This window comes from Anabrus simplex, chromosome 7, assembly GCF_040414725.1.
Source record: "Anabrus simplex isolate iqAnaSimp1 chromosome 7, ASM4041472v1, whole genome shotgun sequence".
NCBI classification, from domain to species: Eukaryota; Metazoa; Arthropoda; class Insecta; order Orthoptera; family Tettigoniidae; genus Anabrus; species Anabrus simplex.
Window position 1 is genome coordinate 107,754,036 of NC_090271.1, and position 144,179 is coordinate 107,898,214.

Here is a 144,179-nt window from a genome sequence, read left to right on the forward strand (position 1 = left end):
CATCTTATTCATGTTGTTAGTGCCAAACGCGTTACTAAAATCGAGGAGAGTAAGTACTGTCACCAGTCTTTGGTTCATTGCTTGTCTTATGTCCTCAGTCACTTTCAGCTGGACTGTAGTATTGATGTGACAATTCAGCCAAGGAGCCGAATGAGGGCGAGTGTGTGTTTGTGTGTTCGTGTATGTGCCGTCTTCAACATTAGAATTCATCTCCAGTGTCACAGGCATGCAGGTCGCCCAACTAGAAAAGACTGTACCAGGTCTCCTTAGAGGCCATACGCTATTATTATTATTATTATTATTATTATTATTATTATTATTATTATTATTATTATTATTATTATTATTATTTGTAGATGTGATAACAGCATTATAATAATTCAGATCTTACGAACTGCGTAATATTAAATGTCGATTAAGCCTAACATGTCTCTCCGATGCTTGCTCCCTTATTTTCATTGTTGAAAGTTGGCAATTCTAGGTGATAGGATTGCGCCTCTAGAGATGCCAACATCAATGCCATGGAATGCCGATATTTTCGGCCGTTGTTCGAACATTGAATAATTGAGTCAAGATCGAACTTTCGAATTTGTGGTCTTAAAGTCAGACACTCTACTTCTGACGTTTGGAAGTAGCTGATGTGGGTAACATGATACCTTGCCATATTAGGATCAGCTGAGGAAGAGGAAACCAAGTGCTAAACGTAAAATTTTTCTGTAATTTGTATCTTTTTCACAGCATTATCTCAAAAGCTATAGCTGAATTATGCGCTGTTAATTCATCAATCAAAGAAGTATACTACTTGAAAGAAACCGGGGTTAGGCTGTGTCGGATACATCCACAAATATGAATATATTTAGGTGGCCTGACGAAATAAAATGCTACTATTTATTTTGAGTTTCTATTATTCAAATACTGGATTAGCACTAGTTACAAAGCTTATGAAGGCATATGGAATGAGAATTATGGTATATGTGGTGACGTTTCTACATAAATGTTTCGCACAAATGTAAGATCGAGACAAGTAGGTCGGAGATCGGTTGTGCACTCGATTACCGAATTCAAATTGACAGAAGCGTCTGTGTGTTGTAGACTGAAGAGTTTATGAGATGTAACAGTTGATCACGGCCCGTAAAAACTTGGCGCATGCCGTTTTCCTACTGTCACTCATACCTCGGACCGAAAGAACAGATGTATCCACGCCCTCTTTGTAACGCAGAAATCTGTTCCAAGCTCTTCGTTATGTTAGGACGCTCCATGTCTTCTTTTTGCTGTATTTAGTGCCAGCGATATCATATATGTGGTAAACAAGTATAAGACGTATAAACATATCTGGGGAAGCACAATAGCGCGTCGTTAATCCTTCTAACGGCACGTTTTGATTCAGAAATCCAACAGTTTCGTACGCTTTGTGTTGGTCCTGATTCCCTTAGCACAATAGCGATATTCAAGAGATTATTAAAAAATAATCCTGATATTTGCAATGAAATATTTCGTGGAGGATTAAATATTTATATCTCAAATTACATAGCCTGTCCTAATATGTTTAAGAGTGAGGTGATGGTATTGGTTCGGGTTTTTTATTGGTGGGAAGGAAAATACACTTTATATCAGTGTCTACAAGCGGTTTATAGATTTTTACGCATCCACCTTGCATGCTATGAGGGAGCCTGAATATAGAATACCTTTTTTATGATCCTCCAATAAATATATTCGTTGAGCTGTATTTTACGTGTGATTGAAAATATTCTCCTGGTCATATCTGAATGCAATCTTGAAACTGTCATGAATTACTGTTAATTGAAGGCTGCTAATCCGCAACGATAAAGGAAGGAACACAGATTCGTTTCCCTGTCACATAGTTGGAAAATTTAGAAACGACACTTCCACCTCTAAAGAGGCACATAGCTCATCCTACTCCAGAAGTGAGTAAATAAAGTGATGATTAACTACCAAACGTGTGTGCTTTTCTTCGCTCTTATACTTTACATTTGATATTCCATTCCGAGAGACCAATTAACGCACAGAACTTGCGGACGTCAACCCCCCTTTTTCTTCTGGTTACTGTTGGATGAATGGTATTTTAAGGAATTCAAGGATCGTGTACCTAATGTATTATATTTTCTTGATGCTGTATCATTTTAGATGTTTACCACACTTCTACCAAATACCTCGTAGACATCGTGCCTACGGATTCAACCAAATACACGTTTATAACTGTGGTGTTTTTGCTGTTTTATTGAGTAGTATGGTTAGGTTGGGAAGAAATTAATCGTCTGCAAACTAGATACTGGCTTATCTGTATAAATGTTTCTCGATCCTCAATAGGGGTTGGTGAAACCATTGCTTTTTCGTGTATTCTCCGCCGTGCTTACTCATAAAGGATTTCAGGGACGATGGGATAGGGCAGGAATTGTAGCCGAAGTGCATCCCCAGAATTTTCCTCTTTTTAAAGTTGCAAATCAAGCAAGTCATCTTTATAGTTGCCGACGATGCGGCTCTAACCAACTGTTTCCCGATAATGAGAATGACCCTTTCTGTGCTTGTATGAAGTACATGGAAGTAACTGCGTTCAATTTTTAGTTGATTGAAACTTGCCATGTGCTTTTACTGGAGGGACCATGCTCCTCTATTGTCAAAATTTTGAATAATTAAGAGCGTTGGACGTCTCATGTATCATTTTCCAGACGACTTTCAAGTGGAAAAAGAACAACAACCACTTCAAGTTGTTACTCGAATGGAACTCTTTGAATTGTCTTAAAAAATATAACTGTACTTTTTCCTATTCGCATTAGATATTCCAGGATTCTGTCATAGAAACTCAGTTCATGCTTAGCAAATGTTTGGAAACGATATTGTTATTACATGTGTTCATTTGTGATATTTTAATGAATTTCATCCAGTGAACAGTGAATTAATTTTTTATATACTTTACACGAACTTGAAAATTAGCATGTGTATGATTACATTTTTGTCCAACCCTCATATTGTTCCCCAGATTTTGAGGCACGTAAGTGACTTGTCGTGAAGTACTCGCTTCCTTCTTCTCTGCGGCCCTTCACAGTTCCATTTCCTTGTTGTTGTGCATTATTGCTCATCATGATTTGATCTCTTCCTTCTGGTAGAAAATAAGCCAAGTATCGGGTTAATATTTAACAATTACTGGCAGGTGTACTAAGCGTTTAGAACGTTGCTGGAATGATCTCCATAGCAACTCTCTTTACAGCCTTTTTTATACAAGTGGCTTTACGTCGTACCGGCACAGTGAGGTCTTACGGTGACGATGGGATAGGAGAGGTTTAAGAGTGGAAAGGAAGCGGCAGTGGCCTTAGTTAAGGTACAGTCCCAGCATTTGCGTGGTTTGAAAATGGGAAACTACGGAAAACCATCGTCAGGGGTGCCGACAGTGGGATTCGAACACACTATCTCCCGAATGCAAGCCCACAATGCGAGCCCCTAACCACATGGCCAACTCGCTCTGTTCTTTACAGTCTATAGAGCTAGTTACCGGCACGTGGACTTCAACTTTCACATGACTGCCACTTATATTTCCCTTATTTTCCATTGTATCGGAGAAAGATGTAGAAAAAAGTTCGCCATGAGCTATTTTAGTGTAAATCCAACCGTAAGAGAGATACATCCAGTTTTTGTACTTAAGGCACCTTCTGATACACCCCCATATAGTAAAACGTTTTTGACAACTTATAGCTAATACACATTGGTGCAGAAACCAGATAATTGAAGAAAAAGAGAAAGAAGAAGAAGAATAAGAAGAAGAAGAAGAAGAAGAAGAAGAAGAAGAAGAAGAAGCTACCAACTGCCTGTCCATTCTGATTAAGTATTTCCAAGCCTCACTTTTTGGAGAAATATAAATAAGAAATATTAAATATAATTTAATATTTGAATTTGGGAAGAAATGTTTAACTGTCCCAGTAATCAAAGTTGGTCCTAATTTTTTTTACAATTGTGGTATACTATGAAAATTGGTGCTACGTGTTAATAACTTTGAATTACAATTAATAATAATAACTCAGAGAAAATCTCAGACACAATACGTTTGAAATACACTCGTTTCATAAAGAACAGAACACCTTGAAAGATTAGAGATAGAAGTTCATATTCACAGTACGTGTTCATTAGTGTGTTCCGCAGAAACCATTAGCGTTTCAGTCACCTAGGTTCAGCACGTGTCCTGTTGCCTAGCAGGCACTTGGTCCTCCATGGGCACTGATAACTTCTTCCATGCGTTATGGCATCGACGCGTATAAAGTGCGAATGGCGTCCTGAGGTATAGCCACCCATGCTGCATTCACCTGGTTCCACAGTTCATCTTTGGTGGTTGGCATTGGGTCTCACCGCTGCACCCGTCGCTTCACCATATCTCACAAATTTTCGATTGGCTACAAGTCCGGTCATTGGGTGGGCCATGGCAACAGTCTGACATCCTGTGACAACAAGAAGACACGTGTTTGTGCAGAAACATGTGGTCGAGCATGGTCCTGCTGAGATATGACGTCTGGGGTGTCGTGCAGAAAGGGTAAGGCTACGGGTCGCAGGATGTAATTCACGTAGGTCAAACTGGTCACATTGCTCCGGACATGCACCATCTGTGATTTGTGGTTGTGCCCAGTAGCACCCCACACCATAAGGCCTTGAGTTGGCGCTGAATGCCTTGTGCGAATGAAGTCAATGTGATGCCTCTCCCCCTGTCTGCGACGAACCAAAATGCGGCCATCATTTTCAAACAAACAGAACCTGGATTCGTCCGAAAACATCACCTGCTGCCATTCCTGTCCCCAGTGACGTCGTTCTATACACCATTGCAATCTATCATATTTATGCACATTAGTCAAAGGTATGCGGAGAAGTGGACGACGCGCCGATAATCCAGACCGTAATAAACGGCGACGGACTGTCACTCCTGATAGTGTACAATGTGTAACAGTGTTCCACTGTTGTGCCAGAGCCAAGGAGGACACAGATCTGTCCTGCAGTGCCATTCGGATGAGGTGTCGATTTTCTCGGGGAGTGGTTTCGATGGTGCGACTGGACCCATCTCGTCGTGTTCCACGGCCTTCTACAGTATGAATCTTCTGTACCCACCCCTTGAACTGCCGACACACTTCGTCCCACACGAGCAGCAATTTTCCGGATGGATGCATTACGTTCTCTCATGTCAATAATGCGCCCTCTTTCAAACTCACTCATTTGACGGTACGGTTCTTGCATACGTCTGCATGGCATCCTGCACGTCCGCTTAAGTCACAGTGATCCATGGCCTTCGGTTTATAGCGCCAACGACAGCCGCAGGCACATTTTACCAGTCGGTGGTGGTGCGCCGAGATATCGATGTGGACCTTGAACGCCAATATGGTTCATATGCTAATCATGTTTTCTGAACATACTAATGCATATGTTCTGTGAATATGAACTTCCTATCTCTAGTTTTTCAAGGTGTCGTGGTTTTTATGAACATGAGTATATTATGGACATATTCTCAGAATGAGTAATCAGGGACTGACCAAAAGAATTCTGAACGTTGCCCTATCAACGAAAGTAAAGAACAACTGGCTGCTCGAAGCTGGAAAATATCTTCAGGAAACAAGCCTCACAGATGACGTTGTATTAGACAGATCTAAGTTCAGAAAATTAGTGACAGTCACCGCTTTACACACCATCCAATCACTTCCACCTACAAAACCTGGTCAGAACATTGCAAGAAAAGCCAAGCGAGAAGATGAAAAGATTTAGGGAAAAGGACAAGGCAATGGCATCAGTAAAATAAGTTAGTCGGGTATAAAGAAGAAAGAATAACAATACAACTGTAATAGTAATGGCGGACGCCTTTCGAACTGACGTCTATAGGTAACCTTCGCATCTGTCAGGATGAATGTTGATGACTTCACATGCAGCACGTCCCCGAACCAAAGGAATTAAATAAATGCTAAAATCATCGTTTCCTCATGTCCTGAGGTGGTGAAGCTCTTCACGGGCACACCCCATATGGAGGTGAATTGCATGTAAATAACAACCATCCAACCTGGTATTACAGGAAATCGAACATAGGTCTCCAAGAATGACAGCTAATTGATCTAACGTTTAAGGTATGGAGGTGTATTATCAACAGTCAATCAGAGCAAGCCATTTGGTATTTCAACACTCTGTGTATTAAATTCCCGAATAAATTGTAATTTGTTAGTGTTATTTCTACAAGCTACTTTACGTCGCACCGACACAGATAGGTCTTTTGGCGACGATGGGAAAGGAAAGGGCTAGGAGTGGGAAGGAAGTGGCCGTGGTCTGAGTTAAGGTATAGCCCCAGCATTTACCTGGTGTGAAAATGGGGAACCATGGAAAACCACCTTCAGGGCTGCCGACATTGGGGTTCGATCCCACTATCTCCTGGATGCAAGCTCACAACTGCGCACCCCTGACCGCACAGCAAACTCGTCCGGTAGTGCTATTTCTTAAAAAAGGGCTGAGGCGGCAAAGGCGTACTCGGTTCACCCGGAAGGATGTGGGTTCGATTCCCTGCCAGGAAGTCGAAAAGTTTAAAATACAATATTTCCACTTCCGTAGGTGCACTCAGGACTTAGCCTTCACCAGGTTAATTCCTGGGGTCAAAGGCGTCTGGGCGTAGAGTTAACCACTCTAACCCAACAAGTGCCGAGGTTAAGGATAGTGGAAGCTTTCACCTTCCACCCCTCCCAGGGACTTCATGACCTGTACGGAGATGACTATTTCTTAGACAGTACTGAAGACAAGCAATACCGTATGGTCGTTTTCAATATGGTTGTGATTTTATTATTATTATTATTATTATTATTATTATTACTATTATTATTATTATTTGACCGCGAGCAAATACAGATAGACACAAAAACTCTCCTCTTCATAGATCATGTGAATTATGTAATAAATTACATCCTCTTGGAGTTGATATATTTCGTGATAGACTAGATGAATATCATCTTGCAGTATACTAAGAAAAGTTCTTAGTTAATTTTAGGCTTATAGCTGTCATGTTGCTAATTTACTTTTTTATTATTGTATGTCACTTTGTTGCTTTCATTTTCTCATTTAAGTTCCATTCGATTATTTAAATATCATAATGCACAATGTATATTTTCTCTTTCCTATGTAATAATTGTATCGTTAATGTGGCATATTTAATTATTTCTTAAACAAAGTTACAAAATGACTATATTTACTTAATATTAAATGTGGATACATGTGTCATTTTATTTTTGCATTACAGTGGATTTTTTGTATGAAATGTGTATTTCCTTCTTGTTTGCTTGTTTTCTTTTTTCTTTTTTGTTTCTTATGTGTTACATATTTAATTTTTAGTACTAGTATATATCATTGAATGAGTGAATAATGTAATTGGGCTTACTGCCTGTATATTCAAATTAAATAAATAAATAAATAAATAAATAAATAAATAAATAAATAAATAAATAAATAAATAAGTACTAATCATCTTTCTTACAGACCCGATTTTGTAGCGTAGTTCCTTATTTCGATTACTTAATACCTCAGGCCAAGTGATAAGAACACTATCTGTACAAATATATCTCATGTTGTTATTACCAATTTTATGTTTGTTGTGGACGAAGTTTGCTCAGTGTCTTAGTTGCTAGTTTCCTACCCGGAAGGCTGAGGTTCGAATCCATGTCGATCCTGGGTGCCAAGGTGGCTCAAGCGACCCGAGAAATAACTGGGATAAGCTGAGGAAAGTTCTGACCAGCCTGGTGGCTATATTATCTGACTCGGTGGTTAGCCGCTTAGAGTCTCGTTGGTGAAAAAGGAATCACCATCAGAAATGTTGTTCGGCAGGATTGGAGAGGTGGTAGTAGACAATTTCTGATCACTAGATTGAGTGTCAAAATCCTGGTTTCAGTCCCAAACATCTCCACAATATTCATGTTCAGTGAGCAAATATGACGCTGTTGATGGTGTTTCGACCGTCGGATGTGGGCATTAAGCGTTGACAGACCCCTTGGTGCTGTTCTAAGAGGCTATGTGTCGGCACAGGGATTCACCATCTCCCTTTCAACTATCATAAACTCGCTACGAGTATTCATGTAATTTCATACCTGATACTATAATGAAGCGGGACAAGGGTTGGACACACATTATTATTATTATTATTATTATTATTATTATTATTATTATTATTATTATTATTATTATTATTATTATTATTATTATCATTACAATTTCTTGAACAGTTCTAGTTCACCACCCAAGAGTATTATGTAGCGGAAAACTAAAACACGTAAAGGACTTTCACAGACGCAACATATTCCAGGTCCTTTGTATTTAAGCATAATGAAGACTCTAGATCTGATTTCAAGCATCATTTCCATTTGAGATGGCACTTTGGTATCGATTTTATAGTGACTGAAGTGACGTAAGACATTAAATGGCACTCCAGCACTTAAAATCTACTTACTTGAGTGTTCTTAGTCAAAGCTGAATATCAGAGTGACAGTTCTTTTTGTTATAGCCTTCCTCAGGTAATTGTTTACCTGAACTTGTTTCTAGCAAGTTTTTGCACTGTGTCCACGATATTCACAGTATTCCGTTAAACTTCTTCGCATACCGTCAGGTATAGGCGTCGTCAGATTCTTCCCAGTTCTACTTTCCTTGCAGTTGTTGTTGTCTTATATACTTCAGTATAATGTTATAATTAAGAACTGGTTTGTATCATTACTTGAATAACTTGCTTTCCTACACAAATTAATTGCCATTTTACTTGGATACTTCAACAACAGCTTGCTAGCTTGTTTGAATGATTCTTAGAACCACTCGCTATTTATTAAATTAGTTATTTACCACTGTATTTATCTGCAGTGAACTATGTATCTCCGGGCGTAAGTTAAAGTGAAATATGTCCGTAGACGAATAAGGGTAGAAAATCTCCATAACAAGGAAATTAGACTGAAGTGCATGGATATGAATAATGAAAAGTTGCAATGAAAAGACAGTAAGCAGTTTGCGGATATAGTAAAAGAATGGGTAGTATACAGAGATGCTGTAACAGAAACAACAAAACTGTGTGTAAAGAAGGAAAAAGCGAATATCTTGGTGGAATGATGAGGTGAGGAAGACGTATCAGAAATGGCTCCAAACAAAAATTATGTAGACAAGGAATTGCACGAAGATAAAATAAATAGAACGAAGCAAATAACTGTTGAATCGAAGACCTCGTGGGAATATTTCGGTAATAACATGAAAAGTAGTGTGATTAGCTACCACTCCCAGAGGCCCGGGTCCGATTCATGGCTCTGCCACGAAATTTGAAAAGTGGTACGAGGGCTGGGTCGGGGTCCACTCAGCCTCGGGAGGTCAACTGAGCAAGGTGGGTTCGATTCCCAACTCAGCCATCCTCGAAGTGGTTTTCCGTGGTTTCATACATTTCCTCCAGGCAAATGCCGGAATGGTACGTAACTTAAGACAATGGCCGCTTCCTTCCCTTTTCCTTGTCTATCCATTCCAATATTCCCATCCCCCTACAAGGCCCCTGTTCAGCGTAGCAGGTGAGGCCGCCTGGGCGGGATACTGGTCCTCCTCCCACCTGTACCCCCGACCCAATGTCTCAAGCTCCAGGACTCTGCCCTTGAGGCTGTAGAGGTGAAATCCCTCGCTGAGTCTGAGAGAAATTCTAACCTTGAAGGGTAAACAGATTAAGAAGAAGGAAAAGAATAGGCCTATTTGAACGGCAGGGAAAAGGAAATGTATAGTGTATTAGGTAAATCAAACGAAGTCATAATAGATTCCAAGGAATAACTGGGCAGTGGGAGGAATATTTTGAAAATAATTTTGGTGACGTCGCGAGCAACAGAGATCGTGGGGAGGAGGACGACGTTGTTCGCGCAATTACGCTTGAGAAAGAGAAAGAATGGTAAGTAAACTCCATTGTCATAAAGCAGCAGGAATAGGAATTTCATCGAATTGGTAAAATATCGAGTGATTCAGCCGCCTCTTCCATTGTAGTTTTATGAAACACGCAGTATTAATTCCGTCCTGAAGACATCTGCCCTGCCGGTATGTTCAGACAACACAACCGGATATCTTGGTATTTACCACCTCACCATGATAGGTCGCCATAATATTATACTCGTATTAAACACTGGAGGGCATGCGTGTGCCTTCTAGATGATGTTTACCTGACACGCCGGCAAAACAATAAACTGATCTTGTGACCGCAGTAAACCTAATATATGCTATAAGCTGCTCAGTATCCCGTATGGAATAGTAGCGTAGTTGGTGAAGGCGCGGCGGAGAAGACAAACGTGTGAGATGGAAGTCCCGGGCGAAGACTTGATATTTTTGAAATATTTGTTTAATACGTTCCGCACGTAAAGTAAGTTCAACACCCGCTTTCATGCAAATTGCGTGTGAATGAATGTGTTTGTGGACCTACTGTAAGATGGGCCGATTAGTCAGCAGGCTGGACACATACGGACCGGAAATAATAAGAACGCAACTGCCCTGACAATGTTTCATCGCAGCAAATGATTGATGAGATGGCCATTTTGGTTTATGCATATTCGGGCCCGGTGTCAAATAGATCGTCTTGCGCGCTGAAGCATCCCAGTTATAAGTGCTAGGCAGGCGTCCGTGATGAGTTGCCGAGTCTGGTCGGACTTTTCCGACGCTTGAGTAATATGGCGTTCTTCAAATGCCCGCACAAGAATAAGTCTAACGGCATTACATCCGGTGATCTGGTGGGCCAAGAAACAGGGCCTCCTCGTCCTATGTATTTCCCTTTCAGTTCTCCTTCAGATGGTTACGAACGGGTAAAGTCGAATGTGGCGGAGCTCCACCCTGCTGCAACCACATCGTCAAACGATCGTGCAAGGTCACATCCTCCAGCAACTGTGGAAGTTCGAGACGCAGTAAAAGCTGGTAGCGTGGTCCCGCCCAATGGCCCTCAAAGAAATAAAGTCCGATCAAGATATCCCCCAAGATTCCATACCACACATTTACTTTCCATCGTACCTGTTGTGCCGCCTGCCGCACCCAGTGAGGATTGTCCGGACTCCAATAGTGCATGTTGTGGCGATTGACGTCCCCGTTGTTGTGGAAGCGCGATTCGTCAAAGATCAAGATGTGCGATACGGATGCTGCATCATTGTGCAACCTGCCTAATAGCCCCCGACAGAATTCTATTTGAGCCTCGAAATCGCGCCCATGGAGCTTTGGGTTTAGCTCAAGGTGGTAAGAATGAAATTTTCGTTCACGCAGTATTCGCCACACGGATGGCTGGTTGATGTTCACCTGTTGTGCAATCGTCCTTGTACTGATGTGTGGATTGCTACGAGTTGCCTCCAGAACGGCCTTTTCTGTTTCAATCGATGTAACAGGCCTATCGCGGACTGATGGCTGCTTGGAAATCACGCCTGTTATCCTAGCCGCCTTTCAACATGGCGGAATATCGTAGAAGCCGGGTGTTACCTGTCGGGATACCGTTCCAGGTACAGATGTAGTGCCTCGCGCGCGTTTTGTCTTGCTTCCCCATAAAAGAGGAGCGTGTCGCACAGCTCCAAGGGTAAATGGTTAGCGTGTTGGCCATTGGTCACAGGGGTACCGGGTTCGATTCCCGGCAGGGTCGGGAAATTTAACCATACTTGGTTAATTCCCGTGGCACGAGTGCTAGGTGTACGTGTCGTCTTCATCATCATGTCCTCATCACGACGCAAGACGACCAGGTCGCCTACGGGAGTCGAATCAAAAGACCTGCACCAGGCGTCTCCGGAGGCCACACGATAAAAAATGTAGCATGCCAGCGTATTCCTCTGCAGAAAACATGCCGAATGACAGCAGAGATTACAAACAGGCCCTAACATGCGGAGGATGCTCAGGGGACAGCGTCGTTCTATTTTTTGAATGTGGGAAACGTGGGTATGTGTTTATAGGTTCGAACCCCACTGTCGACAGCCCTGAATATGGTTTCCCGTGGTTTCCCATGTTCACACCAGGTGAATGCCGGGACTGTACCTTAATTAAGGCCTCGGCCGTTACCTTTCCACTCCTAGACGTTTCCTATCGTCGCCATAAGACCTACCTGCGTCGGTGCGACGCAAAGCAAAATTGTAAAAATATATATATATATATTATTCAAACATCATACCGATACAGAAATATTTGAACGATGCAGGATTCGAACCGCCGATGGCACATTCCATCGATTGCTAGACTAACGCCTAACCACATCCGCTACGCTACACTTCTGATACCATACTGGTAGCACGCGAGAGCAGTGTATATACGCCTTCTGGTTCGGTGGTTAAGACATTGTTTCCTGCACTGTTACATAGTTTTATGCATTGATTCTTACTTACTTAATCTGTTTACCTTCCAGGATTGGTTTTTTCCCTCGGACTCAGCGAGGGATCCCACTTCTACCGCCTCAAGGGCAGCGTCCTGGAGCTTCAGACTCTGGGTCGGGGGATACAACTGGGGAGGATGACCAGGACATCGCCCGGCAGCCTCACCTGCTTTGCTGAACAGGGGCCTTGGTGGGGGATGGGGATATTGTTACGGATAGACAAGGAGGAGCGAAGGAAGCGGCCGTGGCATCAAGTTAGGTACCGTCCCAGCATTTGCCTGGAGGAGAAGTGGGAAACCACGGAAAACCACTTCAAGGGTGGCTGAGGTGGGAATCTAACCCACCTCTACTCAGTTGACCTCCCGAGGCTGAGTGGACCCGTTTCCAGCCCTCGTACCACTTTTCAAATTTCATGGCAGAGCCGGGAATCGAACCCGGACCTCCGGGAGTGTCAGCTAATCACACTAACCAGCCACTACACCAGAGGCGGACTGCATTGGTTCTCCTCTTTGTTACAGCCGGTCACGAGGTACGACACATTAACATAGTTACCTGGTCAAAGGACGTCGCTATGATTTCAAGGTTTTGCGAGCGGATGATATAACCAGTCGGTAGGGTTCAAAATCGTGTGCAAAATGTGCTCACTGGACATTAGTTCCATACGGTACGCCTGCAGGGGAATAGCCACTTAATAACGATGTCGCACGTTAGTTGGGTTGCATAAAACTACATTGGAATCACACGGTATAGTGGGAAGGCATGTATGAAATGGCTTCATAAAGTAATAACGTAAGCATGGAATGTTTGTAAGGTAACTTCTGATTGGACGAAAGCAATAATTGCACCCATCTATAAGCAAGGGAACAGGAAGGAGTACAGTAATTAATTATCGAGGTATTTCATTATTCAAAATACCAGGCAAGTTGTTCACTGGCATCTTGGAAGGGAGGATGCGATCAGTGGTTGAGAGTAAGTAGGATGAAAATCAGTGTGGTTTCAGACCACAGAGGGGCTCTCAGTGTCAGATTTTCAGTACGCACCAGGTAAATAAAAAATGCTACGAGAGAAATAGACAGTTATGTTCCACACATTTAGAGAAAGCATATGACAGCAAACCGAGGTAAAAGGTGTTAGCTGTACTCGGGTACTATGGGATTAAGGGTAGATTATTAAATATAATCAAAGGCATTTATGTTCACATTTGCGCTGCAGAGAGAATTGATAGTATAATAACTTCTTGGTTTCACCTACTTACAGGGTTTATACAAGGCTGTAATATTTGATGATGATGGTGATGATGATGACGATCATAATAAAGGAATAATAATAATCCTATCTACTGAAATGTATAAGGTTGCAGGAAGGGATTCCATTAGTTGGAAATGTAGTAAGCTGTGTGGCCTATGTCGGAGACTTGGTCTTAATGGCGTGCAGAAAGCCTGCTGAAAGCAATAATGGCAGATTGTGCAGAAAGCTTACTAGCTTTAAAAGACTAAAGTGATATCAGAAGGTAAGGAGCCTAAGAGAAATGTGCGTCAGTTTGGGAATGCAAAGCTGAAACATGCAGATGATTTCAAGTATTTACGATGTGTATTCTCCCAGGATGGTAGTACAGTAAGTGAGATTGAATCAAAGTCCAGCAAAGGTAATGAAGTGAGCTCACAGTTGCGATGAACTGTATTCTATAAGAAGGAAGTCAGCTCCATGAGAAAATAATCTTTACACCGGTCTGTTTTCAGACCAACATTGTGAGTGAAGTTAGAAATAACAGGCATAAAAGAAGCGAGATTAATAGCTGATACCAACAAGTGGGAATAAATACAGCAGGGTACTCGGAATGAGGAGATAAAACGTAAGTTAGGAATTAACTCGCTTTGATGGTGGGATCATGTGAGGCGAATGGATGGGAATAGGTTGCATAGGAATAAGGTAAGTGCTCACCTCCTATGTTCAATGTTGGAGTTTCTTATTGCGGCAGTATCGCTTAGCATTTAAGACAAATAAAATTCTTGATGAAGTTTAAACCGTCACAAAAAGCAGGAAGCCTATTTAATTGAAAACATGTTTAACTTAAACTAGTTATACCAGTTTTGATTTTAACGTAGGCTTACATTTCTCGTCAACGAGTACATGGAATGAACTCGTATATCGAGGAGAGTATTTAACGTACGTTTACGTTTAATGTCTCAACTGACAGATAACATGGGAGGATACGCGTTGAAAATGTGTATATATATTGAAAAGTCTGAACAGTATTATTTGTAAAATAGCGCTTCAAAGTAATGCAAAATTTGTGATAATTTTGTGACGTCAAACGCATACTTTGTTATAAGATGGCGCTGTGTTGACTCGCGCGTTCAGCTGGAGGTTTGCTGAAACAGCGAAAAAAAAATCAATACGTCTACGAAATCCACAAAACCCTGCGGCCGTTATAATTGTGGCAGCCTACCACCAATATTTTGTTTTATTATTATATGCGTGATGTGTGTCGGATGTAATTTGTATCATCCATTGTAACTGAGAAGCTTATTTTCAAAAGATAAACAATCCAAAATTAACATTTTACAGGAGAGAGAAAAATTCTCAGAGTGAAAATTTTCAACTGAAATTACATGTAATAACTTTCATTATGTTCAGATAGAATCAGTGGCGTGCGGTGAACATATTCGTTACACCAGCAGCAATTTTTAAAAATATAAGCATTCGTAGTCCCACTACACTCTCTAAAGCCAAAATTACCATTTTATAAGGCTGGATTTTTCGTGGAAAGGTATACCTGAGAAAGGTCTGTCAAGGATATTTTCAACCACACATTCACACATATTTCCAAATTGATACTCACGGCAGTGACGACACCATAACTTAATCTGTAGCTTATTTTAAAAAATGTACTTATAATTTCACCCGGTGACGCTTCGTGAGAGTACAGTCATGGTGTTTAAAAAATACACTGGCACTAGGCATTTGTTTTTAACTTAAGACTAACCTGAACTGAATCAGCAAAATTTAATTGGCATTTACCGTCGTCGAAGTTTTATAGTTTCACTCGCTTGCTGAGTGTACGTGCATCAACAACAAACAAGGAAAAATGTTCGCCACGACGCATAACACACTTTATATTCATGAAGAACTCACGAAACCTTAACCTATAATCCTAGAGGATCACTACAAAAATTCTTTGTATACCAGCATCACAGGCAACCAAATATAAAATTCTTGTATTTTGCGCTTAGCTCTGTGTTCATGCTGGGTAACTTTAAGATTTTTTTGCGGCTATCGGATAACATACTCTGCACATGCCTTCAATGAATTGCTTTAAATACTTTACCACGTGGGATTTGGTACTTATTGGCATGAAACGTGATTTTCAACGCCTTGTTTGAGATGAATTTTGGCCCTTTTGGCGATTTTTAAAATATTTTGTGGAGCCTCCATATTTTCCAATTTCGTTGTTTTCATTGCAATTTTAAACTTTTTAGATATGGTATCTTTTCGAAATAAGCTTCTTAATTGGAATTATATATACTGTTATGGGTAAATAAATAAATAAAGATAAATTAATTAACACTGTGGTTGGGGAGGACGCCTCTGCACAAAGTGTTCTGGCGAAAAATTTGCAAATTTTAACGTCTTGTGACAAGTGTTTACAAATATCCCTATTCTTACCTTCGTGTGCGTGTTCTTAATTTAAATACTTCACGGTGATTGAAATTTCCAAAGATAATTTTTTCTTGGGTTATGTGAATGATGTTGATCCACGAAATATCACTGTAATATTTGTCACAAATGGAAGATATTCATAGATTTTACTAGATTAAAGTCTAAACTCGGAGGTTTCTTAAGAAATACCGTCGTTACTAGCAAGAAATATGTATAAGTATTTACTGGCTGTAAACAGGACTCCATTATCTTGCATTCCTCTGCTCGCGCCGTCTTTTGTTTCTTTCTTGAGGTCCAGGGCTGGCACCGATGAATGGGATTGCTATGTCTGTGAATTCTTTTTTTTCCAATGTCCAGCGTTGGTATTTTGTTGAAAGAAAAATATCATGATCCCTGGACAAATAAATCGTTTAATGAATCAGTTAGGGCACACGAAGTGACAGCCCATCAAATTACATCGAATGAGAAAAATCAATAAAACGACACCAAAGAACTTCAGTGAGCAAAGACATCACACAGACACACACGACATTATTAGACAAACAAAACACGGAAGCGCTGCGTCGTAGCAGAAATAGTAGTTGTGAGGCAGTAAAGTATGTATTCTCTAAAATAAAATATTTCGTATTATTTCTTAATCAACCTCCGATTTGAGACTTTATTTAGGTAAAAGCAATTACTATCTTCCATTTGTGATAAATATTACAGTGACATTTCGTGGATCTATAACCCGTGGATCAACATCATTCACGTAACCCTTTTCCTGAGTTCGTAGTGACGATAAGGCATGGGACAGTATAGTTTCGTATTGTCACTGTACTTCGAACTCGAGAGTTTCCTACTGGTTCACGAAGCCAATACCCTCTTCTTCAGGTTAACATCATTAATTTCACCTGACTAGCGGACAAATGACTAGCATAACTACGGTCAAGGCAGCATCAACTTTGATGTAATCAGTACTCCGCAGTGTTTTGCCTAGAACAAGTTTGAGAGTTGGGATTTCCCCAGCAGAACACCGGGCCAGAGTCGGCCGCTGCGCAGATTCACCGCAGCCTCGTTTTTCGTGCACGTTCCGTTAGGCCTAGTTAAAGGTTGACCAAAATAAGGTCGACATGTTATTCACTTACTAAAACAAGATCAGAATGTTTGAGGTGCATCTCCTGCTAACTGTATATGAATTTTAGGATAGTAAACGTACTGTCTCAATGCGTCCGAAATAAATAATTATACTTAATGTAAAGCTCTTATTCTAGATGGAAATGTTATATTTGTTGACAGAGCAATTATTTGTTAAGTTCTTGAATAATTTATCCACGTACCGATATAAAAGAAATATTACAATAAGCGTACCTTTTTAAGAACTAAATCTAGGCAACCATTTTTTCTTAACATTAACCAGAGGACACATTTGGGAGAAAGGGGGGCATCGACGAGAGAAAGGCTTGAGAGAAGAAACCTAATATCATCGGAGTTAGAAGAATACAAAAATCGATCAAGGTAGGTCCGATAAGAAGGATGGCACAAGGAAATGGAAATGTTGGTCCTATGTTCCATGGTGCGGGGAGTGTTCATGAAGTGTCCAGGTTTCGTGGTGAATTATGTGGTGATGTAGCGTGTTAATGGATGAAGCAAGTGGAAAAGTGTAGTGATGTTGGTGTTTTCTGGTGGTGAACGTGTTATCCATGCAGGAGGGCTGTTAAATAGTGAATGATGAGCCAAGAAAAGGGTTAATACGCGGTTTCTTATTGCGGCCGCCATCTTTAAACCCCAAAGAAAGTGAGTAATCGTCGTCCTTGAGAAATATGGAATTCCCGAGGCTTATAGAGTGAGTTTCTCTCATGGGTTCGCCGGCAGGCGCACCCGGCTTATCAGCCTCTCGTGGACTCATCACTGCCCGCTCCGCGGCAAAACAAGAACAGCACTTCACTCACTTTATCTGTGCATGACATGAGATAAAAATGAACATTAAGAATAAACGAATTAAGAAAATAAGCTCGCACCTTATAACAGGAGATGTTGTAAATGTTCTCCTCCTGCATCCACACTTTTCTGTCATCGTCTTAGGAAACTGCGATTCACATGCATAACTTCGTCTTCCGTAATTTTAACATTTTCGCAGCCCACAATGCTGAGCTCTTCGAAATCCAGGCTTATTGTCTAAGTCGTCTTAGGTATTTTGTAGGCGTATCATCTAATATATCTGCGATTTCATTTACTTTTTCCTCGTTAAATACACGTTTCTTTATACACTTCACTTCTTAGCGAGTAAAGAGCCAGTACTTCTCAATTTGTTTACGAGTTTCCTCACGGTTTCTCTATATAGAGGGTGTACAAGGGAAATAGTGTTACAAATCACCCAACGACCTCCATGCAAGGCTCTGTTTTTACGTAATTACCTTTTCCTCTACCGTGTACACACGCGGAGGCATTATGACAATTACACCCCGAATAATACTTGAAAACTTGAGAACAGTTGGAGCGACAGATCAACACTTAATAAACGTACTAAGCACGGACATGAACTGCGAAGTGCGGGCATTCCCGTGTTGTCGCTGCGCTATGTAACGGGAAGTGATGAGTCAAAGGGCGGCAGATAAGCTGGGCGCGCCTGGCGGCCAACCGATGGGAAAAACTCACTGTATATAGACATACCAACAGTGCTGAGACTGACAGCAAGAATGTAAGTGAACAGGAAAGGCTCTTATAACAACGAGTGAACGACAAGCACACATCTAGGTATCTATAAAATGGCAGGAAACATAGAGTAGGAAGACCACCATCAGTGTGACATCTGTAGTAAAGCAGTTGGAGGTATAACAGGAACGCACTACAATGCGAAGCTTGCGACAAATGACAACAGATGGTTTCTTGCGGCATGTCAAAAGATGAATGGGATATTAACAAACGGAGAGACTGCAAACTAATATGGTTACGCGCAGAATATATACCAGACATCTTCAAACAGGAAACAGTGACAAACTAGAGGAAATAACTGCAAGGTTGAAGGACATGCTAACTGAGATGGAGAAAATCATGGAAAATATATTGGAGATAACTGAAGCGATAATACAAACGGAGATAATAGTCAAATGGAAAATCATATGACATCATCTAGACAAATGTCAAGGAAACAGAAAACACCTCAGCCTCCCGCCTCAGAGCAAGTAAGAGAAACAACACACAACCAGGAACGTTACACGATAATAAAAGAGCAAACCCCATTGATGGAGGTGAGGCAGGGCGAAGAAAAAACTCCAAAAGATAATCAGAAAGTGGCGGTTACAGGGACCGTGCGCGCACGAGATTTTTAGTAGCTTGCGCCCCTAACGGAAACAGCTGCAGTCGTTTGATGGGGCACTCACGAGACCATTGACAGTGCATTTCATTACAACCAGGGCAGTAAGCTTTCACTTTTGATTGTAATATAAAGAGGTAAAGCCGGACAATAATGGCTTCGACTGTAGCAGCGACCGCTATAAATTATGTAGGGTTTCAGACAGTGCAACACTCAGATTATTTCCGGGAATCCACGCTAAAGAAAGGTGAAGATTTAAATAGCAGTAACCATGTCTTCGACGTGAAGGAAAGGTTAGGACAAGAAATATACGGCAAGTGTCTAAGGGAAACAAGTATTAATCAGTCACCATACAACGTTGAAATTAAGGTATTTACTATATTTTATTCCTATTTCGGGAAATTGTTAATTAATTATTTATTCACAATAACTTTAGTTATAAATTATTGACTCATTGAGCGGTGCCATTGCATACACTGAGTCCTGTAAGAGTTGTAATAATGAATTTAGAGTTGGATGTCTTTCCAGAAACACAATTCCTTCAGCTGAAAATCGCACTTCAGTGACACTGGGGTTCAAACCACGGTCACTAAATTCAGAGGCTAGCAGCTAAGCTAACATAGGAAAAACAAGCCAATTTTTCTCAGTTATTCTACTGTATTATAAAGGGGGTAGCGAGCGGCTTGCTTCAAGTTCCGGCGACTGTAGTTCAAATCCCGACAGATTTTCACTTTATAAATAATGAGTGAGGAAGGACAAACGACCCGCAATTCATGGCGACAACTTCTTCTTGAGTGTACTTCCCCCGCGCAGGAGGGCTAAACTGTGAATGATGATGAAATGGTTCAAAGATTATAACAAAAATATTTAATTCCTAAAGGTGATGCGATAAATTATTCCTCATTATAAGTATTTTTATTTATTTTCACATTGACAGTAACAGAAACATTGTTACGATGATTGTGTATGCAAAGCAGGTCAGTCGAAATCCTGTAAGGACATTGCTGCTTTGTGTTCCTTTATTAACTCCGAGAGGGACTTCTCCAAAACCACCATAGTGCAGCAATGGAAAATATAAACCTAAGTGTGCTCGTAAGGATCTATATGCGAAAGAAGAGAAGATAGCAGAACTGTTGAAACCATACGTCCACGTTGCTGAACAAACAGAATCAACCACTTTCAATAAAACTTGTTTGTACCAACGAGTAAACAGCATGTTGAGTGTGCCCTCACTGATATGCTTAAAGCCGAATGTGAGAGTGAAAATTACGTGGTGGCAACTTCCATTCTACCAAAAGTTATAGATGATGCTGTAGAACGTAGCGAAATTGGGGATTTGATCTAGTGTCTGAACGAAGTACAAAATCAGAATACCCATGCAGTCCATAGGTGCTATTTTGTTACTAAAATGTCCAGTGTTAAATTAACAATCAAACCCGTGAATTATTTCGACTTCTTGTCTCAAGATGTGCAAATGTTACAGTTACAACAGAACAGATGTACAAAATTGCATTTGACACAAGGTTTCAATATCGCTGTGCTGCATGGTTCAAACAAAGAAAATTACGCTTATCTGCCAGCCAGCAAGCTGATCAGATTAAGACACTGAGAAGTGGTGATTATGATCAGCTCGCAAGGTCATTTCTAATTTCCACATCCCGTAACACACCTGCGATGAGGTACGATAGGAACACTGAACAAAAACTTGCGGTGACTGAGTACGCAAACTTAATGACTGTTTTGTAAAACAGGAGGGAGTGTGCATCAAAGTAGAGCACCCATTGCTGTGTTCGAGTCCAGACGGGATATTATTTCATCCCAATGGCTCTCTCTCCTGGAAATTAAGTGTCCTTTTTCGTGTAAAGGAAAGCCTATTATTCAAGAGAAACGGAGCAATGTACCGTATGTGTATGTGACACAACAAGGTGAAATTAATATTAGAGACAGTCACGTCTACTACACCCAAGTGCAGATATCCATGTATGTTTTGAACATCAACTTATGTGAACTGTTTGTATATTCTCCTAAAGGAAGTATCACTGTGAAAATTTCAAGGCATAAGCAATTCCTGTGTACTGCCATTCCCTTACTGGAAAGGTTTTATTTTCAGTATTATCTGCCATTAATTCGGAATATGTCGTTACGGGTACCGGTAGTGTCACAATGAGGGGCACGTGTATGCACTTTTACCTTGTTATTTTGCTCACTGACGCACATCAAAGTTTTCAATGCAGAGAACTAACAGTAACAAAGATACATTGTATTCGGTCCCAAACGCTTTCAGGAGTTGAGGAGACATTGCTTTCTCTTTTTTGGCCAACGTTGAGAGGCTTACCATGCTGTAAAACCCACCTTATGTCTCATAATAAAACAGGGTGAACACAACCAGGCTAGTTCATTTTAATTTGAAGAAGAAGTCCCCTACAATAAATGTTAATGTGAATTCCTTGCTGGGAGATGAGTGAAAGTTTTGTTTACTCTTACTCGTTCGACTCTCCATTCTTTCAGTTAACACCGTCATGAACTAACTCGAGCTCTGGCTTGCAGCTTACCCCCATCAAACGTTTTCTGAGGTAGTCGCAGGAGCGCACCACTCGCCATTCGCACGGTCCCTATAGACTCAAGAGGATTTACCGTTGAGAAAGTGGGAAAAGGAAGTGGAGTAATACAAGAACGTGCACTCGCAGACTACCGAACAGAAAACTCAAATATATATGAGCAAAAAGGTAGAAACAAAAGTGGAGTAAGGAAAGCTGACAGTAATCCTGGCAGTATTCATGACGCAACCACTCAAAGAAGCAGACCAATGACAGGAGCGAGAAAGGGTAATGGCAAGGTAAGGTCAGCGGAGGCAAACGCTTACGCAAATGCGATATCAGGTATAACTTGAAAACAATATTCTCTCACCAATGGGTAACTAACACAAATATCTAGCTTGAATTATTATTATTATTATTATTATTATTATTATTATTATTATTATTATTATTATCACTTGTATGTATGGCTGTGAAGTGTTACATCATGTTAGTATTTGTATTATTATTACGATACGAACGCGCTGTGTGTGAGGTTATGGAACATGTGTTGTACTTAGACATTGATATCAGTTCCGTTAATATAAATACCTGTAAATTAATATTATGTACTTTATTCCTATATGTATATATATATATAAGGTATATAAGGTAAAATATCGAACATTAATACCATTAAGTAATACTAATAATAATAATAATAATAATAATTAGAATACCAATATATAAATAAATTTTAATCCATAATTGTGAAACACACTGTAACTTCCAGAATGGTATAGGCGCTAGAACAATTGAGAATATTCTGTACATTATGACCTATGTATTACGCACTCTAGAATATTTAAGAAGGATTTTTTTTTTGTAACGTATCTTTCTGGAAACCTGGAGAGGATGTATATAAAGGGACGATCTTGACGCCAAAGTTAGTTGTTGAAAGTTAGCTGTAGTTAGTTTTGGTTTGGAGGTTACTGAAAGAGAGTTATTGTAGCACGTGGCTGACATGCCGAGCCAAGCAGTCTCCATGTTGAGTTGATCGGTAGTCATCTGTTTTCAACTGTGTTTGAAAGTGTAATCTCTGTGGTATTCGGTGTCAGTTGTCAACCGTTTAAAGATGGAGGCTTTGTTGATGTCCTACAAGTGAAGTGTTTTTGTTTTGTGATACGGTGATTAAGGTTATGTGTGTATTAAGTTGTGAATATCTGTAAATAAAAGTATTGTACCAACTGACAGCATCTCGTGTACGTCTTTGTGGATATTTTAACGCATGACTATATGCAGGGCAGAATTTAACTACTGCAACGCCTCAGGGCCCAAATCATTTTGCACCCCCTTCTTTAAAATTTATAAGACAAAATTGCAATTGCTTTTATTTTTATATAATGAATTATGCAATACAGCAGAAGACCTCAAAGGTAAAATATAGAACATTAATACCATTAAGTAATAATAATAATAATAATAATAATAATAATAATAATAATAATAATAATAATAATAATACCAAATGGGAGAGCAGACAACTGTCAGCTCTGCGCAATTTACTACCCAGGCTTTTAAATATTACCACGTAATCACGATGAGAGTCGAAATTCTCATGTTCCGTTAACCGCTGATTTCCGTGCTACCAATCTTTGAAGCCAGCGGTTGCAAATTGGGATGTCCGTCCACAGACTGTACAAGGAGCAAATAGCAGGTCTTTGGCTGCTGGAATAAACCAGGCATTCAAGTTTCATAATGTCTTCATAAAAAGATTCTTTTTTTTTTTCAAAAGACACTTTTGTCAGAAATCGCTAATTGTCTGGATACATCCGCATAAAATTACAGAAATTGTCTTGATTCTGTCTCAAATCACATTTAGCATAGTAGTCTCAAGTAACATTATTCGAAAGCCAAAAAGAAGGGTAATCGTTTTGTTTAAAACTACCTTCTCTTGGTACTAGATCGTCTTCAGGATTTTCACTTACAGTTCCAACGGCAGACCAATGGAAAGGCAACGAAAAGTTTCCTGTGCAGTTATCATAATTTTTATTTTCCTCACTGCATGAGAAGATGTTAGAGTTATAGCCTGGATCCTTTGAAAAACAAGTCCAATTTTGGTGTTTGAGAGAACAATATTCACTTTTCCTCTTGTTCCCTTCTACTAATTTTTGGTAATTTGTTCTGCTTACCGTAATCTTTTTCGGCCATCCATGTTGCGTACGTAACACGCAGAACGTTTAATAAACACTCAAAAAATGAATAAATATGGCTTCCACAGACATCTCTGGAACTCTTGGTGATGTCTCCAGGAGGCGTTGATTCACCGCCCACTTGACTAAATTACAGCCAGAAGTCATCTTGATACCCGAGCACAGAACCCAGGGAGCTGTGTTTTAACATTGTGGTGGTATTTATAATAATATTACCGACAACCTTCACATAACTTACACAATTCTTCTCGTTCCCACTGGAACATAGGGCATCCGTGAAACGTCTCCATTGTAGTCGTGGACTTGCCAATGCTTTACCTTCCTTCCAAGTCTTCCCTGTATCAAGAGCCTCCTCATCTACAGTCCTCCTCGAGGTCTCCCTAGGATGATCTCTCCTCCGTGCCCCTTGCGGATTCCATTCCAGTGCTGTGCGTTCTTTCTCTTTTTTGCTAGTTACTTTAGGTCGCACCGACACAGATAGGTTTTATGGCGACGATGGGACAGGAAAGGCCTAGGAGTTGGAAGGAAGCAGTCGTGGCCTTAATTAAAGTACATCCCCAGCATTTGTCTGGTGTGAAAGTGGGAAACCGCGCAAAAACATCTTCAGGGCTGTCGACAGTGGGATTCGAACCCACTATCTCCCGAATGCCAGCTTAGCCGCGTGCCCCTGACCACGGCCAACTCGCCCGGTGTTGTGCGTTCTATAGATCCCGCTGGCTTTCTCAAAGTATGACCTATCCCATTTCCTCCTCTTGATTTCCACAGGGTTTGTTGTTTTCCATAGCTCGTCATTGGATATAACTTCAGGCCATCTGATGTTTATGATGCGTCGTAATCAACGGTTTATAAATGTCCGCAAGAGATTAGTGATAGTTCGTGTAACCTTCTAAGTTTCACAAGCATATAGGAGGACTGATTTAACATTTGTATTGAAAATTTTTATTATCATTTTCCTTGAATTGTTGTTATTCTTCCATATTGTATACAACTGCATGAAGGCTCCATTTGCTTTCCTTATTCTGGCTCTCACATCCTCTTCCGCCCATCCTTCTCTTTTCACTACACTTCGCAAGTAGGTAAATGTTCCTTCAATCTCTCTCCTGCCACAAACAATCTTTCATAAATTTTAGCATTTACTCTCATTTCTTTGGCCTTAACAACATTTACATTGAGTCCTGCAGATTCTGCTTCCTTCCGTAATCCTTCTAACTTGTGTTTCATATCACTAATTCTTGAAGAAAAAAGAAAAATATCATCTGCAAATTCTAAATCTTCCATTCATGGACTTCGAAAGAGCGTTTGATTCAGTAGATAGGACCGTAATGTGGAAGACCTTGGTGAACTATGGAGTACCGGATAAGATCTTGAATCTCATGAAGGCAATGTATGAAGGGTATAGATGAAAAGTAGTACAGATTATGTGAATGTCACAAGTGGAGTTCCCCAGGGATGCGTTCTTTCACCAACAATATTTTTGTGGTGCTCGATAATGTCATGAGAAAAATGTTGGCTGGAAGGGAAAGAGGAATACAATGGGGAATGTGGGAAAGATAGGGGGGGTCTTTCACATAAGCGGAAAGAAAATTCCGTTATTCATTTCGGAAGCTTTCGCTTTTGAATACTACGGAAGTGAGCGCATTCATAAAACTCATCTTTAAACTACCTATTAGTCCTTTTCATTTTTGCCATCTCAAAAATGTGTCACCTTGGTTCCAGGACCCTTAAGGCCCATGCCTAAATACGACTATGGCTATATGTAGGAAGACTGGAACCAAATACAAGCAAGGAAAATATCTGCTTTTATCTCAAGGAATACGGCATAAACTGCAAGGTATTTTGTGATATATCTAGCGAGAGAAAACCCGGCACAGCATTCAAAATTGGGATTCCATAGAAAGACCTAGAACTAGTGCATGACTGTACGTTCTAGCCTGCTCGTGTACTGTGCCGGCATTTGTGGAATTTCGTAGTACACAGCAATGAGAGGGTTAGTGCCATGACATGAAACGTAGAGGTATTGAGAGGAGCATTAAATCTAACCTTCTAAAGTAATTTGATATATGTGTATTAACAGAAACATTCATCGAGGAGGTCTCGGTATTAAAAATATCAGGGTTTTGCAACCATTATGTGTATGCCAATCAACTCAAGGAAAGGGGATGACCATCAGGAGGGGTATCAGTACTCGTCAAACCTCATCTGACCCCATGTAAACAACTGTTGCGAGATAAAAACTTGTTGATTTTAGGAACCAAAATTTTAGTGACCATAGCAGTATAATTCAGCCCTGAACGCACTACAGTGGACATAGTTAACACGCTTGGAAATGCGTTAAATGTGATAGATGAGGATGAAAATGTGTTAATTGCTGGGAACTTGAATTGTTCATTAGATAAAAACAGAAGGAAAACTGGAGAAATTATGGACTACCTGAGACTCAGTGGATTGGTGCTGTTAAACAAGAAACAGGAATGGACATACCTAGGATCAAATGGTGGCAGCACAATAGATCTAATGTTCTCAAGGGAACTCAAAACATTGGGAACAACAAGGGTGGTTTTCAAAGAAGGCTCCATAGTAACAAAAGCAGAGACAACATCATAAATAAAGAAGGAATACCTGAACCAACAGAAGGACTCACAAACAGACAGATTATAGACTTAGACAAAGTGAAATCAAAGACAAGCCAGATCGATCAGGTGAAAAAAAATGATACAGAAGAAATTAAAACACTTCCGCAGCATTGGCATTGTGGATAGCAAATTGTTATGAAGAAGCGGCCCCTTTAACCCTGAGGACAATAAATTCAAAACCCTGGTTCGACAAACAATGTTATAAGGCAAGGAGAAACACCCTGGAAAAACTGAACAGAGCAAGAGAAAGAAGGAATACGGAAGACCTGAAAGAGTACCGGAAACAGAGAACACTCTACAAAGAGCTCTTGAAGAGGAAGTATATGCAGTACATGGACGAACAACAAAGAAGGATCACAGAAGAAGCAAAATTAGATCTACACAAGGCTCCACGATCAAAAACAGAATACAGTCAAATATGAACATGGAAACATGGAAAACACATCTCAGCAAAATATTGTTTCGAGAGACACTAGACTGACACTTAGGTATCAAGAACACAGGGAATAATCAGGAGTTGTAACGGAAGGTGAAATCGTACAGGCAATCAACGAAGGAAGAAGCAACAGAACTCCAGTACCAGATGGAGTCAGAAATAAGCATCTAAAATATATCGTGATCGAAATGTTACCGTTGTGGAGTGCTCTGCTAAACATATGTTTTGAAACGGGAAGGTTCCCATCAGACTGGAGGAGGCCAGCAATCCGAATGCTGTATAAGGGGAAAGGAGACGCAGATGACTGGAATGCATGCAGAGGGATCGAGGACTGAAACTCCTAACAAGGGTCCTAACAAGGAGAGTGATGAATAAATAGGGTCCATTTTTACCACAGGAACAGTCTGAATTCAGACGGAAAACTACAACGATGACACAGGAGAATTTACTGAATCACATTCGTCTTGCCCTAAAAATTCCAAGGGGAAAATTATTTGAGTCTTTATAGATTATTCCAAGGCATCTGATTGGGTAAACAGAAAGCTGCTAATAGATGAGCCTTCTAAGTCTCAAAACGTATCCATAGTTTTCCTTGTACCGGAGAAATTTACCTAAATCTTTTCTTCTTCTGGGGACGTGTCCTCAAAATTTGGCCCACCTTGTTACATTCTGTATATTCTGGAATAAACCAGAAAAGATTTGTTCATTTATTTGAACTGTCTTAGTCTCATTCTTAACTTTGACAATATGTAACTCCTGAGGTATGATTAATGCTAGTAATATCATTCTTTTTGCCATCGTCCCAGTTTCTAGATTTCTCTCTGCCCGTAGCTCGTCCCTGTCAGTCTAGCCATTTTCGATCTTTTCATGACGTTGGAGATATCACATTCACCGGTGCCATGATTCAAGTTCTGGAAGTGTCTCATTATAATAATAATAATTTCGTGTGGCTATTTCTAGCCGAGTGCAGCCCTTGTAAGGCAGACCCTCCGATGAGGGTGGGCGGCATCTGCCATGTGTAGGGAACTCCGTGTTATTGTGGTGGAGGATAGTGTTGTGTGTGGTGTGTGAGTTGCAGGGATGTTGGGGACAGCACAAACACCCAGCCCCCGGGCCAGTGGAATTAACCAATGAAGGTTAAAATCCCCGACCCGGCCGGGAATCGAACCCGGGACCCTCTGAACCGAAGGCCAGTACGCTGACCCTTCAGCCAACGAGTCGGACAAAGTAAACTCGTGTCCTCATCCCGAGGTGGTGCAGCTCTTTTCAGGCACACCCCCATTGGGGGTGAGCTGCATGTACCATTTGGACCACATACCAGCCCTCCTGCCAATATTAAATTTCTGGCAGTACCGGGAATCGAACCCAGGCTTCCGAGGACGGCAGCTAATAACACTAACCGTTACGCTACGAAGGCGGACAGTGTCTCATTAACAAAATTAATGACGTATGTATACATATCTTCATAGATTACTATACTTGAATTTCCATTTTATTATATCATGCATGTTTTCAAATGTAAAGAAATGAGTTCCGTATTCACTTCAATAGATATATAAATAGACCAAGTACTGTGATACTTTTTCTCTCGTTAGAGTACACAGTAGCAGAGACTGAGAATTAAAAGCGCGGGGGCAAAACATATACAGACAACAAACAGTATCTGGGTTTGTGGGATATAGCGGACGTCGGGGGGTGAGGTAGAGGACATATACCTCAAAACTAAAAAAAAGGCCACAAAATAATTTTTTTAATGTTCTCTCACCGAATTTCGACAGAAATTAAATGCGGTAATAATAGTTTTTTTTTTAGATTGGTTCTATGCTATACAATAAAACTTTCAACAAAGGAACAATATTATACATTTGTTACAATTACAGTAAAAATAAATTGGGCATGATTATACAATTAAAATCGTTTAGTATTTGACTACACACTAAGACACTAACAGACACTAAAGAAACTGCCAGACGGACGAATGCACGCGGCAAGGTGGTGAATCATTCCTCAGTGTCTATGACCTTAGGAAAAAAATATAGCACCGTTACCCTTCCTCATAGAACAGGCAAAGTCTCCACTATTTGCTGTGGAACGAAGGACATTTTGTGCGTATTTCCGCTAATAATTTTGGTAATGATTAAAGAAAAAGAGAAGAATTATCTCATAAGATAACAGATGTTGTACAAATGGATTTTTAAAATAATTCCTAGTTTCAGCCGGCTAAAATGTAATTAAATTGTAATATTTTCTTCAAAAGTGGGGGGATGCAGCCTTCTCGCTCCCCCTAATCGCCGCTACTGAGAGTACAATCTGTCCTATCTCGATGACAAACAAGAGGATAAATGATTTTGCAAATGGATGTGCACATTGTCGCAACAAGAGGTAGTCTGGAACTATTTATTAATATGCTGTTTGTTTAGCGTGTGTCTGTGGAACCTGTTTTAAGTCTTGTTATCTATCACTTGCGCGCCATTATAGCATATCCTGCTCGTAAAGTGGACAGCTATGTGCGCTTGAATGTGGAAATGTTGAACAACGATGTGATATACACAGTGATTTGCTTTCAGTAATATAAAAACATATTACTCGTAAATAATAATAATAATAATAATAATATTAATAATAATAATAATGTCCAGCTCCGTAGTTGATTTCTCAGTGTTTTGGCCTTCGAGTCTTGGGGTCTTAAGTTCGAATTCCAGTCGTATCGTGGGACGAGTACTGGATGAATAATCATCATCAATAGGTTTACTCATTGCTGTGCGTCGTGACCTCATTTCTTCACTTCATTATTAACTGCATCCTTAACGAGATTTTTCCATTCGGAGCAATCTTCAGCTCTTCTTAAGATATTGTGAAGAGGTAGACCGGTGATCTTCTTTGCTTGGTCTAACCATCTACTTGTTGTTCTGCCTTTTGGTCTGGTGCCTTCAATTTTACCTTGCAGAATGGTCTTTTCTAAATTGTCTCCTTCTCTCCTCAAAATGTGTCCCAGGAACTGGAGGTAACTTTAACTTTCACTAAAGCGGGAAGATAAACGTTTTGTGATGCTCAGTTCTTCTATAATGGAGGCATTTGTTCTTCTTACTGTCCATGGTATACGGAGCATTCTCCGTCAACACCAGATCTCAAAGGCATCTATTCGGTTCTTGTCAATAGCCTTCACAGTCCTGGTCTCACAACCGTACAGTAAAACAGAGAACACCAGTGATTCCACCAATCTTATTTTCACTGTTTTGGATAATGCCCGGTTCTGCCAGATCTTTCTGAGTTTAACCATTGCGGCACGACCTAGGACAATCCGTCGTTTTATATCTTTATCACAATTTCCCGTGTTACTGATTATGGAGCCCAGATATACACAATCATTCACCGACTCCAGATCTTTCAGGGATCCTGTTATTTGGGTTGGAATTTGACTTTGTCAGTTGATAAACAATAGTTTGGTCTTTTTCATGTTAATTTCTAGACCAAAATCCGAACTAATGACTGTCACTCTAGAGAGCAATTCATCAAGTTCTTGTCCACTTCCTGCAATGAGTGTAGTTTCATCAGCGAAACGTAAATTGTTGATTTTCCTACCACCGATTGAAATTCCACTATCCCAGCCATCCAGTGCTCTTCTCATTACATACTCTGCGTAGATATAGTAAAGTTGGGGTGACAGTATGCAACCTTGTCTGACTCCATTTGTCACATTGAAAAATTCTGAGCATTCACCATTCACCCTTATGGTTGCATTATGACTATTATAAAGACCTTTCAATAATGACGTTAAGTGTTTTGGGACTCCACATTCATTGAGCACCTCCCACAACTTGTCCCACTTGACACAGTTGAAGGCCTTTTTATAATCGAGGAAACAAATATAGGCAGGGACACAGAACTCACGGCATTTCTCAATTATCTGCCTCATGTTTGTTATTGACTCTCGTGTACCTGGATGAATAATGCATGGGTGGAAATTAAAATTGCAACAACAAGAAGGATGCACTTGATGGAACCAAATACAGTATAGACAATACTGGACACTCCACGATCTAGCCTTATTAAAATGGGAGACAATGTGAAGGTGGCGCTCTTAGTGGATTGATCTGCCATTGGCGCCGAATTCAGATATCAATGAAGGTTCGTATTAGGAAATGTGCGTGGATAAATAAATCATGTCTAAAAAGAATTATTAACTTCAAGGCTGTTGAAGCAATTTTGGATAAATGAAAGAAGATTTATGTAGTAGGATATTATTAGAGACTGAAAGTAGACATTTACTCAGATTGCAAAATTCACTATTCTGAAAGTTCTTGATCATTCATTCATGCAATATTTATTTGTATTAGTATTCCTGCCTGACCGTTTAGAATTATATTTTTCCTCATTTTCGAAATGTTCAACAGTAAATTCTTGGTGCATTCCTTACACACATAATTCACTTAATTAATATTTATGAGCAGGGAAGCTTTTCCTTTAACTTGAAGAAAGAACGACAGAAACTACAGGATTTTAAACACCAACATTCTCAGAATTCACTTTGATCAACGACCGAGGGGATCGTCGCATTGAGCAGGCAGCAACTCTTAATCTGTAGGATTTTGAATTGAGCAGCGGTCGCGTAGTAGGCCAAAGCCCATCAGGGCTTTTGTGCCATGGAGTTTGGCTCTTTGGCTCCTTGACTAAATGAACAGCCTAACAACCTGCGATACAGAGGGCCACGAATTCAATTCCCGGCCGAGCTGGGAATCGTAGCCAGGTCTGGAACATTCGTACAACTGAGGGATGAGTGATTGTCTTAATAAACACCTCTTCATTGTCGACCAGTACAATCCCCTTTGGGAATCATTGTAAGTACCTAAGTCTTAATATAAGGAAATATCTTCTTTGGGGTAATCACATATATATGATTGTAAATAAAGTGTGCAGATCTCTGCACATTGTTATGAGGGTATTTAGGGGTTGTAGTAAGATGTAAAGGAGAGGGTATATGTCTCTCGTAAGACCGCAACTAGAGTATGGTTCCAGTGTATGGGACCTTCACCAAGATTACTTGATTCAAGAACTGGAAAAAATCCAAAGAAAAGCAGCTCGATTTGTTCTCGGTGATTTCCGACAAAAAGTAGCGTTACAAAAATGTTACAAAGTTTGGGCTGGGAAGACTTGGGAGAAAGGAGACGAGCTGCTCGACTAAGTGGAGAGATGGCGTGGAATGACATCAGTAGACGAATAAGTTTGAGTGTTGTCTTTAAAAGTAGGAAAGATCACAATATGAAGATAAAGTTGGAATTCAAGAGGAAAAATTGGGGAAAATATTCGTTTATAGGAAGGCGAGTTAGGGATTGGAATAACTTACCAAGGGAGACGTTCAATAAATTTCCAATTTCTTTGCAACATTTGAGAAAAGGCTAGGAAAACAACAGATAGGGAATCTGCCACCTGGGTGATTTTTTTTTTTGCTAGGGGCTTTACGTCGCACCGACACAGATAGGTCTTATGGCGACGATGGGATAGGAAAGGCCTAGGAGTTGGAAGGAAGCGGCCGTGGCCTTAATTAAGGTACAGCCCCAGCATTTGCCTGGTGTGAAAATGGGAAACCACGGAAAACCTTCTTCAGGACTGCCGATAGTGGGATTTGAACCTACTATCTCCCGGATGCAAGCTCACAGCCGCGCGCCTCTACGCGCACGGCCAACTCGCCCGGTACCTGGGTGACTGACCTAAATGCAGATCAGTAGTGACTGTTTGATTGGCAACGTGTAATAGTTGAATACGTCCATCTACGTAGAGTTGACTAACCCGTGTGGGTGGTGACAGTACAATTTATCCATCTATGATAAAAGGTTTGACCCGGAATGGGTCTCAACTTGAGAGCACAGGGTTGCTGTGTGAGTCTGACTTTGTTTCCACTTACTTGTCACTTTCTTTTTTCCATCCGACTCCCTTGGTCAAATCTTGTTCTCTTCTGACCTCGACGTTATTAGGTTTCCGTGACCGATGGAGTTTTTCATTTTCACTCTCTTCCTTATTCCAACACCCTTGTTCTTCGCAGTGTCAGACCTCTTCCTACTTCGTTCGTGATTACCATTAGGAGAGGATGGTTGCATAGTTGTACTTTTCAGTAAAACAATAATCAGATCCACCACCGCCGTAGAGTTGTCATCAGGAAGACTATGGCGGCCAAAACAATGGACTAAATCTTCAAAATCGGCAGAGAAAGAAGATTCGAATGTGTGTCCAACCCTTGCCCCGTTTCTTTACGGGTTCAGGTATGAAGTGAGGTTTTCCGACCGGATGCCCTTCATCAGAGGAGTTAATGAGATGAAATGAATGACGTATATATGATAGTACGAAGGGAGAAAGTAAATGTTGAATAGCACTGGTGGATATGCTCGAGGCCATCCGATGGACGGCAACCATCAAGAGTATCGTACGCCCTCACTCGATATGGGCACTGTGGAGGCGAATGGATTTAAGCTCAGGCTTTTGGCACGCGATCTAGTGATCCGAAATTATTTACCACCACATCTCCTAAACTCCCGGCAAAACATTTTGATCGTGATATTTTTCCACCAACTAGCTAACCACGACGTAAGACCATATAAAGTTGACGCCTTATCCACCATGGCCGCCAGACGGACTAGAAAATAGATTCATATAATTTCTCTAAATTTATTATGTAATATGCGGCGAAACAACTAGTACTAAATTTTTTTTTTTGCTAGGGGCTTTACGTCGCACCGACACAGATAGGTCTTATGGCGACGATGGGATAGGAAAGGCCTATGAGTTGGAAGGAAGTGGCCGTGGCCTCAATTAAGGTACAGCCCCAGCATTTGCCTGGTGTGAAAATGGGAAACCATGGAAAACCATCTTCAGGGCTGCCGATAGCGGGATTCGAACCTACTATCTCCCGGATGCAAGCTCACAGCCGCGCGCCTCTACGCGCACGGCCAACTCGCCCGGTAGTACTAAAATTAAAAACATGGGACATCATTATAACATGCAAGGTGAAGAAGGTAAAACGTATCTGTACAGTATGTTTCAAAATGTGCACCTCACGCATTGTACATATCGTTCCTATAGATTGTCAAACATGTTGCCACAAGAACATAAACATGACTGTTTCCTTTCTCGTAATTTGGAGTATGCTGAAAGAATCCCTCTTCAGGTCTGGTGTTCCACCTAGGGATGTTCTGGAACTACTAGAGAATATACAGTAATTTTATGTTGTCCTCGCGGCAAACCGAGTTCTTCAATATGTTGAATAATCTACAGAATCATTATGAACAATGTGTGAGATAAGTATGCATATTTTGAACATGTGTTATAAATAATTAATACTGTTAACCAATCAAATTTCTATTAATTTATTACCGGGCGAGTTGGCCGTGCGGTTAGGGTCGCGCGGCTGTGAGCTTGCATCCGGGAGGTAGTGGGTTCGAATCCCACTTCCGGCAACTCTGAAGATGGTTTTCCATGGTTTCCCGTTTTCACACCAGGCAAGCTGGGGCTGTACCTTAATTAAGGTCACGACCGCTTCCTTCCATCTCCTAGGCCATTCCTATCCCATTGTCGCCATAAGACCTATTTGTGTCGGTGCGACGTAAAGCCACCAGCAAAAAAAAAAATTATTTTTATTCCAGAGAGCCTCCGTGTCTAAGGCGGAAGCGCGCTGGATACTCATCGCACGGTTGCTGTTTCAAATCCCTGTCACTCCCTTTGTGATGGACAAAGCGGAGGCGGAACAGATTTTTCTTCGGGTACTGGTTTTCACTGTCATCTTTCATCCCAGTAACACTCTCCAATATAATTTCATTTCATCTGTCAGTCATTAATCACTGCTCCAGAGCAGTGCGACAGGCTTCGGCAGCCGGCAAAATTTCTACCCTGGCCGTCAGATGGGGGCTTCATTCACTCCATTCCTGACCGGCTCGAATGTCTGAAAACAGGCTGTGGATTTTCACTGTATTCCACAACGCGTTTCAGAGCTTATACTCTATCGTCAGGTTGTGAAATGGTGACATTTAATTGTTGCTCTATATGGTATACAATTGTATGGGCAATGGTTATGAATTTATTATATCTAAGATAGATAGATAGATAGGTAGGTAGATAGATAGATAGATAGATAGATAGATAGATAGATAGATAGATAGATAGATAGATAGATAGATAGATAGATAGATAGATAGATAGATAGATAACTGTATGGTTTAGTTTACCTCTGGTCGGCGGATACAGAGTGGGTCTCGACCCACAAGTGGCCACGGCTGGTCCAACAGCTCTGCACTCCGACCGACCAACCGAGCTGAGGAGGGGTGGCCGTGGCTCTACACCCCTGTAATCGGAAGACGGAGAGGGGCTGGTCCCCACCGTCGGCTGTCCTGAGAATGTTTTTCCGTGGTTTACCATTCTCCTGCACTAAGACGAATGCTGGGACAGTTCCTAGTATACGCCACGGCCGACAATCCTCTGACATTCTCCGCACATCTCCTTCTCCGATACCAATCTTCTGGCCTGAGAGACGACGTCACCGACTAGCAGGCCCGCCTCCCCCTTCAGGGGAGGAATGCAAAAATTTAGCAGTAGTAGTTTAACCGGTCAAAGTTAGGGACACGTGTCCCTGTCTTACTTATAGCAAGTGAATGAAAATGAAAATCCTCAGCCTGTTTCCAGTCATTCGACCTTGTCAGGAATGGAATGAATGAATCCCCCATCTAGCGGCGAGGATAGGAATTGTACTGGCTACCGAAGCCTGTCGAACTCCTCTAGAACAATGATTAATGACTGACAGATGAAATTAAATTATATCGAAGAGTGTTGCTGGAATGAATGATGTCAGGAAAACCGAAGTATCCGGAGAAAGGCCTGTCCCGCCTCTGCTTCGTCCAGCAAAAGTCCCACATGGAGTAACCGGGATTTGAATCATGGAACCCAGTCCAGAGAGACAGCCACGCTGCCGTCTGAGCCACAGAGGCTCACTCATAACAAATGAATACATGAATAAAAATAAAAATTGAAACTGAAACAATTTACTATGCTACTGTGCAATCTTAGTGTACATAAAATATCTAATATAGGCTCTCACGAAATATAAAATAAATTGACTTTTTTGCTTCCTGAGTGCAATAATATAATATCTTCCAAGAAATTAAACATAATAATAATAATAATAATAATAATAATAATAATAATAATAATAATAATAATAATAATAATAATAATAATACAATAATAATAATATTAATAATAATAATTGTACTGGGAGTACACCTCAACCCCGTGCATTTAAATGAAGCGCCTGGAAGAACACTTAATGTTTACAACAGTTATTTCAAAAACTTGGGAATTTCTCTATAGAAGTCTATTTAAAAACGTGATATCATGCACTCTGGTGCAAAGTGGAATAACTAGAAATTTAAAGAAATTTTGTGTTTATAGGTTTGCTGAACCGAATTGACTTTCTTTTTGATACTTCAAGGTTTGCAACACTTCTTACTTATCTCGCCAACATTGGAGTCTGGCCAATTAAACATTTTGTGTATTTATTTTTCTGCCAATCATAGGCTTCTTGTAACTTTTCGACTGTCCAATAAAAATGAGGGTGTGTGTCTGGTTTTAGCCCAAGGCCTTCTCGAACCTTCCTCTCGGGTATAAAAGCTGACACTTTTTCGAGTTAATTTATCTTACTGATCGTCGTACTATTGAGTGTGTGTGCTAAGAGGGGAGGCGAGGGCCTCATCTATCGCCAGACAGAACATCAGCGAAGGTAATGGCCATAATTTTTCTATCTCAGTAGTTATCTCCGCAAGCTGACTTGAGGGGGAAGTTCCATTCTTGAACTATGTAACAGTCCATTTCCTAAAATGTAAACTTCTATTTCTTCTCATGCAAAATTTCGAGTAAATCAAGTGTACTTAACTGAATTTCGGGAATAGAGAGTGTGACACTCTCTCGAGTTCCATATCAACTTGTATTTGAGGCGACTAAGTTTTGTAACCGTTTTCTATCTGTAGCCTTGTAACTTAAATTTCCTCCATCTAGTCGCCTCAGTAGTGTGGGATTAGCCTCTGCATCGTCGGGCCACTAGCCCAAGTGGGGTTTTCATCTTTGATTTCAAGGAGCGCAAGTGTACGCCTCCATACATTTTGATTTTTGGGCCAGTAAGTTAACCTGTACCTTTCACGAAAGCCCGGTAGAATGGGTACTCGATACCCCTGTGTAAACTTAAAAAGTAATTGATATGGTCTTGTAAATTGTAGGTTGTGCCTAGAGAGGCCTGAAAGTGTAATTTCATTGAGCAAAGGGTTTGGGAGCGTAGTCTTCTTGGTAGAATTGTAGAGCAGTGAGGGTCTCTTCTTGAAATATAAAATATATTTATGTGGTGCATTTGGAAAGCCGTAACCTGTAACCGTTGGAGCAATGTGCTCTTGGAAATTGTGTTTTAAATATCCTGTAAAAGAAATTGGGATATCCCTCTCCTTGTCGATCTGTCTAAAAGCAACAGTAGTGAAGAGAGGACCTTGTAAATAGGGAGCTGGAAGCTCGAATTTTGTAACTAACCTTTTCCAGGCTTTTCTGTTTTTCATTTTAGTACAAAACTACCTCTGTACCTGAAATCTTGTTGGTTGTTAAAATTTAATATCTGAAAAGAAATATAACCTTTATTTTAAAGTTATAAAATTAATCTTTGACCATCGTAGATAGACCCATTCAAACCAGCACCTTCTTTCACCTGTCTGTGATCCACGAAAACTTGGTACTAATAATAATAATAATAATATTAATAATATTAATAATAAAAATAATAATAATACTCTAGATAAGCGTACTATTATTTACAATTAAATGTTGAATACCAGAAATTTCTTAGATTGAGGAAAGTTTTAGTAATCATGTTACGACTGTGGGCGAAAACTTTTACATAATAGGGAGCGGGTTAAGGATTACCGAAGATAGAACCACAGCTGAGTACTACTACTGCTCTATTGCTTATTTTTAATGACGGTAATGTATGATGACATGATAACTATTACATTATAATAATAAGAATAAGGACGAGGCGAAGAAGGAGAATAATAATAATAAGCTGTCGTTCTATGAGCTCAATCCAAAGAGATATTTTAAACACACTCGCTTTTATCATCCGTGGTTATAAGGTAAGGTAAGGGTTATTCTGCCCGAAGGCAGGTCCGAACCTCCGCAAAGGTGTTCGTGAGCCGGAGTTTACGGGCGGTAGGGTGGCCAGTTCCTTTCCGCTCCTCCATTCCCTTACCCCCAACCAACAGCGCGTGGCAACCCACCCACCTACTGACCACGCCCAATGTTGCTTAACTTCGGAGAGCTCACGGGATCCGGTGTTTCAACACGGCTACGGCCGTTGGCGATCCGTGGTTATAAAGTTGCTGCTAAAGCTCGATATTGTTTTTAAATATTCCTTTTTTCAAATTACATTATTGTGTACGTATAGAAGATCTAGCAATCGATGTCTTTAAATGTCTACAGTTTCTAAAATGTTCAGTTTGATCCCTTCTGGATGTGATTTTAGACCAGTGAGGGAATTTTGAATGTTTGATGCTTCATGACCCAACATATGTAATAAATTCACAATGCACATAGCTCTTCAATGAAATTGTATAATATTCTTTGAAATCAATTGTGTATCAAATAGAGCAATAATTAAATGTCACCATTTCACCAGCTGACAATAGAGCTCTAAAAGTGTTGTGGAATACGAATTAATAAAAATTGTGACTGGTAACAGTATTAATTATTTCGTAACGAATTAATTCACAGTCACGAACAAAGCCCAGATAGAAGCATTGACTATATTTAAAATGTTGCATGTTATAATGACGTATCTTGATGTTCAAAGCATGTTTCTAATTTCAGTACTCTTTGTTTTGTTTTTGGCAACATATTGTATAACTGGTGAATAACTGGACAGTTTTCTAGATTGTCTCTGATGAACTCACTGTCGAGTATCCCCGTCTTTTATTCAGTATATTCGGTCAGGAGAGAAGATGCAGGTTCAAAGTTACAAGGTCATATAACCAATACTCATGCAAGTTTTGTAAGTTGTTCCTTGCGCCGTTAATGTGTGCATTAGCATTAATTCCCAAGGTAATTGTATATAACAACTGCAGCCTTGGCACCAAAACAAGCCTTATCGAGTCACACTTCCATCATCTCCTTCTAGGCTGCTAGAACAGTAATAATTACCTCGTTTGAGAACATCACCGGGTTTCTATTTGTCTTACAAAAAATTGCAGTGGAAGCACATCTCTCTATGCGAAATGTACGATTATAAAACTGTTCTTATGTACAGATAGAACAAGATAGGAGAAGTGGTAGTGATTATTGTTTGAAATGCAAGTAAGTTAGATGATCATCCTTCATTTACTCCACTCGAAGAATAAGAGTAACTGCAAAATGAGAGGCGATGCGAAAGACACTAAAATTAAAGACTACTTTGGCCCAGCTGATGATTATTTTTTTGCTATTTGCTTTACGTCGCACCGACACAGATAGGTCTTATGGCGATGGTGGGACAGGAAAGGCATAGGAATGGAAAGGAAGAGGCCGTGACCTTAATTAAGGTGTTAAAATGGGAAACCACGGAAAACCATGTTCAGGGCTGGTGATACAGCTCTTCATGTCACTCTATTCAGTGACAATTGTTTCACTTCCGCGTAACTACTCCATCTTACATCTACTCTAATATGTTTGCCATATGCATGCCTTGGACTACCTCTACCGTTTCTACCGCCTACAGTTCCCTCAAGAACCAGCTAAACAAGCCCTGGATGTCTCAAGATGTGTCGCATTAATCTGTCTCTCTTTCTGGGCAAATTTCTCCTTCCTTCAGCACTAGGTCAATATCACATAATGTAACGTTCCCCGCAAAACTCTTCAAAAGCACCCATCTAATATTAGGTGTTCTATGTTTGAAGTGAGCTAATTTATTTCCTTAAGAAAATCTTGCCTGATCTCGTCTATATTTCATGTCGTTCTTCTTTCTGCCACCGTTAGTTGTTGTGAATGAAAACCTACAACCAGTTTTCCAGTCAGTGACCGGGTCAAGGATGGAATGAATGGAGCCAAAACTTGAGGCGAGGATAGGAATTGTTCCGGCTGCCGAGGTCTGTCGCACTCCTCTGGGACAATGATTAATAATGGCTGACAGATGAAATGAAATGCTATTGGAGAGTGTTGCTGGAATGAAAGATGACAGGGAAAACCGGAGTAGAAAAACCTGAACTGCCTCAGCTTTGTCCAGCACAAATCTCATATGGAGTGACCTGAATTTGAATCACGGTATCCAGCGGTGAGAGGCCGATGCCCTACCACCTGAGCCACGGAGGCCACAGTTGTGCTATTAAGTAAAAATATTCATCTTCCACCTTTAGGACTCCAATTTCTATTCCTTGTATCACTTAATTTTATTCGAATGCACCCCATTACTTTCATTTTCGAATTCTTTATTCTCATCTTGTATTCTACTCGAAGACTTTCCATACAACGCAACAATTTCTCCAGATCTCCTGTGGACTCAGGTGAATGAATGGCGTGAGACCTCTGGAGAGTCCTGGTGCAGGTCTTTCGAATTGACACTATATAGACGACCTGCTCGTCTGTGAAGATTAGGTCCTATCTAAGATGAATTCTAATGTTGAAGACGGTAAAAATCCCAGCCCCGAGCCTAGGGAATTAGTCAATGACTTTTCTGGTAGTGATTTCACGTCGCTCTAACACAACGAAGGAATTTCGCGACGGAAGGATAGAAATGTGCTAGGATTTGGCAGGTAGAAGTCGTGGCTTTAAATTAAGGTACAGTCTCATAATTTGCCTGGTGTGAAAATAAGAAATCATATATTATTTCTATTTGAGAACTTTCATAATTTTTGTAACCGTCATTGGCCCTAATACGGCTTTTCGTCAACGAGCAGGAACAAACTAAAACCCTGCCTCACTCCTCCCTTCGTTTTCAACGTTCTCGATTCTTAACACTGCACACTAATTTCTGTATAGATTGTAGATATACCTTCCTTCTAGGTACTCGATCCCGTTGACCTTTAGAATCTCAAATAGCGTGGTCTAATCAACGTAATTAAATGACTTCCCTAGTTCTACAAATGCCGTGTACATGGGCTTACCCTTCTTAATTTGATCATCGAAGGTTGGACGTTCAGTCAGTAAGCTTTCGTGTGTTCCTGCATTTCTTCGGAAATCAAACTGGTGTATTCGCTACTCAACTTCAGCTTATTTGTTCATCCCATTTCCGTTGTTTTTTCTTTGCGCTTTCATGAGGTCGGAACTTCCTGTGAATTTGCGGCCGAATGTCTTTCCCCATGTGGAGGGATTTATTCACTATTTTGTATTTATGTGGTGTCCGGCTCCATGGCTAAATAGTTAGCGTGCTGGTCTTCGATTCATGGAGTCTCGGATTCGATTCCGGATCGGATTGGGATTTTAACCATCATTGGTTAATTCCATTGTGTTGCGGGCTGGATTTGTGAACCATCTTCAGCATCTTCACCATCCTAACAGAAGCGCAGCTCACCCATAAGGTGTCAGTTCAGAAGACCTGCACCAGGCCTCTTCGGAGGCCGCATGCCATTATTATTATTATTATTATTATTATTATTATTATTATTATTATTATTATTATTTCTTAGTCAGTTTAACGTCCGGGGTTGGATTTTCCTCGGACTCAACGAGGGATCCCATCTCTACCGCCTTACGATCAGTGACCTGGAACGTGAGACTTTTGGTCGGGGTATAGCCTGCAGCTGAAGTGGAGGACTAATACTTCGCCTAGGCGACCTCACCTGCTAAGCTGAACAGGGACCTTGTGTGGGGGAAGGTAAGATAGGAAGGGGTAGACAAGGAAGAGGGAAATAAGTGACCGTGGTCTTAATTTAGGTACCATCCGCGCATTTCCCCGGAGGAGAAGTGGGAAACTACGGAAAACCACTTTGAGGATAGTTAAGTTGGGAATCGAATCCCACCTCTGCTCAGTTGACCTCTCGAAGCTGAATGGACCCCTTTTCAGATCTCGTACCACTTTTCAAATTTCGTGACAGAGCCGGGAATCGAACCGGGCCTCCGGGCGTGGTACCTGATCACACTAACCATGACACTACAGAGGCGGACAATATTATTATGATTATTATTGTTATTATTATAATTATTATTATTGGTAGTGTGCTCTACCGTATATAAATGAAGAAATGTATTATGACTGACACAATTCCCAGCCCCCAGCTAAAACAATTATCCAGGCATTGTTCAAATTCTCGACCTGGCCGGGAATCGAACCTGGGGCCTTCTAAACTTAAGTCTATTATGATGATCATTCAGAAAAGGAATCGGGCATGAGCAGAAGTTGCTAATCCTTTAAGTATTTCATCAAATTTCCTACTCCCAAGGCTACAATAACATCGTGTATTCCCCTCCAATTTCCGTTCGATATGATAACAGTGCATGAACTACTGAACTACATACGTTTCTTCTATGAGTGACTTGCATTCCTAGATAGTGGAACAACGCATTGCTGCAACTGGTGACCCTGAAGGGGTTCTGTTTTAGATAGACCGAAACGTGGAGGTCTCTGGGTGTGTCGTTAATGGCTGGACTAGAGCCAAGTACGTATTGCGAACTATGTGATCTAGTAGACAACGCTAGATCAGGTACCGGACATGCTCCATGTTGCTATGCGAAGCCAATTTTTATACTACTCGATTGAACTAGGTTTCGGTCACAAGCACCGGTATGGCGAAGAAAATAGAAGGAATGTCCCAAACCCAAGGAAAATACAGTACATCATGATCAGTAAATGACTGTGGTCAGAGACTGTCCGAAGAAAACGGTGAAGACTTGGTATTGTCACGATAAAGAACTCTGTTCGATTCCCCAGTTTGAAAGTCGAGGAATACTTAAACGAAGTTATCACTTCTGGGCCGAACTAAAAGCCCAAGAATATAGACCAAGAATATTCGTTGCGCTGACCCCGCGTCACCTTATAATCTGCAGGCCTTAGCGTCAGCGGTAGCTTGGTAGGCCAAGGCCAATTAGGGCTGTAGCGGCACGGGATTTGGATTGGCTTAGTTTGGTTTGGTTTGTCTCTATTGGAGAGACACATTGTCATGAAGTCGACTGCAACTGAAGTGAGTACCAGATGAAATCATGATGGGCTAGAATGAATGGATATAGATGAATACAGGTACACTATTCTGAAAGCCAAACCATTTTCTAACAGGCCATGGAGGCCCTTGGAGGAGTGGAAGATAATGATTTCCACCATCCATAACCTCCCCCTGTAGGTGGGGTCGGTAGAATAACACCACGGTATCCCCTGTCTGTCGTAAGAGGCGACTAAAAGGGACCCCAGGGGCTCCCAATTTTGGAGTACAGTTCGGAGACTACGGGGTCCTGAGCTGAGTCCCAGCATTGCTTCCACTTACTTGTGCAAGGCTCCTCACACTCATCTATCCTATCCTATCCTATCCTATCCTATCCTATACTATCCTATCCTATCCGATCTCCCTTGTTCTTTTCCGACTCCGACGGTGTTATGTTTCCGAGGCCTAGGGAGTCTTTCATTTTCACGCCCTTCGTAGCCGTTGCCTTTTTTGACTGATACCTTCATTTCTCGAAGTGTCGGCTCCCTTCCATTTTTGTCTCTGAATAGTGTTACATAGAGGATGGCTGCCCAGTTGTACTTCCCCTCAATGCAATAATCACCACCACCACAATTCATAACCCCGTTTCAAAGAGGAATACAATGGTTAGTTCCATGTCCGACAGCCATTGCCCCCAGAAATCAACCTAGTACTCATTTTTGGTATAGGCTAAGTGAAACTTACCTGTCCAAAAGTGGAAATTTCGTTTGCAAATGTTTTGAGCTCTTTACGGAAGAGTTGAACCCATGTGTTTTCAGGTGGACGGATTGTGCTTTTACCACCTCCGCTAGGTCACTTTGTACACTCTGTCTTTAATTACAACGTTACTGCATTCACGTACCAATAACTTACTTTTACGTCCGACTCGTTGGCTGAATGGTCAGCGTACCGGCCTTCAGTTCAGAGGGTCCCGAGTTCGATTCCAGGCCGGGTCGGGGATTTTAACCTTAATTGGTTAATTCCAGTGGCCCGGGGGCTAGGTGTTTGTGCTGTCCCCAACATCCCTGCAGCTCACACACCACACATAACACTATCCTCCACCACAATAACACGCAGTTACCTACAAATGGCAGACGCCGCCCACCCTCATCGGAGTGTCTGCCTTACAAGGGCTGCACTCGGCTGGAAATAGCCACACGAAATTAACTTACTTTTACGGAGTACAGAGACGTCGAGTTGTCAACATTTTTACACACAGGATTTACTTTAAATCCTGTTAATCCACCAACACGAAGCTGACATATTTGAAGAATTTGAAATATCGCTGGACTGAGACTTGATCGAACCATCCAGTATGGGCTCAGGGAAGTCAGGACTCCACCGACTGAGTACTTGGCCCTGCTCTCTCACCTCAGCAGTGAGCCGAAGCCATTACGTTCTTCCAAGGATTTTGATAGCATCTACGCAGATGACTTTATTTTGTTATGTGATTGTAAGGAACGCGATATTTTATTGGGGTAATAAAACGTGACAATTAGTTCCACTAAAATATAACCATTAGAGAAAGAGGAATAGGTTCTACGGTTCTAAACAGGGAGGACAGTGACATGATAAACAGGAAACTCAAAGACACCCTTAGTCTCGCCAAGCTAACACAGTAGGGATCGGAATAAGTATACAAAAAATAATATCGAATGAGAAAGGAAACAGCGAGCAGTGAGAAACTGGCTATTATTATTATTATTATTATTATTATTATTATTATTATTATTATTATTATTAGGGAGCCTCCGTGGCTCAGACGGCAGCGCGTTGGCCTCTCACCGCTGGATACCGTGGTTCAAATCACGGTGACTCCATGTGAGATTTGTGCTAGACAGAGCGGAGGCGGGACAGGTTTTTCTCCGGGTACTCCGGTTTTCCCTGTCATCGTTCATTCCAGCAACACTCTCCATTATCATATCATAACATTTATCACTCATTAATAAATCACCTTGGGAGTGACGACCCCATCGTAATAACAGCCTATATATGTTTCATTCATTACATCCCTGACCCCGTCACTGACTGGAAAACAGGTTGTAGGTTTTCATTTTCATATTATTATTATTATTATTATTATTATTATTATTATTATTATTATTATTATTATTATTAAGACACTGTGAATGCCTGTATGAATATTCTAGACTTCAGACCACATGATGCCCAAGACCGTTCAAAAATGGCGAGCCAAGACTAGAACAGCAGACCCTGCACCAACGGGAAAACACTAGGAAGATTATTATTATTATTATTATTATTATTATTATTATTATTATTATTATTAGTATATGCCCACTAAGGAGCGCTGATGACTAGTTCTTCCTCGATGCTCTTCTTCGTTCCCAATATCTCTTGAGACCTGCTGATAATTTCTCCTTTCTCTCCTGTGAAAGAGGCTTCCGACTTCTAGGGACTCTAGGTGGTGGGGTCCAAGACTGTACCATAGCACAAAATTTGGAACGATCTTGTATATCAATGTCTGAAATCTCAGCCGAATCTAAGTCCTTCTGTACTTCATTAAGCCACAAGCTTCCAGTCTTGTAGCTTTTAACCAAGTAGAAGATCTTCTTGTTAAGCCTGTTGCTGTCCATTCGTTGTAGGTGTCCGTAGAACTTAAGCCTCCTACGTCGCATGCTGTTATTGGCTGATTCTAACTGTCGATACAGCTCAGAGTTCGATTTAAGTCTGTAGGTTCCATCTGGGAGCAATCTCGGTCCATGAATTTTCCTGAGGATACGTCTTTCGGCTTCCTCTAGATCATCCATGTTGCCTTTTTTTGTTCATCAGGAGGGTCTCTGAGGCGTACAAAAACTATGGTCTGACAACAGTTTTGTAATGACAGATCTTAGCATTTTTAGAAATGCACCTCTTATTATAATGGTTGTGGGATAATTGGTACGCTGCATTGAGTTTGTTACATCTTTCTAAGATGGATGTAACGTCTCTACCACTGGGGTGGACCCATTTACCCAGATAGGATATTGTCAGATGATATCACCTCTTACTGAACAACGGACAACGGAACAGCAGTGTCAGGCTAAACTTAGGACTGGGAGAGAGTATAACATCTGAAATCCCAGTTAACTCGTACTTGGGACGGTGGAAAATGTGTCGAGTCTCGATTAAACTCAGGTGGGTATGGAAAAGGCTAAATTAATATTGCTGCAGTTAATCAGGTGCAGAATTAGAAAGATTGTTACGTGTAGGTTAGATACTATCCCAACATTCACCTGGTTTCACAGCAGAGAAGGTCATGCATTGTTAGTACGGAGAAGAATGAAATTTTACCTCATTTCTCTCGTCACTGAAGATTATTGGGCTTTGAGGCTTCACTCCATCGCAGTCCCATCCCTCGAACCAGTTTTAAATTAATTATTGGCAGAGCTGAGATTATGCTGTTTATACAAAATTAAAATGGTTTTCTCTCACATAAATCTGTTCACTGCGACAATTACCCTATTTCCTCAACACATTAAACTTCTCATGCAGGTAAGACGGGAGCCTTCAACTATCTGGCTGATCGCGAATGGACGATAACCCCCTGCTGCGCTGTTTATCAACAATTGCGTGCAATTTAGTGAGATACATTGTGCTGTAATAAAAGCATGACCGGTTTACAAGTGAAAACTTAAATGGAGGTACCACTGAATTTTTCAACCATTACTGTTGCTCTTATCCCAATTACTTGAGGTTATCACTATGTGTGGATTAAACTCACTTTTACGGTCAGATATTCTTCCTGATAGCAACTCTATATGGCAGGATGTATTCATTATTGCATGTTCAATGATGTTTAGTACTAGGTTGTGTTGTATGTAGATGAAGAGAAGTGTGCCTAGTAAGACTAACACTGCGGTTATGGACGAGCATCTGTGAGCTTGCATCCGGGAGATAGTGGGTTCGGACCCCACTGTCGGCAGTCCTGAAGATGGTTTTTCTGTGGTTTCCCATTTTCACACCAGAAAAATGGTGGGGCTGTACCTTAATTAAGACCACGACCGCTTCCTTCCCACTCCTAACCTTTTCCTATCCCACCGTCGCCATAGGACCTCTCCGAATGGGTGCGACGTAAAGTAAATTCTAAAAAAAAAGAAAATTAAGACGAACATGAAGAACTCGTCCTCGAGATAGAGGAATAACAATGCACAGTTAAAATCCTCGGCCTGACCGAAAATCGAATCCTTGGCCCTCGGAACTGGAGGCCAATTCAGCCAAGGACCCGAACAATAATAACGAAAAACACGACTCTAATATCAGCAAGAGATTCTTGCGTAGTGACACTAGGCCTAGATCTTGTACTTACAAGGTGTATGACAGAATATTTAGGTTCGGTTTAAGACTGGGCTAGTCCGCCTCTGTGGTGTAGTGGTTAGCGTAATTAGCTGCCACCCCCGAAGGTCCGGGTTCGATTCCCGGCTCTGCCACGAAATTTGAAAAGTGGTACGAGGGCTGGAACGGGGTCCACTCAGCCTCGGGAGGTCAACTGAGTAGAGGTGGGTTCGATTCCCACCTCAGCCATCCTGGAAGTGGTTTTCCGTGGTTTCCAACTTCTCCTCCAGGCAAATGCCGGGATGATACCTAACTTAAGGCCACGGCCGCTTCCTTCCCTCTTCCTTGTCTATCCCTTGCAGACTTCCCATCCCTCCACCAGGCCCCTGTTCAGCATAGCAGGTGAGGCCGCCTGGGCGAGGTACTGGTCATTCTCCCCAGTTGTATCCCCGACTAAGAGTCTGAAGCTCCAGGACACTGCACTTGAGGCGGTAGAGGTGGTATCCCTCGCTGAGTCCGAGGGAAAAACCGAACCTGGAGCGTAAACAGATGATGATGATGATGATTAAGACTGGGCTACCTACCCTTCCTGCCACCATATGATAGTTCGATTGAAAATTATATCTAAAATTGCTGATTTTTGAACCAAGGTCACTGAGTTTGGGAGCCAAGTGGCTGCTCAATAACCTAACATTTCATTCCACCCAGTTTCAATTCATCCTACATACAAGTCTTTATAAATGCTTCTTTATCATACAAAGTGCAATTTTTTTCAGATCTCTGCAAAGAAAATCAGGTGAAGATATCTTTCACCTAGCTGACACATATTAAAAGAGGTAATAATATAAAATGTTTCTTTTCTTAAAAAGGAGTAATTTATTATACTACATTTAGACGGTACCTATTTGCTACACACGTTGCAGGTGTCTAGATGCAATAGATTTGAACTGGATTTGCATAGCCTATACTAATCTTCCCATGCATTAGGTTGTTCATTTAACCCTTATATTCAGGTCAAGTTTGTTTTTACCGAGTAGTAGATATAATGAGTCTGTAAGGCCTTTACTAAAGTAACAGTTTCTTCTGTAGATCAGTGGTAGATTGCTGGCCTCTGGATCCCAATCAGGTAGCAGTGGTCGGATTTTTAAATAGCAGAGTCCATTCGGCACTCTATGTCGTATGATGTCGACGAGTAAACGGTCTCTGGTAACATATTTAATGTTTATTCGACAAAAATAATTAAAAGACATAGATCGCCCTGCAGAGGTCCGTTTCTCTGCCACCTGGTAGAGTAAAATTGAACGTCAAAACTGACAGGTAGGTAGCCTGGATAATGTTAAAATCTTAGTAAATAAAATATTATTCATCACTGATTTCATACATTTCACATCGAAGTCTTTTCTGAAACACTGTAAGAAGTACAGTTACGAAATCACTTTCTTTACAAGATATTCAAAGCCTAAACTTCAAAACCTCTTCTCTCGAAAATAACATTTCGGCACTTCATTCAAGTGCAAGTCCACTTTTCACTGGGAATTTGATGACTTACCCCCTGTGGGTGGGGGACGTAGACGAAGAATACACCCACGGTATCCCCTGCCAGCAATAAATGGTGAATAAAAGGGATGACCAATGGATGATTATATCAGAACCATGAAACTACTTGTGATTAGTAACAATAGTGAGTGGTTCACTATAGGTTTACAGTACCCGTGATTAGTACCACTATATGCGGAACACCACGGGCGAAACCGTGGGTCTGCGTTGCCTGTGAATAGTACCGACTATATGACGAACACCACGGGAATACCGGCGTCCGTGATTAGTACACCTAGGTGAGGAACACCATGGGTTTGCGTTGCCTATGAGTGGCGCCAATATGTGAGAAACACCATAGGTCTGCATTACCTGTGCAACGTACAATACTTGTGAATAGTACCATAATGTGTGGAACACCGTGAGTCTACGCTACTTTTGATTAGTACCGCAACATGAGAAATACGATGGTGCTACTCTACTAGCGATAAGTACCGTTATGAGGGGCAGTCGACCTGGATTTTGGACCCCTTTAGACAACAAGCATCATCAATTCAGAACTGTGTTTTAGAAGCAGTCCCTTGGGCAGTAATACTATTGTTTTAATGTAGTTTCTGGGAAGGTGGGACATTGCGGGTCGGATACACTGATTATTTTAAATTACTATGCATTCGTTATTCTTCATCGTCACGTTTTGAATTCTGGTCAGAGGGTGATTTTGGACTTTTAAATTGTCATTATATAGCTTCTCAATTCGTACCATTAGGGGCCGATGACCTAGATGTTAGGCACCTTTAAACAACAAGCATCATCACCATCATCAGCTGATGACTTGCGTAGTATTATGTGAACGAATCATCTGGAAATTTGATCAATAATGTGCAATAATGTGTTCAGTATCTGTTTATCCTGAGATCATCATCGCTAATCACTAATCACTTACTGATATCTTTGCGTGGGTACCCCACTGGTTTGGTCTCTGATTGTAGCATCTCTGCTGTAAAGTCGCCATACTGGACAGCCCCCGGCTTTCCTCAGGACACATTTGTTGCATCCATCAGATTGCAGTCCTTCTTCGCGGTCTACTGCCCTCAACCTTCCGTTCTGTGATGATCTGATCTAAATTTTCTCCAGGTCGTATCGTAATGTGTCCAGAGAATTAGAGTATTATTCCACTAATGCAAGACGAAAAACGTATTAAGATTTTCAGCTCCTGGAGTATAAATGCATTGGTTCGCCTTCCAATACGAGGCATTCTAAGCCAGCACCATATTTCAAGGGCGCCGGGCTGAGTGGCTCAGACGGTTGAGGCGCTGGCATTTTGACCCCAACTTGGCAGGTTCGATTCTGGCTCAATCCGGTGGTATGTGAAGGTGCTCAAGTACGTCAGCCTCGTGTCGGCAGATTTACTGGCACGTAAAAGAACTCCTGCGGGACAAAATTCCGGCAACTCGGCGTCTCCGAAAACCGTAGAAGTAGTTTGTGGGACGTAAAGCCAATAATATTATTATTCCATTTCAAATTTTTATAATTTTATTTTTTGTGACAAACCTTTAGAGTCCAGTTCTCACAGCAGTTCGAGAAAACAGATAATAACAAGGTTTTCACCAAAGAGAGTTTTGTCTTATTCTTCCCAGTTTTATTTGTGCCAGCATTTGATGTGGATTTTGCCTCGTTTTCCGATCGGGTGTACTTTCTAACGCCAAGCCTATGCAGAGGAATGTATTCACTACTACGTGTTTTTGTGGTAGTCGGTGGTGTTGTGTGTTGAATGTTGATGAATGTTTGATATCCACGGCACGAACAGGAATCGAACTCCGGACACTCTCAACCCAAGGCCAATAGGCTGGCTATTCAGACAAGGAGCCGCCCGTCGAAGTGGATCTTTGTATTGTTAGGTATTCCTCGGTTCTGCCACATTTTAGTTTCTTTATAACAATTAGTCCTAGCAAAATTCTTCTCCTTATCTCTTTCCCACAGCTCTGATTTTCAGAGATACCGTTAAAAAGCTTGAGGGAGAGGAAAGAATTGTTCAATTGATGGCTTGGTTTGATTCCAGAAGTCTAGTAGGAACTGGAGGGAAAGGGCAGAGTCACACAAGTATCGGGCATAGATCGGTTAGCATAATGTGAAGGTGATTCGCCTAATTGAATCTCATCTTCTACATTGCGAGAATCCATCTTAACTGTTCTTGCTGCGTCTGGAATCAAGTATGGGACTGCACAGGAGAAAGGAGTGAGAACTTATCCACACGACATTTCTCACCAGTCTCTTTTAAAGGCCGGCGATACATTATACCAAATTCTATTTTATAGTAGAAACGGACCTTGGATTGAGAAGGAAATGCCCATGGCCTCAATGTTAGGTGTCATCGAACCATTTTCTTCTTGTTTTTTCTGGTCATTTTACAAATATTATGGGATAGGTGCTTTATGTGGATTTGGCCAGGATTAAATAGGCTGGATGCCTTTCCTGAAAACAACCTTATGTGGAGGAGTGTATTTACAATTGTGTGTTTTTGTAATCGTTGTATGTGGATGAGGACATATGTGTTAAAATGAATATAAATACTAATTCCCCGAACTATAAGAATTAACTATACGAAGTCAAACTTCTCGATCCGGCCGGGAACTGAACCTGGGTCCCGGTGAACCGAAACCAAGGAGCCAAACATCATCCAAATAATACCAGGAGTTAAATAAAGTGATCGTATGGGCACAGCTGCTGCATGTGGTGCAAGCTTTTTGATTTGACCATATTTAGACTGTCTGTAGAAGCGCAGGTTACCTATCATGCATCAGCTAGAAAGACATGCACAGGGCCTCTCCGTAGGCCACACGAAAGAAAATAAAGTGTCCGTGTGTTAATTTCGAATTTTCCCTATACGAAATAACATAGTGCTTGTGACTTTAATGGACGACCTATTCTGAGGATTCAGATCCGGCACCTAGGTGAATGTACAGCGTCGTAGCCTTCGGTTCAGTGGGTACCGCGTTCAGTTCAAGGTAAGGTCGGGGATTTTAGCTTCGTCTGGTTTATTCACCTGGCTCTGGGACTGGGCATTTGTATTGGTCTTTACACACACCTCCTCATGTTTGTTCCATTGTTTCCCATTTTCACACTGGGATAATGCTGGGCTTAATTAAAGCCAATGCCGCTTCCTTCCCACTCCAAGGCATTTCCTATCCCATCGTCACCATAAGATCTATCTTTGTCGGTGTGATGTAAAGCAAAGAAACGCTCAAGAAACTTTTGGAACGACTCATCTAAACCACAATGTATAGGTAGCGATATGATGTAAGATAATGTTACAATGTATCTTTACAAATACACTCGTCTTTCGTGCTGTTAGTGTCGCTGACAGGAGTCTTGGTTAGGATTACTCGGATCAATTCAGTTTTCCTTATTTTGTTACGTGTGCACTGAACGTTCTGTTCTTCAGAACAAAATTTTTCTATTCATAAATTGTTGAAGTAGTCTGGAGATGTTAGTGAAAAAGTAAAAGTAGTTACTCAAAATAAAACAATGCCAGAGAGTTGTATATAGCCTATACTGTAGGTGTAATACACTGAAGAAAATGGAAATTGCAACACCCAGAAGGAGTTGTGCTACATTGCTGCAATTGAACATGCAGGACGAATGTTCGGTTGTGCTTCGATGATAACACTTTCAGGTCCCTCTGACCGCAAGTTTGGACAACAATCAATACAGGATGTGCCCACCACGAGCTGCAATACATTGATGAATTCGTCCAGGCATGGAGTCAATAAGGCCCTGGATCGCTTCCTGAGGAATTGTGGCGCATGCTTGCTGCACTGCACGGGTCAGTTGTTCCAGAGTTGTGGGTGGCTGAGGATGGTTGGCCAGTTGTCGACCCATCATGTTCCACACATGCTCAATAGGACTGATGTCGGGGGATCTGGAGGGCCATTGTAAGGTTGTGATGTCGTGGAGAGCTTCTCTGGAGATGTGTGCAGTGTGAACCCGGGCATTGTCCTGCTGAAACATCCCATTAGTAATGTTCGCCATCATAGGGACAACCACTGGATTGAGTACCTTAACAACGTACTGTCGAGCAGTCATTAGTGCCCTCAACAAGCACTAATTGTGATTTCACATTAAAGCCAATAGCTCCCCAGACCATAATGCTTGGTGTTGGTCCTCTGTGCCTCTCGACAATAAGATCTGGGCGGCCCCTCTCCCCGGTACGTCGGCGCACACGATTCCGGCGATCACTGCGGGCAAGACAGAAGCGCGATTCATCACTAAAGACGACACCAGGCCAGCCTTACACGTCGCTGTTGTGGGGTCAATGGAACACCTTCTGCAGGGACACTGGCTCGTAAGTCAGCTGCACGCAGGCGATTACCAACTGTTTGTTGTGTAACGTGGGGTGCCACAGCTGCTCGAATTTGCGCTGCTGTTGCATGGGGTTCCATCCGGGCCGTCCTAATGATGCGGCGATCCTTTCTCACAATTGTCTGTCGCGCTGGGCCTGTGCCAGGTCTACGAGTGTAGGTACCTTCATTTGAGCACTGCTGTCATACACGTTGTATCGTAGATGCCTGTCGGCCAACACGTGCAGCGACAGGCCTTAGCGATAATCCAGCCTCACACAGCCCAATTATCCGAGCCCTCTCAAACGGCGACAGTTGTTGATAGCGTCCTCTTCTCTGTCGTTGAGGCATGTTTGACGGGAAACACTTCACTGCACAGACTGCAAGTCAACTACGCTACACCAGAGTCCGTATACTGGAGTTGATTCCTCCGCGACCAATCACGTGGGGAGACCTGTAGCAACAATCCAATGGGTCTGAAACTTTGATCGTTTACATACCTACATGTCATCGTTCGATATCTTGAAAATCAACACAAACGACCAATGCCTTCATGGTGTTGCAATTTCCATTTTCTTAAGTGTATTAGCCCATTGAAATTTGAAGAACATATTATTAATACCCGCCTGTTGCCATTTCTTTATAGATGCAGTATTTTTGTATCCGTCACTTGGCACAGGCCAGAGCAAAGTGTAGCTTCCACTGAAGTCCCAGTCTCATCCATGGCTGTGACAATATGGAAGCTGCTGGGGTATGGGTTGTGCTAAGTAATGACATTTGGAGCACGAATAGTGTCTGAGTGTTATGAAAGGTGTTGCTCATAGGATCAGTCGTGCTGCAGTAGCAGTGAGGAAAGCAATGGCAAACTACCTCACTCCTCATCTTGCCTAATACGCCTCATTTGGGCTCTGCCATTGGTTTCTACGGTTTCCCTATAATTGCATAGCCTTGGGTGGTACTATTTGAGGATCCAACCAGCCTCTGGGCTGATGACCTAACAAACAGACAGACATTATTAATACGTAAGTTTTTGTTAAGAGTATTTCCATTTAATGAATATGCGATCAGAATATTTTCAGGAATGGTGATACAATTGACGAATGAAAGAAACAGAACTTGTGTGGATCTTATAAAATATGAATTGTTCGGATATTCAACTAAGACGAGAATTGCAAGGAATTTCACACAAAAAGTATATATATATATTTCGTTGAACCAGAAATTGTTAAATATGTAGTCTTCAACTGAGAAGTACTTGTGAAAATTTTTATACTAATTAACTGACGCATTGGCATGGGGAAGGTGGTAAATCATAAAATCTGAATTTTAAAGGAGAAGAAAAACTAGTTTTTCCAACATTCTTAAGCAGATGTTACTGAAAACAAATAATGCAAAATCAAGGAGCAATCCGTTTATAAGTATAACACACAAATTTATGCTAATTATGTTTTAGGCACAAATTGAGCGATAAAATACGTTGCGAAAAATCACTGTCTAATCATTTTGTCAGCTGACGTGTGTGTTTTGAGCGGAAATTTCACGATAAAACAAATTATTTTTTTCATTCAAGATATCCAGCATAGTCCTACTCGTTGGCTGAATGGTCAGCGTACTGACCTTCGGTTCAGAGGGTCCCGGGTTCGATTCCCCGCCGGGTCGGGGATTTTAACCTTCATTGGTTAATTCCAATGGCTCGGGTGCTGGGGGGTTTGTGCTGTCCCTAACATCCCTGCAACTCACACACCACACATAACACTATCCTCCAACACAATAACACGCAGTTACCTACGCATGGAAGATGCCTCCCACCCTCATCGGAGGGTCTGCCTTACAAGGGCTGCACTCGGCTAGAAAAAGCCACACGAAATTATTATATCCAGCATAGCCAATAAATGAGGGGCTGCCCGGCCGAGGCGGTAAAGGCGTGCTCTGCTCGCCCGGAAGGACGTGGGTTCGAATCCCCGTCAAGAAGTCGTAAAATTTAAGAAATAAGATTTCCACTTCCGGAGGTGAATATAGCCCTGAGGTTCACTCAGCCTACACCAAAAATGAGTACCAGGTTAATTCCTGGGGGCAAAGGCGGTCGGGCGTAGAGCCAACCACTCTACCCCATCAAGTGCCGAGGTTACGGATAGTGGAAGCCTTTACCTTCCACCACTCCAAGGGCCTTCATGGCCTGTACGGAGATGACTTTACTTTACTAGCCAATAAATCCTTTCTTCGGCTCTATGATGGTTTGTCTCCTTACGATTTGTTGTAAGGTCTGTGTGTTGTACTGTTGTTTATCGCGTGATAGGACTGTCCTCTTTTGAGGATACAGTGCTCTTTCCACGATTCTAACTAGTTGTCTTGACTGAGGGAAGTTCAGCTCTTGGAATCCTCATCCAGCTCGCAGTGCTCATATTAAGACGTTGAGTGTTCAAATATCTCTTGCTTTCCATGGCAAAGTCACGAAAATCCCCAGGCATCTTCATAATTACATGTAAAGGTCGAACATATTTAGCCTCTTTGATTATTTCCGCATCTTCTTCTGGAACCATTGTTGGGCGCACGTAGTACCTGATCATGAAAACAAAGAACTGGTATGAACGCCTGGTCAAGTATAATAGCTGTAAACAATGTTTACACGCAGTTGACTTTCAACAAATGGAAAAGGTTAAACCTAATTCCACCAGAGGCACAGATTGACTTATTACCTTTCCCATGCCAAACCTCGTGGACTTAACACAGGTTCCGCCTTGCGCCAATCGTAGAAACTATTCTACTCTACCAGTTGATTTGCTACCTCTTGCATTCATTGGTATGAGCGCTTACTACGTTCTCCATGAAAAGAAAAAAAAAATAGTTTGTTCTGACTTACTACTTTTCCCATGTCAACACCTCAGTTATTATTATTATTATTATTACTTATGAGTAATATATCCTTGGTATCTTACTTCATTCATTAAATAGGTGCGGTGTTTCGTTTTGCCGCTGTAAGCTAAAGAAATCAAAGCGTTCCTTATTTGACATCTGGAAATCTGTCTCGATAGCTGAGTGAATGCATGTGAAGGTTTCAAAACGAAATGCCACGTCTCTGTGGTTGAGATTTCATGTAAATGTGAAGATTCCGTGGCTTAGTTCATGATATCAACAGTCACGTAAAATTACAAGCCTGCTTGTTTCCTTTTGATCTCCAATGGGTGTATATTTGTGTATTCCGTGCACGGCACTTCACTTAAATACACGCGGTTTGAAGTAGCCACGTGCAAAGTATAATATTGACTGCGTATACTGTAGATTTCTTTCTTGTTAAGTGAAAGTTTGAGATTCTTATGGACTTTCCCATGCGAATGAACAAAATTCGCATTTCCAATACGTAACATTTGACGCAAGATTCCAGTAGTAACAGAGAGAATAAAACTTAGACATGCGAAGATATTTGGAAGCGTGTCATACTAAAGATTGGCTTCGTAGTGTAATTGGTTAGGCTCTTGATTCTTACGCTGAATGCTGAGGGTTCAAAGTATGACTCAGTCGGTTGGTGTGTTTATCAGTTGGCCTATGTAAATGTCAGTGGACAGGCCTATATTGATACCATTAATAATCCATTTTCAGGACGAATACCTGATATTCTATGTTTCTTTATTATTATTATTATTATTATTATTATTATTATTATTATTATTATTATTATTATTATTATTATTATTATTATTCCGGGATGTCTGTGGAACAGCAGAGGTGAAAGTAGGTACCGGGATAAATGGGTCTAACTACAGAGTCAAGTTAATTTAAAAGGTTGTATTTTCCAGAAAACAATCGAAATTTGATAGCTTTACACTTTAGAGAAGTTACAAAGACATAGCAAACTAAAAACAAAACTTAGAAGGATCCAAGAATTTTAACTCTCTTGGGCTACAAGCCCCTAGTTTTACAATTTCGACCTCCTAGCTCAAAGCCCAAATTTGTTCAAGGGCAGAAATCCCCTAATAACATGGAGCACTTGCTCCCACTTTACAATGTCAAGCCTCCCAGAGGCATTCTTACAACACTAGAAAACAGCTGACACGCTCTCAGTTTTATCAAGCCTACTCAAGGCAATATCATACTTTACAATTCCTTGCCATCAAGGCACAACTTACACAAATGAAACGGGGGTATCTCGTACCCAACCTACTGGGCCTTAGCAGAAAAAGAACAGGTTAAGTAAATGGCCCGATCCACCAAGTTGAATGGTGGCGTGTACTTGCACTCCTAAATCTGCCTTCTTAAAACCTGAAAGGCAGCAGGTCGATGAAACAGGGGCTATTCCCAAACTATGGAGGTGACTCGTATAAGAAAAATTTAAGACATTACAGAAAGGAAGAAAACCAGTTACAAAACGTAGTTACCTCAAACCAATATGAAGGGGAACTCGAGAGGGTAAATAACTCTCTATCCCCGAATTACAGTTGCAGATTTTATGAAGTTTTTACATAAGCCGGCAGAAAATTACATTTTTAGAAAAGTGGTTTACATGGTAAAAGTTTCGGACCTTTCCCGCGGGTTAAATTGCTGAGCTAGCAAGAAATAAAGATGTTAAACGGCCATTACCTTGCTGAAGAACTATTGCCTGATGAAAGAGGCACCTCCTGCTTCACATACACACACTCAGTTAGATGTTGATCAAATGGCCAAGAGCAGTGAAAATCCGCAGTTTATAAACCCTCGGGGAAGGTTCGAGACATTTCATGAATAATCAAGCTACACCCTCTTACTTTTATTGGCTAGCATAAAGTTACAGACCAAATTGAAGAAGAAGCCTGTGATAGGTCGAAAATTAATATCATAAATTAGGGATTGGCTGAATTCAAAACTGGCGGAAAGAAAAGATCAATATTGCCAACCCAAAAATGAATGAACGTAATTTAGTAAAGAACAAACTTATAAATACAATATTTCTTCAAATAAAGTTCCTTCACATCGCACCAGGGTGCATGATCGTAGTTTTTTTAGTGACATTTGTTGCAGAAAGTCCAAACTTCTTGATAAATGGTAAACAAAACACGTATAATTTCATACAGTACTGAAAACTACACAATCCCAAAATTAAGTTGGTGACATCTTCTGAGTAAAGTTTAAGTAGTTCTAGGTTCAAGTTCAGTACTTCTCCTGTAGAGGATGTTTTAATTGGCGCAAGATTTAAATGTGCGGCGTAGAGCTGTACCTCCGGGTACAATTATTATTATTATTATTATTATTATTATTATTATTATTATTATTATTATTATTATTATTATTATTATTATTGTACCGGGCGGTACACCTCCACGCCGCTAATTCAAACTTTGCGCCAGTTGAAAATCCTCTGCTGGAGGAAGTCCGAACTTTATCTAATGTATTAATTTTCAAGTTACTCAGAAGATGTCACTACTTGGAAATTTTGAAGTTTCTGAACTGGGTCGTTTTCGACGTATTTTTGTTTTGCTTGTAGTAAGACGTGTGAACTTTCTCTTCTAGAGGACACTACTGAAGAACTACAATAGTGCACCCTAGTGCGAAGTGAAAGAACTGTTTTTTGGAGAAAATTTTATTTCAAAAGTTTGTTTCTTGTTAAATTTCTTTCTGGTATTGTTTAAGTTGGCTGTATTCCCCTTTCTTTCCCCTTGTTTTGAATTTAGCCAATCCCGAATTTCTTTAATTAATTTACGACCAATAAGGGGTTTCTTCTTCAAATTGGATATGCTGCTTAACCCTAACCAATAAAATGATTGTGGGCGGGTGTTTTCTTTCCTGAAACGCCTCGAACTTTCCGCGAGAGTATATAAACTGCTGATTTTAGGGTCTCTGCGCCACTTCTCTACCATCTTTCAGTGTGTAAAGTACATAGCAGTGGGCGGGAAGCGCCTCTTTCTTCGGACAGCAGTTCAACACCAAGGTAATGGCCTTTTAATAACTTCTTTTCTTGCTAGCTCAGCAGTTTAACTCTCGGGGCGGGTCCGAAGCGTTTCTACCATGTAACTTTCCCTAAAATGTAAAGACTCTTAGTATCTATTCTCTTTTAAGCTACGTATTGGGATAGAGAGTGCTTAACCCTCTCGAGCTCCCACTCATATTGTTTTGAGGTGAACTTATTTCTCACAACCGATTCTTCCTTAATGTAAGGTAAATTGTTCTTTTCTAAAGTCACCTCTGTAGTATGGGATTAGCCCTTGCATTAGCGGCCTAGAGCCAGATTAGGTTTTAAACAAAAGGTATTAGGAGTGCAGATCGCCTCCTCTCAAATTGTTGTTTTAGAGGTCATGTAATTAACCTTTTTTCACTTGATAGACCTCAGTAGGTTGGGTATTTTACCCCGGTGTCTATGCCCTTAAAGGACAACTTGAAGGTGGAGTTTGGTGTGGCCTTGGATAGGCTTAAAGTTGAGAGCGAGTGGCTCTTTCTCGGAAATTGTGTGTTGTATGCCTCGAGGAGCCTTTTCTGTGTAATTAAGAGCAAGTGCTCCTGGGCATGAATGGGGTTTTCTGCCCCTCTGTTAAATCTTGTTTTGGGGTAAAGTTGGGCTAGTTGCCCAAGAATTGTGAGATCGGGGCTCGAAGCCCAAATCCTGTAAATACTGTAATTGTACTTTTGTTGCCTTGCTACTCTGTACCTGCCATTTTTGTTATTTCTGCATTTTGAAAAGAAAATATAACCTTGTTAAATTTTAAATTAATTTTAACTTCGTAGCCTGAGACCTGTTCACCACCCGCACCTTCTTTCACCTCTACCTACCACAAAAAAACTTGGTAACAATTATTATTATTATTATTATTATTATTATTATTATTATTATTATTATTATTATTATTATCCGTGCATCGTAGTTATGTTGAACCTTCCACAAATATTTCTGAGCCAAGACATTTTTAGAAAAAGGTCCAAACCTACGGAAGATTAAGATGATGTAGATTTTAAACGCGGTACATTTAATTGGCCCTGAAACTGTTAAGCAAGCAGCACGCAGTACAGCGGTATCTGCAACGAATGAAATACTTCTTACCTTGCGTTATTATGCTACAGGAGCATTCCGAAGAACAGTCGGTGACCACATACATGTTCACAAATCTATAGTACATCGTATAATTAAGCATGTGAAAATTAGTATTTGTAGGTTTCAAGGAAAATTTAGAACCATGCCGAAAAGACCAGTTTTGCAAACAATAAGGCAAGAAGTTTATTTGATTCGTAATCTTCCAATAAGTAACGGAGATATACTTATCTAAAGGTATGTGTTCTTGTAACCCACCCTAAGTAAAATTTAGCCCACTTCCTCATCTTACCCATTAAAACATATCGAGGGCTTTGTTTTCCTTCCCATTATTTTCTTAAGACTGGTCATGCCTCCCAGCCATATATTTATATGCAACCCAGGATAATAATCTTCGTTGTGTTAGTTTTCCTATGCTGATATGTAAAGGAAAATGGACCTTAATTATATTAAACTGTAGGAGTGCGTAAATTCGCCATGCAAATAACATCCCTACAATACGGCACGGTAAGGTCCATTTTCTGTACACATTCGCATAGGAAAATGAACACAACGAAAAATATGCTGATGGGCAGCAAATAAATATGTGTCCGGGATGTGTGCCCAGTTTGAAGGGATGACATGGGTAGGAGGAGCAGTGGGGGCATACGAGGTTTTAAAAGAAAGCCATCGATATGCAGCCGAGATGTGAATAATCAAGCGGTCAGATAGGAAAACAGTTGAGATCTTTGGGATGAGGGTGTACTGGTGCATTCTCCGCATCTCTTCACTTGAACATCGAATCAATGTAACTCTACAGGTAGAATTTGGCTTTATCAAAACACTCCTCCAGTGGGTCTGTCAGGCCTACCACTGGTACATCGGACACTTCAACACTGGTAGTAGAATCATAGAGATGACTGTGGTAGAGGACATAAGACCCCAAGGAGGGCATCCAGTTGGTTGGATGGATCCGCTACCGCCATTGGTAGGGTTACCACTGCATGAGGCTACCCACATGGCGCTACACCTGAAATTATTAACGTATGGTTTTTAGAGCCGAATTTATTTGTGTAACTATTCCTAGCCTGGTGCAGCCATTGTAAGGCAGACCTTCCGAGCAGGATGGGAGTCATCTGCTGTGTATAGGAAACTGCCTGTTAGAGTGGTGGAGAATAGTGTCGTGTATGGTGTATAAGTTGCAGGGATGTTGACGACAGCAAAAACACCCAGGCCCCAAGTCAAAGAAATTAAAGATTTAAGTTTAAAATCCCCTATCCGGCCGGGAATCAACCCCGGGGCCCTTTGAATCTAAGCCAATACGCTGACCATTTAGACAAGGTACAGGACCGTGTAAGAGTTAAGTCCAGCGTTACGATCGTTTCTGTAATAAAGTATCGATTAGGTGGTTATTAATACTTACTTCTTGACACACTACTTGTATCATTTCGGGGAATAATTCCAAGTCGACGTTGACATTACACTTGTAATTAAATGCGATATCGTTATGCTTTTGAAATTCACTGCACAATAGGTAATTTTAACAAATACTCGTAAGTGCAAAACTATTGAAAGAACTGAGAGTAAAATTAGATATTTAGAACTGGGCCGCCTCTGTGGTGTAGTGGTTAGTGTGATAAGTTGCTTCCCCTGGAGGCCCGGGTTCGATTTCCGACTCTGCCACGAAATTTGAAATGTGGTGCGTGGGCTGGAACGGGATCTACGCAGCCTTGGGAGGTCAACTGAGTAGAGGTGAGTTCGATTCCCCCCTCAGCCATACTCGAAGTGGTTTCCCGTGGTTTCCCACTTCTCCTCCAGGCAAATGCCGGGATGGTATCTAACTTAAGGCCACGGCCGCTTCCTTCCCTCTTCGTTGTTTATCCCTTCCAGTCGTTCCATACCCCCGCAAGGCCCCTGTTCAGCATAGCAGGTGAGGCCGCCTCGGCGAAGCACCGGTCATCCTCCCCAGTTGTATCCCCCGACCCAGAGTATGAAGCTTCAGGACACTGCCCTTGAGGCGGTAGAGGTGGGATCCCTCGCTGAGTCCGAGGGAAAAGCCAACCCTGGAGGGAAAACAGATTAAGAAAGAAAGAACAGGGAACATGCAAAGAATGGCATAAAACGTATTACAACTCTCCTCTTAGCCGTGCCAATGAACCAGACTCTCAAAGGAATATGCTTCTGAATCTCCCAGGCATATCTGGAAGTAGAAATGGACTTCGCCTTGAGAAATGTTTTAGCCAAGCATAAACTCTACTTGTTTGCCGTGGCAACCAACTGTAAACATATAACTGTAGCTATTCATCGCAGGTTCTATCGTTTTTTTTTTTTTTTTGCTAGGGGCTTTACGTCGCACCGACACAGATAGGTCTTATGGCGACGATGGGATAGGAAAGGCCTGGGAGTTGGAAGGAAGCGGCCGTGGCCTTAATTAAGGTACAGCCCCAGCATTTGCCTGGTGTGAAAATGGGAAACCACGGGAAACCATTTTCAGGGCTGCCGATAGTGGGATTCGAACCTACAATCTCCCGGATGCAAGCTCACAGCCGCGCGCCTCTACGCGCACGGCCAACTCGCCCGGTGCAGGTTCTATCCTGACTCAATCTGATGGTATTTAAAGGTGCTCTAATAAGTCAGTATTGCGTCGAAAGATTTCCTGGCACGTAAAAATTCCCGCTGGACTAAATTCCGGCACCGTGGAGTCTCCTGAAACCGTAAAGGTAGTTAGTGGGACGTAAAGCAAATAACATTATTATTATTCGTACGGATATTTGAACAATGGAATTAAGAGTTAAAGAATTATTTGGAACAAAATTTAGGTGTTTAGTTATATATCTGAAGGGAGGAGTGTAACGCTAGGGCCTGCCTTTAAGGGGCACAGCACATTCCTCGTAAAATATTAAAAATAATAAAATATAGTCTATGTCGTCGTTGCACCTCGAAATACCGTAATGCGTCAATGTTGAGTTGAGAAACATTGACCCGCAGCACATGTATCGTTGATATAGTTCAAGCATGACGAATATAAGACCAAGTGTGAGGACTCAGCCATTATAGCATGGTAGTTTGTGGTCCCGCCACTGCAAGCACTGAGAGCGATTATATCCGACACGTGTCCCATTGGTTCCGACAAGCCGGGTAGAGAAAATGACGGGAGACGTTGCTGTGCGAGATATTTCAGTGAAAAGTTGAATTTTCTTTGCTATCAGTTCCTAAAATCAGTTCACTGTGTGTTGTGTACTTCAAGCAAATATCTTATGCGACTTGGTTAATTTAATAGTTCATCATGCCGTACTGTTGTGTGCCTGGCTGTAAGTCAGGCTATGGTAGAGTAGTTGGTGATATGCGATTTTTATCACCAGCGAAGGATAGTAGTCACTTTGAAAAATGGGCCAGAGCTATTCCACGGAAGGATACTGAGTTAATGCCTAATAGCAGAATTTGTCGTGTTCATTTCTCTGATGATTTGATAGTAAAATCAGATAATTTTATAGTGAAGGGTGAAAAAAGTGGATATCTCTCGTGTGAGATAGAAATTACGTCCAGGAGCAGTGCTTCACGTTTTTCTCTAATTTGCTCCCAAAATAAATGATAATCCCAATGATATATATATAGACTATATATATATACCAATTCTGTTAGTTAGTTCCATAGAAATTTATGAAGTTGTATAATAGATTGAAATTCAAATGCGTTAGTTTTTGTTTCAGATGTCAATCGATTGAAAATTGTGGTGCAGTTCACCCGTTTATAATGCTTTTATTGTTTCAGATGGCAGTCTATTGTGGACCATGATGGAGTACACATGAAGAGTATCTGTTCAAAAGGTGCTATTTCCACTTTATTGCAGTAGTTGAATACTATCGAATTTCATGAGCAATTCAGACCTGAAAGTTATAATCTTTTAAAGGCAGTGTCATACCAGATGATGGATACATTCCATGTGCCTCTTATTGCATTTTTCCACTACTTACTCAGGATGGAAATTGCGTCTTTTGAACACACACGCTTTACTTGTTAAAAATGCCTTATGTTTTTTTCTTCAGATGTCACACACAGACTTGTATTTTATAAAATTTGCATCAAGTAAAGCATCTAGGTTAGTTACTCTATAATATTTTAATATTATTTCTTCAGTTACGACGAAATCGCCACTTAAGCGTTTGCAGCTATGACCAAAGTACACAGCCTCCCACAATATTTTCTTGTTTTCATGATTGCCTTTTAGTCTCTACTTTCGTAATCATGTAAATTCTTGTTGGTACAGTTCCTAGGAATATTTTTCCTTGTAATTATGTTGTTATTGTTGTTGTATAAGCCTAATGTCTCGTATATTTTTGTTTGACTAACTTGACTTAATTCCTGTTGTTCCTTGTGGAACAAAGCATCTCCATCTGATCCTGTTGCCAGCCAACCCCTTCACCTCTCTTCAAGTCTTGCCTTCTTCAATTATTGCCTCCATGTGTACAGATCTCCGCCACGTTTGTTTGGGCCTTCCTCTCCTTTTACTCTGCGGGTTCCAGACCAGTGCCTCTCTCTCAGTAGCTTCATTCCCTTTCCTCAACGTATGCCCTATCCATTTCCATTTCCGCCGCTTTATCTGTTTGGCCATCTCAGTTTCACCCGTCCATATTTTTATTTAATGTCCTTGATATACTATTGTAAGCAGGCATTGTCACCAGGATATCTCCCAATTGCAAGGGATTTCAAATACTACTAGTACTACTACTACTACTACCACTACTACTACTACTACTAGTTTCGTTCAACGAAATTTTACAAGAATAATAAGACAGTGATCGCGGAAAATATAGGATATATTTACGTTTGGTATGCGAATTCCTTCCTGTTATTTTAATCTACGCTACAAGTTTTAAAAAACCGAGCGGGTTGGCCGTGCGGTTAGGGGCGCGCAGCTGTGAGTTTGCATTCGGGAGGCAATGGGCTCGAATTCCACCGTCGGCAGCCTTGAAGATGGTTTTCCGTGGTTTTGAATTTTCACACCATAGAAATGCTAGTGCTACCATAATCAAGGCCACGGCCGCTATCTTCCTCAGTCCTAGCCCTTTCCCATCATTCCGTCACCGAAAATATTCGATGTGTTAGTGCGAAGTTAAACAAGTAGCAAGAAATGGTTAATAAAATGATTGAAAAATATATTTCAGTCCGCCTCTGTGGCGTAGTGGTTATTGTGATTAGCTGCCACCCCCGGAGTCCCGGGTCCGATTCCCGGCTCAGTCACGAAATTTAAAAAGTGGTACGAGGGCTGGAACGGGGTCCACTCAGCCTCGGGAGGTCAACTGAGTAGAAGTGGGTTCGATTCCCACATCAGCCATCCTGGAAGTGGTTTTCTGCGGTTTCCCACTTCTCTAGGCAAATGCCGGGATGGTATCTATCTTAAGGCCACGGCTGCTTCCTTCCCTGTTCCTTGTATATCCCTTCCAATCATCCCATCCCCCACCAAGGCCCCTATTCAGCATAGCAGGTGAGGCCACCTGGTCGAGGTACTGGTCATCCTCCCAGTTGTATCCCCAGACCCAATATCTCACGATCCAGGACACTGTCCTTGAGGCGGTAGAGGTGGGATCTCTCGCTGAGTCAGAGGGAAAAGCCAACCCTGGAGGGTAACCAAATTAAGAAAGAAGAAAGAAATATATTTCAACGTAAAAGTAATTATAAATTAAATAATGGTTCAGTCCAGAGTAACACAGCTGTGAATTAGGCCTGTGTACAAAATAGATTTCCTGAATTACCGGTATACCATCTCTTGAGAACCAATCAAAACATACTTCCGCTGTAGACTTTTGTACGATCTCGTTAGAAAATATTGCAGCCGAAAGGAACTTTAGAAATAAATCTAATGTTTTTCATCGTGTACACCAATAACTTTGCGATTCACAACTCACAAGGTAAATAAATGCTTTTGTTAAAGTTTCTTAGTAAGTTCTACTGTGCAGCTACTGTAAGGATCCTGCCTTTGTGAACGATAATTATTCACTGGGAAACGGAGCTTACCTGTCTTCAGTTTCCGGACGTAAATTAATGAATGGGGAGCGGGGATTCCCCCAACTGGCTCACACGGAGCATGGCCATCTAGCCAAACTCGCTTTCTCCTGCACGCTCAGATTGAAACAAAGAAATCAGGCACGGTTCGGCGACACTTCAAGGCGGCTTTGTTCTGCTTATTCCTACTTGTGTCACTTCAAAAACAGAGACACGCAGATGAACAACAGAACCAGAAGACCATGCATAATACTTGCTTTCGTTGATTCACACCAAATCAATTTGTATTAAAAGGTTTATACCATTCCGCATGAACAGTTTGTGATAGAATTTTTCATCCCTATTGGCCCATGAAGACGAAGTTAGTTAAAGCTCAGCCGAGCTTGTTTGAACATCAATGAGAAATTTACGTCGCACAGGGCCTAGTTAAGCGCACGGAAGAAAGCTTTGAAAATGCTAATTTTTATTTCAACCAAGTGAAAATATTGGGCGATTGATTCAGCCTGACTAGATATTGATATAGCGTTCTTGTTTGACAGAGGATTTAGTGTTCAGAGAATTTCATTAGGGCTAAATATTCATTCAGTGACGCGCAATAAAATTGAGTCATTTGGGCGGAAAAACAGAGTATCTTAACCACACGCCAAAGAGTCCTGTATTGAATGTGAAAGTTCTGGAACAGCAATTCCTAACTCCCGGATTTCAGCGAAACGCAAAAGTTCCGTCACACCAAGTTCAGGGTTACCCGATATACAGTACATGACAGGAAGGAATCCAGTTGGATGTAAATGTAGTAAGCAGTTTGGTCTATGCAACGCCTTGGTCTTAACTCTCTTATGCACGCATTTTAATTACATAGGCTACATATACCTTCATTATAGACTGGTATGCCTCTCAATGTTCAGTCTGCAAGCCTCTGTGAATTTACTAACCACCGCCACAATTCTCTTTTTGTAACTAGTTCTGTGGCCTCATTTAGTTCTATACCCCTTATCTTTAAATCGTTAGAAACTGAACCTAACCATCGTCGTCTCTATGCCTCTTACCCTCCATAATAGAGTCCATTATTCTCCTAGGTACCCTATCCTACTCCATTCGCCTCACATTACCCCACCACCAAAGCCGGTTTATGCGTACAGCTTCATCCATTGAGTCCATTCCTAACTTGTGCTTTATCTTCTCATTCTGAGTACCCTCCTCCAATTGTTTCCACCAGTTCGTACCAGTAATCATTCACGCTTCTTCCATGTCTGTTACTTCTGACTTATGAATAAGGTATACATATCCCACCCAGCTTTCACTCCCGTAAGGCAAAGTTGGTCGTGCAGCAAAGCTAACGCAGTGTGCTCACGATTTCGATCAAAAGCATTCTGTAGGAAATACATTATTTCTCGTAGAAAACCATCTTCACGACGGTCTGTAACTAGACCAAGTTTAGCGCACGGGAGTGAAAGCTGGGCGGAATCAGGATATTTCGTTCATAAGATGGAAGTTGTGAGAATCATTGCTACCGTAGTAGAAACACGCGGATACTCGAAATGGGGAGATAAAGACTAACATAGGAGCAATCTCGAAGGATAACGCTGCACATACTATAATCTAGCTATGTTTGTGGAGTCATGTGAGGTGAATGGAGTGGGATAGGTTACCAAACGGAATAACGGGTGTGGTCGTGGAGGGTAAATGGCGTAGGAGACCAATAGATTTAATGATAAAGAAATGTGGAAGTAAACAGGGTCATAGAGCTAGTTGCAAATAGAGGATTGTGGACGTGCCTGGTTAATTCACATAGACATGCAGACTGAACGTTAAACCATCCCCATACCACAAAGGGCGTAAAGTCGGAGGTACGCCAACTCAAGTAGCAGACACTCGAGCACCCGCCCTATAGTCCTAACCTCCCCATGGGATTATCACGCCTTCGATCCCCTCAAAAAAGGCCTTGAAGTGTCGGTGCTTCCTCTCAGACGAGGATGTGCAGCAGGATACGGTGTTTTACCACACGGGAATCTTCAACCTGTTGCGTCAGGGGGATGAGTGCCTCAGTTCGATAGCTGCAGTCGCTTAAGTGCGGCCAGTATCCAGTATTCGGGAGATAGTAGGTTCGAACCCCACTGTCGGCAGCCCTGAAAATGGTTTTCCGTGGTTTCCCATTTTCACACCAGGCAATGCTGGGGCTGTACCTTAATTTTTTTTTTTTTTTTTGCTAGGGGCTTTACGTCGCTCCGACACAGATAGGTCTTATGGCGACGATGGGATGGGAAAGGCCTAGGAGTTGGAAGGAAGCGGCCGTGGCCTTAATTAAGGTACAGCCCCAGCATTTGCCTGGTGTGAAAATGGGAAACCACGGAAAACCATCTTCAGGGCTGCCGATAGTGGGATTCGAACCTACTATCTCCCGGATACAAGCTCACAGCCGCGCGCCTCTACGCGCACGGCCAACTCGCCCGGTGTGTACCTTAATTAAGGCCACGGCCGCTTCCTTCCCACTCCTAGCCCTTTCCTGTCCCATCGTCGCCGTAAGACCTATCTATGTCGGTGCTACGTAAAACAACCAGCAAAAAATTTTTTGTCTGACTGGAATCCCCATTCATGACAGTACGGCTGTCAAACGGAAACTTTTTGATCGCCCCTTATATACTGAAATGTTCTCCTTGTATCTTAGTCACATGGGGCTGTTAGGTCTTTAAGCAACAAACATCATCACCATCATCTTAGTCACATACTCAAACCGGCATGAAGATATTATATCACTGATTTCCAACATACTAGAAACCCCGTCAGAGAAACAAAAGAAGGAAAGAGAATTGAGAAGTATTTTCCTTCCTTATCGTCTGGCATGTGCGACTGCATTAAGAACCCTTTTCATCGAGTACCGAAGCAGTTTAGACAATTTATTCAGTCAGCAAAAAGAAGAGAAATTAGTTTAACTGAAATTTTTCGGTAATTAAACGTCAATTAATGAACAGTCTTGTGTTTTAATTTGGTTAGCAATGGGAAAAATGTTAAACACATATTACTCTAAATCTCCACACTTTAAAAGTGTCTTCACGTTTGACGAACATTTAAACCAAACGCCGAAATGGACACTGCACTTAACATCTCTGCGGTATATGCCGTATGAATACGACCTAATACGTAAACAATTAATTTGGAATACAATGCGGTCGTGAACATTCAGTATTCATCAAGAACTTCAAGTTAGCCTATCAAAGTTGTGACCAAGAATAAGATGACCATGTTCGAACAGACACGCCCTGGGTCTTCCCAGTGTCAGTGTCAACAGGATTGTACTTTTGAAGAATCATTGATCTTTCTAACTGAGAGTGAACTTTAAAACATTTCTTGCAGAGACAGTATTAAGGTAAATCTTTTTATTTTAAATATTTTTGTATACAAGGGTCCACCTCCTTTACTGAATGGCCAGTTTACTGGTACTCGATTCAGAGGGCCCAGGTTTCGATTCCTGGCCGAGCTGGGTTTTCAAGTGAGTATAATTAATTCCAGTGGCTCGTGTAGTGGGTATTTGCGTTTGTCTTAATAGACTTATCTTCATTCATATACAACAAACTACTACAAACACATGTAATAGTGTATACACCCCTCCACACAGGGTTGGCGTCAGGGAGGGCATCCCACCCTAAAACTAGGCGAAATCTAGATGAAGTGCAGAGCTAGAACATTGAGAAAACCAGGAATAAAGATACTTTTGTATACACTAAATATATAAATACTGCTTCTGTTAAAAATATGTATTTAAACTGTAAAATTAAAGTGAATGCCATTCAGTGAAAAGTAGGCAGTTAATAAACTACTGCTCTAGAATGCTGTTGAAAATGTACGATTTGCAATGTGGCTTACTGAATAACACTACCCTTATTTTATAATTAGCCCTAGATTAAAATATGCGCCAAACAGCCATGGTTCCCAAGGTTGAGTTAACTAATTCTAGGGTTCCTTGAAGCAAAAAGTTATAAAAACACTGATCTATAATGCGTCGTAAGCAAAGTGCCTAACGGAAGAAATGTGCAGTAAGTTACAGTGTGTTCTGAGTTTGATGTCATAGAATAAAGTGTATTGTAAATTACTAATGAGATTTTACCTGCAACATTTCCCCTTCAAGCAGCCATTTAGTTCAGGTAACATGTATCGTTTCACACTTGATTACAGCGATTGTACCAGGTTCTTGTAAGCAGAGAGCAATGAATGTTTTACGGTCCTGTGCGCGTTTAGCTGTACAAGATCAAATGGAACTGAGTTATTCATTTGGTAAAATAACAATGCAACAAAATGCCTCGTATACTGCCAACAAGAAATTATGCACGCAATGCAAAGTTTTTGATTTAGAACCTATTATTACAATTATTATTATTGCTATTCTGCTATATCTTTTGCGACTAATTCTAGATGCTGGGGGTGGGAAGAAAGTGGTCATGGCCTTAAAGAAGGTACATCCACAGCAATTGTCCTATTTAATAATGGGGAAATCACAGAAAAACTTCTTCAAGACTGCTAACAGTAAGGTTCGAATCCACTATCTCCCACATGCGAGAGAACTGCGCCCCCAACTCGCTGGGTAACAACAATTATTATTATTATTATTATTATTATTATTATTATTATTATTATTATTATTATTATTATTATTATTATTATTATTATTATTTTGCTAGGGGCTTTACGTCGCACCGACACAGATAGGTCTTATGACGACGATGGGATAGGAAAGGCCTAGGAGTTTGAAGGAAGCGGCCGTGGCCTTAATTAAGGTACAGCCCCAGCATTTGCCTGGTGTGAAAATGGGAAACCACGGAAAACCATCCTCAGGGCTGCCGATAGTGGGATTTGAACCTACTATCTCCCGGATGCAAGCTCACAGCCGCGCGCCTCTACGCGCACGGCCAACTCGCCCGGTATTATTATTATTATTATTATTATTATTATTATTATTATTATTATTATTATTATTATTATTATTATTATTGCTGCTACAAAGAAGATGCTTAGGAGTTATGCAGGGAGAATTGACGCCAGAAGGGATCGTGTCAGTAATGCTCCGAAGTCAAGAATCTTGGGACCAGGTGGCAGTCAACGTAGAAAATATTCTGCGTCAGAAGAAGAAGAAGGACCTGGATGATTACGACAGACAGTAAAGCAGAAGAAGGAAGATGAAGCACAAGATGCATTAAGCACGACATCCGTCCTGAAGTAATGCGAGAGCGGTTTGCGGGGCGGAGATAAACGTCGTGGGAATAGGGAGTGTGGTTTTTAGTGGGTAAGAATCCCCACACACTTGTTGAGTGCGGACCCTCACAAGCGTCTCATGAAAGATTTTCCACACTCCCTCGCAAAAAAAGTAATAGTATTCTAACCGACCTCAATAGCTGCAGTCCGTTAAGTGCGGTCAGTATCCAGTATTCGCGAGATAGTGGTTTCGAACCCCACAGTCGGCAGCCCTGAAGATGGTCTTTCGTGGTTCCCGATTTTCACACGAGGCAAATGCTGGGGTTGTACGTTACTTAAGGCCATGGACACTTCCTTTCCACTCCTAGCCCTTTACCGTCCAATCGTCGTCATAAGACTTATCTATGTCGGTGCGTGGTAAAGCAGATTGTAAAAGAGAAAGAAAAATAGTAAATTAGTAATATTCTTCACTTTACCATTTTTACAGATGGTAATACAACTCGTATTTCGATACATTAATACAAGAAATAGAGATAAATCATAAATTACATATTTACATAAGTTTACAATATGTGCAATAAGAATTTTACAATGCAATTCTAAAGTGTTCTTACATTACTTTCTTCCCTATATTGGTTTAAGCCTCTTCTATTTACGTTCCGTAATGAACATTCAGAAATGTTCTCACGATGTTGCAGGTCTTCAAAATTGCAGCATTTTTGTGTCACATTGTGAGTACCTACTACACCCTTCCGGGCCTCGAATGGACGACCCGCGCATAAGAATGTCTCCACATAACAAGGTAAACACCCACGGATGAGACTAGAATGAAGAGCGGCTCAAACTGCCTAACGAGCTTCGAACCGCTCCCCTCCTACTTTCTGTGCTGGCCTCGGCAGCTCGAGCACTCGGGTGGTGGTACGTTCGGAAGAAAAAAAAAACAAATACTTTAGATGGAGCCTTATGTAATCTGAAGGTAGGATTCTCCGGGTTAAACTGTCTACTGGATACTGCCTAACACTGCTACAAATGACAAGAATCATATAATGGGGGTTACGAAGACTAATTTATTCAAAATATGACATAATAAAAATACAACCCTATACAATGAATTCTCCGCATACGGAAGGAAAAGAAAATAATTAACGCTTTAAATTCGACTCGCCTAAGGGCGTCGTCTGCACAGAGGTATGACTGAGGTTTTTCGACCACTATCGTCCATTTTTCCTTCATAAGTTCGTACCTTTTTGTTAATTTTTTATATTCTGTCGATCACACCGTTTTAATATGAGTTGACGTCCCTCACATGGTACCTACTGTTCTTAGCACGTAATTAACCGGTTCCTGCACTACATGATTACCATATTAAAAGAGATATTTACATAATACATAGACAAAACACACATAATACCTAAACCCCCGGACTTCCCTTATCTGCCACCAAGACAAAACAACGTTGAACATCGGTTCTGTTTGAACTCGAAACAATGCACATTAAATACTAAACACACTCATATGTACACATCATGCATAAAGGAGGCCCTTCCTGTAAGAAAAACATGGTTATCAGTATCTTCAGCCCCCGGCGCAAGCTTAATGGAAGCTTGCCCAAGGTAGCCCATTCTCACCCGGGTCGCGAACTGGACGACTCCCGACTGAGAGGTACATTCCTGAAATCCCTAATCTAGTTACGGCCTCATATTACCGGATATTGGGGGAGATCCATAATCATTTATTAATTACCTTCTAAATCACCGTGATATTATCATTCACAGAAGTGTTCTTAGCTGAACCATTTAAAACAACAAGCAGTCACGGTGTGGAGACCCAGAGCCCGAGTTTTATTACAATAGCCCGGCAGGGCCACTCTGTCGCGAAGGGAAAGGAGCAAACACGCACAAAAAAGAAGGGAAGGTCATTTGCTTTCGTACTACCATCCCTCATTCATTGGCCACGCCGGATTCTTCTCGCAATTACAACGGCTAGCCCTCCTTTCTCGGAGACACATATCTATGGCCCACTTCATTTCTTTATTCATCTTACCGCAGAATTCCCAAGAGATACTCATTTACTCTCTACCTTTTCATTCTTATCGTTGAGCGCCGAATGTGCGCAACATCACTTCCGAATTATCTCATCGTAACATTATCTGGGCGTTCGGCCCTCTCATTACGTCTCATATCGCGTATCTCATTTCCTTGGGCATAGGACTCTTATGATTCCTCAGTTCCACGCTTCTCATCCTCTTCTCTCAGCGCCCAGAAGTTAAATATATATATTTATATTCCTACCATACATAAGACTCTGGCTTCCCTGGGTCGCATCCCGGTTGCAGACAAAAAGCTCCATACATTTCTGGTCAAATAACCAAGAATCACGGGAAGCTCGAGAACTGTCCCTCACAATTATACCTAAATAACACATTTATGTACCTCTCTCGGTCAGGATCTCTTCTCTCTTGCGGCACATGCAATTATTATATGTATAGGCCTAATCTCGCATGCATCGTCTGACTGACCCATGAGTTTCCCCAGCAAATACGATAGGCATGTTGGACATCAACTAAGAGCCTTTGGACATGGTTTTCCCTGCTCATCAACACTATTGTTCCAACCACCCCTAGGGGAACTCAAATATTCTCCTATCCTCGTTTCCCATACTTGCTAGGATGTTCTACATATTACTAAGAATAACCCCTCACGATAAACTAATCACTAAGAAAAAGATGGGTCGTCCGGGGAGTTAGCGTTAACATGATACAATAAAATTCCCATATTAGGACATGCATTATTTTACAGCATTTAGGTATTACAAAGGAAAAGCTCATCCTACGCCCCGGTTATACTATAACGTGCTAAGAGAATTATATTTTGACATCAACTCATCTGCTTGGTGGTCGTGGTTTTTCCTTCCACGGGAGACCCATTGCAGAGCTTACTGCTGCATGGCCTCGGCGCTGGAGTCGGGCGTGCTTTCCTTCGACGCTGGTCCACACAAGTCCGACATCCTGGATAGATCGTTCACTGCTGAAATCTTAGAGTAATCCAAAGGGGTAACACACCACAACTCGTCACACAGTCCTCTGTCTACCGCGACAAACACACAGAATTTACACAATAAACGGGCAGGTCATTCTAAACACAGGCGGGTGCCTTCACAGCATGAATCGGGTGGCTCACGATACTTGTGAACCCTGACTTAGAGCAGCAAATTTGGGTGATACCAATTTATTAATATCACGGACTCATTTAGGCCGGCATTGTCCATAGCCGATTCCCGCTACTCGTTTATAAATTATGCTCGCAGGTTAATTAATTGACATGCGGCACAGAGACATTCGCCTAGGCTCGCTTGGCTTCCCGTCTACACTTCACAAAGGCTTTTGTATTTCACGGCTGCGACGGACACAGTAACACTGTCTTATTATGCGGTCAATAGGTTTAGGACTGTAAAAACTGGATCACAATGTAACACACTGTCCCCCCTCAGCGACCCGCTAGGAACTGTCTTCAGCGAGGGCCATCCCAGCCTTTATGGTCTACACACCGGAAGACTATGGGCGTAAACGATTCACCGTTCATTAAGGACAGCACCTCCTTTCATCCCAAGAATTCAAAACATTGAAATGGTGCGTATTGTAACCCTCTCTCAGCTCTATCAGTGAACAAGGTGCGCTCGGCCAGCGATAGGCAGTTTTTCCGTAATTTCATTCCCGTCTTTTGATTATTCATTAGCGTCTTTTGGTGGGTGGAGTCATCTTTGAGCGCGATTCTTAGCTTGGGTGACGCTTCACATCCACATGTGTTTGCAATCTGTTAAATCTGGACATCTGGTGACCTCCTTTCGTCCCTTGAGTAAAGTATTCCATATTTTAGTCTGGGATACGCAGAAAATTCAGTTCTATTCATTGGTGTGCCTCCCATAATTTTCCCATGTCTGGATCAAAATATCCTATATCTTTTACGCGCCAAAATTCAACGTTGGCACCCGTGAAACGCGCATAAAAAACCGGAATTTCCTTCTGTTAGTTTGGAACCCTGGAAAACTAGGCCACACCTCGGGGCGTGTTCGACTACTGTAGCGTTGCGTCATATCTCCAACTCTGTCAGCGAGTTGAGAGGGCTTTTCTACGGGGGCTTGGCTCCTGTCCAACCTTCTCTTTGTTTTCCAGGCGATCTTTCGCGGGTTCCGTTCTGGCCAGACGCTGCTCGAGTCCCTTCGCCCATCATCCTACAAATAACGCGACCTTTAGAAGTGATTTTAATAGGGTAGAGAGGCACCTATGATTTCAATGAGCTGTACAGGACACTGTACGGTTTCACTACCTTTAGGATTTCTGGAACTGATTTTTCATAACACCGGTGGGAGAAATGAGACAGGGAGAATTCCACTCTCTCTTGTTTCCGGTTTCTTGCTACGTCCAAAGGCAGAGGAGTATATTTGTCAAACTTCTCCCTATATTTCTGTTGCAGGTTTTGGTCATTCGGGTTAGCGATGTCAGTGAGATATGTGGGTGGGTTCCTTTTTGTCTGTTAATGTTATGTCTGATCTATTTTGCGGAGTTGTTTTATATGTTTGTATCGTGCGATCCCAGTGGAGTTTAAAATCTTTGTTACTATTATTATTATTATTATTATTATTATTATTATTATTATTATTATTGAATGTGTCCTTAAATGAATGATCAGTGTTCTGAACTTCGATTCAGAGGGTCCCGGGTTCGATTCCCGGCCAGGACTGGGAGTTAAGCCATATTTGGTTAATGTTCCTGGCTGTGGGACTAGACGTTTTTGTTTCTTTCAATGCTTGTTTAAAAAAATTAAACACGGTACACTAAATACACACACATTAGTGAATACTTTTCTCTGCAAATGATTACGTCAGGAACGGCACTGGACCATAGAACAAGCCCCATATGCAACACAGTTCATGCGCACGACCCCACAGCAAAGTGCGGAAAGCGGCGGTAGACCATTATTATTATTATTATTATTATTATTACTATTATTATTATTATTATTATTATTATTATACCAGGGGTACACCTTCCCCGGCTACTTAAACTGCGCACCTGCTCTACGGCCGTCTTTGCAAACGGACTTGACTTTTAAACTCCCAAAGACTTTCTTCTTCTACGGTTAGATGGCTCTACCATCGATTTGTTAGCGCACTCTTATGGCTAGAAACAAACTAACAGATACAGTCAATGTTTATTTTAGGAGTTGGTAAACTTTTTAGGATATTTTTTGTAATGTACCGAAGTTGTCAACACTTCAACTGGTTCCTCCTCTATTGTAATCTACCTATCATATGCTTGTAAATATGTTCTTCCGCCAATCAAACCCGGGGATGTGTATGGAAATTCGGCCTATCAGCATACTGTAATTCAAATTCATCTGGAACTTTCTCTTACGGCACTATATAAGCAGGGCACTTAAGGGCCGTCTTGTCTGAATTACTCCAGTGTGTGAGAGTACGGCTTGACAGGCAAGAGAGTGGTCTACTTGAAGATATAGAGACACAAGGTAATGGCAGAATTTACCTAAACATGTGATCGTGCTTGCGGATAGTTTAAGGGGAAGGTTTCAGATGTTCCTAATGTAATTCTGTATTTCGATGGTTTTAATGTAGAATCTTCTGCGAAGTCTTCGGACTCTAATTCTGTTCCCTACTGGGAATTATGTACTGTAAGGGAAAGCGAGTGGTTACCCTCAGTCGTCCCCCCTTCACCTTTTGAATTTGGTGACTGAAGTTTTCCAACCTCTAAATTTTGAAAATCTACTCTCGGCTTTAAATATTCCTCCTTTAGCCACCCTTAGCCATTGGGCCTTAAGTCCACATAGGTTCTTATTCTTCCAGAAAGTTCTGTAAGGCGTGCTGGTGTTTCACCTCATTGCCTTATGTTAATGACCTGCTATGTGTAGCCTTTTCTTTTTATCCTTAAGGCCTTGTAGTATGCGTAATAATGTCCAGTTCCATGGCTAAATGGTTAGCGTGCTGGCCTTTGGTCCGGAGGGTCCCGGGTTAGATCCCCGGCCGGCTCAGGGATTTTAACCTTAATTGATTAATTCCAATGACTTGGGGGGCTGAGTGTGTAGTGTATTAAGCATTACAAATAATCCTAGGTAGGACCCTCATTTTCACAGACATGCATGTCGCCTAATAGGCCGTCAACGAGAAAAAGACCCGCACCAGGCCTCTCCAGGGGCCATACGCCATTATTATTATGGCTAATAATGACCCTGTGTATTCTTAATTATCCTTAACATAACTGTGTCTTCGTTTTTGTGTTCTTTGGGATTAGTGATTAATATTATTGTGGAGCAATTGATAAACCCACTATGGGGCAACCGTGTAGGAACACTTTGAAGTGCGGTCACCGGATGGGTTGCCTAGTGTAGTTTGAGTGTGTAGAAAGAAACTGATTGCCTCTTCGAGGCTAGACTCTTGTATTTTGGTGCTGAGATGCCTATAAAGTGTACTTGTTCTGAGCAAACCTTGCTCTTTCACTATGTTGTACCTGTCAAGAACAATATTATGCACTTTCGTATGTAATTTAACGACTAGGTATTTATCCCATTTCTTTTCTACCTGATTTAGGAATTCTAGGTCCAAAGGTACTGTTAGAGCGGATGAGCTCATTGTTAACCTTTTAAATTGTTCTTTGGTATTCTATTAAATTTTCATTCTCTCAATTTTAAGAAAAGAAAGAAGTAAAACTTCCAAATTTTTAAAACTAAACGTTGCTCTAATTAATCCCATGTCCAGCTTTTCAATGTAGGCGCTTCCTACTCATCTGCGAACCAAGGAATCAACTTTCACGTAAAAGTACAAGTTCTTTGCTTCTTTTCTTCAACGATACCTGACATTCAACACAAATTATGACTTAAAACTATAAAATGTTGCTCCATTTGCGGCTCAGTGGTAGCTTGTCGGTCTGTAGATCAGAATAATGCGGGTTCAGGCCATGTGGAAGTAGTTGAATTTTTAGACAGATAGTCTCTTGAACAAATACGCTTCACATGTTAAGAATGCCTCATATTTCATACTTCAGATGTCATAGACTTGTCTATACTAATACTATAAAGAGGAAAAACTGTAACGGATAGACTGAAAAAACCACTGAACCTATTTTAAAAATTACTTTGCCGGGCTGAGTGGCTCAGACGGTTGAGGCGCTGGCCTTCTGACCCCAACGTGGCAGGTTCGATCCTGGCTCAGTCCGGTGGTATTTGAAGGTGCTTAAATACGCCAGCCTCGTGTCGGTAGATTTACTGGCACGTAAAATATCTCTTGCGGGACTAAAATCTGGCACCTCGGCGTCTCCGTAAACCGGCAAAGTGGTTAGTGGGATGTAAAGCAAATAACATTATTATTATTGTACCGGGAGGTACACCCCAAAATCTTGGATTTTTTACCAATCTTGTTTAATGTTTGCTACTTCAAGTCTTGACACTGTAGTTAGACCCATTCATCCCGGCACCTTCTTTCGCCTCTGCGTTCCACAGATACCCCGGATCAATTATTATTATTATTATTATTATTATTATTATTATTATTATTATTATTATTATTATTATTATTACTATTAAAATTACTTCACCTATAGAAAGCAACATTGCCAGTGAGTAACATGGGATGTATTTTATTTTCAAAACAATTCGAGGGGGGCGACGTGGGAAGATATAAATATATAAAAATAATAGGCTAATAAAGGCGAAATCGAATTTGTCGTACAAGAACGAGACAAAGCTCATTTTAATCCCCTTGACGCAAAGAACTAAACGGGCCCGAAAACCTTTTTTAAGGCCGTAAAACCAACCGTTACGGAGATATTGGCACCACACTACCACTGCTCTAGGAAGTGAATAAAGAAAGAAACTGCCGTAACCATCGCAACGTCAGCTCCACGATTCTACAGCAGCGCGATTACCTACAATATATCACAAAAACCTAACATGATACAGACATGAAAACTGGTATCTAGAATGTCCTGTAAAAATAAAAGAAGACAAATTTTTGTATTCCAAAAATCCACCTAAGTGTTGACGGGGGGGGGGGGGGGGATGAGAAGAAGTGAGGAAGGAGTAGGATTATTTATATGAGGATACATATATCTCAGAAACTGAAGATTTTACAGTCGTTAAAATTGGTACTTGGAATCTCCTTTAAAAATAAATTAACACTTTTTTTGTGTGTGGAAAATCTACTTAAGGGGGTGAAATGGTAAGAAAGTGGGTGAATTCTTAAAATGAGTATCTTATACTTCTACAGCTTTTCGCACACCTATGGGGTCGCGGATACGAACTGCGTCGCAAATGTGGTTTGACCCTGTTTTACGGCTGGATGCCCTTCCTGGCGCTAACCCTATGTCTAGGGATGTAATTACTATTGCCTGTCCGACTCATTGGCTGAACGGTCAGCGTACTGGCCTTCGTTTCAGAGGGTCCCGGGTTCGATTCCCGGCCGGGTCGGCGATTTTAACATTAATTGGTTAATTCCAATGGCACGGGGGCTGGGTGTATGTGTTGTCTTCATCATCATTTCATCCTCATCACGATGCGCAGGTCGCCTACGTGTGTCTAATAGAAAGACCTGCACCTGGCGAGCCGAACCCGTCCTGGGATATCCCGGCACTAAAAGCCATACGACATTTCATTTTCATTACTATTGCTTGTTCCTGTTGTGGTTGGTAAAGTGGTGTGTTGAGTGAATATGAAGAGGAGAGTGTTTGGACAAACGCAAACAACCTGTCTCCGAACGAGGAGAATTAATCACACGCGATTTAATACCTCGCCTAGCCCGAAATCAAACCCGGAACCCTGTTAACCGAAGGACACAACGCTGATCACTCAGCTAAGGAGTGGGGAAATTTTTAAAATGAGTATATCAACAGTATATCTCATAAACATAACATGTTACAGATGTAAAAATTCGTATTTGTAATCTACTTTAAAAATAAAGAAACACGTCCTTTTTGTTTTCGGAAAATCAACTTAAGCTAGAGATAAAAAATAAGTGAAGAAGGGATTGAATTCTCTCTTTTTTTTTTGAGTTAAAAGGGGACTTGTTTCTCACATGTAGAGTTCCATGTCGCATGTTCCAGATTTAGCTCTGCCAGTAGCCTGGTCATCTTAGCCTCAAAAGGCAATGCCACAAACGTGGTTTACAAAGAGGTCCTAGGGTAAATGAAATGCAAGTTTTTGGCGAGTTTTTATACTTCAGGGATTTTCAGATAATGTCTTAGTGCAGTACCGAGGAAAAATTAATTTTTATCAACTTACGAAATCATGGCGAGCGAAGTCGTGGGTAACAGCTAGTAGTTAATAAAATGTACATCGAGTGAAAAAATATATATTAGTTACTCTATAATATTTTATTCTGAAATAGGTCGCCGAATAAAGAACCGGTTTCTCTATTCTCTGGTAGAGTAAAACGGAACATTGAAACGCAGGCAGCCTAAATGTAAATGTTTGCACTCAGTAAAAAAGTGTTAATGTTACAAACACATACTTGGAGAATAATATGCACGTTACTTGAAAATCCGACTCGTTGGCTGAATGGTCAGTGCTGAGGACTTAGATTCAGAAGGTCCTGGGTTCCATTCCCGAGAAGTTGAGGTATATTAATCGTGTCTGGTTAATTTCTCTGGCTCGGGGTTTGGGTGTTTGTGATTGTCGCAACTCTCTCTCCTGTTCATGCTCAAACAACACAGCACGCAACCAACCACCACAAAAACACGTAATTAATGAAAAAATCCTGCGCATATTGTAGGCATCAAGAAGGGCATCCGACCGTAAAACATGGACAAATTCAAATGTTTCACACCGTTCGCACCCGTGACCCAGCAGGTGTGGAGAAGTAACAGCAGAGCAAGAGTAATTCTCGATACGTGTGCAAAAGTCATAGGGACTCGATTAGAGTTTTAATGTTTCAGTATAACCTAGATTACTTCAAATCAATATGCTTAAGTGCCCCATTTTTATCAAAATACTATATCATAAAATGTATTTAACTTTTCTAATGCTTCGTCAGTTTATTAAATGTCTAATTATGGAACAGAATAAACAACAGTGTATTCAACATCGGAAACATAAACTGAAGCTATATTACTCTATCTCTGATACTGTCCATGTCTTTTTACTGTGCGAGACCCGGAAGGCTAAAGAAAAGTGTCGAACTGATGCCTTCAAGATGTGTGGATCCTACGGGTGTAATGCACGTATAGAAGAACAAATGCGTCCCCTCATTAAAGAACTCAAAATCACTAAACAGCTATCTTTCTGAGTAGGTAAGTGAAATCTACCTCCGGTTCATTGGGCACATATTAAGGAAGGAAGGAAGGAAGGAAGGAAGGAAGGAAGGAAGGAAGGGGACGAACTGAAAAAAAATGAAAACTATTTTACGAGGCTAAGTAGAAGGCAGAAGAGCTCGAAGACTCACAGCAAGTACATGGTTGGTCAACCAAAGAAAATCACCTGCCTCTCTCTCTCTCGCTCCACCTTATACGTACTACGAAGAGCTGAAGATCACTTCGGGCCTCATCAGGACTGCAATACTAAGGGAGTAGAGAAATAAACCACGACGCTCAGCAGTGAATCGAACTACTAGTGATGATGATTTATAGGCCTACCTATCAAAAACAGGTGCATAATTTTTAGTACATTAAGGCATTCAGTTAACCTGCGACATTGTAATTCAAATAATATTACATAGAAAGATTCAGGGACTGCCTGGCCGAGGCGGTAAAGGCATAGTCGGTTCACCCGGAAGGACATGGGTTCGATTCCCCGTCAGGAAGTCGAAGAATTTATGAAACAAATTCTATTTCTGAAGCTTCATATGGCCTTCAGGTTCACTCAGCCTACACCAAAAATGAGTACCAGGTTATTTCTTGGGGGCAAAGGCGGCCGGGCGTAGAGCTAACCACTCTACTGCTGCATGCTCCGAGGTTACGGATAGTGGATAGTGGAGGCCTTTACCTTCCATACCTCTAAGGGCCTTCATGTTCTGTACGGAGATGACTTTGCTTTCGCTTTAAATGAAGATTCACAAAATTCACATTATCTTACAAACTCTTCCTGAAGCTACCTCTATTTTTAAAGAGGCTCCAAGCCTGATGTAGAAAATACATTCAAAATTTGAAATCCCTCCAGTGGAGGTAAGTTGCTTTTTTTTTTTTTTTTTGCTAGTTGTTTTACGTCGCACCGACACAGATAGGTCTTACGGCGACGATGGGACAGGAAAGGACTAGGAGTGGGAAGGAAGTGGCCGTGGCCTTAATTAAGGTACAGCCCCAGCATTTGCCTGGTGTGAAAATGGGGAAACCACGGAAAACCATTTTCAGGGCTGCCGACAGTGGGGTTCGAACCTACTATCTCCCGAATACTGGATACTGGCCACACTTAAGCGACTGCAGCTATCGAGCTCGGTAAGGTAAGTTGCATGCACCTTCTCAACCACATACCAGCCCTCTTGCCAATAGGAAATTACTTGCAGTACCGGAAATGGTACCCGTGCCTCCTTGAATGGCAACTAATAGAGCTAATCTTTACACTACGGAGGTGACTATTGTAGACGTAATACCGTTCCTTACGCAGCCAGTGCCTGAGATGAGTAGGGTCAGTTGGCATATAGAGTATGTGGTTAAGTGTAAGAGAGGACCAAGAACTCTAACTTACGTGTCTTTATGAAGATTAAGTAAATAAATAAATAAATAAATAAATAAATAAATAAATAAATAAATAAATAAATAAATAAATAAATAAATAAATAAATAAATAAATAAATAAATAAATAAACTCCGTTAAATGTAATGTATTGACAATAGTACGCCACGTGGGCAACAGCCCTAAATGCAGATCATCGATGATTGATTAATAGATTATTTTTCTTAGCGTCTATCCCTCATTGCAGGGTCTGCTTTTATTTACTAATCTCTCCATATTTACTGGTAAATCACCCTATAAAGCTGGAGATTCACTGACTTCGTGTCAGGCTTCATTGCGTCTATCCATCTTTTTATCTCCGTGTTCATCGAGATCTTTTCCGATCAACTTCAACGTTGAAAGCCACTGCTGCTATATTGGGGGTGGACATTTTCTCTACTTACATGCGCGTACCACTGAAGTCTCCATCCATTGGTGACGATTTCAGCATTTCCTTTACATGAAGTAATTCCTCTACAACCCTAGTGACTGGCCTGCATACACACGCGTACAATGCTACTGTTCTTACAAGTGCATGGTAACTCTTGGAAGCAAGTTTGACTGGAATTCTCTTATCGCAGAAAATTTCAGTTACATTTTCATTTATATCAACTTGCACGATCTCTTAGCCGTTCATTAAACGTTCATCGTTCTGAATCGATCCAACACCGAGTCTTATTCGGATGTAAGCCTTCAATCGGGATTGTTCCTACTTCTTGCAGTGGTGCAAGTTATTCTCCCTTCTTGATGTTTAAACGTAGACCAAAGCTTGCCAGCACATCTTTTCATTCCTTCACTTGTCGTTCTAGATCTTCTTTCTCTTCTACTGCAACCATTACATCATCAGCGTGCAGCAAGTCGTAGTATGTCAGAGGTAATTGCGTTCATCACTAAGACCAGGGCCTCTCAAATGCCCAAAATCTCACGCGTGCAGATAGAGGCGCAAGAGCTCCGTGCACTGTGCATCGCTGCCGCTCGGCACGGCTCGGATCAACGCTTCGTCTCTGGGCTACTCGGCTAAGCTCGGCTCAACTCGCCTATACTCGGCTCAAGTCAGCCCGGATTTGGAGCGCTACGGCGCAAGTGGGGCAGAGGGAGACAGGCGGAGCGAGCGAGACAGGCGTGAGGAAAGAGAGAGCAAGCGCTATTGCTCCAAATCGAGGAGTGGGGGGTCTGCACTCTGGTCAACCAAGCCAAGTCGTCTTTTGCACCGTGCACAGTGCATGCACCAAGCGCATGCACCCTGAGAGGCCCTGACTAAGACGAAGAACAATGGAGAGCATGTTGATGCCTGATGGACACCTACTCTGGTGAGCAACTTGTCTGTGACACCCTCCTCACATTTGACTACATTGCATGTGCCTATATGCAGAAGCTTAACCAACTGGATCAAGTCTTCTGGTACTATGTGCTTTCGTAAGTAGTACCAAATCAGATCGTGTGGCACTCTGTCAAAATTTTTATAAATCTACTGTACAATAGCCACACGAACATTTCTGCCTTTCACTCCATGTTTCTCGAGTAGCATTCTTGCTGCATAGTTTGAATCCACTGCCCCACATCCGCTGACAAATCCACATTGGTTAATTTTTTTTGCTAGTTGCTTTACATCGCACCAGCACAGATAGGTCTTATGGCGATGATGGGACAGGAAAGGCCTAGGAATGGGAGGGAAGCGGCCGTGGCCTTAATTAAGGTACAGCCCCAGCATTTGCCTGGTGTGAAAATGGAAAACCACGAAAAACCATCTTCAGGGCTGCCGACAGTGGGATTCGAACCCACTATCTCCCGGATGCGAGCTCACAGCTGCCCGCTCCTAATCGCATGGCCAACTCGCCCGGTCACATTGGTTTAAAGACTGTACATATTTAATATTTGGTCAGTGTATACAGAATATCGCCAATAGTTTTAATAAGTTTGATTAATGCAGGTGAATTCCATTTTTACCGGACATTTTGCATAATATTCAAAACCGTCTGGTTTATTTAATAAGCAATTTCTCGTGGACGATAGTTCGGCTCCATGGCTAAATGGTTAGCGTGCTGGCTTTTGGACACAGGGGTTCTGTGTTCGATTCCCGCCAGGATCGTTAATTTTAACCACCATTGGTTAATTTCTCTGGCACTGAGGCTAGGTGTATGTGTTGTCTTCATCATCATTCCATCCTCATCACGACGCGCAGGTCACCTGCGGGGGAGTCAAATCGAAAGACCTGCACCTGGGAAGCCGAACATATCCTCGGACATTCCTGGCACTAAAACCCATACGCCATTTCATTTTCTTGAATACGATAAATAGAAATACACGTTTAGTAAACCTCTAAACTTTTAAATTAACCATACTGTTATTGTTTGTACGTACCATTAACTACTGTTTGACGGTTTTCGGAGACACCGATGTGCCGAAATGTTGTCCTGCTGGAGTTCTTTTACGTGCCAGTAAATCTACCAAGACGAGGCTGACGCATTTGAGCACCTCCAAATGCCACTGGATTGAGCCAGGGTCGAACCTGCCAAGCTGGGGTCAGAAGACCAGTGCCTCAACCGTTTGGCCATTCAGATCGGCTAAACTTATGAATTAAATGAGCACTTGAAATATGTTTAAAATGGACAATGTCATAATAAATTATCTGTTAAATATATTTATCATACCAAATGAGGAATATCACACAATATCTTAATTGTTGTAAGTTCTGTCTGAAATTTAATGAACTTTTGGAACATGTAAATAGAGTGGACCAAAACTCAACGGTAAAACACGGCAATCATGGCACTTTGAATTACACAGTTTGTCATTTCTCATAAACATATATTTGGTTGAAATTAATTTGCATGTGCTAAGATGGAGGTGCTTGAGGAATAAAGATGTACTTGAGCAGTATATTCAGGTAATCCAAGGTATGTGGAGGAAAAGTGCAATAAAGGAATCAGTTCATAAAGAAAGCTAATTGTTGGGAAATCAAGAAAAACAACTGTCTGGACATTTTACTATCATAATAGAAATGTAAAAATTGTTACCATTAAATAGAGAATGCTTATTAGGATTCCTCTGAACATATTTCATGAATTTATCATCAATAGTTGAATTATATATATTGTTTAAATCTTGTGGACTGATGACCTTTCTATATAAAAGTGCATTACTACTTTTAATATCATAATAGAAATGTAAAAATTGTTACCACCAAATAGAGAATGCTTATTAGGATTCCTCTGAACATATTTCATGAATTTTTCATCAGTAGCTGAATTATACAGATTATTTAAATCTTGTGGACTGATGACCTTTCTTTATAAAAGTGTTTCATAACTTTTAATATCATAATGGAAATGTAAAAAGTGTTACCATCGAATAGAGAATGCGTATTAAGGTACCTCTGAACATATTTCATGAATTTATCATCAGTAGTTGAATTATACAGATTGTTTAAATCCTGTGGACTGATGACCTTTCTTTATAAAAGTGCGTTACTACTTTTAATATCATAATAGAAATGTAGAAATTATTACCATCAAATAGAGAATGCATATTAGGATTCCTCTGAACATATTTCATGAATTTTTCATCAGTAGCTGAATTATACAGATTATTTAAATCTTGTGGACTGATGACCTTTCTTTATAAAATTGTTTCATAACTTTTAATATCATAATGGAAATGTAAAAAGTGTTACCATCAAATAGAGAATGCGTATTAAGGTACCTCTGAACATATTTCATGAATTTTTCATCAGTAGTTGAATTATAAAGATCTTTTAAATCTTTTGGACTAATTCCCTTTCTGTGTAAATGAGGTTTACAACTGAATAGCTTTATCCAACCAATCAAAGTTTCATACAGCCTTATGTTTTTCACAGAAAAATGTTAGAATAATATAACAAAGTTCTTAGTCTCAGGATGAAGAATTGTTACTGATATGAGACGAAATCTTCCGTGCCCTTCTCTAATAATCACATAGCGTTTCAATGGGCATTTCGTGAAAGTAGGGCTTCAGCCCTTCCTTTACAAACGCTAACTTTCCAATCACAATATCACAGTGAAGAAGAGGCTGGGCGGATCTCCTCTCTTTATAAAACGATGTGATGGCCATTCAAGATGAGAAATTCACTGTTAACTCAATTTCGAAAAAATGTGACTGATGCCCTTTCTTGATAAACCAATTTAAACGTCAAATCTGCATCAGGAGTCACAGAGGCTTTTCCAGTAAAGGTGGGAGTTCCCCAGGGATCAGCAATAAGCCCTTTAATATTTAGTATTGCAATGTATGTAGTGACAGAGGCAGTAAGGGAAGAAGAACCACTGATGATGATGTTTGGCGATGATGTGATATTATGAGAACTAGCACACTGAATTGAAAGTCTTGCTGGAGGAAAGCTGTGCAGGATGGTGGTATAAGTAAAATAGAGTTTATGAGCTGTATGAGCCATGAACAATCCTACAAGGATTGAGAATGCCAGCGGTGACAAATGTAAATACCAGGAATAATAAAGGAAATTTCTGAATTGAAATCTCAAAGAGAATTCCGTCTAGGTGGAATGTTTGAAGAAGCATTTCCAACCTGTTGTGTGAGAAGAGGATTCCATCTAAATTGAAAGAAAAAATACACAAGGTAGTCTTGAGATCAGTACTCATATATGGAGCAGCAATTTTACCTGTCACTGCAAAAGATACGTGTTACAGAGAGGAGGATGATGAGATATTCGTATGTTAACTGACAGGGAGAGGTAAAGTAATGAGACAATCAGGTGAGCGTTAGATATGGGGGAATTAATTCAAAGTTTTAGAAAAATAAGGTTGAGATGGATCGACCACGTTGAGAGGAGGGCGGCAGATTATATAGGAGAGAGGGTAAGAAGAGGAAGGAAAGACCAGAAAGAAAATTATTGGACTGTATAATGGAAAATTCTGGTCTACAGAAAATTCTGGTCGAAGATAAAAATAGTTGGAGGAATGAAGCCTTTCTCCAAGCACAGGCACCACTTGGTGTGGGAATAATAAAACTGGACAGAAAGGAAAATAAGAATAAGAATAATAAGTATAATGCTCAGATTTATCAAGTTCACCGTAACATATACGTATCATCGAAGTTGATAGACGGATATGTAGTAGCGATTTCTGTTTCGGTGAAGAAAGCAATTGAAAACTACTTAATTACTTGTCTAATTTACCCTTTTAAAGACACTGACCTGTGGAACCATTAGCTGTCTATCGTAATTTTGGGCCCCGAGTACTGTATGTATATATCTCAATGTAACACACGATATTATGGTACTGGGACCTCTAGCTTTACGTGGAATTCGGAATTATAAGGACGTGTCGTTTCAAAAATCCCAGTTCCATTGGCAGGGATTAAAGACGTAGCCGTTCTCTTCTTCATAACAGGCAGATCCTGGGGTCGTACCAGTTTAGATTCAGGCTGCTACTTTACTATGCCACTGCTAGAGAAAATTTTAATGCAACGTTTATTTATTTCGTATCAAAATTGGTTGACTAAATGCACTAACTCTCACTGAAACAGCTCACCTGTTCACTCAATGAGGCTTAGTGAACCCAGCAACAACCATATTAAAATGCTTGGAAGAACAAGGAATCAAAACGAGGACCTCTTGGCAACAGGTAGGGACGCTATAGGTACACTTGCGGACCGGCGTCCTATTGTGCTATTTGTTTGCTACCGGTTCAGTAATATTAAATTGGCATTGTCTTTACGCCTTACTAACTACTTCTACACAGGCCTGAGTTGCTCAGACGGTAGACCGCTGGCTTTCTGAGCTGAAGTTGATGATTTCGATCCAGGTCCAGTTCGATGGTATTTAAAGGTACTCAGATACGCTAGCCTCGTAGAGGCAGATTTACTGGTACATAAAAGAACTTCGGCGGAACCTTGACAACTCTGAAAACTGTAAAAGTAGTCAGAAGGAGGTACAACCATTATTATTATTATTATTATTATTATTATTATTATTATTATTATTATTATTATTTCTTGGTTCGTTATGTTCATTCATAGAGTGCGCTGAAACTTGTTCATTGGCTTGAAGACTTTCGCCTCTCTATTCTTCCAAAATCTCTTCATGAACTCACTGTGTTGCCTCTTCCGTTCTTTTGACCACTTTGTACCAGTCCTTCAGCTATTTGTGTCCACATATGTGTGTTTATTTGCTGAGGTCCTGAAGACTTCGCGTTTTTCATTATGTTTTCCCTGATGTTTCATTCATTCATTCAGATCTCCTCTAGTTTCCTGTAGCCAATTTATTCTCCTCTTTGGGGAATTTATTGCATTGAATAATATTTTTGAGTCTATTATTATCCATCCAAAAAATGTATCCAAAAAGGATCAAACGTTTCCTCGATACAGTACTAAGGGAACTATCTGTGTAACTATAGAGGTCTGTCGTTCCCCTTTTGATCCAAATTCCAATTTTTTTTGTATGGGGCCGAATATTTTCCTAAGATTTTTATTTAATTAACTACTTCTACGGTTTTTGGAGACTCTGAGAGGCAAGAGTTATTTTACGCACCGATATATCTACCAGCATGACGCTGCCCTATTTGAGTATCTTCAAATTTAATCGGACTGGCTTGGCATCGAACTCACCAAATTAGGCTGAGAAGGTCAGTGGTTCTGCTGTCTGAGCCACACAGCCCGGATGCTTGTGGTTTAGCGTCACACTAACTCAGATAGGTTTTCGGCCACAATGAAACGAGAAGGTGATAGGACTTGGTTGCCAAAGATGGGGTTCGAATCCACCATCACCAGGATGCAGGTTTATAGTTTCACGACCCGTTCCACGCAGCCAACCCATTTGGCTGCCTTATTGCTATATGGCATTTTTGGTCTCATTTCATGTAAAAGGAACCCAGTATATTACACATTCTATGTTGTAAACCCTTTGGGTTTATATCTGTGCATGTTTAAGAAAAGAAATAATACTGCATGAACAGAGAGATGAAGTGACTGGGTCACGAGTTAAGTTCGGCCGACTGACCTGGATGGGAACCAACCGAAATACTAAAGTTCGATGCCCGCCCCACAAGACTTTCAAATCCTGCGTTCCCCTCCTAACTCATTTATCTCGGTCATAACCTCAAGATGTAGATTTCCGGCCCTCAATCGTGATATTCTAAATTGTTTTGCCAAAGGCTATGCGAGAGATTGGAGGATGATCCCGCAATAAATTAAGAGACTTTTACAATAAAAGAAAATGATTAACTTTCTAGAACTTTTCGAGAAACCTGTAAAGTGGATTCACTTTTGAAGTATGCGCCCTTTAACTGCGCAAGAATTCCAGAGATTTCTTACTCAACTTGATTTGTAAAATAGTTAATACTCACACTGAACATTGCGGTCCTACAGAGAGAAGTGCCAATTTTCATCACTGCCAGAGTAAGTGAACCTCCAAAGACTATGTTAACTCTGTCATAGGATGTCAATTCTCATAGTGTTAGCTCTACCATATAAAAATAACCAAGGGAGTGACAACCCTACTTTTCCAAACGCACGTTTACATCAAAATGTTCAATAACAAATGCAAAGTGGGCACAATTATACTGCAGTGAGAAACGAATCCGGTATATTTTGTAAAAACGTTTTCATATGAAATCAATATTTAGAACTAGTAAAATCTAATAGTGCATGTTTAATGCAGAGATTATGTTATCCATTTCACTTTCTAGAGCTAACTAATAGTTTTAATCACAAGTACGAAATTCTTAATTTTCAAATTTAATTTCATTTATAAATTACCACCTTATTACTTACATGTTGCAATTTAATATAAGAAATGTGTAATATAAGAATAAAATTAGGATGTCGGTCCCAAGTCTGGAAAGTGAGAGGAGAAATCTTGCTTATTTGACGGAGCTAATCTAAAAATTTAGATACCACAGTGGAGGTGGCATTGCCTCTTATAATTTGTTAGGGTAACCATGGCGAAGATAGTATCTGGTCCCCAAAATATCAATTATCCACAGAGTCCTGAAAGCCTCCATGGCTCAGGCGGCAGCGCATTGGCCTCTCACCACTGGGTTCCGTGGTTCAAATCCCGATCACTCCATGTGAGATTTGTTCTGGGCGAAGCGGAGGCGGGACAAGTTTTTCTCCGGGTACTCCGGTTTTTCCTGTCATTTTTCATTCCAGCAACACTCTCCACTATCATTTAATTTAATCTGTCAGTCATTAATCATTGCCCCAGAGGAGTGCGACAGGTCTCGGCAGCCGGTAAAATTCCTATCCTCGCCACAAGAGGGGGGCTTCATTCATTCCATGCCTGACCCGGTCAGTGACTAGAAAACAGGTTGTAGGTTTTCATTTTCACTACAGCGTCATTATCTATATTCTGTTTGGCTCAAGAAATATTTTCTTTATGGAAAAATTGGAAAGAAATTTACTCAGCTCCAAGTTGATAACTGAGAAGCTATCTGATGTGCGAAATGAAAAGAACCAAGCAGTACTGCTCAGAAATTTGTTCTACTGACCACTTGATACTCCAGCATGTACAGGGTGGATGTAAGCAACCTGAACCGGGTGTATGAGCGTTAGAGAGTTGGTCATACTGGTAAATAAATTGTAAAAAGTAATTAGATAACTCGCGTTGTTGTCATTTTATCAGGTGCTGAAGTTAGCCAAGCAGATCACTTCGCGGGCGACTTCATATGGGCTTTTTTACTAGGCGGTGTTGCTAAATCTGTACGTGGCTTATGACGGGCGCCAATAGAAAATAAACTTCTCCAGGGGAGGGACTTAAACAAGGACCTCCCCGTGGTTAAGCTCGGCACATAGCAAGCACGCTACGGTGCCATTGGCTGCCAACTCACGGTGTGTTAGTGTTTGATGCTCATTTCTCGGCAAGGGTCTTTCTTAAGCACGTGCAGATATGACAACACCACCTCGTTAAGCCAGGAAAGCGACCTGATTGGCTAACTTCAGCTGCTGACATAATGACAGTGGCGCGAGATATCGATATATATATTTTTTTAAATTACCTGTCAGTATTACGAACACTCTAACGGTTGTATACTGTGTTCACGTTGTTTCTGACCACTCTGTATAGGCTAGCGCTAGACCGTCTGAGTGAGTGCTAATCGCCTTGGCAGACCAGAGCCCTTAATAGAGTTGTATGTGCTACTGATGGAAACGGAATTTTTAATAAATGACTAAATGAAATTCTCTCGTATCTCTGTAGTTCAGTGACTCTTGTAGGCTACAGGACGCTTCTCGAAGATATTCAAGATCACAGAAACAGCGAATGGCAGGAGGAAACAAGTCACATATTCCTTATTCGTTGTCCTCTAGACCCAAGTGTACAGTTCATAACACGCTAAACTAAGTTTACTATCAGAGGGCTATGATTAACAGAAACATATTTATCTTTTAAAAGATAGGGACACATTATTTCCTTTCATCCACATAACCGCAGTGATTCCTAAATTAATACACTATTATTACAAACATTTGTCCTTAAAGACGACTGCATTGTAGTGAGTTAAAACGTTAAGGCATTCATCTCCTATGCACGAGGTTCAAGAATCGAGTCGTGGAGCAGGTGGCTGGCATTTGTAGTTGTTGTTGTTGTTTGAATGATCAGTCCATAGAGTGGTTCGATTGCAGCGCTCCAGGTCAACCCGTGTTGTGCTGAACCCTTCATTTATACGCAGCTATTGCATTTTGCGGTATATCTATTCTAATATGTTTGTCTATTTGTCCTCCACCTACCATTCTCGCCCGCTAATGTCCCTCAGAAACGAAGCCCTGGGTGTCTCAAGATATATCCTACCAATATATTCCTTCTTATGGTCGAATTTCACCACATAGCCCTCTTCTACCAGTTTGATTCAGTAACTCTTCATTTGTGATACGATCTATTCTAATAACATTCTACATTACTCTGTAACACAATATTTCACCATTTAGAACGCACGGAAGGTTTGCATATCCACTTAACGGCGCAGCGTGGACGAATAAGTAGCCGCCGTAACTGCGGGCTACTATAGTGCAAGGGCCCTGTGTTATTGCTGATGTAGAGCGGGTTGTAGCCTCCCCAGGATGAATATACCTGCTATATGGATTATAATTCTAACATACTTACGTCCCAACCACATATTTGAACCCGTTATTGTCCCCATTTTACTTCCATACAATGCCATGTTTCACATAAAGATCCTTTATAATATGCATATTGCATTTGTATCGGGTGAGTAGATTTCTTTAGTAGAAACACCTTTGCCGGGCTGAGTGGCTCAGACGGTTGAAGCGCTGGCCTTCCGACCCCAACTTGGCAGGTTCGATCCTGGCTCAGTCCGGTGGTATTTGAAGGTGCTCAAATACGACAGCCTCGTGTCAGTAGATTTACTGGCACGTAAAAGAACTCCTGTGGGACTAAATTCCGGCACCTCGGCGTATCCGAAAGACCGTAAAAGTAGTTAGTGGGACGTAAAGCAAATAGCATTATTATTATTATTATTATTATTATTATTATTATTATTATTATTATTATTATTATTATTATTATTATTATTAGAAACACCTTCGTTACTTGAACTGCATTGTGTTCACTTCTAAGGTTTCATTTTACCGGGCGAGTTGGCCGTGCGCGTAGAGGCGCGCGGCTGTGAGCTTGCATCCGGGAGATAGTAGGTTCGAATCCCACTATCGGCAGCCCTGAAGATGGTTTTCCGTGGTTTCCCATTTTCACACCAGGCAAATGCTGGGGCTGTACCTTAATTAAGGCCACGGCCGCTTCCTTCCAACTCCTAGGCCTTTCCTCTCCCATCGTCGCCATAAGACCTATCTGTGTCGGTGCGACGTAAAGCCCCTAGCAAAAAAAAAAAAAAAAAGGTTTCATTTCCTAATTGATAATTTCTGGAATTAAATGATTTGATGGAATTCGCTGGTATAGTACGTGTTCTCCAGAATTAGAAAAAGGGAAGAGGGACTTGCAATACTTGCCGTGCGTGTAGAGGCGCGCGGCTGTGAGCTTGCATCCGGGAGATAGTAGGTTCGAATCCCACTATCGGCAGCCCTGAAAATGGTTTTCCGTGGTTTCCCATTTTCACACCAGGCAAATGCTGGGGCTGTACCTTAATTAAGGCCACGGCCGCTTCCTTCCAACTCCTAGATCTTTCCTATCCCATCGTCGCCATAAGACCTATCTGTGTCGGTGCGACGTAAAGCAACTAGCAAAAAAAAAAAAAATAGTTAAAACTTAATAGCGTGATATCGCGTAACGAGAGAACATTCCTTCTGGCCACAAACGTTCCAACACTGATACGACCAAGAAGCATTTAAGGCAACATTTCTAAGACTTTATGGCACAATAGTAACAGGTTACCGTTGTGGCGTTGCCATTGGCAGCAATAACTAGTATTTCACAATATGCAGGAAATAGATGGAACATTGAATAAGAGCTTGAAGTAGAAATATGTTAGTTTGCAAGGTTTCGATTCCGTTGTCAAAGTTTATGTGCTGTTGCCCTGGGTGGCCTCTGGTGTGTCAGTCGTGAATATGACTCGTCTGATGAACACAAGAGCCAAAGAAGAAGCGAAGCATGATGACCATCCAGAAATTATCGAATGATGAACATAATGTATAACAATGACGTATTTTAGAGAAATAACACAGGTCCCGCGGTGTAGAGGGTAACGTGTCCGCCTGTCACCCGGCGTCCCCGAGTTCGATTCGCGGCGGGTCAGGAGTTTTTAATTGTAAATGATTAATATATCTGGCCTGGGGACTGGGTGTTTGTGTCGTCCTTAACGTTCCACTCCTCGCATTCAACACTTTACACTTCCGCTATTTACATATTACACGCAGGTTCCTCACATACGCTGGAAGTAGGGCCAAAAGATCTTCATAGGTCGACTCCCCGAAGAAGTAGCATTAAAAAAAGAGAATTAACAGTGGCTGGTCAATGTGTCTAAAATGATCATCAAGCTTGGTGATGATGTTTGTTGTTTTAAGGGGCCTAACATCGAAAGTCATCGGCCCGATCACCAAGCGAGGGAAAGAGAGATACTTCGGGTCGACCAGATAGGCCATGTCCTATCTACCAGTAGTTTGGAATGATTGATCACAGAAATATGTTACGCTGAAAATTCGAATAGCCTGTCAAAAGAAAGCTACGGAATGTCGTCTATTGTATTGCACTGGAACATTGTTGGAGATGATAGTACAAGGAAAGGTCCTAAAGATGGAGAGCCATAGGCTTCACAAATTTAAGCAGGAATTTCGAGGAGTAAGAAAAAATCGCTATTCGAAAACGCCAAAATAGAGATCTACAATGCCTTCATAAGACCCATTCAAATCTTAGGCTCTGAAACATTTTATTGCTAGTGGCTTTACATCGCACCGACACAGATAGGTCTTACGGCGACGATGGAACAGACTGGGTCTGAGGATGTGATCGATGTATCATACAGCCGGGACATTGCCCTGCATAACCAGGAGTCTATTACGAAGAGACTATTCAGCATAATGTTGGGCCCACCTATTCCGCGCCCCATGATGTCTAAGTTTAAGAGTTGGGCCATGCCATGGGCGTCGAGAGTGCTGTTCTGCCTACCTTTCTCACAGTTTGAGTTGAAACGCGAGGTCGCCTTGAAAGTCATTATTCGCATCGTGGCCGTGTTCCTCCGAGCTGAAATTTGAAGGCAACGGGTCATCGACTGCAGTCGTAGCCCTTGGAGTACCTGTGCAAGGCAAGTCGTCAACAGTTCTTGTCTCCCTGTACCGTTTGCATGTTAAAATCACATCACTTTGATTACGGCCCGCACATCGAGTAACTGGCCTTGTTGACCATCCTTTTTTAAGTAATGTGATTATGCGTACACATTTATATGTCGATATTCTACGTTGTGCCATTCTTGACGCTCACTACACTGCTTAGAGCACGTCTCTAATACTAGTGCTACAACTTCAACTGAAATACTGCCTCCCATGTGAGCATGGCGTTCTGTCTATGGGTTGGGTTACGTACAATTGAGAGTACGTTTAAAAACATATTAAAGTTCGTCTTTTCAGTCTGCAATATTATATTATATTATATTATATTATATTATATTATATTATATTATATTATATTATATTATATTATATTATATTATAAACATCAAAACTACAAAAACAAAGTTCATTATATTTAGCTGACCGGGCGAGTTGGACGTGAGGTTAGGAGCGCGCAGGTGTGAGCCACGACCGCTTCCTTCCCATTCCTTGGCCTTTCCTTTCCCGTCATCGCCAAAAGACCTATCTGTGTCGATGCGACGTAAATCAACTAGCAAAAATAAAAAAGGTATTTAGCAGAGGCAATCATGAATATGCCTCAGCTTCATTAAATAATCAAAACGAGTAAGTCGGTTCACATACATTGGGACTATCTGGACCCTGAAAAAGAGATCAGACACCGTATTCAGATTTCTCGATCATCATGAGGTCTTTCTTTTGTGATAACAATCTAAAGCTCAAGGCAAGCAAAGCAAAAGCCTCGGCCAAGCAGCCTCTCTAAACCTCACACTGAGGCCAAAGGTGATGAAATTTTAAGTCTTTTCAAAGCAAAAGCAAAGTCACCTCCGTACAGGCCACGAAGGCCCTTGGCGGAGTGGAAGGTAAAGGCTTCCACTATTGTTAACCTCGGCACTTGATGGGGTAGAGTGGTTAGCTCTATGCCCGGCCACCTTTGCCCCCAGGAATTACCTTGGTACTCATTTTTGGTGTAGGCTGAATGAATCTCATGGTCATATGCACCTCTGAAGTGGAAATCTCGTTTCTTAAATTTCACGACTTCCTGACGGGGATTCGAACCCACGTCTTTCCGGGCGAACCGAGCACGCCTTTACCGCCTCGGCCAGGCAGCCCCTCTAAATCTCACACTGAGGCAAAAGCTGATGAAATGTTAAGTCTTTTCAACGTTGCTTTATGGAATATAGACCTGGACTATCAAAGCTTCCTCCATGAACAGATTAGAGGTATGTGAAATGTAGTTACATATGAAAATACTTAGAACACTCTGGACATTTCGTGTAACAAATAATGAATTTTTAATGAGAGATCTGCGCGTGAGATGGAAAACATAATCATATCCAGGAAACAGCTTATTCAGGTCATATTCTACGAGGTAGAAAGTGCGGGCTGCTACACTTGATTTTACAAGGCAAGATAGAAGGCAGGCGGGGACCACCGATGTCATGTCTGATGTTTCCAAAACATCAAAGACTGGACTTCCATAACAACACCGAACAACTTGTTATATTACCTAAGGAAATGGGTGCTTTCCCCAGGGTGACCGCCAACGTATGGGAGACCGGATATGGCACTTGAATAACAGTAATAATAATAATAATAATAATAATAATAATAATAATAATAATAATAATAATAATAATAATAACCTTGTGTGACTAATTCAACACCCAGTGTTGTCCACCGTGTACCAATATTGAATTTTGGTCCAAAATTAACATTGGATTGTATTCGAAATCGACAAAATTGAATAAAATGTTCCCTTTCGGAAACTTAATTTTTGAGGCTGATTTTGTACATAGTTTAAAGAAGCTCTGAATGATTCAACTGTGGAGGATTATTGCTTCCCTCGAGGACCACATTATATTATGTAACATTTAATGATTGTGGAGTAACTTTTGTATGCAGAGGAAGTCCCGTTGTACTTTCTGAAGGTCAGTATGACTATAACTCGAGAGTCAATTCTTTAACCATGTCGTTCATGGTCAACATGAAAAGTTGGATTTCCCTATGTGTGACTTAAAATGCATCATATTTGAAAAAAAAAACAAAAACCTTAATGCTTGCTCACTTTCCGTGATTGTTGTCAACACTCAGTAATATGTACCATGTATCTCCAAATAACAAACATATCCCAATATATTGTTGTCGATTATGCACTGGTGGAATTTGCTCTGAATATATGAAGCTAGAATAGCCTGTTGTAGCTCATGACTAGGATGTTGACATTCATTAAAGGAATCAATCAATCAATCAATCAATCAATCAATCAATCAATCTGGTCATATATTTGTACAAAAGTTATAAGAAATCTTCAGTCTTCTTATAGAAGAATCATTCTTAATAAAATATACACAACTTCTTCGTTGAATAATCAGCGTACTTGCGTTCGGTTCAGAAAGTCCCACGTTCGATTTCGGGCCGAGTCGGAGATTTTATCTGTGGACAGTTAATTCCTCTAGCTCGGTGGACCTATGTTTACGTTAGTCTTAACACACATCTTTATTTATACACAACACATCACATCACAAAAATTTGCAATAGTGACTATATCCCTGTAGACAGGTTGGAGTCACGAAGGTCATTCAGCCACAAAACTAGGTTAATTTCATACAAATTACCGACACTATATAACTGGGAAAAATCAGGAACAAGAAGAATATCCTTTGTCAAATGTTCGCTAGATAGTCAAAAGACCAGCCAACTCTATGATGTACGGGTAACATATCTGCCTCTAACCCAGATACCTTGGATTCGATTCACAGGTCTAAGGATTCTTAATCCTGGATTGAGTAGGGCCTAGTGGACTGTGGTTCACTCAGTCCCTTGGGTTCAACCAAAATATTGGCGGTAGGCTGTCTCTACTCTAACGGGTGCAGGGTTTTGAGGGTTTCGTAGACTTATTAGAATTCAATATTTCTCTTCCATTATTACACTTGTTATCCTGTAAAACTGATCGCGATGTTTTGACAACGACTTCTAACCTCCAACTGAGCGCCATATTATAACTGAGTTTACGTTATAAGTTATAAGCAATGAATCTGGTCAAGAAAGCAAAGCAATACGGTCGAAGAAGTCATGTTCTTCTTGAGGGTGGGGGCTGTGATAGATATATATATATACGTACAAGGTATCTCTGCATGTCGTACGAGACGCTCGAAAAGGGTACTCATCCAGAGGCTATCATCTTGGGAGCACGGGTCTCGTAGTTGAATTTCACATTGAGCGCCAAGCTCCGCCATATGACATCGTTATTGTCCTGCCTTATTTTTTTCCCGACTCAAAATGCTTGATCACAATTGTAACTCTTAGCCTACTTTTCCTCGACAGGATGCGAAAGCATTTTCTGTCATTCAAAGCAGGAAACTATTGGCTCAAGTACTCACGGTGGGATAAATGCCCTTTATAAGGAACAGCTGGGGTAATTGCACGAGAACTTTGCCTCGGAGGACGGCAGAGGACGACCGTGGCCCAATTACACGATTGCATGGCCTGCGGCTGGAAGTTCGCACAGCAAGTTGGAGAAGATAAATCTCGTCTGACAGCAGACAGTGATCTCCAGTCTCATTATATAATCTTCTCCGCCACTGGAGTTCCTGTCATCACGGGAAGTTTACCCAGAAGGACTGTTAGTTGTGGATACGGTATCTCTAGATTACATCTCGCAGTCTCAGACCGTTCACCCGAGTCTCAACTTGTGGTTCGCAAACTATTGAACAGTGACATCCTGTGGGGAATTGATTTATCCTTGTTGCAAGGAAGGTCGAAATGATGTCTAGTATGGCTTTGATATTTTTCAATCATTGGATCAGTGGATTTGTTTGATTGGGTTTCAGCTGCGTGTAGGCAAATATGTTCATTTAAAGAAAAAAGTAATATACGATCCGTGCTGGGTAAAATACTCAAGTTTTGCCGAAAAATATGTACGATGTGGTATGTTTGTCAGTTTGGTGACGAAATGATATCGCTGATATCTTATTCTTTAGCGGCTGCCTGGTCGAGACGGTAAAAGCGTGCTCAATCTACCCGGACGGACGTGGATTCGATTCCCCTTCAGGAAACCGAAAAATTTAAGAGATGATATTTCTACATCTGGAGATGCACAAGGCTCTGAGGTTCATTCAGCCTACACGAAAAATGAGTACCAGGTTAAATCCTGGGAGCAAAGGCGGCCGGGCGCACAGCTAACTACTTTATCCCACCAAGTGCCGAGGTTAGGTATAGTGGAAGCCCTAACACTCCACCCCCCACCCCACCCCCCAGCCAAAGGGCCTTCTTAGCCTGTACAGAGATGACTTTGCAATTTTGTTTCTTAATTCTAAATAAGTCTGCATCTCTGGTGTAGTAGACAGTGTGATTAGCTGCCACTCTCAGAGGCCCGGGTTCGATTCCCGGCTGTGCCACGAAATTTGAAATGTGGTAGGAGGGCTGGAACGGGGTCCACTCAGCCTCGGGAGGTCAACTGAGTAGAGGGGGGTTTGATTCCCTCCTCAGCCATCCTGGAAGTGGTTTTCCGTGGTTTCCCACTTCTCCTCCAGGCAAATGCCGGGATGGTACCTAACTTAAGGCCATGACCGCTTCCTTCCCTCGTCCTTGTCTCTCCCTTCCTATCTTTTCATCGCCTCGCAAGGCCTCTGTTCAGCATAGCAGGTGAGGCCTCCTGGGCGAGGTACTGCTCATTCTCCCCAGTTGTATCCCGACCCAGAGTGTGAAGCTCCAGAACACTGCCCTTGAAGCGTTAGAGGTGGGATCCCTCGCTGAGTCCGAGGGAAAAACCGACCTTGGAGGGTAAACAGATTACGAACGAATGAATTCTAAATAAATGTACACATCTTCAAAACCACGAGTTCGAATCATTTTTCACCACTTGGGCAGTGGTGGTACTCTGCTGGAGCTCCTGTAGAGCGTATCTCGCGTCACCACGCTTGGCCCCCTTCATTTGGAGACGCTCCCCGTAAGCTTTCTGATGGTGATTTTGGACATTATGCAATTCTGAGAAACCTGGAAAATACTCTCTAATAATTTTTACATTGTTTAAAAAGCCATTTATTGTCCTTACATCGGGACATCTTTACGAAAGAAATAGATTTTTCGTACTTCTTCACGTCACATATTCGAATGTTCACTATTTCATATAGTTTAAACCATCCACTTGCAGAATTTACTGAGACGAATCAAATGACGTTACACATGACATCCTGTCTCGTCGGATTCCAGAGCTACACTAAGTATTAGCTGCGCGACCGCGTGATTTTACTACTTGAAGATGGCGGCACTACTGCATCATGCGATGACGTCATACCGAGGTAAAAGACTTATTGTTAACTATTGTTCACTAATCCATCCTCTTTACAGTGTGATACTAAGCAGTGTTGTCACGAGTGGTGCCTAGAAATTAATAATAATCTTATTTCAAAAATTAATCTCCACAGAAAAATTATGGATTCCTTCTAGAAACTTTATATATATTTGCTAGTTGTTTTACGTCGCACCGACACAGATAGGTCTTACGGCGACGATGGGACAGGAAAGGGATAGGAGTGGGAAGGAAGCGGCCGTGGCCTTAATTAAGGTACAGCCCCAGCATTTGCCTGTGTGAAAATGGGAAACCACGGAAAACCATTTTCAGGTCTGGCGACAGTGGGGTTCGAACCTACTATCTCCCGAATACTGGATACTGGCCGCACTTAAGCAACTGCAGCTATCGAGCTCCGTAACTTACTATTTTTATAAACGCCAAAGACAGGCATTTATATAAGTGGAGGCACATACTTCACCTGGTGAACCGTCATTGTATTATCCTAAATAGGAGGCTTGTAGTGGTGTCTCAACGGCGCACTAGCCGCCAGCGTCTTGGTAAGGTGTAGGAATCCAAGTGATGAGCTCACTGCTACACTGGGGCAAAAGAGCATAATGTTTTTAATAATGTTACTTCTTTTACGTCACACTAATTACTGTCACTGTTTTTGGAGACGCCGAGGTACCGTAATTTAATCCCGCGGGAGTTTATCTTCGTTCCAGCAGATGTACCTACACGAGGCTGACGTATTTGAGGTTCTTCAAATACCACCGGACTGAGCCAGGATCGAAGCTGGGATCAAATCAAAATAATTTCTAGACATTCGGACCATGTGGCTCAGACGGTTGAGGCACTGGTCTTCTGATGCCAGCCGCGTCAGACAGCCTATCCACCAAATGACAGCATTTGACAGAGGCCGCATTGTGGGACTGCAGAGGCTATACAAGGTATATCTTGTAGATATAGAATCCTACAAGTTGAGCTTCAGTGGAATAATCTTTCCTAAACACAAACTGCCTTCCATCAAACCAGTTATTAATTTCGCAAACATGTCTAATACAATCAGAAAGAATGCTTTCCCAAAGCTTACATGCAATGCATGTCAAACTGACTGGCCTGCAATTTTCAGTTTTATGTCTATCATCCTTTCCTTTATAAACAGGGGCTACTATAGCAACTCTCCATTCATTTGATACAGCTCCTTCATGCAAACAATAATCAAATCAATACTTCAGATATGGTACTATATCCCAACCCATTGTCTTTAATATATCTCCCGAACCTTATCAATTCCGGTTCTGTGAGGAAAGCTACGGGAAACTACATCACTCCATATTTCACTAGTATGCCCCTTCAGTGTCACGCAGGCTATTCATGAGAGCTGTTTGTGGAGCTATAGAGGATCAAACCAGCCTTCGGCCTGAATACCCAAAATACAACACAATATCTCAACAATGACCCACTTTTTGGGTTGTAAATTATGGCATCCGTAGTCCAGACGCGCATCACCAACTGAAATAGAGCGTCAGCTTTGTTACCTGTCACGATAGGCGGTCTCATATACGGCGCAAAAGAGTCTTTTTATTACCCAGAACATATGCATCCTGTTGATAGCCCACTGTTCTATGTGAACGTCACCCGATTGTTATTTCCGTGTTGGCCTCTTCTTGGAAAGGCTAGAACAATGCGAAGTGAGGATGGATGGGCCGACACGTGGCAGGTATGATGCCATGATGTAATCAGCTCTTAAATATTCGCCTTTCCCCTAACCTTGGCCGTGGAGACTCCGTTACTAAACTCCTTCATTTTCGTCGTGGCTTCCTCTCGCTTACTGAACTGCACTAACTTGCTCGCAAGTAGCAACTAGTGTAGTGATCGCGAGGAATTTAGAAAGCATTACATTACAAAGGAAATGTAATTATAAGATAATTCTCTATCTAAAAGCACTGTTGTTTTATTTCTTGTCTTTATCGCTTCACATAAAGTAGATTGACAGGCGTGGCTATAGTTAGCCTGGTAAGACAGACACTCCGACGAGTCTGTGTGTGGGAAACTGCGTGTTATTCTGGTTGAAGATAATATTGGATGCGACATATACGTTACAGGGATGTTGTGGACATAAAAAGCACCCAGTCTCCAAGGGAGGGGAATTAATTTTTTCAGGAATTGAACCCGGGATCCTCTGAACCGAAGGCGACCATTCTGACTATTCAGCCCAGGAGCCAGACAACTGACAAGTGCTCGAAATATATTTTATATCTCGTTAGTCCATTAGCTCATGAAGATAATTTTTGAATTCTTTGAATTTTTATCAACGCATTTGGAATAAGGCCAGTAAAAATAATAAAGTCCGCCTCTGTGGTGTAGTGGTTAGTGTGATTAGCTGCCACCCCCGGATGCCCGGGTTCGATTCCCGGCTCTGCCACGAAATTTGAAAAGTGGTACGAGGGCTGGAACGGGATACTCTCAGCCTCGGGAGGTCAGCTGAGTAGAGGTGGGTTCGATTCCTACCTCAGCCATCCTGGAAGTGGTTTTCCTTGGTTTCCCACTTCTCCTCCATGCAAATGCCGGGATGGTACCTAACTTAAGGCCACGGCCGCTTCCTTCCCTCTTCCTTGTGTGTCCCTTCCAATCTCACCAACCCCCGCAAGGCCTCTGTTCAGCATAGCAGGTGAGGCCGCCTGGGCGAGGTTCTTGTCATCGTCCCCAGTTGTATCCCCGATCCAGAGTCTGAAGCTCCAAGACACTGCCCTTGAGGCGGTAGAGATGGGATCCCTCGCTGAGTCCGAGGGAAATGCTGACCCTGGAGGGTAAACAGATAAAGAAGAAGAAGAAGAAAAATAATAAAGTGTACGGTTTATAACCTCTTACGCATTTCCCGGCAAATATTGTTCAATTAGAATGCACCATTCTCGGCAGCTTCTGAGTAATGAAGTATCCAAACAAAATAGCTGCAATACTAATATTCGTTTTTGGGACTTATTTTACGTTGCACTGACTCAACTTTAATGGCGAAGATGGGATAGGACAGTTCTAGAACTGGGAAAAACTCAACCGTGACCTTAATTATTAAGGCGCAGGCCCAGAATTTGCCTGGTGTGAAAATGGGATACCACGGAAAAGCATGATCAAAGTAGGGTTCAACTCACCACCTGCCGAATGCAAGCTCGCAACTGCATGACATGAACCACGTAGCAATCTCGCTTGGTGAAGTAATAATCGTATGGCCTTTGCTATCCAGTTGATGACCTATAAGGAGGTGTGCGTGGTACCGAGGTATCTAGGAACGAAAGCATGGGCAGGTTCCTATGGCTGCGGACAAGTTAATTCACTGTCGGTTGACACCGCGAGTAGGTACCACGAGAGATCTGTAACGTGACAGCGACCAACAGATGGAGTGTCAAGATCTTCAACCACCCTTCATAAATACTCGGAATCTACCACCGATGCCCTGAGGCAGCTAATTACCCCGCTCTTATAGATAACTTGTGATAAACTTACCTTACTTTGAATTTCAAAGCTATTTTGCAGTGTTATATAACTGTTGATATCGTGTTGATAACCACAGGACCTCCAGCTTTACGAGTAATCCGAACCACTGTAACCCCCTTCCTCAAAACTCCCGCATTCATTGACTTGTATTCGAATCACGATTGCTTCGTTGAGAAGTCAGTTACGACATCCGTCTTGAATATTCCAACCATCCTTAACTCCTCCATATTCCACAGACACTGAATTTCAGTATTATTATTTTTTGGAGTGCAGGCAGCAATAATTTAACTTCTTTCCTGCAATCATGAACGTTAATTTGATCACATTACACATTTTTATCCCACAAAATAAACATGAAATGAAACAACAAAGACAATAAATTGTTTTTTATATTAGAAAATTGGTGTTCTATAGTGGAGTTTCATTGGCTTCTCGCAAAAGTGGCTACGTTTCGCGACCCAACCGATAGGCCTACAGACGGATTATTGAAAAATGAAAAAAAAAAAAAAAAAGTTAAACGGAGATCTTATTACTGCGATCACCATATCAGTTTTCACTTAGGAGAAAGGAAGAATACACAGTTCCTAGGCAATGTATCCCCGCAAAGAAAATAATAATCTTAAGGACAGTATACCGGAAAAGTGGAAGAGAAGATGTCTGTACAGATATCTATATTTGTATGAGTAACCACTCGGAATTTGTATGAGGAAGATTTGGTTGCATGTGTGTTAGGAACCATTTCAACTTTCACCCGGAATTGAAACAAATGGGGGTTACCAGTTGTAAGTTGACCCAGGGAGGGATTTTAAAATTTTATACCACTTATTTTTAGAATGATTTATCTGAGGCTCTGTGCATCCGGTTACAGTTTCTCAAACCAGTGATAAATTCGTGACAGGTGAGGAGAAGAATTAAAACAAGCTTATACTTTTACCTAAGTGCTGATACTGAGATCGTAGATGGAATACTTCCATATTAACTTGAAATACAAACCATAGAGACGTGGTACTTCATTTCAAAAACCTGGACATTCATTCCTCGGGATCCGAATTTCGCCGGACGTCGTGGGAAGCTAGGGAATATGCCATTCTGCTATCACGCCCTAGCCAGGAACCAACCGTCACAACGCTGCTAAGTAAAACCACACTGGTAGCTCCCCTGGTAATGCTAACAATTATCGAGCAACTTTGGATAAAACACAATATTTATTATTATTTAATTTCATTTTCATCCCGAACTCTAACATGATAAAGCGCAAACTACCCTTGTTCATTTTCTCCCTAAGATTCTGCGCATATGCTGTGTTAAAAATGCTCTCTTTCCAGTATATCTCACCTCAACAAACAAAGGTGAAGGGGAGTGCACTTTTAACGCAAGCATGGCATGATCAGCATCTTAATTGCTATTTCTCTTGTTTATGCTTATTTTTAGTTTATTCAATATATCTTAGCAACACATAATTCCTTACGATACTCCTATCAACTTAATCTGTGTCAGCAGTTTTATGTTTAAGTAAGAAAGTAATTGATTTATGTGATTTAGTGCAAACATTTTAAGGACTTAATTGCCCTACATATGTTATTTCAACGTTAATTTTAAATTTTCTAATCATTTTCTGAACATCACGTTAACCTCTCAACTGTAATTTCTCTTGTTTTTACTTGATTTCGATTTTGTTATACGGCTCATATTTACCTAGACCGAAATTTAGAAAAGAAAAAATAGAAACTTACTTAGAAAATATTGTCAGCAAAAGTCGCAGGTGTATGGGATTTGTTATCAGAAACTCCTTGAGTTTTTCTTATGCGGATGTGATAATGTTGTATGTAAATATCATTCTCTCGTTAGATCAAGTTAAGAGTAGCCTCGATTACATGCAATCCATACACTAGAAATGTGTTTATCTCATTGAGAATGGTCGAACTTTGTTACAAAATGTTTGGTTATTATCCCCACTTCGAATCGTACGCTCTAATACTCCAAGTTGCAAATGTGAAGAAACTATCGCGCAGAAAATAATGTCAGGAAGTGTATTCCCTTTGTGAAGTAGTTAATAACAAAACTAAGCGTAATAAAATTTGAGAACGCATTAACATATAATTTCCTATCGCGAATTCCAATGGATTCTGTAACATGTACTTCATAAACACAGATTCATACAAGTAACTACTCTCCAATACACAGAATTTTAACTCAGTATAAACAAGTGTATCGTCTTCAAATAGATATTTTCAACATGTTGGAAAACCAACTTGTACATGGTGCCATTTCTTGTTACAGAATTAAATAATCCCTTGAGGTTTAATTGTTTGTCTCAAATATTTATACTACTCCCCTTCTTCAAATCTTTCTTTTCAAATTAAGTTCGCGTATTAATTTAAATTGTTTAATTTAAAGAAGTATTTGTTATGTATCATATGGTAGTAAGCACTGTGGCAGGGAAAACGTATGCTGCCCACAGCAGTGCTTAAACTAATAAACTTATTTTATTGGCTTTGGCACACCAATATTGTTGTTTTATTATGGTTATTTTGTTTTCTCAATCTTCACGAAGTTTAACGCTAACATAAAAATACTTGTGTAAAGTACTTGAATTACTTTAACAAAAGAAGGCTCCTACCCTTTATCCGGGGTTTGGGCTTTCCTAGGTTTACCCGTGCAAACAGTGGTTTACCATGTTTATATGTACGTGCTTTACCCGTAACAGATACACAGAATATGCATTCAGGAAGTAAGAACGTTGATAGTGAAAAAGTTATCGGATTTCTTAGAGCAGACGTGATTATCATTCGTTTTATTACGACGTTGATTATGCTTCTTTTGTACCCCAATTCAAATCGATTACTGATTTCTTACCGGTTGAATAGCTTGAAATGAAGAAGCATCTGCATCCAAAGACCGGTTTAATAGCCAACGTTTAAATGGGAATTGAAATTTTGTCAGCTTAAAATCACACTGATAATTATATTTTGAATCCTTTGACGTTCTCCTTTTAGATGGGCAGGGCAAGTTAAACTACTTCAACTACCTTCAGTGTAAGAGATGCTAAACTGCTAGAATGTTGTCCTTGAAACTAGTTCTATAAAGCAGCAACAAACCTACGTCACAAGCCATCCGATTTGAAGCGCTATAAAATGCTGTCCATCTGTGAGAGGTATTTAACATTAAGTGGGACATTTCTCTTCACAAGTACGAGGCTAAGTGATACAGAATTCTACCTTAAACTGCAGGCAATTTAGGTCAACATGGAGAAAAATTAGTTAATGTTATGAATTTAAGATTGTTAGTGGTTTAACGTTGTAGTTGCATACGATAGTTTTCTACCGCAACGACATGGTAAAGGATTCGGACTGGAGCAGAAGTGGCGGCAACATTGATTAAGGTACGAGGGCAAATCAAAAAGTTACACTTCCATGTTATGGCCATTTATGAAACCACCTACACATAGAAAACACGGCTATGTTAACATGCAATGTAAGATCAAGTTTCCACATAGATCCCGGGTGCGTAGAAATCACCTAAAGCGCTATGTAACCACCTGGAGACAGCTGCCTTCACCTCCTCATCGTTTCGAAATCGTCGTCCGCCCGCGTGATTTTGTTGCTCGATAACGCAACCCCACACACGACCCGCCAAAAGTCCGAACTGCCGCAGCGATTCAAGTGGGCGGTATGGCAACATAGTCCACACACTGCAGACTTAGCGTCATTCGATTATCATATGAACGGTGAGTTTAAAAAAGGATCTCGGAACTGTGTAATTCGGCTTCCCGCTGTTTTGGTTTCCCAAATGAATAAATAAAAATACGAACAGGCAATGAGATAAAATCTCTCTCGTACTCAAAGCACAAACCAATTTAAAGAATGCCCCAAATCACTTTCATGAAGCAAATAAGAAGAACAACAAAAATTATCTTAAACTTATTATCGTACTAAATGCGAAGGGTACCCGTAATGTTCCCTTATTTTTATGGAAGTTCAAAAATATACTAGTGCATAAAACGGAAGACCAGATATCCACAAAGAGGTGCCCCGGCAGCAGTGAATGTCCCTACCGTTCAGCTAGTTATTTAGTTTATGTTGACCTCCTGCGGGTGGGGGATGCATACGAAGAATACACCCACGGTATCCCCTGCCTGTCGTAAGAGGTTACAAAAAGGAGCGACCAAGGGATGATTGAATTAGAGCCATGAGACTACTCATCACGCTGGGAACACCATGGATCACCTTTACTTGAGAGTAGTACCACTATGTTAGGTACATAATTGGTTTGTGATTAGTACAGCAGAGAGTGGTTCACTGTGGGTTATCCGTACCTGTAAATAGTACCACTATATGCGGAACACCATGGGCTTATGTTGCCTGTGATTAGTACCACTATAAGAGAGACACCGCGGGTCTGCGTTGCCTGTGATTAGTACCACTATATGAGGAACACCACGGGAATACCAGCACCCGTGATTAGTACACCTAGGTGAGGAACACCATAGGTTTGCGTTGCCTATGAGTGGCGCCATTATGTGCCAAAACTCATAGGTCTGCGTTACCTGTGTGACGTACAACACTTGTGAGTAGTACCATAATGTGTAGACCACTGTGAGTCTACGTTACTTTTGATTAGCAGCGCAATATGAGAAATGCCATGGTTCTACTTTACTAGCGATAAGTACCATTATGACGGGCCGTTGACTTGGATTTTGGACGCCTTTAGACAACAAGCATCACCGGTTCAGGATTGTGCTTTGGAATTAGTCCCCTTGGTCAGTAGTACCATTGTTTCTAGTCAGTGGATCGATAATGGAATTATTTTGAACTTTCAGTGTTGTGGGTTGGACCCGCTGATTATTTTAAATTCATATTCATCCATTTATTCTTCATTTTTTCTTCATTTTTTCAGTGGATAAACTTTGGACTGCCATGACATTTCGTCTCATTTCGTACCATTAGGGGCCGATGACCTAGATTTTAAGCCCCTTTAAACAACAAGCATCATCATCATCATCATCATCATCAGTTCATGTTGAGCTAGCTTTTCGCAGTCGAGAGGCTTACATACTGCAGTGTCGTTCGATCAGTTTCCGCTGTCTCCCGTATAAGCTTGCTCTCACGATGCTGAGTGAATCTCATATCAGCCCTCAGTGGACCGGTCAGAAAGCGGACACTGGCCTCTGAGTAAGAGACAGTCACATTACTCCTACACCACAGCGATAATAATAATAATAATAATAATAATAATAATAATAATAATAATAATAATAATTTCTCTTGTAAATATTTGTAGATATATGTTCCTATAGTTTCATAATCAAGAGGGTGACTTGAAAGTCTGAAAATGAGGTACAAAATTAACGATTGTAAACAATTTGATTGATTTACATAGAAAAGAGCGTTATTGCTCTTGACAGGAACAATATTTTACATGAGCATGTTTTACTCCGATCTTTTACACAACATGGGAGTCTGCACTCTAAATATATCATAGTTCCGCCTCGCAGATTTGTAAGTTTCTTATGGTGTACTCTAATTCCGCCTTATAAACTGTCGGTTGGCCCTATGTGCGCTTTTCTATTGCTCAACAGTTATATAATTCACTGTTACCAAAGGAAACCTACACAAGAAAAAATTACAGAATAAACACGTGCATGATTGCCCATACTAAATGGCCTTAATGACAAAATGACAGCCGCACTCCTTCTAGAAATATCTAAAATCCTAAGTGGGCTTATGGCCCAGAGATACAGAGAATAGTCCTATACCAGTCCGTGGGCGACTAAATGAGAAACATTGCCAAATAACGTTTAGGAAATTTAGAGATCTAGAAAACTTTAGTCATCCCATGCCAAGTTGAATAGAAACATACAGAGGGTAATCACTCCTTTTCCATTATTTTACACTTTTCCCAGTAAGGAATGGAACAGAGTCCTCAGACTTGCCGAAAATTCAACATTTAAACCAGAAAATTTAGAAATTTACATTAAAGAAAGGAGGTTGAAACCTTCCCCTCACACTATCTGCAGCATCTATCACATATATATGAAAATTCTGCCATTACCTTGAATAGCTGGGCCTTCCTCAAGCAGGCCGTGTGCCCCTGCCTCTCTTAGGACACGCCGCACTCACAATAACTGGAGCAATTCAGATAATACGGCCCTAATGCGTCCTGCTTTTACAGTATTTTAAAGGGGAACCTTCCATAACTCTCTACCGATAGGCTGAATTCCTGTAAACACCCTCAATTTTAATTGGCTAGAGAAAATATCTACAAGTTTCTGATAGGTTGATTACAATTGAAGAAGGAACCAGCTGAAATGTTGATAACTTCAATACATAAACAAAACAATCCTCAAAATCTAAGGATTGCCAACTGCAAAAATGAACATTCGTTTATTAAGTAATTAGAGTTAATCCCGCTAGAGGGAGCAAGTAAACATACGGTAGAGACATCTAACAGTTGAAGACTAAAGTGTCTTGTAGTACACCAGTTGAAGTTTATTTACACAGATGGCCTTAGACAAGGTGCGCAGTTTAACTGGCCAGGGAAGGTGTACCCCTATACACTACTACTACTACTACTACTACTAATAATAATAATAATAATAATAATAATAATAATAATAATAATAATAATAATAATAATAATAATAATAATAATATAACATTAGTAAACAAAAATAATCAACACACACATCTCACTCACATCGCTATCCCAAATAAACACAATATGAATTAGAAATACAGAGAAAATATTGGCAAATATGCTCGTCTATCTATGGAAGCTGCAAAGATCTGGAAAAAGACAGAGTGACAATTCTTCTTTTTCTCCATTCTCCCATTTGTTTCACACCAAAAATAATTTCCAGAAAACTTAAATGTACTACAACTCCCCTTCTTCACTCACAACGATACACAAAAGGCTGTAATTTTGAAAACCTGCAACCTCGTCAGAACCTTCCTGAATGCTCTATGGCGAAAAAAATAATGAAGACGTATATTGTATTATATTATATGTAAAGTGTCGAAATACGAGCTATATCACCACCTATAAAGTTTCGAAATAAATAAATAAATAAATAAATAAATAAATAAATAAATAAATAAATAAATAAATAAATAAATAAATAATGTTATTGAGCGATTTGGCTCTTTCGTCCGTACAACTGTCACTCTGAACTCGTATGACAGTAGGTTCAAACCCAATAAGCTTGGTGTCTGTTTGTCTTTCTGTTTGTTTGTTTGTTTGTTTGTTTGTACATTATTTAAAGTGGAAAACTGGTGAACTAATTTCAACCAAACTATTTATTTGGAATGCTGAGGATGTCCCTTAATTAATCTCAAGGCCTCTTTCTTCGCAGTCCTAGCCTCAGCCTATTCCATCGTCGCCGTAACACCTGTGCAAGTTGGTGCGACGTAAAATCAATAGAAGACAATAATGTTACGTTATTAACGTCCTTATAAATGGTTATAGATTTTAACAGATAACAGATAGTGGGGAGAGGCCCTTTCTGCCTGCTGTCATTTCTTGATGGATACAGTACTTTTGCATCCATCTCTTGGCACAGGCCACAGTAAAGTGTAGCTTCCACCCAAGTTCCAGTCATCATCCATGGCTGTGACAATATGGAAGTTGCTGGGGTATGGGTAGTGCTGAGTAATGACATTCAGAGCATGACTAGTGCATCTGAGTGTTATGAAAGGTGCTGCTCATAGGGTCAGTCGTGCTGCAATAGTACTTTCTGACCCAGTGAGGAAAGCAATCTCAAACTACCTCACTCCTCATCTTGCCTAGTACGCCTCATTTTGGTGCTGCCATGGGTTTTTGGGGTTTCCTTATAACCGCTTAACCTTTGGCGGTGCTATTTGAGGATCCAACCAGCCTCTGGGCTGATGACCTAACAGACAGGGGCCCTTTAATGAGCTGAAGACAGCACAAATCTCTGCCGTAATCGAATCCGCTCCGGGGAACAGAAGGACAACACCACGAGATCCGCTTCATATCTCAGTCTCGATCATAGTAGAAGTCGTTCTGTGTTGTTTACCACTACAATATCAATAGCCCTGAAGGTTATTATACCTTCAATGGTTTGTCAAATGATGGACTGTACCTTAATTAAGTCCGTGGCCGCTATCTTCCCAGTCTCAGGCCTTTCCTAACACACTTTCTTCTTCCACTGCGATTTTCACATCCGTAAACTTCCCCCTGTTTTTACGGTCGATTACCCTTCCAGATGCCAGCATTGCTTGTTATAACATTTCTGTATCGTGGTTGGTATTATAGTGTTATATGCACATGAAGAGACAACACCCCAGCCCCTGAACTAGATAAATAAACAACATTTGTCCAAATCTCTACTCCGTCGTAAATCAAACTCGGGACACACTGAATTGAAAACCGTGATGCTGGCAGTTCAGCCAATGAACTGGACCCCTTTCTTATCCCACAGTAACTGAAAGCTTGTTACCATTAGTGCAGTGTTAATACACTAACACAAAAAACAAGCTTATTCAAAATATAAATATCGTAGCCGCATAGGTTATGAAACAGAATTCACGGACGTTGAGTACAGCGAGATAATAACCACAGTGCCTCTTTCTGACCACATCTCTCCAAAGTGATAAATAATATTCCATTTTTTAGTTTCTTAACTATTTCCACATGTCTTCATATTATATTTTTTAGAATACTTCAGTATACGGCTAACGAAATTTAACAAAGTAGTAAGTTTGTACGAGGGACCTATCACACATCACAGCGCCATAAATCATAGTATGAGGGCGGAAATATGGTAGATGTCAGAATATAACACTCTCCTGGCGCCAGCATTGCTCAAGTCTCTTGTAGTTTGTTCTACATAGTACATCTAGAGAGAGAGTGTGTGTGTACAGAGTGCTCTTTTTAGTATCATATTTTACGGGACAGTCAATATTAAGTCATTGCCTGTCTCTCTGTGTATCAAGGATCCCCATGTGGATGAGGACAATAGAATAACACTCACGGTATACCCTGCCTGTCGTAAGAGGCGACTAAAAGGGGACCTAGTGGTTCTTAACTTGGGAGCGTGCGTTGGCAACTCCGGGGCACATAGTTGAGTTCTGGAATTGCTTCCCCTTACATCAACCAGGCTCCTCACTTTCATCTATCTTATCCGACCTCGCTTGGTCAGCTCTTGCCCTTTTCTGACCCCTACGGTATTAAGTTTGCGAATCCTAGGGATTATTTCACTTTCACGCTTTTCATGGCCCTTCCCTTTCTTTGACCGATACCTTCATTTTTCGAAGATGGTTGCCTAGTTGTACTTCCTGTTAAAACAATAATTACCAGCACCAACACCGAGTGTGTATCCTGGAAGAATGTCCATGCCTCACTCCATGTCGTACGTAGTCGGCATGTAACAGAGCCATTTTGTAGAGTAAAACGAAAGTCAAAATTGATACGTAGGTAGCCTAAATGGCGTTAAATCAAAATGCCTTCACATGGTATCTGAGGCTATACGATTATCATCATTATCTTATAAATAAAATTCTAGGGGTCCAGTGCATGCAATGTTATTAATTTCGCCAAATTTGATATACTTTTCCGTCTTAGATCAACCTGAGATCATATAGGTAGTTTTTAGCCTTCGTGTCTGTTTGTTTGTCCGTTTGTTTGTTCCACCATCACGGGTAAACGGCCAAATAGATCTCAACCAAACTTCATATTTAGTCTCATCATCCAGGAATAGGTTTCGACATGCATTCCGTTTAGACTGGGGGTTTATAGGAAGGATCGAAGAGATTTTTTTTTCAGTTTTCTCTTACATTATTGATTATATGTCGATCAAACTTCATATTATTTTAGAGTCTACTCATTCAGGAGCATGTTTCAATATACATATCCTTTAAAAATCACTGAACAGACTGGGGGTTTATAGGAAGACCAGAAGAGATTTTTCAATTTTCTTTTATAGTATTGATTATATCTCGACGAAACGTCATATTTAGAGTTTACTTATCCAGGAGCAGGTTTCGATATGCATACTATTTAAAATTCAGTGAACAGACTGGGGATTTATAGGAAGAGCAGGAGAGTTTTCTTCAATTTCCTCTTACATTATTGATAATATCTCTACCAAACTTCATGTTTAGAGTCTAATCGTCCAGGATCAGATTCTAATACGCATATTATTTAAAAATCACTGAACAGACTGGGGGTGTATAGGAAGACGAGAAGAGTTTTTTTAAATTTTATCTTACACTTTTGACTATATCCCTACCAAACTTCATATTTAGAGTCTAATCGTCCAGGAGCACGTTTTGATATGCGTGTAATGTAAAAATCACTGAATGGACTGGGGGTTTATAGGAATACAAGAAGAGGTTTCTTTTAAATTTCCTCTTACGCTATTGATTATGTATAAAATCTGTGTACTGTATGTGAAACGCACCTTCATTTTAACTAAGTTTTGTTATGTACATAATTTCGCTTACTCTTCAAATTATGGAGAAAGATACTATTTTTCTGCGGGCTTCTTGCTCTGCAGCCAGTGACGGACATCCTCGCACATCTACAGTTATTTGAGGGATCATAACAGGCGAAAATCAGAGGATGCATACATTTCTCTCGGCCTGAAAATTAACCCCGTGTATTGTATCTGAACGCCAAGGAAACATGAGGTAGAACTTTTCCTTTGGTGTCTGTTTGTCTTTCCGTTTGTTTGTTTGTTTGTTTGTTTAACATTCTGTTTGTTTGTTAGTTTGTTTGTACATTCCTTAAAGTGGGAAACTGGTGAACTAATTTTAACCAAACTATTTATTTGGAATCAAATTACTCAGGATTGTGTTATCAGGTGCACATGATGTCATGCTAATCATATGGAGTTGGTATTTATAGGAAGACTAGCTGATGTACCCGTGCTTCGCTACGGAATTCTACATTATATACAAAATTCTAGGTTAGGTAGTGTACACGTTGTGAGCAAGACTGTATTAAATTGCATAGCTCTTAACATTACCCTGGAAACAAGACGGAGAAATCACCAAACGTCTTTTTTCTCATAAATGAAGACTGCGTTAGGGAATTTTCATTGTAATGGTAGGCCCGCTAGCCTACCATCTGTCACAATCAAGTTGGGAAATTGCATTATAATGGCAGACATTCACTCTCAACCTGCCTTTTTACATCCTCAGAAAGACTATCTTAGTGGTTTTCTCAACTGAAATGAACATAGGTCATTACAATGACGTCAGTAGGAATGGCGCGAGTAAAAGCAATGATTTCATATGAAATAATCAAATGAAAAACCACACAGTTTCTCATTAATGAACAGTACTATGCTGCCGATCTATCAGTCCAAAGTTCCAGAGCTGGAATGACCAGGCTGCAGACAGCCGTGATCCGTGAACACTATTAGTCTTTTTCCGGAAAGGGTGGGGTCGAATAGTGGAGAGTCCCAGGGCAAAAACTATGCCCTTTTGCTAATCAGTTTCGTAGGAGTACCCGATGTGTCGGAAAATCCCAATTCACTACACTGGCGGCGGAAGAATCTATCTGACTTGGAGGCAATTTTTTCCTCCAAGCCAGAGGAGAAACCCCTTCTTCACTGCTAATTTTGAATAAAATGAATGTAGAATTTAATAAAAGTGAAGAGGAAGAAGCTCTTTTTAAGAAACGGCTCCTTTCAGGGTTGAATTTTAAGTTATTTAGTGAATCGTGGTGCTAAAATTTGGAATATGCTTAAATTGTATTTTTTTTTTTTTTTTTGGTATTTGCTTTACGTCGCACCGACACAGATAGGTCTTATGGCGACGATGGGACAGGAAAGGGCTAGTAGTGGGAAGGAAGCGGCCGTGGCCTTAATTAAGGTACAGCCCCAGCATTTGCCTGGTGTGAAAATGGGAAACCACGGAAAACCATCTTCAGGGCTGCCGACAGTGGGATTCGAACCTACTATTTCCCGAATACTGGATACTGGCCGCACTTAAGCGACTGCAGCTATCGAGCTCGGTAAATTGTAATTCTAGACCAGGTCATACTACTACTACTACTACTACTACTGCTGAGTCTCTGCCTTAAAAGTGCACACTGCTCATTCAAAACAGCGCGTCGGAGTAAGGATCGAATAGCTGGAATACTATGATGAACCACTGAGTTACGTACCAGCAGTACGGTATCAGAAAATGTATGAACCAGAGAAATTACATGCTAAAGAAGAAAGTTTTCTAACTCCCCAGCTATTTCCCGCCAATATTCAGTCAGGCTGATATACTCGATACGCAGCAGTAATCCCATCTATCGGAGTTGAGCGGCAGCATAAGAGACAAAGAACATCACCACAAACAATGGTCAATGTAATGTTATTGTTGATCGATGTTAAGCGCTTTCAATATTGCAGGCCTTCATATTTAGTTTTCTTCCGACTCTAAAATACCACTCTTATCATAGTTTTTACGGTAAAATTGAATAAAACATAAATGGTCGGAAATTGTATTCTCTATAACTTTTGTTATGTAGTACTTTTCGATAGGACCAATAACATAGGTATTTAAAATTAGGCGCCCTCCCCTAAACTACAATTTCATACAGGGCGAATAAAATTGTTTATAACTTAGACTGTAGCTTCTTATTCCCCGACTCTATATACTGACTTTCATTAAATTATGTTAACCCATTTCCTCGTGGCTCGGCGATGATATGGACTTGGCAACAAAAATACAAACTCATGAATATCTCTGTTATCAAAGTCTGTACAGTAACCATGTATGAAGTAAGTGATCGAAATTTAATTCTGCATAACTTGTTATGTAATATTTATCGATAGGACTGCTAATAATATAAATATTTCAGAATTCAATTTTAGGCCTTCCCCTAAACTACCATTTCACTCAGGGTGATTAAAATAATTTATAGCCTAGATTGTAGCGGTTCATCACTCGACTTTACATTCCACCGGGCGAGTTGGCCGTGCGCGTAGAGGCGCGTGGCTGTGAGCTTGCATCCGGGAGATAGTATCGAATCCCACTATCGGCAGCCCTGAAGATGGTTTTCCGTGGTTTCCCATTTTCACACCAGGCAAATGCTGGGGCTGTACCTTAATTAAGGCCACGGCCGCTTCCTTCCAACTCCTAGGCCTTTCCTATCCCATCGTCGCCATAAGACCTATCTGCGTCGGTGTGACGTAAAGCCCCTAGCAAAAAAAAAAAAAAAAACAACTTTACATTCCGATTTTCATTAAATTCTCTTCAGCCGTTTTCTCGTGATGCGTGTACATACATACATACATACATACATACAGACAGACAGACAGACAGACAGACATTACGGAAAAGTAAAAAATGCATTTTCTTGTTACTGTGGACATGGCCGATACGGAAATACCATTATTTTCAAATTCTGAGCAATGTACAGACAAAACTCTTATTTTATATATATAGATTACATTTCAGGCCTTCCCCTAAACTACCATTTCACTCAGTGCGAATAACATTATTGATAGCCTAGATTATAGCGACCTATTCTCCGACTTTGCATACCAATTTTCGTGAAGATACGACCACTAATAAAATAAATATTTGAAAATTAAATTTTAGGCCTTCCCCTAAACTACCATTTTTCTCAGCGTGTATAGCCTATATTGTAGCGAATTATTTCCCATCTTTGTCTAGCGATTTTCATTAAGACACGACCACTAATAAAATAAATATTTGAAAATTAAATATTAGGCCTTCCCCTAAACTACCATTTTTCTCAGCGTGCATAGCCTATATTGTAGCGAATTATTTCCCATCTTTGTCTAGCGATTTTCATTAAGACACGGCCACTAATAACATAAATATTTGAGATTTAAATTTCAGGCCTTCCCCTAAACTACTATTTCACTCAGGGTGATTAAAATAATTTATAGCCTAGATTGTAGCGGTTCATCACCCGACTTTACGTTCCGATTTTCATTAAATTCTCTTCAGCCGTTTTCTCGTGATGCGTGCACAGACAGACAGACAGACAGACAGACAGACAGACAGACAGACAGACAGACAGACAGACAGACAGACAGACAGACAGACAGACAGACATTACGGAAAAGTTAAAAATGCATATTTTTTTTACTGTAGACATGACCGATACAGAAATACCATTCTTTTCAAATTCTGAGCAATGTACAGACAAAACTCTTATTTTATATACGTAGATTATTCTCAAACGTTTTCTTTGATATTAGGTCTCTCAAAAGGCTGTATGTAAAACACGTTCAAGAATATGTTATTACCGTTCCTTTATGCCATGTACGTATTTATCGTACAACGGATTATAACGCAGATGGTTACGAAAAAATGGATTTTTATTCCAAGGCCCTTCGGGCATGTCGTGCATGTCACTTGAAGGTGGGTAACGAGAAAAACTAAAGAGTCATTTTACTCCTCTCGGTCGGGCAGATATTAAAATAGGTATCATCAACGTCTGAGCAGCACTCAAGTGGTAAGGGATACAATATGCAACCTGAGAACCACGGAGAATTTCACACAACTTTGAACCAGGAACTGTACCGTACAATAAATTCAGAAACCGTCCTCATTCCATCGCGAATTTGTTCAGCTTCAACATATTTTCGTTACTGCTCCGGGCTGACGTAGGAAAAAATAACATTTTAACATGTTGCATTAAACGCGTGAGGGGCTGCCTGGCCGAGGCGGTAAAGGCGTGCTCGGTTTGCCCGGAAGGACGTGGGTTCGAATCCCCGTCAGGAAGTCGTAAAATTTAAGAAACGAGATTTCCACTCTCCAAGGTGCATATGGCCTTGAGGTTCACTCAGCCCACATGAAAAATGAGTAGCAGGTTAATTCCTGGGGGCAAAGGCGGCCGGGCGTAGAGCTAACCACTTTACCCAATCACGTGCCGAGGTTAAGATTGGTGGAAGCCTTTACCTTCCACTCCTCCAAGGGCCTTCATGGCCTGTATGGAGGTGACTTTGCTTTGCTTTGCATTAAACGTGTGAATAGATCCAAGTTACTTCGCATAGATTCCTGAAGGAAACATGTAATCAACAGATAATTACCGTGCGAATAACGAGTAAATGCTAATTATTATTATTATTATTATTATTATTATTATTATTATTATTATTATTATTATAAGCTTTAACGACGCTTAAAGGAATGTTCTCTTCAGGGCCACATAAAGCTCTCAGGTATTGAAGCACTCGTTCTTATCACTATTGTGACGCCTGTGTACACTCATAGCCCATAAGCCAGGAGATCTCCAGTTTTACGTGGAGTTCGAAAGAGTAGAACATGCTTTTTCCCCTTCGAATATCTCATTTGCATTTATTTGTGGGTATCTGGTAATGGAGTTATTCCTAAACTGAAATGCCCAGTTGTGATATGCAGCATGTGTAGATGGTAAACCACTTGATAATCAAGCCGCAAACTACAATCTGTTGATGGAGCCAGAAGCAGGCAACGGGAACAGTGATGGTTGTTGATTCACGTACAAATACTGATCGGTTTGTAAACAACACTAAACCGAAAGTGCATTACAATGCTTTACTTTTAATTACATTTCTTTTACATTTACAATCATTTCACTGAAGTCTGCGTTTATTTCGGTTAAATGTATTTTCTGCTGCAACAGTACATTTAGTCCTAGCCCAACTCATTGGCTGAATGATCAGCGTTGAGGCCTTCGGTTCAGAGGTCCCGGGTTCGATTCCCGGCCGGGTCGAGGATTTTAATAGCGTCTGATTAATCCTTCTGGCTCGGGGACTGAGTGTTTGTGTGTGTCCCAATACCTTCCTCTTCATATTCAGGCAACACACTACACTACCAACCACTAAGAGAAACACGCAATAGTGATAACATCCCTCCATATAGGGTTGGCGTCAGGTGGGGCATCCAGCCGTAAAACAGGGCAAAAGCAACATGTGTGGCACAGTTCACATCTGCGACCCCACAAATGTGGGAAAATCTGTGTTAGAAGAAGGAGAGTAGCTTTTCGTCTTTGGTATAGCCCTGTCGTTAATGTAACTTTTCCTACGCGGTTGCATTGTGTGAGGAAGACCATCAGAAAATACAATACCGCAATCCAACCTCTTACCAAACAAAAATTCGCTCTCAAAGAGATCGATCATCTACAGGTATCCTGGGGATACAAGTGTATTATTCTTCACAGCGAAATTAATGACCACGGATATCTCCTCCGCAATGCTTCTCTAAGCATTTATCATACTACAGTACAAGTTATTCCCAGAAGGTAACTATAACACCGAATGATAATATAATGGCAGTGAACTTGCATTCGGGAGATAGTGGGTTCGAACCCACTGTCGGCAGTCCTAAAGATGGTTTTCCGTGGTTTCTCATTTCCACACCAGGCAAACGCTGGGGCTGTACGTTAATTAAGGCCACAGCCACTTCCTTCCGACTCCTAGCCTTTTCCTAACCCATCGTCGCCAAAAAGCGGTGCGACGTAAAGCCAATTGTAAAACAACAAAAAGCGTCTATACATTTGAGAGTATTCCAGCTCTTTAGGCTTCCTCAAGGATGAAATTATCTACGATTTGCCCTAGTGAGACAGCGGGCTCATCAGTAAAATTGTTACACCTTCCAAGACACCGGTGGTAGGCGCAACGTTGAGACACCTCTGCAAGCTCCTTTGAAGCATATCGCAGTAACAGAGCACTGTGTACCGACTTCGCTCCAGACCCCGATGGCACCCATCACTAACTTTTGCAACAATTCAGTACAATATGAGGTACAATACCATCAGTCATTAAGACGTCCGGATCCTTAGCTGGAAGTTCAGCGAAATTATCTTCGGTTCAGAGGGCTCCGGGTTCGATTCTCGGCCAGGCAGTCTTTTAACTCTTTATGGTTAATTCCACTGGCTCTGGGACTGGGTGTTTATGTTAATCTTAATACGTGTCTCTTTATCTGCGTACAATACAACAAACTAACAACCGCCACAGAAACACGCAATAGCTAATATATCTCCATGTACAACATAGGGTCGGCGACAGGAAGGACATCTGGCCGTAAAACAGGGCCGAATCCTTATCGAGTTCCAACGCCAATAAACTGGTATTAAAACAAGAAGAAGATTTTCGGACATTAAGGTACAAATTTCCACCGACATAGTAAGGATGTATCCAATATTAATATTCACCAGGCTACTGGGAAGTGTGGCTGATTGATACCAACAAGTTCTTCGAGTTTCAGTCAAATAAGACTTGCTGACTGTTAAAATGAAAACACTGTGCTAATCAGTGTAGTGAGACCGTCATTACCATGGATTAAAACGTGTGTAACCTCTGTAAGGAGAAAAGGAATTATGAGTGGATGAAAAAGAAAGTTAAAAATAATGTAAGAAAAGAAAACTCATTTAACTTACATGTAAATAAAAATTGTCATCTCGAATGGACAGTGTTTTCATTTTAACAGTCAGCAAGTTTTATTTGACAATCAAGAACGACCCATCAAACGAGAGGACTTTGTACCTCAGTAAGTTTTTAATTCATTAATCATGATCACTGTCATTTCACTTCATCAAGGTTTTTAAGTTGTTAAGTTGTTTGTGTGATGTAATAATTGTTCTGCTACTGAAGATGGCCTTGAGAATAGGCTGAAACATGTATAGACTTTGTTTCATCTAACAGATGAGTTGATTTGTATTGATAAGGAGGATTTTATAAATCCTTTTATTTGTAAAGTTACAACCATCAATACGGAATGAGACTTATAACTTGCAAAGTTTCACTGTTGACACTGTTCACGTTAGGTAGGTAATTCGCCTCACCCAAACATTTTGTACTATCAGTCTGTTTATTACAATTTTCATCACTACTACTAATTATTTGTTCCGTTTTGCTACATATCTGTTAATTAAAATTTTCGTTACTCCTATCAATTGATACTTTCTTGTATTTATTCCTATCTTCACTAGTACTAGTAATTTTTTCACTGAGCTCGTCCAGTTTGGACATCAGCAAATTAAAAAGTTGTAGGTCCATCCAACCTGAGAATTCCTTTTGAGTTTCAGTGTGCTTCCCAACTTCTGCACTTTCCTGAATTACCTCAGAACCTTCCATCGTGTTTATGCGCTCCCTATTCTCAACCTCAGATTCCATGTTCGTGGAAGCAATAGCCTCCTCATCACGTGACTTGCTATTGTCTTCCGTGTCCATCTTTGGTTCACTAGTAATAGCATGCGATCTCAAATTGATTTCTCTTTCCAAAAACCCCTTGACATGCCACCAAAATACAAATATGTAACAAAACAAAAACTACACTCCTCATATTTACCTGTTATACTTCTGTTGGCTTAAATGTGCATATTCTTCCCAAAATCAACCTATGGTATGCTGTCATTCAGAACAAGTTCCGAATTCTTTGAGTCCCACGTTGCAGTGATACTTTGTGACTAATAGGATCACAAATACATGTAACTACATATGAATGAGATAAAATGTTCAATCGTCGGACTATGTGCTCACACTTAGTGCTTACCTGATTACTTACACATACAATTGTTGATGGGCGCCAGCTACAAGGAAATGTAACAATAATAGAATGAGAATCTGGTTTATCTCTAGGGTGTGAGGTAATAAGCTTACTTTGACAGCATAACATATAGCTTCTGGGAAAAGGACATTGAAGTATGGTTTCCCCACTAAAATTGAGGTTATCTAACTCTACCATTGAAATAAAACCATAAATTATATTTGATACTAAACAACATACATCCTTTAAATTGATAATTGAAATGGCAAGACTTGTTGGGATAATGTAGATATGATGTAAAATTCTGAAATTGCAACTGAAAGAAACTCTAGCCATTAAATTTGAAATCCTCTTGACCGGACATTTAAAAGTTGTACAAGAAATTTATCCTTCACTTGTTCACGTAACAGTACTTTCAACACGTTGAGTGTTATTACGACGTATTCCTTTGAGTTGGTATCAGCTGTAGGTATCTTAAACCTAATTTGGTGATGTATCCTTTTAGTTTCACAAACGAGATATAGCATGACTTCAAATTATATTCACACTTCACAATCAACTTTACAAGTAATCCACTGGTAACTGTTGGTCTGCATTACGACGACTCAATATTCGGCTGTCACTGAACTGACACAAGAACTCTACCGAATAGATACACGAAACACACTCTGAACATATAATCCATTTGGTCACTGACGATTACGTATCCATGCGACTGCTTCTTCTTCATCTCATTGACTCGCTGACTAACTGTGGCCTCACTCTCCTTCCAACTGATTCTAAAACTTCATGGCAAGTCTCTCCATTCAACTCCTTCCAACCAACTGAACTATCCAACTGAAGTTACGCTTGCGGATACAGTCCTTTATATAGACATAAGTTGTCACACACACGTCATTTCTAAAAGATGATGTAACTCCCACCCAGATACAAATGTTACAGACTGTGATGAAATAGCCTCAGGAAAATAAGGAACTCCTTATATATTATCTCATCGCTAAAAGCATACAATGACAGAACGATGACTCGACAGTTACTGTAGCAGTATTACACCATGCGTTGCAATGTCAAAAGGTTTCACAAAACATATCCATATCTGATATTAGGCAGTAAGTCTCACACTACATAATTTTGATGCTAATACATACACACATAATTATATACACAACTAGCTTTAGTACCCGGTGTTGCCCGCATAGTTTCTGAATATTTCCCTTTAAGATTTACATTACCAGTTAGTTATGTGTGAGGTGCATTTTTATAGAATTCCTTTTTGACTTGCAGATTGATATGTTACGATCTATAATGTAGTTTTAGAATTATTTAGATGTGTTTGATTTCAAGTTTTAGATTATTTAATTTTCGAGTAAAACTTCGTCCTTATGGAAGCTCGAATCTACTGGGAAGTATTTGATCCTGTCAAAAATTAATAAGTGATAACTATATGTATTTAGCTGTCGCACTATAGATACGATGCACAGGATTTCAACTGTCAATGAGACTGTCCCCCTCTCGCCCCCCACCCCTAAGGGATAAAAGATCTGTATTGTCACCATTCATCCCAGTGACTGCGGAAACGGTAGATTCGACACTGTTTTCGATTATTTTTATATCTCACTCCCCCATCACCCTCACCCTAAAGGGGGCTGAACAACAACTTTAAAAAATTCGGAGTGTCACTATTCATTTCAGCGACCACGAAAACAATGGATTCGATACTATTCTATATTATTTTTATACCACGCCCCCTCGCCCCCTGCCCATAAGGGTGCTCGGGGTGTCTTACCCCCACGCGGTTTGTCTCCTGATACTAATTGATAAGTGTACCAAGTTTGGTGAAATTGCTCCAGTTGTTTAGGAGATGTGTCATTTACATATCCACACACACACTCACGCACACACATGCATCCAATTTTATATATAGTAATAAGAAGATAAGATAAGATTTTATATATAGTTTTTCGATTATTTATATATCTCATCCCCTTCGCCCCCCACTTGGTCCTGTAAAAATTCCGGAGTATTACTATTCATCTCAGAGACCCTGAAATCTATGGATTCGAAACTGTTTTAAATTATTTCTATATCTCGTCCCCCCCCCCAATTCGCTCTCCACCTATAAGGGGGCTGAACATTGACTTAAAAAAATTCTGGAGTATTACTTTTCAACTCAGCGACCCCGAAAACTATGAATTCGACACTCTTCTAGATTAATTTTAAAACTAACCCCCCTGACCCCCGTCCCTTAAGGGCGCTAGGGATGGCTTACCCCCACAGTGTTCGTCTCCCGATAGTAAGTAATACGTGTACCAAGTTTGGTTGAAATTGCTCCAGTGGTTTAGGAGGAGATGTGTCATTTACACACACACATACATCCATTTTTATATATGTTAGGATAAGATTTTTATACTTCACCTCCTTTCCATCCCCGCCCAAAGGAGTCCTATGAGTGCCTTACACAACAGTATATTTTTTCCAGATAGTAAGTATTTTGTGTACCAATTTTGGTTGGCAGCTATGCCCAAACGTACATGCATAATCTCGCTGCTCTAGAATCCTGGAGCTGACGTTGCCATGGTTACGGCAGTTCATTTCTTTTATCCGATTCCTAGAGCAGGGGTAGTGTGGTGCCAATATATCCGTAACGGTGTGTTTTAGGGCCTTAAAACATGGTTTTGGGGGCCGTAGGGCTTACCGAGTTTTGTTCTTTGCGTCAAGAGGATTAAATTGAATTTTGTCTCGTCCTTATACGACAAATTCGATATTTTGCCTATATTAGTCTATTATTTTTTCGATCCTGGCTCAGTCCGGTGGTATTTGAAGGTGCTCAAATACGACAGCCCCGTGTCGGTAGATTTACTGGCACGTTAAAGAACTCCTGCGGGACTAAATTCCGGCACCTCGGCGTCTCCGAAGACCTTAAAAAGTAGTTAGTGGGACGTAAAACAAATAACATTATTATTAGTCTATTATTTTTATATCTCCCTCCGTGCCCCCCACATCGAATTGTTTTGAAAATAAAATAAAGCCCATGTTACTCACTGGCAATGTAGCTATCTATAGGTTCAGTAGTTTTTGAGTCTATTCGTTACAAGCAAACACATTTTTCCTCTTTATAATATTAGTATAGATATAGATAATTAACTATAATGAACCAAGTGATAATCAATTAATACACAGCGAAATCAGATTATAGAATTGAATCAAACAATAATAATAATAATAATACAGGTAAAAGCTTGTAACGGGATTTGAACCGTCAGGCAACGCAGACCTATGGCGTTCCTCATATAGTGGTACTAATCAGAAGCAACGTAGAATCGTGGTGTTCTTCATATAGTGGACTACTCGTAGATAACGCAGATCCATTCTGAACATAGGGGAACCGACAAATTCCAGCGCAGCATACGACACATTTTTTTACATGAACATAAGTCCGAGCAGCCTTGTGCCGCCCCTTCCTCCCCTTTTCAACCACTCCGCCACAATGGGATACACACGATGGTACTAACCACAGGCAAAGTCCAGACCCGTGGTGTTCCTCATATAAGGGTACTACTCCCAGATAACGTAGATCCATGGTGTTCCTCACATGGTGGTGATAATCTCAAGTAACGTTGACCCATGGTGTTCCTCGCGTAATGGTACTAATCACAAGTAGTCTCATGGTTCTAATTTCCTCATCCCTTACAGGGCGAGTTGGCCGTGCGGTTAGGGTCGTGCAGCTGTGAGCTTGCATCCGAGAGCTAGTGGGTTCGAATTCCACTGCCGCAGCCCTGAAGGTGGTTTTCCGTGGTTTCCCGTTTTCAAACCAGGAAAATGCTGGGACTCTACCTTAATTAAGGCCACGGCCAGTTCGTTCACACTACTAGCCTTTTCCTATCCCATCTTCGCCATAAGAACTATCTGTGTCGCTGCGACTCAAAACAAATTGTAAAAGAAAAATCCTCATCCTTTGGTCGCCCGTTTTAGTCGCCTCCTACGACAGGCAGGGGATACCGTGGGTGTATTCTTCGTTTGCGTCCCCCGCTCACAGGGGGTTCTTATTCGTTTTAAGAGAGGATAGTTGTAATTCCTCTTAAAGCAATAATTTCTGTCACAACCCTTTGCGTATTACTTCATGTCTGAAATATAAACTGCAATAAATTTTGGAACATTATTATGTTATGGTTGTTGATGATGATACAATGCAGAGGATTACGATGATATGGTAAACTTACACTTGCATATAGCGCGAGTGAAGCCAGTTCGTAAGTCATAAGGGGGATACATGGCCGAGACTGTGAAGGGGTATTCGGTTCACGTAGAATGATGTGGGCTGGATTTCTTATCAGGGAGACGAAGCGTTTAGAAGGAAGTGATTCATGGTCTTGGGTTTCAATCTGCCTACACCGAAAATGAGTTCCAGGTTAATTCCTGTCTGTACCTTCAACTCCTGGCCTGTACATATAAAGGGCACTAGGAAAGTTTTGCAATACGCAAGGACGGTTGGCTGGACACCCCTGTTATCGTGAGGAATGAAAAGAGGGGTGAAAACAGATCTAGAATACAGCAAGGCGCGACCTTCACGCCAGTTGTTACCAAGCAATGGGATTGAAAGTAAGTTAAGATGTCAGTGTGGTCTAAAGATGAATATCGCGCAATTATCTGCTACAATTTTGCGCGTGGATTAACTGCTGACCAGTGCCTGGAAGAAATGACTCTTGTGCTGAGGAAAGACTGTCCACATCGGACAACGATTTTCTGCTGGTACAAAGAGTTCCAGAGGGGAAATTTTGGGTCTTAAGGTGATCCTCGTTCTGGGCGACCGTCTGAATCAGTGACTGCGGAAAACATTGAAGCTGTGAGGAAAATGTTGCAGCAAGAGAGGCGGTTGACATATCGGCAGGTAGAAGAGATCCTCCACATCCCTGCACCAGCTATTCATTCAATCCTACACGACCATCTCCATATTAGAAAGATTTGTTTACTTTGGGTGCCCCATTCACTTTCAGAGGAACAAAGGACACATCGAGTGAAATGGTACCGAAAAATGCTAAAACAGTTTGAAAATGGGACTTCGCGTAACGTCAATAGCATCGTTACAGGTGACGAAACTTGGCTTTATTATTACGATGTCCCAACAAAATTCCATAACAAGGTGTGGCTGTTTGGAGATGAGGGTACTCCTGTGACTGTGCGAAAGTCAATATCGGTGAAGAAAAGGGTGATTGCAGTATTCCTAACTAAACGGGACATCCTGACTCGGGTTGTGCTGGAAACACAAAGGACAGTTACTGCGAAGTGGTACAGTGAGACTTGTCTGCCTCAGGTCATCCAGGCTCTCAAACAGTTCCGTCAAAGGTCACGGCTCAACACTTGGCTCTTGCATCACGACAATGCTCCAGCACATCGTGCTAATGTAACAATGGATTTTCTTGCCAGATCAGGGTTGACTGTGCTTGATCACCCTCCATACAGTCCTGATCTTGCTCCATGTGACTTCGCACTCTTCCCAGAAGTGAAGCTGAAGCTGAAAGGGCGGCGTTTTGCATCCGACGAGGAGCTTCTGGCAGCATGGGATCAAGAGTGTGAAAATGTAATCGACTAAAAGTGGCAGAGTTGGTTCAGTGACTTGTTTCGACGTATGGAGAAGTGTATTGAGTGTGGTGGAAATTATTTTGAAAAAGTCTAAAGCGTTCACTCACATTGCAAACCTTTTCTAGAGCTCTTTGTATTTAGAACCATTTTAAAGTTAGTCTGGTATATAATTTTAAAAATCTATTCCTAATTTGTCTTCGCGAGACTGAACACACCCCGCTTCTCAGGATGTTAATTCTGCTTGATGTAGTCAGGAATCAAATCTGACCAACTGGGAGGGAGGCGAGTATCCTAATTTTAAACGAACGGCTATGAAAATATATAGTATAATAATAATAATAATAATAATAATAATAATAATAATAATAATAATAATAATAATAATAATAATAATAATAATTTTTAGTTTATAATTAATACCGCAATTCAAATCTTTGCATGTTCGATAATTCGTATGTAGAATCATCAGAGATATTGTTCCTACCTGCTGAATGTTACTCGAATTTTTCTATATATTGCGGAACGCTGAGGGATTAGAACTTTGTCCCTCGGAAATACATGAACGTGCTGGAAATTAATGAGGCCGAGTTGCCTCATTGAATCATTTTAAAATACCACCATCCTCGGTCGGGATCGAAATCGCTATTTTGTGAATACAGGAATGATGAATATCTTACTGCTCCACTGAGGTATGTGGCATACATTGAGAAGTTATTATGTTTCTTAACGTTCGCTGAGAAAAAAAAAGAAATTTCTTTCATTTTTTTTTTTACTTCCTGCTAACTTGTTAGCATGCTGGCTTTTGATCCACGGGTCCTCGGGGTCGATTCCCGGCTGGATCGGGCATTTTAATCTTCGTTGGATAATTACTCTGGCTGGGGGACTGGGGGTGTGAACCGTTTTTAACATTAGATTTCATTCTACGTAGGGTACCATCCTTGCAGACGCGCAGGACATCCAATGGAGGTCAGTTCTAAACACCTGCACCAGGCCTCTCCGGAGGCTAAACACCATTATTATCTTCTTTTCTTTTTATTCTTCATTTTCACCCTAGTCTTTGTTGTTTCCTACCTACCTGGGGCTTGGGCTTTGTGATGGCTCACCTCCAGTAGCTTCTAACTTGAACTGTATTGGGATTGGTATTAGTGTTGTCCAGATCCTTCCTAACGTAGGATTTCCAACTTGTTCTGGGCAGTCCCTACGTTGGACGGTCATATACACATGCTGAAATGAATAGAAATAATATGGCGTCGAAGCATGGGGCCAAGGTTGAACAGGAAGTCAGACCCACCTGAGCAGACTATAGAGAGGACTAGTACTGCTGTGATGCAAAATGACGAGGTAATAATTTTAATGGCGTATGGCCTCCGAAGAGGGCTTATGCAGGCCTTTCGAGTTGACGCCGTATAGGTTAATGAGGATGGGGCACTACCTAAGATGAAATTCAATGCTGAATATGACACAAACACCCAGCCCTTTTACCAGAGAAGTTAACCAACGAAGGTTAAAAAACCCCACCCGGCCAGGAATCGAATCCGAGACGCTTGGTCCAAACTAAGCATTTAACCATTGAGCCGGATATTGACGAGGTATTTACCTCCATTATTTCTTTGAGTGTAAAGCCTGAACACATATTTTTATCTGAAAATATTGAAAATCTTATCTTTAAACTGCGTTATTGTTTCTCTTGAAGAGATAATGCGTGAATTTGTAGAATATCATTCTAATACATTCTCTCACTAGGCCCGAGCAAGTGGCAATACGGCATTGTAATACTTGAAAATAAGCCCCGTCGATAGAAAATTGGATCATACTTATTATTATTATTATTATTATTATTATTATTATTATTATTATTATTATTATTATTATTATTATTATTATTCACGTAAAAGAATATACTGACCAGTAATACAGGTTACAAGAAAGCTCACATACAGAGAAATATAAAGAAATGACAAGCACACGGTATCATTAGTCTGCGAAATGGACCAACTAGTGATTCATACAGTACATTATGACACCGGCCTGCTAAGACTACTGCAGTCGAGTGAGAAATGAAGGACGTCACAGTGACGAGTTCTTCAGCTTGATTGACGGCGAAACGGATCACCAGATAAAACAAAATAATCTTCTCCTACGTTAAATCGGTTAATTTTTTGTAGTCCTCTGAAATTTCCACAATAACTTCTTCAGTTGCTAGGCCTAAGGGAGGTAACTCACGTGGAGGCGCTGAGGTCTTTCAAAGAGGCTTCAAAACTGAACACTGAAAGACGTAACATTCTGCAATGAAGATGTATTATTGGTATTATATTGTCTTGAATAACCGCACTCACCCAAATAACTTACTGAGATTAGAGGAATGCATAAACTGGTTTACCATTGACGCGGTTCGAATTCGACCAGCCAGCCTGCATAAGGTGACAGCTGTACTCAGTCAAACATTTCAGAGCACACCATCGCTAACGGAAGAACATCGGGTAGCAAACAGAATACAGCCTAATGCAGTGGTTGGATATCGCGTAACTAACATGGTCAACACGTACAGAAATTATATACTTCCTCTCAGTTTCAAATTAGTTGAGCTATTTTATTATTAGAGACCAATTCCTAAGACTTCTGCACCAAGTTTATTGTTTTATATATTTATTTATTTTCGGTGTATAATTATGTTTTTAAGCTGTGCCAGTCCATAAGCGACGATATATATCGTGTCCGTTGGAATTTGCATACCTAACACGTTGCTCTAAGATTATTGACGGGGATCTATTCCTGTTCCAAATGATCTAAATAATGTATCTAGTGGGGGCCATAGTCCGTTCGTATCGCAATTTAGAACGCCTGGAAAGTATGCATAGCCACATAACGGCATGGATGGAGAAGTTGCCCGCTCTACTCCAAGCCATTCCAGTGCAAGACACTGTTATCGCTGCTGTAGAGCGGGCTGTGGCCTCCCCAAGATGAATATTCCTACTCTATGGATTACAATGCGAACGGACTTATGTCCCCATCTGATACTTGTAATCGCATTCCGTAGCATAATAATTATTAATAAATTAAATTGATTACTTTGATTACTCAGTTGATGGCGAACCTACTAAGAGCTCTTGTATTCGTCCAGGAAGCAGGATAAGTACTTTTTTAAGATATTTGGTGTTGGCAGAATTCGTAAAATCGTTGCAAATAAAATGTGTTACAGTGCCATGATGCTAGAATTCTTACAATTGGTGAAGGTCAGAAGTATTAAAAGCTGTGATGCTGTGCAGAGGAATAATTTGTTGAATTTAACAGAACAATAATGTCATTGCTGGCAAGACATGGTATTTACGTTGCACTACTCTCTTCTAGTGTGAGCTAGAACATGGTTATTACTTTTATTGACCTGTCTCACTCTTGTCCTTGGCTTCGACGATATGAAAGTTACTGAATTATAAATTTAAGAATCCCTATGTTTAATTTACTAAGCCTCCGTGGCTCAGGTGCAGCGCGTCGGCCTCTCACCCCTGGGTTCCGTGGTTCAAATCCCTGTCACTCCATGTGAGATTTGTGCTGGACAAAGCGGAGACGGGACAGGTTTTTCTCCGAGTACTCTGGTTTTCCCTGTCATCTTTCATTCCAGCAACACTCTCCAATATATTTTCACTTCATCTGTCAGTCATTGATCATGCCGCAGGGGTGTGCGACAGGCTTCGGCAGCCGGCACAATTCCTATCCTGACCGCAAGTTGGGGCTTCATTCGTTCCATCCATGACCCGGTCACTAACTGGAAAACAGTTTGTAGGTTTTTATTCACCTTTAATTTACTAAACAACTTAGTCTTCGCTCAAGCCAACGACACATGAGCGATTTCAGTAATGCCATTTCTTGTGCAGCCAGTCCCTGTTTTGAATTGTGTGAAAATGTTGCTCACAGGGTCGGTTGGAGCATCTAATAACAACTTCTGGTTTGGTGAGGAAAGCAACGGGAAACCACATCACTTCTCATTTACATGAAGCAAATTGAAACAAAATTACTTTCTCAATCATAACAGGAACTAAAACAAAACAAAATAGCCCATACCGTGTGACTATGATGGTGTTGATTGTTTCGTACGGTTCTACTGAAAACGAAGGAATTACTTGAATGGACAGTTGTAGTATACAATACGGTTTCACAGGAAATGTTGGTGGTTTGTATCTATAAACGAGCGTTAGGCTATATTTCATTTAACCTAGTCTTCATATTCGGTCATGCTGGACTCTAAATGAGATCGATATGGACACTTTTCTCCGAGGAGATCGACAGTTCTGAGATGAAATATGTACCAATCATCATCTCCATCCGAAGCAACTCATTGGCAAAAAGGGTCCTCTACCTAACCCTTCAGTGACCATTATGAGACCTGGCCCATTTATATAATTCCATGCTGTAAGTATCCTACGTCCGTCGTCTGCTCATGGAAAGTTTGCCTGGTTCCGGAAGTATTCAATGCTCGGTACTCAGTAAGCAAAAGCCGGATTAATGTAGCTGTAATTTTATACATAAATACGGAGAGAAACCGGTTGAAAGACAGAAAAAAATATTGGAAAGTACAAGGTAGTGTTACGTCACGCCGATTTCAGCCGATGTGAATGGCCAAAGCTAATTCTGTGTGTTCAGCTTTCAGGCTAATACAAACGGCACTGTGTCATCCATACAGTAATGAAAGTCGTATAGTTGAGGAACGCTGGGTGGAATATTTGTCTTCATTAACGTCCTGAGTCGGACAATACGATGAAGTCCCAGGAATACTGAGACAAATGGTACGAGCCATAACTTTCTCAATGTTATCTCGTTTAAAGTAAATACTTGTAGTAACAACTGATGATGCATCGTCGCTGCCTACCCTTGCTAAAAATATCGAAAGAAAATAAACCATAAATGACCACACGAGTTAGAAAGACCAGATGAAGGTATTTTTGTTGATTACATAAATTTAAATTTTAAAAAAATCCTAAATTCAAAAATAGCGGAACATATTCGTTTCGTTACATATAAAATCGCGATGAGTTTTAAGGAAAATATTCGACGATATATGGTTGTTATGAATGTAATGGGCCGAGTTACGTAATATTAAACCAGCTTAAGTAGGTCCATCATATTAGAAAGATGCCAATCAAGAAAATATGAACACTATTTATTTTCAACAGGTTTAGTTAATTTTGTATTACTTTAAGTGTTAATACAGGTGTAAATATATGTACCTTTTACCCTTTTTTGGTTGGTTGAGAGGGATTTTATCACAGTTGAAAAAATTACTTCGCTTGCGTACTTATGCTGTTCTAATGCTGAAACTCTGATTTGAACCTTCTCCCTACCAGTTCGGCCTCATCGAGGAGGTTTGGGAATTTTAGATTTCTCTAGAAATGCTGAGGGATCAAGTTGGTTTTGTACTAAGTTTTAAGGTTTCTATGATACCCGGAATGCATTTTTAATTCATCTGTGTTGTCATATTAACTGGAATACTTATTCGAGGCAGTAAAGGCGTACTCGGTTCACGCAGAAGGACGTTGGTTCAATTCCCCGCCAGGAAGTCGAAAATTTAAAAATGAAATTTTCACTTCTAGAGAATCACATGGTCCTGAGTTTCACTTAGACTACGATGAAAATGAGTACCGGATTGATTGCCGAAGGCGAAGGCGACATGGCGTGAGACTATGCCTTTATCTTCCCCCTCCTCCAAGGGCATTCATGGCCTGTTCGGTGATGGCTTGAATTGTCATTTTTATACATATCTTTAAAGTAAGAGGTCGCTACACTTCATCTTTCATGTATTAGAATAGATCTAAATCCCGCGTAAAGGGACAGTTTTCTCAACATTTTGGAAAGATGATTCATACAGAAATCTTAATCACAACTTACCTGTATTGTGGATTTATGAACGAAAAACTACAAAGTATCACTTAAGTGCCTTGGTCCTTTTCCCCTCCATCCAATAAATAACTATATTTTTAGGCGCACTCTTCTTAAACATATTTAATAAACGATAGCACGGGTTTTTCAGTAAGTAATCAAGTAGGTATAACATTAATTTATGTAATTATGAATAGAAGATAATTTATACAGTGTAGGAAAAGTAGGAAATATGGTTTGAACAGTGACCGATGATGAGCTAACTAGGCAGAGTGGTTGTGAATCTGTGCTATTGCATCTTTGGAGTTAAACCCGATAGCGCTTATTTGGTGTCTTTATAACGTGTCATGTGACAGTGTCGAAATTAGGAAACTGCTAGAGGATGCTCTGAGGTTCACTTAGCCTACACCAAAAATCAATGTCAGGTTAATTTCTGAGAGGTTAAGTCGACGTGGAACGAGACTAAGCCTTTATCCTCCCCATCCTCAATGGCCTACATATGATCCATGATCCATAGGATGGATGAGGCCCCATTCACAACGACGAATCAAACCTAAGTACCAGCCAATGAGAAAAGACAGCAAGTTGAGGTCAATGCTCTATAGCCGACAGCTGATTTAAAAAGGCCGCTTGTGGTCAGATGGCGAAGTAGGTTAGGTACGTACACTACCAAAAACTACCTTTTTTTACTTTCATGATAATTGAATGCATGTGAAATTTTGTTGCCCTTACGTTAGTTTTAAACTCTGCATCTTCATATCGTCGCTTCACCGGTAAAAGGTTGTAATCCACAAAGCTCTGCCTATCAATGATTCTCCTTAAGACTGGTCACGCCTCCCAGCCACATATGGATATACAGCCCATCAGAACAATGTCCGTTGTGATCGTTTTCCTATGCCGACGAGTAACCGAAAATGAACCTAACATGCATTATACAATAGGAGTGCATAAATGCGTAATGCAAGCATACATTCGTATAGTACAGTAAGGTTAATTTTCCTTCACACATGGGCAGAGGAAAATGAACACAACAAAATTTGTTCTGATGGACTGCATAACCATATGTGGCTGGGAGGGGTGACCAGTCTTAAGGAGAATAATCGGTAAGAAGAGCTTTGTGGATTACAACCTTTTACCGGTGAAGCGACGATATGATTTGTTTATATTCCTATACAAGCAGGGATGATTCTGATAAATTGTAACCAGCTCTTTCTTCTAAGGACGCCGTAGTGCAACTATAAACACCTCAACAACAGTACGTTTTAATTGGATGATTTCTTACGTAAAGCATAAACTTAAGGGCAGACGGGAGAATCTTGTAAGCTTGTCAGGAAGTCGTAAAATTTAAGAAACGAGATTTCCATTTCCGGAGGAGCACATGGTCCTGAGGTTCACTCAGCCTACACCAAAAATGAGTACCAGGTTAACTCCTGGGGGCAAAGGCGGCTGGGCGTAGATCTAACCACTCTACCCCATCAAGTGTCGAAGTTACGGATAGTGGAAGACTTTACCTTCCACCCCTCCATGGGCCTTCATGGCCTGTACGCAGATGACTTCGGTTTTGTGCGTTAACGTCTAATTTAGCATTTAATTTTTATGTTTAGTTTATCCATTTTAAAAGGTTCCAAACATTACACAATGTTATGCTTACGTATAATTTTCACTGTGAATGGGACCTTGAAGTGGTATTCGACTGAGTTGGCGAAGAGAGCGAAAGACAGGCAATAGACCAGCAAATTTCATCCTTGCCAACCTAGCGGGGGCGTGATATGCAAACTCTGTGCCACTTAAAGAACTCCATTTTTTTCAGTTGCGATTCTATCACACCACAGGAACTTTCGAGTCCCTCCCTTAGGCTCAAACCTGGACCTCCGGTTATGGTAATGGGAGATTGAAATGGCCGAAAGCTGTGCAACGGTATTTCCTTGTAGGTTGAGGCCATAATTATAATTGAATATGCAAAAGATTAAAATAATCTTTTTGAGGTTGCTTCTTATTTGGATTAGGGGTATACGATTAACTTCATCAGACAGTGTTCAGTATGTCTAGCACTTGAACCGATTAAGATATGAAATATTTTCACTTAGCACTTTTTCATTATCGTTCGCATTGCTTTTGCGTCTTTCAGTCATATTTTCTGTCTGAATCCGATGATAAAATCTTGTTCTTTACTGAACTCGTGGGTACAAAGTTATGGTTAATAGCTTCATTTACTCGATGTATGCATTCATCCAATGATCGCCAATCTTTCTAGTACTTTAACCTTCACTTAGTCTCATGAAATCAATTGATCAGCTGCGGATATATGACACGCAGAGGACCGGTCTAGGAAGACAAACAATAAGGATCAGTAAATCGTTACGCTGTCCATGTGACACTCCAATCCCTCAATTAATAAACAAATACTTGCCATAGTTTGTCTTTTGCTTTATTTTATTTAGATAACATGAATGATCAACTATACTGAAGTAAAATGGCTATTCTAGTCTGCAGTCCAACACTCATCATTCAGTAACATCATTGTGCGTGGCATATAATCGGGACTTTTACCTTCAAGCCTTCTGCGATTCCCACCCTTGCTTTTCTATAATAAATTCATGCAACAGTACTTGTAGGTTTGAAAAATCAAACACGAACCACGGATTTACACTGTACAATTTCTAGTTCATTGATGAGCTCTTTTAGATATGGGTCCGGTGCAGATCTCCCTTATCTTAGGATTGGTCTCTCAGGTCATAGAACATCCTCTTTGACAACCTATTCACAAAATTCAAAATTTTAAAAATCACTGCCGGTATTTAGTTTAGTTTGTTTTTATTTCTTTCTTATTCTTATGAGTAGAGCCTGGACGTTCGGGCACTAAAGTTGTCAAAATAGGCAGTCAAATATTAAGAGAAGGTATGGAAAAAAGAAAAAAGTACATTTTAAATAATACCGATATTTATATATGATATGAACATAAAAGTGTCCACGTTTGTGTGTTACATTATGCCAAAAACTATTTGTTCAAAATCTCACTGTTCCAACCCACATTCCTACCAGACGAAACATATAAATAATTTACATTATTATTTTCAAATTCAGCGAGTTCAAACTCTGTCTGCCATCAGGCAAAATAGTTTTCATTAACGAAAACATAATGTAATGGTAGAGTATTAACCAGCTAATTTAAGTGGACTACGGCTACTGACAGACCACGCTTCAAAATTTGGAAAATTTGTCTTATTTACTAGAATTCTAGATTTCCAGGCTTAGCCCATTTGCACTTTTCACTTTCAAAACTTTACACTTCTGGAAAAGCTTCAATTAAGAGCATCGTTTGCCCAATAACAATCATTGAGTAGGATAAGATCCCTTCTTCTTTTTCTTTCCAAATTCTGTTAACACTTTCAGCAATTCAATTTATATGTAGTGGGTTTCTGTGCAAGTTAAACCCTTCCTAATACTCGCAGTGCCGAACAGTTCTTTCAGGTCGCCACTTGGAGCAGTGCCATATTGAGGGAATGCGGCCCCACTTCAGATATATTTTGACGAAATTCTCCGAACAGTCCCAAATCAGTAGAGATGAGAGTTTGGAATAGTGTATATATGTTCTGAAAAATGTATCATGCCAAAATAATGGGGAAAAGAGAATAAATGTATATCAATTTATAGCTGTAAAAGGAAAGAAAAGGTGATAAGTCTTTGAAGCGAAGGCTAAAGTGACACCGATTTCTTGTATTTATCTTCATTGATATAGCACTGACCATGCTGAGTGGTGAGCGTAGCGGTATTCAATTCAGAAGCTCCTGAGCTCATTTCCAGACCGAGAATTTTTTAGCAGCGTTAATTCCCATAGGCCGAGCCTAGGTGTTTGCGTTTGTTTCAAAAACAACACGCCATATACTAGCCACCAAAGTTGAATACATTCCTTCGCACAAGGTTGGTGTCATAAAGGACTCGACTCTAAAACTCGACCAGTTCTACAAGTGGAACACGGATAACACCTGCTGTCCACAAGCTTATAAGAAAATATGGCATACATAGAAGAAAGGAACGGGCAGAGTGGCTCAGACGGTTGAGGTGCTGGCATTCTGTCCCCAACTTGGCAGGTTCGATCCTCGCTCTGTCCGGTGGTAGTTGAAGGTGCTCTAATACGTAATCCCAGTGTCGGTAGATTTAACAATAAAGTAGAAATGCGCAAACATTATGCAAAAGTTAGTTATTTGACTAAGGTATTGTGAAGTAGTCTATGATTGATTTCAAACGCTTTTCACATGTCACTACATGATATCGGCTACAGTATTTATCGCATAAATCACATACACAATCTTTTCCTGGGACGTGAAAGAATTTCGATTTGCATAGTTTATGATGGTAGCCATGTATCGCCATAGAGTTCACGAAGGGCCAGAGTTCTCAATTTGTACCTGTCCATGATTTCAGCATTGCCTCTATTGTATAGAATTCGGCCCAGATTTCATTTCTTTTATTTATTTATTTATTTATTTATTTATTTATTTATTTATTTATTTATTGTTCAACAGGTATTTCTGTCCTCTTACAGAACATTTCCATTTCTTATTTCTAATTTTATAAATAATTTACAATAAAAATTAAAATATGAAACCTAATACTATACTTATGAACTATGGACGGTGGTAAGTGTGTGTTTCAACTTATTATTTTAATTTCTCCTAAAATATGCATTATTAATCTAAGAAAATTAAAATAATTTGAAACACACACTTACCACCGTCTATAGTTCGTAAGTGAATTAAAAAGGTTTCTCCCGCGAGCTCGTAAACTAGTCTTGACTTTGTATATTTAGATACCCCGAGGGCAGCCTTCAGAAATCGGGCTTTGACGTTTCCCAGGCAGATGAGGTCCCTAGTGCTTAGACTCTCCCAGGTTAACTGTATCCCATAAGTAAGGATAGGGATGATTTTCATTTCGAAAAGGGCCATGGCAGATTTCAAAGTTATTCTTGTGATCATTCTGACATCATATATAGCTTTAATAGCTGCTGCTGCTCTTTGTGCAGTGTGAATCCTGAACGCTTTCGCGGAGGCCCCGGGTTCGATTCCCGGCCAGGTCAGCGGTCGCTTGGTAGTCCAAGGCCCTTTAAGGGTTGTAGTGCCATGGGGTTTGGTTTTTTGGTTTGGAATCCTGAACGAGTGCGCTGTTGTCTGCGATGTTAGGCCCAAATATTTAAAACTATTTACGGTTTGTAGTAGTTCTTCCTTGAAGCATAATTTTTCTTCTGAGAAGAGATGTCCTCCCTTCCTGAAGATCATGTGTTCGGTCTTTCCTGCGTTGATATGAAGTCCATTTTCATCTGCCCATCTTCCTAGAGGGTTCATTCCTTTTTGCAGCTCCTGTAAGTCATGTGAAACTACTACCATGTCGTCTGCAAATACATATATCTTGAGGTCCTTTGTTTGTTTCCCAACTGCCCGCACAGCGCTATGCGTTGCCACGTTGAACAGTAAAGGGCTAAGAGGATAGATTTACTGGTACGTAAAATAACTCCTGCCGGACTAAATACCGCCAACCTCCGAAAACCGTAAAATCAGTTAGTGGTACGTAAAGCCAGTAACATTATTATCATTATTATTATTATTATTATTATTATTAGAAGAAGAAGAAGAAGAAGAGGGGTTTAACTCTCAAGTTGCTGAGAATTATTCTCCAGTTTATTCCCTATTTTTGATCAAATTATCTTCAGAAATATGCTCCATGAGTGGCAGGAATAACTATGCGTTCATATTACTTTCAACTGTATTACCAAAAGGTCAAGTTTACTTCAATTCATTTTGAAATATTAACCTTTTATTCGCATACAAGTATATTGCGGACTAATGATCCGTATTCGCACCGATAATATCGCACTTTCAGAAAAAAAATTCGAAAGGAAGACTGGTAATTTATTGTCTAGTAAAATTCGTCACAGTTCATTTCCTCCATTTCGTATAATATATAATACATATTTTATACTACTTCAATCTGGACAATCTGCACGTACTGGACTCAACAACCTGCATTGAAAAAGGTCATCAGTTGCGGTGCAGTTTTAGGTTGGGCGGCCAATTCGTGCTGTCCCAGATTTGAAGTTCACTTAGGAGTTGGATCGATTGTACTGGTTTACCAAGTGAATGGCCATCACCGCAAAAGTGCCTAGGGCGGAGAATTCTCTTACCTCGGCTGCCAAAAATATGCAAGGCAATCTGTTGTGTAGCAACAACGTGCAGTTACGTCACACCTGTTAATCCCTATCTGGATCGCAAAGTCCTTGTATACAACACTTGTTGGGACATGCTGCAGTTCAAAGAATACGGGACATATTTTGAGACATATTTCGCAGATTATTGTTATAAAGATGTGCGTAAAAATTCATGAACCTCAAATGGTTTATAAGTTGGTAGTCTGGTTGCAAGTTTGTTTGGAGATGTTAAAAGTCAAGTATTAGCCAAATATTTTACTAGTATGATCTTGCTACATATCCCAGCTATTCGACTGAATATTCAGCGCAGTGGTCTTAGTTATGAAGGTCCTGAGTTCTATTCTTAACCGAGTCTTGGATTTAAGTTTTGAATGGGCAATTCGTCCAGCTCGGAGCTGGGATTTTGTATTCCCCTTAATGCAGATCTCTTCGTATACACACAACAGGCCACAGTAATAAGCACTACAGAAATATGCAATATTGAATACATTCCTCTACATGACACTGACATCAGGAAGGACATCCGCCCGTAACACTAAACCAATTCTGCAAGAATTCTGAGAAGTCAAGAAAAAAGTACACGAGGTGATATTGCCACATTGTACTGTACATATTTTCAGTTCACTTCACATCACCCATTCCATTGTTAGAACGAATCATAAAATCAGTTTCCTTCTTCAATTGACCATAAACAAGGAAACGAATTTCAACTTATGCACCAGATAGTTTTTAGCCACGTCGGTAGGTCATGTACAGACGCATAAGTCGTAAACTGGAATGTTGGCACAGAAATAGTTGCAGAAATGGCCTAAATTTCTCAACGAATGGTCACGGGAGATCTGTACAGCGATCCACATTCTGCGGGCAGAAGCACGGAATATGTCAATATTCTCAGAATATTTGTAATTACAATATATACGGAGGAAAAAAATGCTGTGTGTCTAAAAAGTGCAGAAATGGTGCCGCGAATATGCTGAGGATCGAACGACTGTGGAGGACGAAGAGGAAGTGGCTGTCCATGCTCATCAGACGCATTCGTTAATAATGTTACGTGCTCGAGCGACCGTTATCCTTGTCGCAGCTTCTTCGGTATTACCTGAAATGGGATGACTAAGCCAGCTCAGGGAACTTCCCAGCCCGCTCGAAGACATGCCACGGCCCTTCCTCTATTATTCCCTTCATCTAGTTTCTCCATGCAATTTCTGGAAGATGCGACGGGAAGGTTCGACCTCCAGCCGAACTCTGAATATTCTAGTGGCCCAACATCGAGAACAAGGCCCCTGGGAGCGAGCTGTTGTTGTGGTGTCGGAGAGACCAGTGTGTAGGTGAAGACGACAGAACTAAAGATTGTACTGTGTTTTCGTGTAATTCTGCGGACTGAGGAACGCCGTGAGCCAGCGAGGAAACACGCTATTGTGAGTGCGAGGATAAACAGACCTGTGATAATGTCCGCTGTTGTGAGTATCGTCCTGCTGTTGAATACTGTTGAGCTGATCAGTTGTTCACTGCATGGGACTGTGTGAAGTACTGGACTATCATTGAAGTCGAACTGATGAAGAGTCGTCGTGTGTTGTATAGCCAGTGCCACTGTGTTCAAATCCAGCTGTCTTCGCACAATGGCTGTAGCTGGTGACTGGACTTGGGGCAAAGTGAAAGTAAGGATTAGTGTCCCAGGTAAAGGAGCTGGCTGAACCATTGCTGCGCCATAAGGTGGGGAGATTTGTAAATAGTCTGGTAAATGGTGTGGCCATTCATAACTGGTTAGAATTGTTTGTGTTTAAACATGTGTGTGTGTGCATTCATTAGGTCATTCTGAAATAAATTAGAGTAATGAAACAGATGGAGTTTTATTCCCAAAAATACCATTCACGAAATGGTAAGGGAGAACAGACCTGTAACACTTAAAATCAATTAGATATGCTCATTGGTTTGGGTCAGGTAGCTGTCAGCTTGCATTGCGGAGATGAAAATGGTTTCCCGTGATTTCCCGTGATTTCACACCAACACATCCTGGGGCTGTACCTTAATTAAAACCACGGTCACTTCCTTCCCAATCCTAGCTCTTCCCTATCCCATCGTCATCATAGGGTCTATCTGTGTAGGTGTGACGTAAGGCAACTTGTGTAAACAAAATAATAAAATATCAGGAATAAAGTCACGTAACATGTTTACTCACCAGTTGGTTAGTTATTTTGGTTGTTGCTGACGATTTTCTGGGACTTCAGAAAGTTGCAACGGCAATATTTTCTTGAAATTAAATGTGCATATCTTCAGAGCAATATCAAAAAATGTTTAAACAACCAGACGGTTAAAATCTGTTTAATTTCGTGTGGTTATTTCTAGCCGGGTGCAGCCCTTGTAAGGCAGACCCTTCGACGAGGGTGGGCGGCATCTGCCATGTGTAGGTAACTGCGTGTTATTGTGGTGGAGGATAGTGTTATGTGTGGTGTGTGAGTTGCAGGGATGTTGGGGATAGCGCAAACAGCCAGCCCCCGAGCCATTGGAATTAACCAATGAAGGTTAAAATTCCCGACCCGGCCGGGAATTGAACCCAGGACCCTCTGAACCGAAGGCCGGTACGCTGACCATTCAGCCAACGAGTCGGACTTAGGAAAAGGATAGCGAAATATTGTAATGTATCCGTTCCTAGTCCTCAAAAGATTATCACGAAGGGATGGATTGATATACAGTACGTTCGAACTGTGGTTTCGAGAACAGCAGTTACCGAATATTTATGAGAACTCCGTTATTATCGTGGACATTGCTTTTTATCATTCACAACAAATTGGCAATGCTCCGACACCGAATTCTAAAACATGTGATGTGCAAGCTGGTTTAATTACACACAATATTTCATTTGGCGAAAATATGGTGAGACCTGAAGTTTACGATTTAGTAAAACAAAATAAACACAAAAAATGGATGAGTACCGTGCAGACACACTTGTTGCGAATGAGGGACGTGCGGTATTAAGACATCCCTCATATAACTGCGATATGAATCCTACTGAACTTCTGCGGGGATAAATAACTGGTCGTATAGTAAAATACAACCTAACTTTTAAAATTAGTGATGCGGAACATTCGTTTTGAGGAGCAGTAGCAATGGTAACTCCCGAAAACTGGACAAAATACTTGCCGTCGTCTTTGATTTTGAAAAATTATCTCTAAAAAGTGGTACATTAAAGTATGATATTGTCGAAGATTTTATATCATTATCTTCAGAGTACGATGGAACTGATGAAGACATAGGCCTACATAACCACAGTGTTTTCCA